Genomic DNA, 144179 nt, shown 5'->3' with positions numbered 1-144179 from the left:
TTTGGAGGGTGTGGTGTTGATTGTGATATTGTACTTGTAACCGGTTTACCTTAAGTTCCCCTGGAGGGATACATTCAGTTGAATTGGATATACCTACCTGGCCTCCCAGATCTAAAAGGGAACTGTAAAAAAAACAGAATTAACCGTGGAACTCCAAGACCAAATTTTCCTATACTCTGAGGTCTGTAGACCATCATAAAAATTCTTGAGTAATCTCTGCGAGACTGGTTCAGATGTTGTCAGTTGTATAAATGCTCCGGACACCTGTTTTGGTAAACAGCTGTAGGGCTGGGGAAATTTAACCACTCTCACAATATAGAGGCCATCTCCATGGTAACAGTGAAGCTGAGACTCCCCTTTTCACTCTAAAATGTATGCCATGCAAAAACCATTGATTGCAAAGTTTAAAAGTATTCCTCACTTTGACATCTAAATGTTAGCAAATTTATTGAAAACTAAATACAGAAATATACCGGAATCAATACATGTTGGAATAAGGTCTGTCAAGTTCATTGTTGATCATGGCTGGACAGACATACCATAGATGTTCAAGCCAATTTAAGTCAAAACTGTAACTAGGCAACTCATGAATATTCAAAGTTGCCTTGGTAAGCAACTCCAGTGTATATTTGGATTTGTGTTTTAGGCTATTGTCCTGCTGAAAGGTGCATTTGTCTCCCAGTGTCTGTTGGAAAGCATACAAAACCAGCTTTTCCTCACAGATTTTGCCTGTGCTTAGCTCTATTCCATTTATTTTTATTCAACAAAAACAAACTCCCTAGTCCTTGCTGATGACCGGCATACCCATAACATGATGCAGCCACCACTATGCTTGAAAGTATGAAGAGTGGTACTCAGTGATGTGTACCACTCTTGGATTTGACCCAAACATAATATTTTGTATTCATGATATAAAGTTAATTTCTTTGCCACATTTCTTTGCAATTTTACTTTAGTTCCTTATTGCAAACATGAGGCATGTTTTGGAATATTTTTACTCTGTACAGGCTTCCTTCTTTTCACTCTGTCATTTGGGTTAGTATTGAGGAATAACTACAATGTCGTTGATTCCATCATCCATTTTCTCCCATCACAGCCATTAAACTCTGTAACTGTTTTAAAGTCACCATTGGCCTCATGGTGAAATCCCTGAGCGGTTTCCTTCCTCTCCGGGAACTGAGTTAGGAAATACGCCTGTATCTTTGTGTCACGCCTTGGTCTTAGTATTTTGTGTTTTCTTTAATTATTTGTTCAGGCCAGGGTGTGACATGGGTTATTGTGTTGTCGTATTGTTTTTTTTTGTAGGCATTGGGATTGTGGTTGATTAGGGGTGTGTCGAGTGTAGGCTTGGCTGCCTGAGGCGGTTCTCGATCAGAGTCAGGTGATTCTTGTTGTCTCTGATGGGGAACCGTATTTAGGTAGCCTGAGTTTCACTTTGTATTTCGTGGGTGATTGTTCCTGTCTCTGTGTAGTTTCACCAGATAGGCTGTAATTAGGTTTCACGTTCCGTTTGTTGTTTTTTGTATTTTTAAGTTATTTCATGTGTCACTTTTTTCATTAAAGTCATGAGTAACCACTACGCTGCATTTCGGTCCGACTCTCTTTCAACAAACGAAGAACGCCGTTACAGAATCACCCGCCACACACGGACCGAGCGGCGTGTTAACAGGCAGCTACAGCAGGAAAAGCGAAAGGAGGAATGGACATGGGAAGACGTATTGGATGGCAAAGGTTGTTACACTTGGGAGGAGATACTGGCTGGAAGAGATCGCCTCCCATGGGAACAGGTGGAGGCACTTAGGAGAGCAGAGGCAGCCGGAGATAAGAGCCGACGATACGAGGGAACACGGTTGGCAAGGAAACCCGAAAAGCAGCCCCAAAAATGTATTGGGGGGGGGCTCAGAGGGAGAGTGGCTGAGTCAGGAGATAGACCTGAGCCAACTCTCCTTGTTAATCGTGAGGAGCAGCGATATAAGGACTTCTGGTCTTGGGAGATGATATTAGACGGAAGAGGACCCTGGGCTCAGCCTGGTGAATATCGCCGCCCCAAGGAGGAAGCAGAGGCAGCAGGAGATAGGAGCCGACGATACGAGGGAACACGGTTGGCAAGGAAGCCCGAAAAGCAACCCCAAAAAATTATTTTGGGGGGGGGCTTACAGGGAGTATGGCTATACCAGGTAGGAGACCTGCGCAAACTCCCTGTGCTTTCCGGTGGGCTAGAGAGACCGGGCAGACACCGTGTTATGCTATGGAGCGCACAGTGTTTCCAGTGCGGGTGCATAGCCCGGTGCGGTTCATACCAGCCCTTCGTATTGGCCGGGCTAGAGTGGGCATCGAGCCAGGTAAGCTTGGGCAGGCTCAGTGCTCAAGAGCTCCAGGGCGCCTGCACGGTCCGGTCTATCCAGAGCCACCTCCACACTCCAGTCCTCCGGTGGCAGCTCCCCGCACCAGGCTTCCTGTGTGTGTCCTCGCTCCAGTATCACCAGTGCCAGCACCACGCATCAGGCCTACAGTGCGCCTCGCCTCTCCTGCGCTGTCGGAGTCTCCTGCCTCTCCAGCGCTGTCGGAGCCTTTCTCCTCTCCTGCGCTACCGGAGTCTCCTGTCTGTTCAGCGCTATCAGAGCCTTCCTTCCCTCCTGCGCTGTCGGAGTCTCCCGTCTGTTCAGCGCTATCAGAGCCTTTCTCCTCTACAGCGCTGCCGGAGCCTCCTGCCTGTTCGGAGCAGCCTGTGCTGCCAGTCTGCAGGGTGCTGTCAGTCTGCAAGGAGCTGCCAGTCTGCAGGGTGCTGTCAGCCTGCATGGAGCAGTCAGAGCTGTCAGTCTGCAGGGAGCTGTCAGTCTGCAAGGAGCTGCCAGTCTGCAAGGAGCTGCCAGTCTGCAGGGTGCTGTCAGCCTGCATGGAGCAGTCAGAGCTGTCAGTCTGCATGAAGCAGCCGGAGATGCCAGTCTGCAAAGAGCTGCCAGTCTGCAAGGAGCTGTCAGCCTGCATGGAGCAGTCAGAGCTGTCAGTCTGCATAGAGCAGCTAGATCCGCCAGTTAACCAGAATCTTCCAGATCTGCTAGTCAACCAGAATCTTCCAGATCTGCTAGTCAACCAGAATCGTCCAGATCTGCTAGTCAACCAGAATCTTCCAGATCTGCTAGTCAACCTGAATCTTCCAGATCCGCCAGCCAGCCAGGATCTACCGGAGCCTACTACCTACCTGAGCTTCATCTCAGTACTGGGCTTCCTCTCAGTACTGGGCTTCCTCTCAGTACTGGGCTTGCCCTCAGTTCCGGGCTGCCCCTCAGTTCCGGGCTGCCCCTCAGTTCCGGGCTGCCCCTCAGTTCCGGGCTGCCCCTCAGTCCCGAGCTGCCCCTCAGTCCCGAGCTGCCCCTCAGTCCCGAGCTGTCCCTCAGTCCCGAGATGCCCCTCAGTCACGAGCTGCTCCTCAGTTCTGTGGGGTTCTGGGTGAGGACTATTAGGCCATGGTCGGCGGCGAGGGTGGATTATCCCAGGACGCGAAGGGGAGGAACTATGACATTTATGGAGTGGGGTCCACGTCCCGAGCCGGAGCCGCCACCATGGACAGACGCCCACCCGGACCCTCCCTATGGTTTTGAGGTGCGTCCGGGAGTCCGCACCTTGGGGGGGGGGGTTCTGTCACGCCTTGGTCTTAGTATTTTGTGTTTTCTTTAATTATTTGTTCAGGCCAGGGTGTGACATGGGTTATTGTGTTGTCGTATTGGGGGTTTTTGTAGGCATTGGGATTGTGGTTGATTAGGGGTGTGTCAAGTGTAGGCTTGGCTGCCTGAGGCGGTTCTCGATCAGAGTCAGGTGATTCTTGTTGTCTCTGATGGGGAACCGTATTTAGGTAGCCTGAGTTTCACTTTGTATTTCGTGGGTGATTGTTCCTGTCTCTGTGTAGTTTCACCAGATAGGCTGTAATTAGGTTTCACGTTCCGTTTGTTGTTTTTTGTATTTATAAGTTATTTCATGTGTCACTTTTTTCATTAAAGTCATGAGTAACCACTACGCTGCATTTCGGTCCGACTCTCTTTCAACAAACGAAGAACGCCGTTACACTTTGTCGTGACTGGATGTATTGATACGTCATCAAAAGTGTAATGAGTAACTTCACCATGCCCAAAGGGATATGCAATGTATGTTTTTTTAAATGCTTACCCATCTACCAATAGGTGCCCTTCTTTGTGAGGCATTGGAAAACTTCCCTGGTCTTTGTCGTTAAATCTGTGTTTGAAAGTCACTGCTCGGCTGAGGGACCTTACATAAAATTGTATGTGTACAGAGATTAGGTAGTCATTGAAAAATCATGTTTAACACTATTATTGCACACAGAGTGAGTCCATGCAATTTATTATGTGACTTGTTAGGCACATTTTTACTCCTGAACTTATTTAGGCTTGCTATAACAAAGGGGTTAAATACTTAAGACATTTCAGCTTAATTTGTAAAATTGTGTAAAAGCATATTTCCAATTAGACGTTATGGGGTATTGTGTGTAGGCCAGTGCCAGAAAATCAAAATTGTGTCCATTTTAAATTCAGGCTATAGCACAACAAAATGTTAGAAAAGTCAAGGGGTTTGAATACTTTCTGAAGGCACTGTAGACAGTATGCAGAAGTCTACTTTAACAATGTTACTTAACACGTTTGCTTGAGAAACAGTGCACATGCAAAGCTTGGCAACAGAATGACAGTAAAATCTCCCTGTTTTTTTACCTGGCCACATTTTCCAAAAACTCTTAAATATCTACTCTGAATAAAGATTCAAAGATGTCTGCAGAAAAAGTGGCGTGTCAGCTACGATATAACACCTTGAGTATGAAAAAAATTATTTTGCTTATTGAACTACAGTAAGTGAAGTTGACTCAACACCCGGTAACAGAATGAAGGTAACAGAAGACACTAGACAATATTTCTTACACCTACAGAAGGCAAATAGTTTCTGCAAAACGAAGTATAAATTATGATATTAGTATGCAGGGGCCTTTACTTCAAGAATGTGTTTTTATGTATTTCTAATACATTTTAAGACTTCTAGTAGATGATTTCTAATACTCCTTTTCCATTTTTGTAACCAGACATTTTTAAGATGGAAAATGGTTGAAAAATCCATCTATGCCTTCATTTCCCCCAAATATAGAATCTTAGCTTTCACTTCACACCAAATATTATATGCTCTTCTAAACGGCACATGTTGGTGCTCAAATCAAATTTTATTGGTCGAATACACAGATTTGCAGATATTGCAGGTGCAGCAAAATGCTTGTGTTTCTCGCTCCAACCGTGCAGTAATACCTAGCAATGAAAATGTCATTAAGAAACAATACACACGTATTCCAGAAAAATAAATAGAAATTAAGAAATATCAGAAATAACGTCAGAAACTGGAATAATCATTTACATACAGTACCAGTCAAAATTTTGGACACACCTACTCATCCAAGGGTTTTTCTTTATTTTTACTGTTGTCAGATATATGTGTATAGGTGGCAGGGAAGTCAGGCGCAGGAGAGTCAAACGGAGTGTAAAATGGAGTCTTTTAATAAATGTCCAAGTACATGCTCCATAACACTAAATAGAAAAAATTTATATAAACAAATATGGGTACGAAGACCCAACGCGCACCTATACAAAAAACACTACACTGACAATAAACAATCTCTGACAAAGACATGAGGGGAAACAGAGGGTTAAATACACAACAGGTAATGAATGGGATTTAAAACAGGTGTGTGGGAAGACAAGACAAAACCAATGGAAAATGAAAAATGTATCAATGATGGCTAGAAGACCGGTGACGTCGAACGCCGAGCACCGCCCGAACAAGGAGAGGCAACGACTTCGGCAGAAGTCGTGACAACTGTTTTCTACATTGTAGAATAATAGAGAAGACATCAAAACTATGAAATAACACATATGGAATCATGTAGTAACCAAAAATCAAATCAAATCAAAATAGATTTTAGATTCTTCAAAGTAGCCAAGCTTTGCACACTCTTGGCATTCTCTCAACCAGCTTCATGAGGTAGTCACCTGGAATGCATTTCAATTAACAGGTGTGTGTCACGTTGGTATAAAGGGATCGGGAGACAGGCGCAGGAATGCATAATAGTTTTTTTTTATTGACCATAATTACAGTGTGCCATGTAAAGGCACAGGGACGAAGACCAAACAAACACGTATACAAAACACAGGGTTGAAACCCAAACAAAAGAGTGAGGAGTACCTCGAATAAATTGGCCCATTAGGAAGTCCGGGACCCAGTTGCACAGGGAAGGGTTCAGTATTTTATTTTACAATATTTTTCTCAAAATGCATTCATTTTTAATTAGAAAATGCGTTTTTTGGCCGCTTATGGGCGAACATACACACACACACACACACACACACACTGCAGACCGCTGCGGACATCCCTTCCCACACCGTAAAATTTCATGACTACGGATAGATAGCGACATTACTCACGTGCAGCCGGGAAATGCAGTTATAGGTAGGTTAGCTAGGCTACAGTAGAGAGTAATAGTTATTTTGGTTATCAGGCGCAAACTCAATTTTTTTCTAGCCTATGGATATTTCTGGTTGGAATTTTCTTGCGACTTTTTGAACATAATGAGTATTCGTGTTTAAAATAATAACAATATGGCATTTTTAACGCTCATGGCCCACAGAAGAGACAACATGCCCAAATTGTCTCTGTAAAGCAAACTTAGCCTACTAAAATTGTGTGTTTCAGAGAGGAACTACAGGACACAAGTAGCCTGAAAGGCCAGTCATATAGCCTATATATTTCAAGGTCCACAAATGATCAATACACGTTTTGAACAAGTTTATGCTACATCCTTATTTCAGACAGATGACACCAAAACTCTGACCAAGCCTACACGATTCCTGCGCCCTTTTCTCCTGACATCCTCTTTCAACAGACTTCAAGAGCGTCGGATGGAAATACGCACAGAGTAGACTACAGGAAGGAGAACGTCCAGTCGAGTTTGACACAACACCTGAACTACTGCTTGCTTCAGAAACACAGCTGATTTTGGAGTTGATCGAATCCTCTATATGCAACGCTGTCCACCAATGATCTGCAGAATGAATACAATACTTCTGAGTAACTTTGCGAAGTTTATTTTATGCTGGAATGTAATTTACCTACATGTTTACGCACAGGTAAGTAGACTAGACGATTTAGAGTAATATTGTTTGTATTTTTTGTGGAATAATGTTTTGTTACAGGAGCCTACACTGTGTATATAATAAACCACACACATACGGAATTTGCATGACCATTTTACATAGGCTACAAGCAACATGATGCTAGATTATAGACACTGAGTGTACAAAACACTAGGAACAACTGCTCTTTCCACGACAGACTGACCAGGTGAATCCAGGTGAAAGCTATGATCTCTTATTGATGTCAATCAGTGTAGATGAAGGGGAGGAGACAGGTTAATTAACGGGCCATTAAACAAATGAGACATGGATTGTGTATGTGTGCCATTCAGAGGGTGAATGGGCAAGACAACATTTTTAAGTTCCTTTGAACGGGGTATATTATGGTAGTAGGTGCCCGTTTGTGTGTGTCAAGAACTGCAACGCTGTCGGATTTTTTCACGCTAAACAGTTTCCCGTGTGTATCAAAAATGGTCCAACACCGAAAGGACATCCAGCCATGTTGGAGTCAACATGGGCCAGCATCCCTGTGCAACGCTTGTGACACCCTAGTAAAATCCATCTATGCCTTCATTTCCCCCAAATATAGAATCTTAGCTTTCACTTCACACCAAATATTATATGCTCTTCTAAACGGCACATGTTGGTGCTCAAATCAAATTTTATTGGTCGAATACACAGATTTGCAGATATTGCAGGTGCAGCAAAATGCTTGTGTTTCTCGCTCCAACCGTGCAGTAATACCTAGCAATGAAAATGACATTAAGAAACAATACACACGTATTCCAGAAAAATAAATAGAAATTAAGAAATATCAGAAATAACGTCAGAAACTGGAATAATCATTTACATACAGTACCAGTCAAAATTTTGGACACACCTACTCATCCAAGGGTTTTTCTTTATTTTTACTGTTGTCAGATATATGTGTATAGGTGGCAGGGAAGTCAGGCGCAGGAGAGTCAAACGGAGTGTAAAATGGAGTCTTTTAATAAATGTCCAAGTACATGCTCCATAACACTAAATAGAAAAAATTTATATAAACAAATATGGGTACGAAGACCCAACGCGCACCTATACAAAAAACACTACACTGACAATAAACAATCTCTGACAAAGACATGAGGGGAAACAGAGGGTTAAATACACAACAGGTAATGAATGGGATTTAAAACAGGTGTGTGGGAAGACAAGACAAAACCAATGGAAAATGAAAAATGTATCAATGATGGCTAGAAGACCGGTGACGTCGAACGCCGAGCACCGCCCGAACAAGGAGAGGCAACGACTTCGGCAGAAGTCGTGACAACTGTTTTCTACATTGTAGAATAATAGAGAAGACATCAAAACTATGAAATAACACATATGGAATCATGTAGTAACCAAAAATCAAATCAAATCAAAATAGATTTTAGATTCTTCAAAGTAGCCAAGCTTTGCACACTCTTGGCATTCTCTCAACCAGCTTCATGAGGTAGTCACCTGGAATGCATTTCAATTAACAGGTGTGTGTCACGTTGGTATAAAGGGATCGGGAGACAGGCGCAGGAATGCATAATAGTTTTTTTTTATTGACCATAATTACAGTGTGCCATGTAAAGGCACAGGGACGAAGACCAAACAAACACGTATACAAAACACAGGGTTGAAACCCAAACAAAAGAGTGAGGAGTACCTCGAATAAATTGGCCCATTAGGAAGTCCGGGACCCAGTTGCACAGGGAAGGGTTCAGACCCAGGACCCTGAGCTTAGTGATGAGCTCGGAGGGCACTATGGGGTTTAAGACTGAGCTCTAGTCAATGAACAGCATTCTTACATAGGTATTTCTCTTGTCCAGCTGGGATGGGTCAGTGTTTAGTGCAATGACGATTGTGTCGTCCGTAGATCTGTTGGAGCGATCATTAAATTGTAGCGGGTCTTGGGTGCCAGTTAAGGTCTAGGGTGCTCATGGGTCATTTTACATGGTAATGACCACGACAGAGATAGGAATGCAAGGACCGACCATCCATGAGATCAAAATGATAGTTTAAACCATGTTTTGAAGCTATACAGTGTTTAATACATGTTATTGTAGTGACCCGCACAGACAGCTGTGAGTTATGTGTTAGGTTAGTTGGTTGTGTTGTATGTACCAGCACCCAGTGTTCGCAGGGTCCAACATGCCAATCAACCTGCTATCTGCCAATCACGGGAATGTCTGGAATGTTCTGATGCCGGGCATCCTGATGGTTGGCGGAGGGGGGTTGGGCAGGGGGATGGAGCATTGGAAGTTAAGATCAGGTTTAGCCATTGTTCTCTCTCTTAAGTCTGGTCTTCACAAGAGAAGGTCACGGTTATTTTATAGGGTATTCTTCATTTATTTGGCGTGGGCTACGGCCAAACAGTAACCTGTGTGAAGTTGGGTTAATAAACTGTAAACTCAATCCTCTGTCTGGAAAATTGTTCCTTTATGATCTAGTCAGGTTATTGGTTATCTAGTTACCTTATTATTTGGGTTCTGATGGGGTAAAACAGTTGATCTAAGATCACGAGTTATATTCGTCAAGAAACAATGGCTTTATCATTCACTTCAAATTAAAACAATTGATGTAATGCCAATCACAGAGTGTATCTTTAAGATTTCTGAACGCTGTAGCCTGTTCACACAGAAAATCTGACAAACTCTGAGTCTGACCAAGATTAAACATGAACAATATTGCAAACAATATTTTTCTCAAAATGCATTCATTTTTAATTAGAAAATGCGTTTTTTGGCCGCTTATGGGCGAACATACACACACACACACACACACACACACTGCGGACATCCCTTCCCACACCGTAAAATTTCATGACTACGGATAGATAGCGACATTACTCACGTGCAGCCGGGAAATGCAGTTATAGGTAGGTTAGCTAGGCTACAGTAGAGAGTAATAGTTATTTTGGTTATCAGGCGCAAACTCAATTTTTTTCTAGCCTATGGATATTTCTGGTTGGAATTTTCTTGCGACTTTTTGAACATAATGAGTATTCGTGTTTAAAATAATAACAATATGGCATTTTTAACGCTCATGGCCCACAGAAGAGACAACATGCCCAAATTGTCTCTGTAAAGCAAACTTAGCCTACTAAAATTGTGTGTTTCAGAGAGGAACTACAGGACACAAGTAGCCTGAAAGGCCAGTCATATAGCCTATATATTTCAAGGTCCACAAATGATCAATACACGTTTTGAACAAGTTTATGCTACATCCTTATTTCAGACAGATGACACCAAAACTCTGACCAAGCCTACACGATTCCTGCGCCCTTTTCTCCTGACATCCTCTTTCAACAGACTTCAAGAGCGTCGGATGGAAATACGCACAGAGTAGACTACAGGAAGGAGAACGTCCAGTCGAGTTTGACACAACACCTGAACTACTGCTTGCTTCAGAAACACAGCTGATTTTGGAGTTGATCGAATCCTCTATATGCAACGCTGTCCACCAATGATCTGCAGAATGAATACAATACTTCTGAGTAACTTTGCGAAGTTTATTTTATGCTGGAATGTAATTTACCTACATGTTTACGCACAGGTAAGTAGACTAGACGATTTAGAGTAATATTGTTTGTATTTTTTGTGGAATAATGTTTTGTTACAGGAGCCTACACTGTGTATATAATAAACCACACACATACGGAATTTGCATGACCATTTTACATAGGCTACAAGCAACATGATGCTAGATTATAGACACTGAGTGTACAAAACACTAGGAACAACTGCTCTTTCCACGACAGACTGACCAGGTGAATCCAGGTGAAAGCTATGATCTCTTATTGATGTCAATCAGTGTAGATGAAGGGGAGGAGACAGGTTAATTAACGGGCCATTAAACAAATGAGACATGGATTGTGTATGTGTGCCATTCAGAGGGTGAATGGGCAAGACAACATTTTTAAGTTCCTTTGAACGGGGTATATTATGGTAGTAGGTGCCCGTTTGTGTGTGTCAAGAACTGCAACGCTGTCGGATTTTTTCACGCTAAACAGTTTCCCGTGTGTATCAAAAATGGTCCAACACCGAAAGGACATCCAGCCATGTTGGAGTCAACATGGGCCAGCATCCCTGTGCAACGCTTGTGACACCCTAGTAGAGTCCATGCCCCGACGATTTGAGACTGTTCTGGCGGCGAAAGGGGGTGCAAATCAATATTAGGAAGGTGTTAACCCTAATTGCTCCGGATAAGAGCGTCTGCTGAGTTACAGTAAATGTTCCAAAGGTTTTGTACACTCCGTGTATATTAGGGTGTAGGTATGGGGTGAGGGTTAAATGAGAAGGGATGTTAGAAATGCACCATTCAACTAGTAAAACATGTATTATTATGTTTAGGCAGGCTATTGCAAGTCTAGTTGACAAAGTTCTTGGCATAATGCATTTGGTTGCTTTTGTCTTGCATCTACAATCCCCTATATTCCTCTACTCCTATACCCTTTCCTCCCAGACTATCTTTTAAAATACTTCTTCTGTAAATAATGGTAAAACTAAGATGACCCCCCCCCCCCCCCCACACACACACACACATTATGTTTCTTTATATTAGTGCTATTTCATGTGAAAATGTATTCTGTCATGCATATGTTCAGACATGCCCACTTCTGTACTCATCAGTCAATGTTTGCATATTCATTGTTGACTAGTACTCAACATCCACTTTCTCCTTGAATGCATTTAAATGAGGCGGAAGTATGAGCACAGTGCATCAGCGTGTGGCGATTGCTTATTGTGTGCCAAATGTATATGACATCTGTTTTATTTATGAAGTGTGTTATGCTACAGTATATGTCATTGTCAATATGACCTTTTTGATTTTTATCAAAGTTTATATCAAAGCCACTTTACCATTTCTCCTCGTTATGTTTGAGCTCAAAATGACCTCCGGGGTCAAGATTGGGGTGAAGATTTTTCTAGGTGCAGATCTAGGATCAGCTTGCCCTCCCCAATCATACCCTTAACTATTAGCGGGGGGAAATGCTAAACTGACCAAAGATCAGCATCTAAGGGGCAACTTTTTGGAATCAATGCTGCAATCTACTCCTCAGGTTCATCCAGAGGTCGGCCTCACAGCACAGGAGCAGATGTACCTGCTGTATGATGTCAAAGTCGCGTGTCATCAGAACATCTCCACACACAACCCTGCAGGTGGGAAAACACTGACTTACGTACATCATTTTACTCTTTGGGCAGCATAGGTCATTTACAACCTTTTGTTTGTTTGTGTAATCGGTACCCACTAAGCAGATGATTGGTCTACCTCGCTTTAGCAGAGCCCCATTGGCCAGCGTGTTTCCGGGTGGATCCAGACAGACCTTTATGGTAACCGTAGCAGCCCGCCATACTTCAATCCCGTCTGGAGAGACCAAATCCCATAACTTTACGTGTTTTCGTCTCCCGCGTATTGGAAAAGGGGTTTGGGTTTTGAGAGACGGGCAAACACTAGCCTGCTCCACGTCTGCCCACGTTCTCCTAGGCTTCACTCAGTCAGAGGTTGGAGTTGGTGAAAGAGACTGGATGTGGTGCTGTTGCATGTACACTGACAACGCTGAACTCCTTGCATTTCTCACATTGTCAGTCAATGCTCAACATGCGATTTACTGAATTGAGTAATGCTTCATGCAAAAAATTTGTATTCTGATATTTATCCAAATTATTTCTCACCCCCCCCCCCCCCCCCCCCCCCGAATTATTATAATATATTTTTAATTGCGGTAACTTGAGACAACTTTCTATACAGCATGGATGAAAACTACAATTGGCAGAAGTGGTCTTTGGGAAAAATAACTGGGATTATGGCAACCACTAAAAACACTTAATATTCTCATATTCTCTTGAAGAGCGGAGGGAGGCACTTCTTGAAAAGCCTTTATTTACTTGGACTACCACTGCAGTTTGATTAGACAAAGATGACTTAAGATCACAGATATTATGCTGTGTCTCTCCCTAGCCACGGAATCTGTGGGTGCTGAAAGGAGGATTTATTCCATTAATTTGAATCTGTGCCAATTTGCCAGCCCCAACCCTGCGGTTGTTTCTCTTTCTGGCTGCTGCACTCCATGTTATTATCCTCCGTGTGTCCGCCCACATTCTGTAGCAGTGTGAGAGCTGGATAAAAACAAAGCGCTTTGTGTGTTTGATCCAGAATCTACCAGTCGTTAAAACCAGGTGGGAGATTAGAAATGTCAGAACGTAAACAGATATTGGAGCATAATGGATAATTAGTTTGTTTATTGTTTGGTGACAGTCTATAGAGTAAGGAAATCCTGGTTACTTAGAAAAACAGACCAGCTTCTGATACCCATCCAAATTTAGTCATGACAGAAGTCTTATGGTTTCACTGGGAGGCATTATGAAAATACAGTTTGCTATATACTCTGAGAGATGCAGAAATGACTGTAACACTTTATTTTAAGGGTCCATTATAAAACATTTATAAGGCATTTACAAACAGTTTGCCCACCATTTAGTAATCATTATTCCCACGTTTGTAAAGGTTAGTTAGCTAGTTATTCACACACGTGTGTGTGTGTGTGTGTGTGACCTTTTGCCACATTTCAGGCTTCAAACATAAAGATATAAAACTGTATTTTTTTGTGAAGAATCAACAACAAGTGGGACACAATCATGAAGTGGAACGACATTTATTGGATATTTCATCATTAGTCATTTAGGTCAACATTGGATCATTCAGAGATCCTCACTGAACTTCTGGAGAGAGTTTGCTGCACTGAAAGTAAAGGGGCTGAATAATTTTGCACGCCCAATTTTTCAGTTTTTTATTTGTTAAAAAAGTTTGAAATATCCAATAAATGTCGTTCCACTTCATGATTGTGTCCCACTTGTTGTTGATTCTTCACAAACAAATACAGTTTTATATCTTTATGTTTGAAGCCTGAAATGTGGCAAAAGGTCGCAAAGTTCAAGGGGGCCGAATACTTTCGCAAGGCACTGTATATATATATACACACAACATGACCAAAAGTGTGTGGACTTGCTTCCATTCAGCCACAAGAGCATTAGTGATGTCGGGCACTGATGTTGGGCGATTAAGGCCTGGCTTGCAGTCGGAGTTCCAATTAATCCCAAAGGTGTTCAATGGGGTTGAGGTCAGGGCTCTGTGCAGGCCAGTCAAGTTCTTCCACACCGATTTCGACAAACCATTTCCGTATGGACCTCACTTGTCATGCCGGAACAGGAAAAGGCCTTCTCCAAACTGCTCGCCACAAAGTTGGAAATACAGAATCGTCTAGAATGTCATTGTATGTTGTGGCGTTAAGATTTCCCTTCACTGGAACTAAAGGGCCTAGGCCGAATCATGAAAAACAGCCCCAGACCATTATTCCTCCTTCACCAAACTTTACAGTTGTCACTATGGTAGGTAGCGTTCTCCTGGTAGCCGCCAGCTTCGTCCGTCAGACTGCCAGATAGTGAAGTGTGATTCTTCACTCCAGAGAACGTGTTTCAACTGCTTCAGAGTCCAATGGCGGTGAGCTTTACACCACTCCAGCTGACACTTAGCATTGCGCATGTGGATCTTAGGCTTGTTTGCGGCTGCACGAACAGTTCTTGTGCTGACATTGCTTCCAGAGGCAGTTTGGATCTTGGTAGTGAGTGCTGCAACCGAGGACAAATGATCTTTATGCGCTTCAGCACTTGACGGTCCCGTTCTGTGAGCTTGTGTGGCCTACCACTTTGCTGCTGAGCCGTTGTTGCTCTTAGACGTTTCCACTTCACAATATCAGCACTTACAGTTGACCCAGGCAGCTCTAGCAGGGCACAAATTTGACGAACTGACTTGTTGGAAAGGTGGCATCCTATAGTAAGGCCATTCTACTGCAAATGTTTGTCTATGGAGATTGCATGGCTGTGTGCTCGATTTTATACACCTGTCAGCAATGGGTGTTGCTGAAATAGCCAAATCCACTAATTTGAAGGGTTGTCCACATACTTTTGTGTATATGTAGTATATTTCCTTAAACATCCTGTGTGGCGTGCTTATTCTTTTACCAGGTGTAGCTGGAATGTTTACCAATCTATTTGTGAGAAATTACACTGGTCTCTCAACATTTATAAACTATAAATAGTGCTCACTTTAGATTAGGGACTGCAAAAGGACTTTACTAATCATTAGTAAATGGTTTTGTCGTGGAAATTCTTACACAGGGACACCTCAAAGTCAATCTTAAATGAATCATTGTTTTATTGTCAGCACGCTGGGAGGTTCCAACCAATTCAATGCACCATAGTACACATATCAATCAGCAGCTCTCCATGGGCAGACCCAGCAGTTGTCTTATATACGGCTATACGCAGACAAGTCATATTTGCATGATTTAGCATAATTACTTAATCATTACCGTTTTGTTTCATTCATGTGACCGACGAATACCGGTTCCAAACGTGTGACAGATCAATACCCCACGAGGCTTCTTTCTCTCTTAGCTGAGACCTTGAAACTGAGATATCTTTAGTTTGTTCTCAAAACGCGGTCTGGGCGTACTGCCAAATTGCAGCTACTGATAGTGAGGATTTGTACAGTCAGTGTCACGAATCCCGTTTCCTGAGTCTGATATTTGCCAGTGTTCTGTCCTGGAGTGTTTTTTTCCGGCGTCCTGGAACGCACCCTGTCTGGTTGCCGGGCAATGTAGCCAGTTGGGAGTTCTGATTACCCGCACCTGTATCACATCAGCTATCTGCACACCTGGTCCTGATCATCATCTCTCCTCTTCATAAGCCCGGACCTGACAACCATTCCCTGCCGGATCGTTAGCCATGAACAGTATGTTGTGCCATAGTATCAGCCTCAAGTTGGATAGAATTTGTTTTGTTGTTTTGTACGTCTTGCTTGCCTTAAACTTACCTCCGTTTGTTCTGTCTTCAGTTACTCACCCGGATCATTTACCCCATTCCCGCCTGGTCGTCGGAGGATTCCGCTTCCCCATTGGATCCACCTATTTACTCCCATCAACTCACCACCGCTGCCCGCTACGCCACCTGGATATATCTACCCATTCACATTCACTTGTAAATAAATACTCACCTTCTTCCTACTCTCCTTGTCCTGGTCTGCTTCTGGGTTCAATTTTGAAGAAACGTGACAGAACGATCCGGCCAAGGATGAACCCAGCGGACCTGGACTCCGTTTGCCATGCCATTACCCAGCAGGAGAAGATGTTGGGACAACACAACACGGCGCTACACGAGATAGCAGGTTCAATCCGGAACTTATCGGATCGATTTACGAGTATCCAGGATCAGCTCAGGTTGCCGGCGGATCATCCACCACCTGTTTCACCCATATCACCTGCCGATTCGGGAGCAGGTTCCTTCCGTGAGCCCAAGGTTCCGACACCGGAGAAGTATGAGGGAGATCTGGGAGGATGCCGTTCATTTCTTTTACAGTGTGGGTTAGTTTTTGATCTGCAGCCCTACTCTTACGCCACAGATAAGGCTAGGATAGCTTTTGTTATTGAGCTGCTGCGTGGTAGAGCTCTGGAATGGGCTTCAGCTGTTTGGGAACGACGAGACACATGCATGACGTCATACCAGGGTTTCACGGCAGAGATGAGAAAGCTTTTTGACCATCCAGTCCGAGGTAAGGACGCAGCTAAACGTTTGTTCTCTCTTTGCCAAGGAGCTCGCAGTGTGGCAGACTTTGTGATAGAATTCAGGACATTGGCTGTGGAGAGTGGTTGGAATGAGGAATCACTACAAGCGTTTTTTTACCAGGGGTTGTCGGAGCAACTCAAGGACGAGCTGATCTCTTATCCAGAGCCTAGTGACCTAGACAGCTTGGTCACTTTATCTATTCGGGTAGATAATAGAGTCCGAGAGAGAAGGAGGCAGAAGCAGTGGGGTCCATCCAATCAATCAGCAACTCTGTTACCATTCGGTTCAGGAAGTGAACCAGAACGTATTGATCGTTATTCACCACACAGGATTAGTGGAGGGGTCTTGCCACCAGATCCTGAACCAATGCAAGTGGGGAGACACGGGCTAACTAAGGAGGAGCGCCAACGTAGACGTGAGACCAACAGCTGTCTCTACTGTGGTAGCTCAGGACATTACATCTCCGCTTGTCCACAGCACTCGTTAAACTGCCCGGCTCGCTAGTTTTGGGAGGAATTTTAGCGAGCCAGTTTCAACCTCTCAAGAATCCTGTCAGACCCCGTTTTCCAGCGACCCTTATGAATAACGATCAGAGCTTAGAGATGAACGCTTTTATCGATTCAGGTGCCGATGGCAGCTTTATTGATGCCGACTTGGTGGAACAGCTGGGGCTTTCCAAGGAGCAATTGCCGGAAGCCATTGAAGCAACCACTCTGAACGGCAGTAGTCTGGCACGGATCACTATGAGGACTGAACCGGTTAAGATGTTGTTGTCGGGGAATCATTCAGAATTTATCTCCTTCTTCATTCTGTCCTCGCCCCATGTTCCTCTGGTTCTTGGTTACCCCTGGCTAAAGGAACACAATCCCTCGTTTGATTGGGTGACGGGGAAGATAACTAGTTGGAGCATTGATTGTCATGCTAACTGTCTTAGGACTGCCTGTTCTCCTGCCGTTTCCAGTCAGGTCAGTGCCTCTGCTCCTCCTGATTTGTCCCTGGTTCCAGAAACATATCACGAGTTGGGTGAAGTATTCAGTAAACAGAAGGCTCAGTCCCTTCCTCCCCACCGACCTTATGACTGTGCGATTAATCTGTTTCCTGGAGCCGCCTTTCCCAAGGGACGGTTATACAGTATCTCTCGACCTGAACGTGAGGCCTTGGAGACCTACATCAAGGAGTCTCTAGCTGCAAGTCTCATTCGGCCTTCGTCATCACCTCTGGGAGCAGGATTTTTTTTTGTGAGCAAGAAGGACGGCTCTCTTCGACCGTGTATTGATTATCGGGGTTTGAATGATATTACGGTCAAGAACAAGTATCCCCTGCCCTTGATGACCTCGGCTTTCGATTCTTTACAGGGTGCTACGGTTTTTACGAAGCTTGATTTACGTAATGCTTATCATTTGGTTCGGATCAAGGAGGGGGACGAGTGGTTGACTGGGTTCAATACTCCGATGGGACATTTCGAGTACCAGGTGATGCCGTTTGGACTGACCAACGCTCCTGCTGTGTTCCAAAGTATTGTGAATGACGTTCTGAGAGATATGATTGGTATTTTTGTGTTCGTTTACCTGGATGATATCCTCATCTTCTCGAAGGAGCTTTCTAGCCACATTCAGCATGTCAAGCAGGTCCTGCAGCGGTTATTGGAGAACCGTCTGTTCGTGAAGGCTGAGAAGTGCGATTTTCACGCCCACACGACGTCCTTCCTCGGGTACATCATCTCCAGGGGAGAGATCAAGATGGACCAAGAGAAGGTTCGGGCGGTTCGGGATTGGGTCCAGCCCGGTACGAGATTGCAGCTCCAGAGATTCCTGGGGTTTGCGAATTTTTATCTGAGGTTTATCCGTGATTACAGCCGGGTGGCCGTCCCTTTAACTGTACTGACGTCTTGCACCAGAAAGTTCTGTTGGTCTCCTGAGGCAGACCGAGCATTTCGAGATTTGAAGAGCCGATTCACCAACGCCCCGATTCTCTCTCAACCTAACACTTCCCGTCAGTTCGTTGTGGAGGTGGATGCGTCTGATGTGGGGGTGGGCGCCATCCTGTCCCAGCGTAGCTCCACTGACGGTAAACTCCATCCCTGCGCCTTCTACTCTTGTCGTCTTTCTCCAGCTGAAAGAAACTACGATGTGGGTAACCGGGAGCTTCTCGCTGTGAAGCTCGCCTTGGAGGAGTGGCGTCACTGGTTGGAGGGAGCGGAGCAACCGTTTGTGGTCTGGACTGACCACAAGAATCTGGCTTACGTGCAATCAGCTAAACGTCTCAACTCCCGTCAGGCCCGGTGGGCTTTGTTTTTTGGACGCTTCAATTTTTCCCTGACGTTCCGACCTGGGTCGAAGAACGGGAAGGCGGACGCCCTGTCCCGGATGTTCTCCAAGACGGAGGAGAGTGGGGCCAAGACTGAGACGATTCTTCCCCAGAACGTTGTCGTGGGAGCCGTTACATGGAGGATTGAGGAGGAGGTGATGGCGGCTCTTCGGACATAGCCCGGGCCCGATAACGGTCCCCCGGCCGGTTGTTCGTGTCTGAGTCGGTTCGTTCTGCTGTCCTTCAGTGGTCCCACGCCAGCAAGATAGCTTGTCACCCTGGTGTTGCTCGGACTATGGCGTTACTGCGCAGACGATTTTGGTGGCCTGCCATGGGAGAAGATACCCGGAGGTTTGTTGCCGCTTGTCCTGTTTGTGCGCAGAATAAGAGTACCAATCGGGCCAGCTCTGGGCTTCTTCACCCCTTACCTATTCCCCGGCGACCTTGGTCGCATCTGGCCCTGGATTTTGTCACGGGGTTGCCCTCTTCTGTTGGTAACACGGTTATTCTGACCATTGTGGATAGATTCAGCAAGTTTGCCCACTTTGTTCCCCTCTCCAAGCTGCCTTCTGCCACTGAGACGTCCGAGATCCTGGTTAGGGAGGTGTTCAGGGTCCACGGGTTGCCCTGTGACATTGTTTCTGACCGTGGTCCTCAGTTTACCTCTGCTGTCTGGAAGTCCTTCTGTTTGGCCATTGGAGCTACAGTCAGTCTCACATCTGGATTTCACCCCCAATCTAATGGTCAGGCGGAGAGAGCCAACCAGAAGATGGAGTCCACGCTGCGCTGTCTTGTTTCCTCTGATCCCACCTCTTGGTCCTCTCAATTACCCTGGGTCGAGTATGCTCATAATACTCTCCCTTCATCTGCCACTGGGATGTCTCCCTTCCAGTGCCTGTACGGTTACCAACCTCCCTTGTTTCCTTCTCAGGAGCGGGATCTCTCGGTTCCTTCTGTCCAGACCCATATTCGTCGTTGCCACCGCACCTGGCATCGGGCCAGGAAGGCCCTCCTTAAGGTTTCTGACCGGTATCAGATCCAGGCGAATCGTCGCCGTATTCCTGCCCCCGCTTATACCATTGGAGATAAGGTTTGGTTGGCTACACGGGATCTTCCTCTACGGACTGAGTCGAGGAAACTGTCACCGAAGTTCATTGGTCCGTTTGTAGTGGAGAAGATCATTAATCCTGTTGTGGTCCGACTCAAGTTGCCTGCTACACTAAGAGTACATCCCACCTTTCATGTCTCCTGCCTCAAGCCGGTTCTCCTCAGTCCTCTGTTGCCCCCTCCTCCTCGGATGAAGGTGGTCCTGTCTACACAGTGCGCCGCATCATGGACTCCAGACGGCGGGGTCGAGGGTTCCAGTATTTAGTGGATTGGGAAGGATATGGTCCTGAGGAGAGGAGTTGGATTCCTCGGCGTCAGATCCTTGACGATGACCTGCTTCGTGACTTTTACCGCCTCCACCCTGGCGCTCCGGGTAGTCCGCCCGGTGGCGTTCGTCGGAGGGGGGGTACTGTCACGAATCCCGTTTCCTGAGTCTGATATTTGCCCGTGTTCTGTCCTGGAGTGTTTTTTTCCGGCGTCCTGGAACGCACCCTGTCTGGTTGCCGGGCAATGTAGCCAGTTGGGAGTTCTGATTACCCGCACCTGTATCACATCAGCTATCTGCACACCTGGTCCTGATCATCATCTCTCCTCTTCATAAGCCCGGACCTGACAACCATTCCCTGCCGGATCGTTAGCCATGAACAGTATGTTGTGCCATAATATCAGCCTCAAGTTGGATAGAATTTGTTTTGTTGTTTTGTACGTCTTGCTTGCCTTAAACTTACCTCCGTTTGTTCTGTCTTCAGTTACTCACCCGGATCATTTACCCCATTCCCGCCTGGTCGTCGGAGGATTCCGCTTCCCCATTGGATCCACCTATTTACTCCCATCAACTCACCACCGCTGCCCGCTACGCCACCTGGATATATCTACCCATTCACATTCACTTGTAAATAAATACTCACCTTCTTCCTACTCTCCTTGTCCTGGTCTGCTTCTGGGTTCAATTTTGAAGAAACGTGACAGTCAGCCACTTGCATGAACACAGAAATTGGTTCTTAGAACAGCACATGAATAAAAGACAGACATTTGTTATAAGAAAAGCACAAACATAAAAATTCCCATTACAGTTTAGAAATGTGAGTAATGATTAATAAATGGTGGACACACCATTTTTATAAATGCTGAATAAATGGTTTATTTTGGACCCTAAAAATGTTACCGAAATCACATCAATGAAACCACTTATTGGCTAAATGATATTCTGCCTTTCATAGGAGTAAAATAAATAAAAAAATTACAAACATTATATTACCCCACTTCCCCTCAATCAGTGGTGTATTTGTCTGTTGTATTTGGTTTTTCCAGATAATTTAACCCAGATCTAAATGATAACAGATAATTCTGTTCCCCTATAAGACTGTGTTCCCTTTGCCCCATTTAAAATTGAAATCTGTGATTGGTTCATTCCATTTGAGTCTTTAAATGTAGGATATATAGCAATTATATAGCTTTGATTCCGAGAATGTTCCTTTTAAGGCAATGGCCCAATTCTAATCATTACTGCCCGGTGATCTCTCGTTCAACCATCAATACGGGCTAAGATCACTCACGCACCTGATCTCAGTTGCATCCATCATTAGCCATCCTATTACCTCTCTCTCGGTGTTATCAAAGGTCGGAGTTCACTTCAAGCCTGCAAATTGAGCAGACTAAGGACGGATGTATCTACAGCATTTGAGAATCATTCTGTACACCTGAAATAAAGTATTTCCTCATTTACCAGGACAAATATACAGTGGCAATTTTCCCGATACATTTTATGTACTGAAAACCCATGAGTAAAAACATGTTTTTTTGTTTATAATTTATTTAGTCCATTAATTATAACTTGGTTTAATACAGTAGGCCTATGGACATTTTCAAGAGGAAAATCAGATATTGAAGTTGAATTCACCGATTTTGAGCGCATCATGCCAAAATTTCATAAAGTAGATGTCTCAACTGTTGACTCATTTATACTCGCTTATTTGTCCTATTCAGTCTGAAGGCCTTGTTTATCACACGTGCTAGCCTATTGGCCACGTTATGACTGACTTGTGATCACTGTCCTTGCTAGTTTGATTGTATTGACATTCCCAGCCTTAGTTAGTCATCTGTTTTTGTTCAAAATATTGGGTCATTGAAACTGAAACATCCCAAATGGGTGGAGGAAACAAACAATGTACCAGACCATCTGTGATTTACAACCAGGTACATTTATTTGTGGTTCCAAAAATATTGCTATTTGTAAATTATATTAATCATGCATTGAACTGCGTCCATTTATTCTGCCAACAATGCCTTACTTTCTACTTCATGGAATTTTGAGTCAAATAGAACCTATTTTTAAAACTTCATGAAATTGGTTTTGAAGTATAAACTGGGAATTTGATCTTTTTGACTGATATTATCATTGTCGGTTTCATGTCTTCAACGTAGTTTAAAAAAATGTCAGTTCCACCTTTAAGGTACAGTGCCTTGCGAAAGTATTCGGCCCCCTTGAACTTTGCGACCTTTTGCCACATTTCAGGCTTCAAACATAAAGATATAAAACTGTATTTTTTTGTGAAGAATCAACAACAAGTGGGACACAATCATGAAGTGGAACGACATTTATTGGATATTTCAAACTTTTTTAACAAATCAAAAACTGAAAAATTGGGCGTGCAAAATTATTCAGCCCCTTTACTTTCAGTGCAGCAAACTCTCTCCAGAAGTTCAGTGAGGATCTCTGAATGATCCAATGTTGACCTAAATGACTAATGATGATAAATACAATCCACCTGTGTGCAATCAAGTCTCCGTATAAATGCACCTGCACTGTGATAGTCTCAGAGGTCCGTTAAAAGCGCAGAGAGCATCATGAAGAACAAGGAACACACCAGGCAGGTCCGAGATACTGTTGTGAAGAAGTTTAAAGCCGGATTTGGATACAAAAAGATTTCCCAAGCTTTAAACATCCCAAGGAGCACTTTGTAAGCGATAATATTGAAATGGAAGGAGTATCAGACCACTGCAAATCTACCAAGACCGCTGGTCAGCGCTGGTCAGATGAAACCAAAATCAGATTCAAATTCAGTTTTTGATTTGTTAAAAAAGTTTGAAATATCCAATAAATGTCGTTCCACTTCATGATTGTGTCCCACTTGTTGTTGATTCTTCACAAAAAATACAGTTTTATATCTTTATGTTTGAAGCCTGAAATGTGGCAAAAGGTCGCAAAGTTCAAGGGGGCCGAATACTTTCGCAAGGCACTGTATTTCAGTGTCTGCACATGGGACCCACCTGGCAAGTGATCCCAAACCCCAATATGGCACATTTCCTGTCTGTCAGTTTAAATTAATACAACGTGCTTTGATGTCTCAAATGATAATGTGACTCAACCCAGCTATAATCAGATCCAATTTGGCTCTGAGATAATGAAGTATGACATCATACGCATAGGAAGGCTACTGCAGCTGAGACACTGAAATATACAAATATCTACTATTTAGACCTGGATTGCAATTAGGGTTGGAAACCTTCCGGTAAATTTCCGGGGGGTTTCTGGGAATTTTCCATGGGAAGTTAAGCCCGGGAATTTGGGGAACTTTACTTAAATTCATCAAAAAAGTTAGCTTATAACAGTGAACCTTTTTTGTGGGAAGCACATAAGGCAATTCTAGGTTGTATGGCATATGTTGGTTAAACTATCCCCAATTCAATGGAATTACAACCCTTTGCATGCACAGTGCATTCTTCCATCACATGTACAGCTGATTCTCAAAATCTTGCACAAGTATGAGATGCTATTGAGCCCACACTACTACACTGTCTGAGCCAGGGACTACATGCTTTCTGGTAAGTTTAGATTACAATACTGGGTGGGGTGAATATATTTTATATTACATAATTTTTTTGTTAACTATTAAATTGTAGCCTACAACAAGGTGTGTTTAAATAATTTTTTAACTTGTAAACAATTTCTGCTAGTTAGTTTTTGCTACCATGTGGGGTTTAGCTTGCTTGATCCTGTTAACTGAGGAGTGTTAATTCACCTGTTTCCATACATGTTTCATTTAAAAACATTTGTCTTAAAAGGAGTTGTTTAATCTAACTGCTTAACTATTTATCTGTACATGGAATTGTATTTGTTTTGTTTTTTTACTCTTTTTTTCCTAAGCTTTACAGGAAAATGCCACGGGCACTATCTGATGTGTGGAGACATTTCACTGCAGCTAATGTAGAAGGAAAAGCTGTGTACATTTGCAAATACTGTGCCAAATCATATGTGAAGAATACAACAAAGATGCAGAATCATCTGGTCAAGTGCATAAAGTTCCCTCAGCGCTCACAACAAGCATCCTCTGACAAAAGTCCCTCTACTTCTATTCGAGTTGAAAATTCTGAATTAGACCTTATCAATAGCAACAGTTCATGGTCCTACTGGAATCTGAAGTATTTTTTTTACTCAATAGAGGAACGTAGTCAGAGAAATGCTGATGAATGTCTTGCTCGAGCTGTGTATGAAAGTGGTTCACCTCTGATGCTCACAGGCAATATGTATTGGAAGAGATTTATGAATGTTCTTCGCCCAGCATACACCCCTCCAACCAGACATGCTTTGTCTACTCATTTGCTATATGCAGAGTTCAAGTGAAGGTCAAGCAAATCATAGAGAAAGCAGACTGTATTGCAATCATCTCTGATGGGTGGTCGAATGTTCATGGGAAAGGAATAATTAACTACATCATCTCCACCCCTCAACCAGTATTCTACAAGAGCACAGACACCAGGGACAACATACACACCCATCTGTACATTGTAGATGAGCTGAAGGAAGTCATCAATGACCTTGGACCACAGAAGGTATTTGCACTGGTGACAGACAATGCTGTGACCATGAAGGCTGCTTGGTCTAAAGTGGAGTCTTAACCTCACATCACACCAATTCGCTGTGCTGCTCATGCATTGAATCTGCTCCTCAAGGACATCATGGCACTGAAAACAATGTATACACTCTACAAGAGAGCCAAGGAAATGGTTAGGTATGTGAAGGGTCATCAAGTTATAGCAGCAATCTACCTCACCAAGCAAAGTGAGAAGAATAAGAGCACCACATTGAAGCTGCCCAGCAACACCCATTGGGGTGGTGTTGTCATCATGTTTGACAGTCTCCTGGAGAGGAAGGAGTCTCTCCAAGAAATGGCCATATCACAGTCTGCCGATATGGACAGCCCCATCAAGAGGATCCTCCAGGATGATCTATTTTTGGAGAGAGTGGTAAGCAGCCTGAAACTCCTGAAACCTACAGCAGTAGCCATTGCACAGATTGAGGGAGACAAAGCGATCCTGTCTGATGTTCAGACTCTGCTTGTAGATGTAAGAAGAAATTCGTACTGCCATGCCCACTATACTGTTGCTCCAAGCAGAGGAAACTGCAGTTCTGAAATACATCACAAAGCATGAAGACTTCTGCCTGAAGCCCATACAAGCCACAGCATACATGTTGTACCCCAAGTATGCTGGCAAGAGCATCCTGTCTGGTCCAGAGATCAACAAGGCCTATGGTGTCATCACTACTGTGTCTCGTCACCTTAGCCTGGATGGGGGCAAGGTTCTTGGCAGTCTGGCGAAGTACACTTCCAAACAAGGGCTTTGGGATGAAGATGCAATATGGCAGTCATGCCAATATATCTCATCAGCCACCTGGTAGAAGAGACTTTGTGGATCTGAGGCTCTGTCACCTGTTGCCTCAATCATCCTCCAAATCCCACCAACATCAGCCGCCTCAGAGCACAACTGGTCCTTGTTTGGGAACGCACCCACCAAAGCACGCAAGAAGCTGACCAATACAAGGGTTGAGAAATTGGGGGCCATCCTGGCAAATTTGAGGCTTTTTGAGCCTGACGACGAGCTATCCTCAACAAGGTTGGAAAGTGACCGTGAAGATGAGGTGGACATTGAGGTCCGGGGAGAAGACATGGAAGCATGAGAGGAAGACAACCAAAGCTTTAGTTTCTAGTTTCATTTTACAGATGTATATTGAAAATGTTTTTGGGAGATGCGATGGCTCATTGGGGATCATTCAATATTCCCTTTCTTTTGTTGTTCAGTGAAATCATCCCATGTGAAGAGGCAACTCATTTAATTAAAGTTCAATTCGTAACTAAATTGTTTTTATTTCTATTTGAAGGATTGAATCATTTGCAATTGTCTACGTATGATAAGGTAAAGGGTTAATGTTTCTGTCTCCATATACGGTAAATATATCCAATGCAAAAAACATCTACATTTAAATGATATTGATATTAATTCCCATATATTCCCGTTAATTCCCACTGAAAGTTTCCACCTCTGAACATTCCTGAAAATGTGCAACCCTAATTGCAATCATAAGATTTATTAATTTATTTAAATCTATTTACTTCTTATTTTTTCTCTTAGTCTCAGCTTGCATCCCAAATGGCACTAAAGGTAGTGCACTATAAAGGGAATAGGGTGCCATTTGTGACACACTCCCACCCTAGTCACTTGTTTCACTGAACCATCAGGAGGGCTAGCTGACAAAAGACGACAACCTATTACTCCTAGTGCTCTCCCACTAGCCTACTCATCTGGTGGACAGATGGTGTGTGTGTGTATATATAGCTGTAATGACTATGAGCAATGTTTTTCCACTTGTCGCTAATGAGTGACTCATAAGCTTTGTCTTTCCATCTCACACTCTCATCATGGAATATAGATTAATATTAGAAATGTGTTTAATCAAGGGAGCGGAGGTTTAAATATACATAGTGGGAGAAAGAGTTTTTGTCCATGGAGCCGATATGTAGTACATTTATCCTTCTTCAGCTTGTTTCATTGATGATGTGGACTGAGTGCACACTGCTGGATATTTGCCCTTTCTTAAATTGAGTGGATCAATGTCCAGTGTCTGCAAGATCACCAGCACTTACCATTGACAGGCACAAAAGCAACAAGTCAATGAAACCTTTCAATGATAATGCCTTGAGTTCAATAGCAATGATTTCTTTTAAGTTCAGATTTATCCTAAGGGAGTGGCAATGATATTTGGCCTGGGAGCCTCCGTTCCTTTGATGACGATACCCTCTAACACAATGTCCAAATAATGTCACTTATGAAAATAAAAGCCTAAAATATCTACATCACATATATTGATGTTTGTAATTGTGAAGATTTTAGGTTTTATAAAAACCTCGGTTTTTTTCTGTTCACTTCCACGTCCAGACAAGTGCTTGCTGATTACTCATTGGACCATATATGAATGTTCTGGGAGCCTAAACCTACAGTTTAAATAAGTCAATTTATCACAGGCAATTAAGTCACTAAGTTGAGAGCCAGTGAGAAGGTCTGTGAGAGGGGTTTGTTCATGCAGGAACAGTCATGTACAGTATTGGTTTTTACATAAGAGTGTAAAATAACAGGAAGGATAAACCAATATCATAATATGCCTTCCAGATATCGATATCAAACACAAATAAACATATCACAATATGAATTGCTCATATCGGTATCAAGTGAAATCTACATCATATTTAATTCAGTATTGGTGCCCACCACTTATATTACCTAACTCCCCTTTCCCACTATGTATCCAGATGACCTTTGTGCCCCTGGCTGGGATGGTCTGATCTGTTGGCCTCAGGGATCCCCCGGAGCGCTAACCAAGGTCCCCTGCCCCAGCTACATCTACGACTTCAACCATCAAGGTATTGGGGTACAGATAGGCTATACTCATGGGGCCATATTTATTAAGTGTTTGCACTGGGTGCAAAGTTTGCACTTTTTTTGGGGGGGGGGGGGGGATGTACACTGAGTATACAGGACATTTTAAGAACACCCGCTCTTTCCATGACACTACCAGGTGAATCCAGGTGAAGGCTTTGATCCCTTCTTTATGTAACTTGTTAAATCCACTTCAATCAGTGTAGATGAGGAGGGAGGAGACAGGTTAAATAAAGATTTAAGCCTTGGGACAATTGAGACCTGGATTGTGTATGTGTGCCATTGTGAGGGTGAAATGGGCAAGACAAAAAAAATGTAATTGCCTTTGAACGGGGTATGGTAGTAGTTGCCAGGCGCACCAGTTTGTGTCAAGAACTGCGACGCTGCTGGGTTGTTCAAGCTCAACCGTATCCCCGGGGGGAACAGAGGCGGGGTGACCCACTTTGTTGTTGTTTGAAATGAGGATTCTAGCTTCAATGTTTTACTTCTGAGCTGGTGCAAACCCTTAGTAAATCGGGCCCATGGTAACAATTGAATATACAGAATACCGTTTTAACTGCAGTACCATTGTGTTAAAACCCTGTGTGTTGCATTATGTGGTCATTATATGGAGAGAAGCAATGTACATGTAATGGATTTGACGTATTGAATGGTTTGATGAGCATGAAAACGATGTAAACCATATCCCGTGGCCATCTCAGTCACCAGACTTCAACCCAAATGAACACTTATGGGAGATTCTAAATCAAATCAAATTTTATTTGTCACATACACATGGTTAGCAGATGTTAATGCGAGTGTAGCGAAATGCTTGGAGCGGTGCCAGAGACCACGCTTTCTACCACCATCAACAAAACACAATTATAGAATTTCTCATTGAAGAATGGTGTCGCATCCCTCATATAGAGTTCCAGTCACTTGCAGAATCCACTCCAAGGTGCGTTGAAGCTGTTCTGGCTCGTGGCGGCCCAACACCCTATTAAGACACTTTATGTTGGTGTTTCCTTTGTTTTGGCAGTTAACTGTATGCTGCAATGTTAATGACCAGACTGTGTGTGTGTGTGTGTGTGTGTGTGTGTGTGTGTGTGTGTGTGTGTGTGTGTGTGTGTGTGTGTGTGTGTGTGTGTGTGTGTGTGTGTGTGTGGTGTCTGTGCCTGTGTCTGTGTGTATGTCCAGGTCATGCATACAGGAAGTGTGATGTCAACGGTTCCTGGGTTTCTGTGGAGGGGTTGAACCGAACATGGTCCAATTATTCCGACTGCTTAAAATTCCTTTTACCTGGTCAAGAGGAGGAAAAGGTAATCCCAATCACCACTTCAGTCACACCTAAGACTCCAATTAACATGGTTGTGGTTGCAGACTTGACTCATGACAATGCTTGAGTTGCTCTGACTCATGCTAACAGCGGAGCTACACTGGGGCGTCGGGAGCACAGGCAGCTAGCATAGAAGCTAAAAACCAAACCTTTTTCCCGGCGTAAACAGTGAAGCAGGCCTATAACATATCCATTTCTCTCTAGCAGGACTTCTTTGACCGGCTGTACGTCATGTACACCATTGGATATGCACTGTCCTTCATCTCTCTTCTAGGGGCCATTGTCATCATAGGCTACTTCAGGTAAGACAGCCTTGTGTCCCAACGATTGGTCCTTTCTCCAGAAGTGTGCAGTTGTGCGCTCCTTCCCACAAATATAGTTTGCGTTATACCAGTCATTTCCTTTCGGTCTATGAAAGGAAGTGAACAAGTGCAGACCTTGGGAGAAAGGACATATATTGGGACGCAGATGTATGCCACTCGGTCTTTGCTCATCCATATATTTCTATGTGCTGCTCTATCCACCTGTGTAAATGGCACCGAGGTCATACAGCACTAAGCCTCAGCTGTTCATCACCATTTTCCAAAAACAGTCACGCATGTAAATGAGAAGTAAAAATAAAATGTCCTGGCCATCCTCTTGACTCATCTCCAAATTCTCTACGAGATTCCAATCTTTATTCACCCGCTCAACAACAAAAAAAACTGCCAGAGGTTTGTTGAATTCCCAATGTGTTATCACTCTGCTTTCAACCATCTAAAACCACAGCTAAATTCCAATGGAAAAACAATGTTCGATTTTTAGTTGTCACCTGAATGTGTTATCACTGCGCTTTCGACCATTTTAAAGCACAACAAAGTTCAAACGGGAACACAATGTCAGATATTTTGTATTTGTACAACAACTTAATGTGTTGTCACTGTGCTTCATCTAATAGTACAACCAAATGACCTCGATAACAGTTGAGATTACAATAAAAGTACACGTGCAAGCAAGTGCTCAATGCTGATCAAGATTCTGCACAGATTATTATTATAGCAATTGTAAAGATCTCCACAGACCTGCAACCTTTGCATGCTATTTTGACCATGAACACTTTCTTAGGCTAACATCAACATGTTACTCATTTTAAGTTTGAATAAACACTGCTACATTAGTTTGTAAGATAGCCTTAACTCTAGGTTATTTACTATATTACAAAATGATTATTGAATTGTGTTTGATTGACAACACAGCTAAATATCCATGTTTTAAAAGGATATCTAATGTTTGTATAGTTTCATCTGAGCCACTGGCTTAATCTTATTCTTTAACTTTTAATGTTGGCTTAGTTGGAGTCCTGAATCCAACATATCACTTGTTAACTTTTCGAAAAAAGTTAACAGGCTATTTACTGTATTGCAAAAACTGTATTGTGCCACTGACTTAGTCTGGCCTTAATTCTAGTTTTGTCTACAAATTAATCATTGACATGACATGGTATTCATGTCTCCAACTCAACCTAGAATCAAATGTAAAGAATAGGACTGTCATGATTCCCTAATAACAGAGTAAAACACCCCTTTGTACAAGTTAAAGAATAGATTTAGTTGGTTGAGTTGGAGACGTGAATCCAACAAATCGATGCTTTTCATTATGAGTTGTCAGTATTATGAATGCAGTTAGAGAAGGAGGTATTACTCTCAATCTTCCCTCAGTATTTCAACACAGATGCTGTTGAAAAAACCACCGTACACTGTAAAACAAACTCAAATGATCTGCGGGAAGTTGATTTGCGGTGAACCATTGTGATTTTTAAAAAACGTGGAATTTAGGGTATTTTACTCAATTCAGGTTATTGTCTTCAATGCAGTTGTATGTGTATTAACTGTACATTTCCACATTTCTTTCAACACAAACTAGGTTTGAATGCCGAAACAAACACTCTCTAGGTTTCTACTTAGTTTTTCTTAGCCACTGTCCTTTTGCTACTGCTTTGCTTTCTCTTTGGGGTTCCAGGCTGGGTAAAGCACGATGTGACAACTGCTGATGTGAAAGGGTTTTATAAAATACATTTCATTGGTCGAATATAGTGATTGTTGAGCCTTGAGTGTTTTACACCTGCCATGCAGACGCCTCCACTGCACTAGGAACTACATCCACATGCACCTGTTCGTGTCCTTCATGCTGCGTGCCGTCAGCATCTTTGTCAAAGACAAGGTGGTCCACACCAACGGAGGTCTGCAGGAGTTTGACACAGCGCTCATGGACAACTACAAGACCATCTCTGCTATGCCCCTTGACAACTCCCAGTTTGTGAGTACTGTAATGTTCTTCCCTTCCACTTCAAGGTCAGTTTGTTTGTTGTATGAAGTGCACTTAAAGGCTTGCGCTCAAGTGTCATCGCATAAATAACGGCACAACATAGCGGGGTTGATGAATACACATTGGATAAAATCGAAAATCGAAATCAAATGAAACGATATTGGTCACATTCACATATTTAGCAGATGTTATTATGGGTGTAGCGAAATGCTTGATTTCCTAGCTCCAACAGTGTAGTAATATCTGACAATACACAACAATACACACACATGTAAAAGAACGGAATTAAGGAATATAGAAATATTAGGGTGGTCAATATTGGAGTCCGGAGTATAAATATACAGTGCTTTCGGAAAGTATTCAGACCCCTTGACCCTTGGAGTCCCACAGATATGGAATCATGTAGTAACCAAAAAAGTGTTAACCTCTGCGCACGGAACCCGGTAGCAGGCTGAAATTCGACAACATACGGTGATCGCTACATAAATAGTCCTATTAAACATTAATGAAAATACAAGTGTCTCACATGTTTCAAAAGCCTAGAATCTTGCTAATCCAACTGCGTTGTCAGATTTAAAAAAGGATTTACTGGGAAAGTGCGATTATCTGAGGATAGAGCCCCATAAAAAACAACTTTCAACCAGCACATGCGTAACAAAATCACAAACTGCAATAAAATAAATTGGTTACCTTTGACAATCTTCCTCTGTTTGCAATCCCAATGCTCATTGTTACACAATGAATGTTTTTTTGTTTGATAAAATCAATTTCTATAGCCTAACACAAAACATTTTATGAACCACTTGTGTCGTGTATTCCGTCTCATTACATTTTCGATGACACATTCAAGGTAAATACACACACAGAACGTGACTTTTCCAGTCATGTTTGGTTTAATTGCAATCAACTGGTTTGTTTGTAACACAACCAAACCTGATGGGTCATTTTGCGGGACGTATTGACTGAAAGAAACCGATTTGAAGACAACAAGTAATGACATCATTGTGCACCAATGATTTGCCCGCTGTTTCGTTGATTGACTGTATTTTAACCCAATGACCACTGATCGTCTTGAAATCTAGCTGGGTAGATAGCCAATGAGCTGAGGTAAACGGCAATATGTAATGTTTATGTGTTGGAAGACCAACCCATGTAGTAAACTCCGGCGCAAAGAGGTTCATTCGCCATTGATGATTCATACCGGAAGGAGCAACGCATGTTGTGCACTGCATTGTTTTGGTAAAGCGCATATTCAGCTGTTTATATATCAATCCGTATGGCGACTAAGTCAGGAAAAGCTAAATCTAAGTCTAGATATACAGATGTACACACAATTTTAGAAGAAATTGATCGAGGACGATTCATTTAGCGATTCCCAAATGGAGGAATAGTTTTTGAACGGAGAGGACATTGTTTTGGACTGGTAAGTTCTTCTCATGCTAATGCTGCTGTTTGAAATTAATAATATAAAATATTATTTGTGAAATGAAATAGCCTATTTGAGGCTGTTGAGGGGCGGGCAGGCCCACAACAATGGCCAAAGTGAAATGGAGACAGTATATACAGCTGGTCTGTTGTAATATAATAAAGACAGTAGATCTAGCTGGTCTGTCATAATATAATAGGGTAAGTAGATCTAGCAGGTCTATAATAATATATTCAACTTTATGTTCCCTGTACTCTATATATATCTGTTTCTCTATATATATCTGTTTATTATACCTGTTGATACAGGGCTCATATATGAAAATATTCTAACTGAACATTTTATTTCACAGTGACACTGACTCTGAATGGGAGCCCCCAGTGCCAAGGTGTCCATCCCCCACTGAAGCTGGTTCATCTGCCCAAATGTATTTCTGCAGGCATGGATGTGCTACGGCACCTGGCATCAGCAGCATAATATTGTGTAGAGGACTGAGGGTCTTCCAAATATTGAAAGTGTTATTTTGTAAATGTATATTTTTATTTTAATTTTTTGGGGGGGGGGGTTAGAATACCATTTTGGTATTTTGTATATAGTTATTCCCTTCAAAATGTATAACTTCACCAATTTGGCCACTTGGGTACATTTGGGCTACTTGTGTGGGGCACCTGGGTGACTTCATGATAAATGTCATGTGGCACACTCATTTTGGAAGTTATCATTCTGAAACTTTGCACAATTACTGTTGCCCTCTTATATTTTTCGCTGAAATTGTCCCCATCATCCTATCTGAATGTTTGTTTTATCTTTTTCATTTTAAAGATGATACAACAATAAAAAGAAAAAACATGTTTTTTTTTCATTGTATTATCTAAACCAGATCTATTGTGTTATATTCTCCTACATTCAATTCACATTTACACAAACTTCAGAGTGTTTTCTTTCAAACAGTACCAAGAATATGCATATCCTTGGTTCTGTGCCTGAGCTCCAGGCAGCTAGATTTGGGTATGTCTTCAGGTGGAAATTGAAAAAAAGTAGGGGGGTAGCTCTGAGAGGTTAAACAAATCACTTTTAGATTCTTCAAAGTAGCCACCCTTTGCCTTGTTGACCGCTTTGCACACTCTTGGCATTCTCTCTCAACCAGCTTCACTTTGAAGGCTTTTTCAACCGCAGACCACGTGTTATCCACGCCAGCCCAGGGCCTCCACATCATACGGGATCATCTGAGACCAGCCACCCAGACAGCTGATGTAACTGTGTGTTTGTACAACCAAATAATTTCTGCGCAAACGGTCAGAAACCATCTCAGAGAAGCTCATCTGGGTGCTCGTCGTCCTCACCAAGGTCTTGACCTTACTGCAGTTTGGCGTCATAACCAACTTCACTGGGCAAATGCTCACCTTCGATGGACACTGGCACACCTGTTTCAACTGTACCGAGCAGATGGCTTCGTGTGGGCGAGCGATTTGCACATGTCAACGTTGTGAACAGAGTGCTCCATGGTGGCAGTGGGGTTATGGTATGGACACGCACAAGCTACAGATAACGAACACGATTTCATTTTATAGATAGCAATTTCAATGCACAGAGATATCGTGACGAGATACTAAGGTCCATTGTCATGCCATTCATCCGCCGCCATCACCTCATGTTTCACCATTGTAATTAGAGGTTGACCGATTATGATTTTTCAACACCGATACCGATTATTGGAGGACCAAAAAATTAATCGCCCGATTTTTCAATTGTATATATACCTTGTATATACACACTTTTGTAATAATGACAATTGCAACAATACTGAATGAACAATGAACACTTTTATTTTAACTTAATATAATACATATTATGGGCTTTTGGATGGGTGTTCTTAAGGTGATTCCACAGGTTGGTGGTATTTTTTGATTTAGCCGTTGCTGACCCCATGCTTACATCTTTATCACAAATAAGACACCTTGCTTTCCCTGGTGCCAATTCCACACTGGTGCTCTGCTTTTCCTGGTGCCAATTCCACCACACTGGTGCTCCTCTTTTCTCTGCCATCTGTAAAACACACACAGATCTCTGAAGTGACAATAATACTGAAGAGTACTGTTTGAATAAAAATAGAGTTTAAGTTACCTGTGATGAATGTTGAAAACAAAAACTAATTTCTACATGCAGGAAATCCTATTTTAATAATGGACATGGTAAGAATTGACTACCAAAGTGTGAGTCATAATTCCCATGACACCTTCTAGCAAAATATGAAAAGCGGTTCCTTCATTCATTTATTCCATAGGATATTTTTTGTTTCACTTAAAATAAGGTCTGTGTATCGTGTAGACTTACACCACCTTGCCAATTTTATAACTGTGTAGATATCCATAGGATCAATATTGGCTAAATATAAGCGAAGATTTTTTAAAGATTTTAAAAATTGTAGAGTTGATTTATGAAAATATTTTTGACAAACGTTACCTTATCCTAGTGGGATTTACACGGGTATCAAAACGCTGAGGCGGTTTAAGCACGAAACACAGACCTTATTTGAAGTAGATCAAGACATTCTCTATGGAAGACATGAACGGTAAAATAACGAAGGAACCCCTTTCAAGTTCAGCCGCAAGTTATTACAGGAATTATAAAGTGTTGACTATTTCTCTCTAAACCATATACCTTTGACTCTTACGAGCCTGCTGCTGCCTACCACCCTTCAGTCAGACTGCTCTATCAAATATCAAATCATAGACTTAACTATAATAAACACACAGAAATACGAGGTCAAATCCACCTCAAACAAATTCTTATTTACAATGACGGTCTACTCCGGCCAAACCCAGACGACGCTGGGCCAATTTTTGCGGCACCCTTTGGAACTCCCAAATACGTCTGAATGTGATAGTCTGGATTCGAACCAGGTACTATAGTGACATGTCTTACACTGAGATGCAGTGCCTTAGACCGCTGCGCCACTCGGGAGCCCACAAAATACACATGAAGTGGGTAAAACAGTTTGCAAACATTGTGACCCGTGTTCAATTTCTACGTACTATACATAGGGCATCAGCCTCTAAGGTGCAGGGTTGAGTAACCGGGTTCTTCAGCCTCCTGAAGAACTGTCTGTCTGCGTGAGTGGACCATTTCAGATTGTTAGTGATGTGTATGGCGAGGAACCTTATCCACTGTGTCCCAGTGGATGGTGGTGTGCTCCCTTTGCTGTCTCCTGAAGTCCACAATCAGCTCCTTCATTTTGTTGACGTTGATGGAGAGGTTATTTTCCAGGCACCACTCCGCCAGGGTCCTCACCTCCCTGTACACTGTCTTGTAGGTGTTGGTAATCAGGCCTACCATTGTTGTCGTCAGCAAACTTGATGATTATGTTGAAGATGTGCGTGGCCACGCAGTCATGGGTGAGCAGGGACTACAGGAAGGGGTTGAGCATACACCCTTGTGGAGCCCCTGTGTTGAGGATCAATGTGGTGGAGGTGTTGTGTCCTAACGTCAGGACGTCTAGGATCCAATTACACAGGGTTCAGACCCAGGGCCCCAATCTTTATGATTAGCTTGGAGGGTACTATGGTGTTGAATGCTGAGCTGTTGTCAATGAACAGTATTCTTACATAGGTATTCCTCTTGTCCAGATGGCTGAGGGCAGTGTGCAGACGATTGCGTCATCCATGGATCTATTGGGGCGGTATGCAAATTGCGGTGGGTCTAGGGTGTCTGTTAAGTTATAGGTGATATGTGTTCCTTAACTAGACTGCACTTCATAATGGCAGGTGTGAGTGCCTCAGGGCGATAGTCAATTGTGTTTTTTTCCGCCATTTGTTCATTTTGGTACTCTGGTTATCAGCTGTAGTCAAACATGGTCTGGAAAGACCATTCTCTTCAGTGTGCAGTGAATTCATCCTAGCGAATGTATCCTAGATATATGACATCCTGGTGTTTACAGCATACATTTTTAGAAGTGTCACATGCTGTAAATCTTTGTTTTTGCATACCCAGTCAGAGTACTACTTAGAACGCAGGTAGGGGTATTCAGACAGGCCTAGAGAGCTTTTCTGTATTTTTCTCTTTATTGTTATGTAGATCTACTGTGGATGTATAGCTTGTGAAGGGAGGAAAGTGGCTGAGGTGGGGATTCAAACCCATGTCACTCCTATGCCATCATGGTCGATTGCAGCACTACCGCTGCCACACGTAACCAACGTCTTTGATAATGTTGATGACCTTACGGCGGCAATGCCATTGAGGGAGGTGCAGTTGCCATACCAGGCTGTGATACAGCCTGACAGGATGCTCTCGATTGTGCATCTGTAAAAGTTTTGTCAGGGTTTTTGGTGAACTTAACTTTCCACCTTCTCAACTGCTGTCCCTTCGATGTGGATGGGGGGTGCTCCCTCTGCTATTTCCTGAAGTCCATGATAATCTCCTTTGTTATGTTGAGTGAGAGGTTATTTTCCTAGCACCACACTCCAAGGGCCCTCACCTCCTCCCTATAGGCTGTCTTGTTGTTATTGGTAATCAAGCCCACTACTGTTGTGTTGTCTGCAAACTTGATGATTGAGTTAGAAGCATGCATGGCCACACAGTTGTGGGTGAACAGGGAGAACAGGAGGGGGCTAAGCTCGCACCCTTGTGGGGCCCCAGTGTTGAGGGTCAGCGAAGTGTAGATGTTGTTTCCTGCCTTCACCACCTGTGGACGGCCCGTCAGAAAGTCCAGGACCCAATTACACATGGTGGGGTTGAGACCCAGGGCCTCCAGCTTGATGATGAGCTTGGAGGGTCCTGTGATGTTGAATGCTGAGCTGTAGTCAATGAACAGCATTCTTACATACTGTAGGTATTCCTCTTGTCCAGGTGGGATAGGGCAGTGTGATGGTGATTGCATCGTCTGTGGACTTGTTGTGGCGGTATGCAAACTGAAGTGGGTCTACGGTGGCCGGTAAGGTGAAGGTGATATAATCCTTGACTCTCAAAGCACTTCATGATGACAGAGGTGACTGCTACGGAGTGGTTGTAATTTAGTTCAGTTATCTTTGCCTTCTTGGGTACAGGAACAATGGTGGCCATCTTGAAGCATGTGGGGACTGCAAACTGGGATAGGGAGCGATTGAATATGTCCGTAAACACACCAGCCAGCTGGTACGCGCATGCTCTGAGGACGCGGCTAGGGATGCCATCTGGGCCGGCAGCCTTGTGAGGGTTAACACATTTAAATGTTTTACTCACGTCGGTCATGGAGAAGGAGAGGGGGGGGGGGTACAGTCCTTGTTAGTGGGCCGTGACGGTGGCACTGTTTTATCCTCCGTGGGCAAAGAAGGTGTTTAGTTTGTCTGGAAGCTTGACGTCCGTGACATGGCTAGTTTTCTTTTTGTAGTCTGTTATTTCCTGTAGACCCTGCCACATACGGCTTGTGTCTGAGCCACTGAATTGCGGCCCCACTTTGTCCCTGAACCGGCATTTTGATTGCCTTGCGGAGGGGATAACTACACTGTTTATATTCAGCCATATTCCCAGACCTCTTTCCATGGTTAAATGCAGTGGTTCGCGCTTTCAGATTTGCGCGAATGCTGCCACCCATTCATGGTTTCTGGTTAGGGTAGGTTTTAATAGTCACAGTGGATACATCTCCAATGCACTTCTTTAAACTCACTCACCGAGTCAGCGTATAGATCGATGTTATCTGAGACTGACCGGAACATATCCCAGTCCACGTGATCAAAACAATCTTGAAAGTTGGATTCCGATTGGTCAGACCAGCGTTGAATGGTTCTAGTCACTGGTACATCCTGTTTTGAGTTTCTGCCTATAAGACGGTAGGAGCAAGATGTCGTCGTGGTCGGATTTGCCAAAGGAAGGGCGGGGGAGGGCTTTGTATGCATCTCGGAAGTTAGAGTAGCAGTGACCGAGTGTATTACACCCGCGCGTAGTGCAGTCAATATGCTGATAGAATTTAGGTTGCCTTGTTCTCAAATTTGCTTTGTTAATATCCCCAGCTACAGTAAATGCAGCCTCAGGATATATAGTTTCCAGTTTACATAGAGTCCAGTGAAGTTCCTTGAGGGCAGTCTTGGTGTCTGCTTGAGGGGGAATGTACACCACTGTGACGATAACTGACCAGAATTCTCTTGGGAGATAATATGGCCGGCACTTTTGATTGTAAGGAATTCTAGGTCGGGTGAGCAGAAGGACTTCCTGTATGTTCTGATTACACAAGTCATTAATCATGAAGCATACACCCCCGCCCTTCCTCTTCTCTATCGGCGCGATGCATGGAGAAGCCCGGTGGCTGAACTGATTCCAAAAACATCCTGAGAGAGCCATGTTTCCATGAAACAGAGGATGTTACAATCTCTGATGTCTCTCTGGAAGACAACCCTTGCTCAAATTTCATCTACCTTGTTGCCTAGAGACTGGACATTGGCGAGTAGTATACTTGGGAGCAGTGGGCGATGTGCACGTCTACGGAGCCTGACCAGGAGGCCGCTCAGTCTGCCCCTTCTGTGGTGCCGTTGTTTTGGCTCGGCTTCTGGGATTAAATTCATTGTCCTGAGTGTTGGTCCAGAGGATCCGCTTCGGGAAAGTCGTATTCCTGGTCATAATGTTGGTCAGTTGACGTCGCTTTTATATCCAATAGTTCTTCCCGGCTGTATGTAATAAGACTTAAGATTTCCTGGGGCAACAATGTAAGAAATAATACATAAAAAAAACTAAATAGGACTCGAAGCGAGGCGACCATCTCTGTCGGCGCCATCTTGTTGTTCCAGTTTTTCCTCTGTCAGGATATCCCCAGGCAGGCGGCAATTTCCTCTACACAAATATCTCCATCACGACAGAGGGAAAGAGAATAACATTCAAAGGTTTTTAATTTTTATTCCTAGAAAAACATACTATTTAGTTAACTATCTAGTTTGCATTTCTAGAGAAAAAAAATACTATTCCCTCAGAAGGTAAATCATGACAAACGGGACGATTTGTGCATAGATAAAAAAAAATAAAAAACTGCTGTTTGCACCAACACATCTGATATCCCTACTATGACTAATACTTCAATCTGTTTTGTGGTCACAAAGCATTCTGTGCGGATCAGCTCGTGGGACTAACAATCACTTTTTTTCATTTGTGCTTTATCGACAGATAGATTAGAGTGGGAGATACGTGAGGAGGAGACAGTGAGAAGGGGGCATGCAGGGATTGAACCCTGTCACTGGCAGGGAGCTGCATATGTGTATGGAGCCAAAAGTGTTACCACTGGACCAAAGATCTTTGCACTACAGGATATTTTTAACAATCTGTTGATTTTACCAGGTTGGATGCAAGATCACTGTGTTGCTCTTCATTTACTTCCTGGCAACCAACTACTACTGGATCCTGGTAGAGGGGCTGTACCTCCACAGCCTCATCTTCATGGCCTTCTACTCGAACACCAAATACCTGTGGGGCTTTACCCTGATTGGATGGGGTGAGCTGCTCTGCCGTCTTAGAAATGCATGCAGTCACCCAATCACAACAGCGCTCATGTTGTTGACGGCCACTATAGCTGTTATTCAAAATAGGAAAAGCGCTCCGACATATGAGTTTGCATGTTGCAGGTGTGTGGGGATCATTTTATATCTTAAAAGAAGAAACAAGAATCTCACTGCTCTTGCCAGTATCAATTTAATGTATTCAGAGTACTGAAGATCTTAAGGCAATCATTGTCCTCTCTAATTACAGGTGTCCCTGCTCTCTTCGTCGCCGCCTGGGCTGTTGTCCGGGCAACGCTGGCAGACGCACGGTGGGTGAGAGTGACACGCCGCCCCCATCCTTCATCTACCATATCCGTGTAACACATACACCTCCAGCAACACACTTTAAGTGGAGGAGGCCATGGCAGCATGCAGGTGCCTGCTGAGATGAACTCCCTGCATCGGCTGTCTAGGCTCCCCGCAATCATCTGGCTTGGAAACAGGATCTCCCGAGGTGTTGCAGAACTCTTGTTCTCATTCAGTCAGCGGCCTACTTGCCTTATTGTTGAAGCTGCACACCTTTGCCACTTCTCACAGCCGCTGTGTGTGCGGAGCGCCCTGAGTCGGGCAAGAGAGACTACACTTTTGTTGCACCTCGACATGCACTGTTTTGAGAGCAGTAAGGAACTCCTGCAGTACAAATGTACTCTAATCTCTCTCTCTTTCTCTTTCCTTCTCTCCCCCCCCCCCCCCCAGATGCTGGGAGTTAAGTGCTGGTAACATTAAATGGATCTATCAAGTTCCCATCCTTACAGCCATTGGTGTAAGTGGCTTCAATTGCGGTATAATGCCTCTCCCCAATTCATCAATCATTGCCAATGAGGCGAGAATCCGGTCGTTTGCATGCATTACTAGATGGTTACATTGCTGACTGCTATCTTGGTTTTAAAAAAGTGTTTTATTCTTAATATAGCTGAATTCATGTTCAAGTGTTAGCAACTTTGGTCAAGCTTATAGCTTCGGTTGCTCTGCACAACTCCACAACTGGAAATTCTGGGTGAAGTTCTTATTTCAGGAGATAAAATAAAGAAATTAAATAAAGACAAATAAGAGAGTTGGAAGCCAGGTGCCAAGAAATGCTGACATACAAAAAATTAGTGCTGGTCCACACAAAGATCTGGTGGCTTTTTATCATGCATAAACTACTTGCTGTAGCTCTCAGGCAAACTATATTTATGTATAATACTATTGAAGAACTCAAATCCGAAGAGAGGATTTAATCTGCTTTTCTCTTGGCCAGAAGCTTTCAATCTGCCCCTTGGAAGAGTGGAGTGACACCTTGCTCCATGTTGTATACCTGTCCCTGCTCCCTAGTGGCTTAATGACTCCCTGGTGTGCAGTATACCTGTCCCTGCTCCCTAGTGGCTCCCTGGTGTACAGTATACCTGTCCCTGCTCCCTAGTGGCTCCCTGGTGTACAGTATACCTGTCCCTGCTCCCTGGTGTACATCATACCTGTCCCTGCTCCCTAGTGGCTCCCTGGTGTACAGTATACCTGTCCCTGCACCCTAGTGGCTCCCTGGTGTACATCATACCTGTCCCTGCTCCCTAGTGGCTCCCTGGTGTACAGTATACCTGTCCCTGCTCCCTAGTGGCTCCCTAGTGTACAGTATACCTGTCCCTGCTCCCTAGTGGACGAGGGACTCCCTGGTGTACAGTATACCTGTCCCTGCTCCCTATTGGACTAGGGACACCCTGGTGTACAGTATACCTGTCCCTGCTCCCTAGTGGACGAGGGACTCCCTGGTGTACAGTATACCTGTCCCTGCTCCCTAGTGGACGAGGGACTCCCTGGTGTACAGTATACCTGTCCCTGCTCCCTAGTGGACTAGGGACTCCCTGGTGTACAGTATACCTGTCCCTGCTCCCTAGTGGCTCCCTGGTGTACAGTGTACCTGTTCCTGCTCCCTAGTGGACTAGGGACTCCCTGGTGCTCTTACTCGGCCACCAACACTCTGACTGACACCACTAGCTCAGTCTCGGCAGAGATAAATACATTTGCATCCCTTTCAATACTATTGCTCTTAACCGGCCACATGACCAAGGACTTCGGTTATTCTAATGAAATCAAAGTGGACTACAGGTTACAGCCCTGTCTTTCAATTAAAATGTAATCTCATCCAAACCTTTGATACAAGTTCAATTATATCATGGTAGAAATGTCATGATTAGAGACAATGGTGAGGGAGCAAATTTGATATGCTGTGTATCGATGCCCAGAATCTTGTTTCTTTATTGAGTGCAAAATGACAAAGGGTTGGAGTGGGGATTGAAACCTGGTATCCGGTGGGGAGAGGAATATGTGTCACTGCCAGGTGCAAGACCACCGGCACTGCAGTTATTCTTTCTCTCCGGACTCCAGAGAGTGAGAATGTCAAAGCAGTCAGTCAGACCTTTGAAGTGATGTGCTGATAGTGCCTCTCCTTCTAGTATTATTAGTGGATTAAGTTCAATAGGAGGAGTTTCAGAGGACAGACTGACTGTCGGCCATCTACTCCTCAGGGACCCAGTGCAGATCCAGACAGTCAGACTGTGTGGACCAGAGTGAATCAGAGTGCAGCTTCAGGCTAAGCCTTCAGTTGTCTCTGTCATATTTCATCTGTGAGGAAATGCTGCAAAAGAGAATATATTTGATTCCTCAATAGGGGATCCCTGGTATTCCCAAAAACCTGGTTGGAGGTTTCTGGTTTTCCCACTTATTACATCCTGATTCGGGAATAATCCAACCAGGATTTCTAGAAAACCTGGGAATTTGGGGAAAATAATCTGAATTTTGCAACTCTATTTCCCAACCTATTAAGTGACAAAGCAATAAGTGAAATTGTAATAGATTCACATTGATTTCATGTTATTTGATGCCTGCATGTGTCAGTTCTGGCCCATTACAATACATTTGGACCGTAGGAACATTGATGCAATGAGACAATCTGACCATGTCACTTACAGAACGATAGAACTACTACAATGAGACAATCTGACCATGTCACCTACAGATCGGTAGAACTACTACAATGAGACAATCTGACCACGTCACCCACAGAACGGTAGAACTACTACAATGAGACAATCTGACCATGTCACCCACAGAACGGTAGAACTACTACAATGAGACAATCTGACCATGTCACCTACAGAACGATAGAACGACTACAATGAGACAATCTGACCATGTCACCAACAGAACGATAGAACTACTACAATGAGACAATCTGACCATGTCACCTACAGAACGGTAGAACTACTACAATGAGACAATCTGACCATGTCACCCACAGAACGGTAGCCCTAACTACAATGAGAATCTGACCATGTCACCTACAGAACGGTAGCCCTACTACAATGAGACAATCTGACCATGTCACCCACAGAACGGTAGCCCTACTACAATGAGACAATCTGACCATGTCACCCACAGAACGGTAGAACTACTACAATGAGACAATCTGACCATGTCATCCACAGAACGGTAGCCCTACTACAATGAGACAATCTGACCATGTCACCCACAGAACGGTAGAACTACTACAATGAGACAATCTGACCATGTCACCCACAGAACGGTAGAACTACTACAATGAGACAATCTGACCATGTCACCCACAGAACGGTAGAACTACTACAATGAGAATCTGACCATGTCACCTACAGAACGGTAGCCCTACTACAATGAGACAATCTGACCATGTCACCCACAGAACGGTAGAACTACTACAATGAGACAATCTGACCATGTCACCCACAGAACGGTAGCCCTACTACAATGAGACAATCTGACCATGTCACCCACAGAACGGTAGAACTACTACAATGAGACAATCTGACCATGTCACCCACAGAACGGTAGAACTACTACAATGAGACAATCTGACCATGTCACCTACAGAACGATAGAACTACTACAATGAGACAATCTGACCATGTCACCTACAGAACGGTAGAACTACTACAATGAGACAATCTGACCATGTCACCCACAGAACGGTAACCCTACTACAATGAGACAATCTGACCATGTCACCTACAGAACGATAGAACTACTACAATGAGACAATCTGACCATGTCACCCACAGAACGGTAGAACTACTACAATGAGACAATCTGACCATGTCACCTACAGAACGGTAGCCCTACTACAATGAGACAATCTGACCATGTCACCCACAGAACGGTAGAACTACTACAATGAGACAATCTGACCATGTCACCCACAGAACGGTAGAACTACTACAATGAGACAATCTGACCATGTCACTAACAGAACGGTAGCCCTACTACAATGAGACAATCTGACCATGTCACCTAAAGAACGATAGAACTACTACAATGAGACAATCTGACCATGTCACCTACAGAACGATAGAACTACTACAATGAGACAATCTGACCATGTCACCTACAGAACGATAGAACTACTACAATGAGCAGTGAATCATGCTTGCTTTGTTTTGATTTTCAGCTCAACTTTATTTTGTTTGTGAATATTGTGCGAGTGCTGGCCACAAAAATCAGAGAGACAAATGCTGGGAGATATGACACTCGGAAGCAATGCAGGTAGGGTTGATGTCTCATTAGTGCCTTGTTGCTTTAGTCAATCTCATTTATGTGATTTTGTATGAAAAAACATTAGATATTGTAAATACCACTTTTCAGTAAATGTGCCTTTTAAATGAACATCTTATTCCAAATGTGCCTTTGAGTTGAATCATTTTGTTTTATATTCATGATCCATGTGTTTGTGTTTACAAGCCATTCACATCATTTACTGAGGCTGAGGATACAGGCTGTGTTATGAATTTAAAGCAGGTTCATCTGTGTCTGAAACCCTGATGAAGGCAGCTAAGCTGTTGAAATGTTGGGATTTATTAAATGTATTGCGTCGTAGCCATGGGAGAATGCATCTTTTATTTTCTAATATGTGTATTGGAAAAGATGAATTAAACATGACTCCCATAATGCATTACGGTCAGGCAAAAAAACATATTTTTACGCTAATATGCAGTCTGAGCCAGGTGTTTGGTGTGTTTGATACCATTCCATTGACTCCGTTCCAGCCATTATTATGAGACGTCCTCCCCTCAGCAGCCTCCACTGGTCTATTAAACCCAGTTGTAGGCGGCAGGTAGCCTAGCGGTTAAGAGCGTTGGGCCAGGAACCGTCTCGGAAGAGAACATTCCGTGGCTGGGGTGAGTGGGGTCCTTGATGATGCTGTGGGACTTCCTGACTACTCTGTTCACTGCAGAGGTTGACAGCCCAGTGTCCCAGCTTCAGTGTTTTGTACATGCTCTTCTCTAAGTGCAAGACAAATTTTGACATGCTGTGAAGCCATCCCTATAGGGCTGCCTGAGTCTTTGTTTAATTCCCACTCCTGTCTGGGGTAATGTGTTGGTTGGCAGGTCTGTGCCAAGGCTTGAAGGCTGAGGGGGTAACCCTCCTGTCAGTCTTTAGTAAACAGACACGACATCAGATCCAGGTTGTCTCTTGAGCCCGCTCCATTCCCACAGGTGTAGATAGGATTGTCACTGATAAGGCTATGGTCAAAAGGAGTGCACAATATAGGGAATAGGGTGCCATTTGGGATGCAGACTGTTTTCCTCTTGCTCTCTCCCTCATTCTACTTCACCTAACTCTTTCTCTAGCTGTGATTTATTAACTTTTTTTTTTAAACTGCTGAGTATCTTTGAACAATTTAGATGCAAAGGTTGGCTCGATATTAATGTTAACGTGTAGATTGCAATGTGTAATCATCCTTGGCTATTGACATTTGTATCACAAATCTGTTGAGGGGATTGTTTTTGGAAAGTGCTCAAGGGAGCAGTGCTTGACTCGGGCCGGAGCTCACCGGAGCGGAGTACTGGCACCTCAAATGTTCTACTGCTTGAGCTCCTCTTCCTCTTATAGAATATTACCTCAAACTTGATGCGGAACTCCTGTACCTAAATGTAAACAATACCGGCACCCAAAATGAGTACCGGCATATATTTCAGCCCCAAGCACTGCAAGGGACTGTCAGATAAAGATGGCTGGCAAGAAGTTCAATTATTTTAGCTCGATGCCAGCTGCATGTGGTTTAGCTTGACCCATGTCTTTTCCATCCTGTCCCTCTCAAACCCCATCACCACCACATGTACTTTTCCAGACACACATCGCATGCACTTTTCCAGACACACATTGCATGCACTTTTCCAGACACCTAGCGCATGCACTTTTCCAGACACCTAGCGCATGCACTTTTCCAGACACCTAGCGCATGCACTTTTCCAGACACATAGCACATGAATTTTACCAGACACCTAACGCATGCACTTTGCCAGACACCTAACGCATGCATTTTACCAGACACCTAACGCATGCACTTTACCAGACACCTAACGCATGCATTTTACCAGACACCTACCGCATGCACTTTACCAGACACCTAACGCATGCATTTTACCAGATACCTAACGCATGCACTTTTCCAGACACGTAAACTCATGCACTTTACCAGACACGTAACATGGACAGTAGGCTTTCTCATACAGCCTAATGCAGGGGTGTCAAACTCAATCCCTTGTACTTGATTGATCAATCATTCATTGATCATTGATTAGGAACTTGATTAGGAACTCTGGAGGGCAGACACAGCCCTCCAGAGATTGATTTTGCCACCCCTGGCCTAATGTTTTGTATTGTATTCTACTGTCCCTTTCACAGGAAACTGGCTAAGTCCACTTTAGTGCTGGTGCTGGTGTTCGGGGTCCACTACATAGTGTTTGTGGGCATGCCACACTCGTTCAAAGGGGTCGGATGGGAGGTCCGAATGTACTGTGAGCTCTTTTTCAACTCTTTCCAGGTGCTTGCATTCACCCCAATTGGGGATCCTGCTTTGTATTGCATGTAAAATACACATTTACATAAGTATTCAGATCCTTTGCTATGAGACTCGAAATTGAGCTCAGGTGCATCTTGTTGATCATTGATCATCCTTAAGATGTTTCTAAAACTAGATTGGAGTCCACCTGTGGTAAGTTCAATTGATTGGACATGATTTGGAAAGGCACATCTGTCTATATTGGCTCCCACAGTTGACTGTGCATGTCAGAGCATAAACCAAGCCCTGAGGTCGAAGGAATTGTTCGTAGAGCTACGAGAGAGGATTGTGTCAAGGCACAGATCCGGGGAAGGGTACCAAAAAATGTCTGCAGCATTGAAGGTCCCCAAGAACACAGTGGCCTCCATCATTCTTAAATGGATGAAGTTTGGAACCACCAAGACTCTTCCTAGAGCTGGGCCCCCGGCCAAATTGAGCAATCACTGGGAGAAGGGCCTTGGTCAGGGAGGTGACCAAGAACCAAATGGTCACTCTGACAGAGCTCCAGAATTCCTCTGTGGAGATGGGAGAACCTTCCAGAAGGACAACCATTTCTGCAGCACTCCACCAATCAGGCTTTAATGGTAGAGTGGCAAGATGGAAACCACTCATGACAGCCCGCTTGGAGTTTGCCAAAAGGCACTTAAAGGACATGAGAAACGAGATTCTCTGGTCTGATGAAACCAAGATTGAACTCTTTGGCCTGAATGCCAAGCGTCACGTCTGGAGGAAACCTGTCACCATCTTTACGGTGAAGCATGGTGGTGGCGGCATCATCCCTTTCACATGAATGGCGCCGGAGGAGATGGCTGCCATTTTACAGTCCCCTAACCAATTGTGCTATTGTGTGTGTTTTTTCGCGTTATTTGCAACTTATTTTGTACATAATATTTCTGCCACCGTCTCTTATGACCGAAAAGAGCTTCTAGAAATCAGGACAGCGATTACTTACCCCGTACTGGAAGAATATTTTTTCAATAACAAGTCGGATGCGAAAGATTTACTCCATTAACTGTATTATCTTATGTTTCACAGAGTCGTGGCTGAACGACGACATGGATAACATATAGCTGGCGGGTTTTACGCTTTCTCGGCAGGATAGAACAGGCGCCTCTGGTAAGACAGGGGGTGACGGTCTATGTATATTTGTAAACAACAGCTGGTGCATGAAATCTAAGGAAGTCTCGAGGTTTTGCTCACCTGAAGTAGAGTATCTCATGATAAGCTGTAGACCACACTATTTACCAAGAGTTTTTATCTATATTTTTCGTAGCTGTCTATTTACCACCACAAACCAATGCTGGCACTAAGGCCGCACTCAATGAGCTGTATACGGCCATAAGCAAACAGGAAAACGCTCATCCAGAGGCGGCTCATCCAGAAGCAGCTCTCCTAGTGACCGGGGACTTTAATGCAGGGAAATTGATGGGGGAGGTTTATGACCCTCATAAATACCTTTCCCCTTTTTCCTCTCTCTACTCTACCGATGTGACTATTGAAAATCACTTTGTTAACATGGAGTCTGGTAACATCAAAAGGTGGGAAACTGAACCATATTTCGGTAATCCAACCATTTGAAAATATGTGTTGGTACTTAATGAATATGATGTCAGATCAGTTGGCGTCTGAGACATTATTACTGATGATAGGATGACATGAACTGTATATTGGAAAGTCTACACATTCTAGTTATCAGATTCATATGGAATTGTTGTGCAATTTAAATGTTTAAATATGAAATATAATTTTAGCTCCTAAATGAGAGAAATGGTTTTCATGAGGGAACTACAGTGCCTTGCGAAAGTATTCGGCCCCCTTGAACTTTGCGACCTTTTGCCACATTTCAGGCTTCAAACATAAAGATATAAAACTGTATTTTTTTGTATCCAAATCCGGCTTTAAACTTCTTCACAACAGTATCTCGGACCTGCCTGATGTGTTCCTTGTTCTTCATGATGCTCTCTGCACTTTTAACGGACCTCTGAGACTATCACAGTGCAGGTGCATTTATACGGAGAATTGATTATACACAGGTGGATTGTATTTATCATCATTAGTCATTTAGGTCAACATTGGATAATTCAGAGATCCTCACTGAACTTCTGGAGAGAGTTTGCTGCACTGAAAGTAAAGGGGCTGAATAATTTTGCACGCCCAATTTTTCAGTTTTTGATTTGTTAAAAAAGTTTGAAATATCCAATAAATGTCGTTCCACTTCATGATTGTGTCCCACTTGTTGTTGATTCTTCACAAAAAAATACAGTTTTATATCTTTATGTTTGAAGCCTGAAATGTGGCAAAAGGTCGCAAAGTTCAAGGGGGCCGAATACTTTCGCAAGGCACTGTATGTTCAACTCAGTGGCCCCGCCCATGTAAACTATGAAACACTGCCCTCTCTCCCAACCCTATATAAGCCCCTTTACGAAAATGTTACTTCCTGTTCCGAGGACGTTAGGGCGATGGTCCTACGTTAAAAGGGCTCAGATAATAACCTAACAAAATTAGCATCGAATTTCAAAGTGAAGATGACGGTCAACACGCGGAAAGGATGAATTTCGAGTATACCAGCCAGAATATACCATGAGCTTAAAAGTATGGCAACTTGGTATGAACTTTGAACTCTTATTCACTCCAGAAGTGATAACTCCTAGCAGTCGCTGTAAACGTGGGCTAGGAAAGGACGGACAACGTATCTGTCTAACACACACAACGATACTACAACGTATCCAGTTTACCACCAGAGACATTCTTCAGAGGACCAGATCCATGCTGGACCAACCCGCCTTCTATCGTCAACCAATCTACCGAAGCGCTGCTCAGAGTAAATATTTATTGCATTCTCCTTTTTCAAATGGGCGGTTATTTAGAATGCATAAGATACTGTATTTACGATAGCATAGCTGCCTACAGCCCGATAGAGACACAAAACCGTTTTGCTCCTCAGTCTTCCTGCTCTTTCACTCAAACCCAACCCCCTTTCTTTGTGTAACCAGCTGCCTGTTCCGTCCGCTAGGGCCGTTTTCCTTTATGACATAATTTGTAATCAATGTATGATCCATTCTGTGTAGATGTAATTCTGTGTGATTTAGGTATTTAATAAATAAATAAATAAACCAAATTTTGTATTGCTGATTCGACTTGTTAGCCAGGGTTCGTGAAGATAACCAAGAATTTACAACTTTCAGATGAGACTGAATAAGGCGAGGATTAAATATGACTGCTACTGATGTAAAAGGTTACTAGGTCTTTAAGAGTTTATTCGGAAGATAACAGCTCTATAAACATTATTTTGTGGTGCCCCCGACTTTCTAGTTAATTACATTTACAGAGAAATACTTTTTTAGAATAGCATGTCATATCACTTAATCCGGCAAAGCCAAAGACACAACAGCATCAATACAGGATCAAGATTGAATCGTACTACACCGGCTCCGATGCTCATCGGATGTGGCAGGATTTGCAAACTATTACAGACTACAAAGGGAAGCACAGCCACGAGCTGTCCAGTGATACAAGCCTACCAGACGAGCTAAATTACTTCTATGCTCGCTTCGAGGCAAGTAACACTGAAACATGCATGAGAGCATCAGCTGTTCCAGGCGACTGTGTGATCACGTTCTCCGTAGTCGATGTGAGTAAGACCTTTAAACAGGTCAATATTCACAAGGCAGCAGGGCCAGAAGGATTACCAGGATGTGTACTCCGAGCATGCACTGACAAACTGGCAAGTGTCTTCACTGACACTTTCAACCTGTCCCTGACCTGAGTCTATAATACCAACATTTTTCAAGCAGACCTCAATAGTCCCTTCTGCCCAAGAACACTAAGGTAACCTGCCCAAATGAGTAGCGCTCACGTCTGTATCAAAGCCATGAAGTGCTTTGAAAGGCTGGCTCATATCAACACCATTATCCCAGGAACCCTAGACCTACTCCAAATTGCATACCTCCCAAACAGATCCACAGATTGCACTCCACACTGCCCTTTCCCACCTGGACAAAAGGAACACCTATGTGAGAATGCTATTCATTGACAACAGCTCAGCGTTCAACACCATAGTGCCCTCAAAGCTCATCACTAAACTAAGGACAATGGGACTAAACACCTCCCTCTGCAACTGAATCCTGGACTTCCTGTCGGGCCGCCCCCAGGTGGTAAAGGTAGGTAACAACACATCTGCCACACTGATCCTCAATAAAGGGGATCAGTGTGGCAGATACAGTCCCCTCCTGTACTCCCTGTTCACCCATGACTGCATGGCCAAGCACGACTCCAACACCATCATTAAGTTTGCTGACGACACACCAACAACAATGAGACAGCCTATAGGGAGGAGGTCATAGACCTGGCAGTGTGATGCCAGGATAACAGCCTCTCCCTCAGCATGATCAAGACAAAGGAGATGATTGTGGACTACAGGAAAAGGAGGACCAAGCACGCCCCCATTCTCACCGACAGGCAACTTTGAGAGCCTCAAGTTCCTTGTTGTCCAAATACACCAAGACAGTCGTGAAGAGGGCACGACAAAGCCTATTCCCCCCCAGGAGACTGAAAAGATTTGCCATGGGTCCTCAGATCCTCAAAGTTGCAGCTACACCATCGAGAGCATTCTGACGGGTTGCAATCACTGCCTGATATGGCAACTGCTAAGAATTGTCAGACTCCAGCCACCCTAGTCATAGACTGTTCTCTCTGCTACCGCATGGCAAGCGGTACCGGAGTGCAATGTCTAGGTCCAAAAGGCTTCTTAACAGCTTCTACCCCAAAGCCATAAGACTCCTGAACAGCTAATCAAATGGCTACCCAGACTCTGTGCTGGTACTCCCAGTACATAGCCTCGGTATTGTTATTTTACTGGTGCTCTTTTAATTACTTGTTACTTTTATATTTTTTACTTAACACTTTTCTTTACTACATTGTTGTTTAAGAGCTTGTAAGTAAGCATTTCACTGTAAGGTCTACACCTGTTGTATTCGGCGCATGTGACTCATGCTGTGGAGATTTTTCAGGGTCAGGGACTGGGACACTAGTCAGGATCGAGGGAAAGATGAACGCAGGAGTGACTTCGGGACAAGTCTCTGAATGTTCTTGAGTGGCCCAGCCAGAGCCTGGATTTAAACCTAGCTCTGCAGCAATGCTCCCCATCCAACTTGACAGAGCTTGAGGATTTGCAGATTAGAATGGGAGAAACTCCCGAAATACAGGTTTGCCAAGCTTGTAGAGTCATACCCAAGAAAACTCGAGGCTGTAATAACTGCAAAAGGTGCTTCGACAAAGTACTGAGTAAAGGGTCTGAATACTTATGCAAATGTTATATTTATTTTATTTTAAATGTTATACATTTGCTAAAATGTCTAAACCTGTTTTTGCTTTGTCATTATGGGGTATTGTGTGTAGCTTGATGAGGGGGAAAAAAAGCAATGTAATCAATTTTAGAATACGGCAGTAACTTAAATTCAAGAGGTCTGAACACTTTCCGAATGCACAGTATTGCCCATTGCTAATAGATTTAAAACTGTAGAAAGCAAAAGTGCTGAGCAATTAGTGCTTTTTGAGGTCAAATCGGTTAAATTATTTTAAAAAATACTTTTATGAATGCTGAACACTATCGATCATGTATTTTCAGGTAGAGATACCTCGCGAAGCAACTGCTCCATCCCTCTTGATTGTGCATTCTTCTCTCTTCTCTCAGTCTCTGGACAAGTAGGCGCACAATGGATTATGGTCATTGTAGTGACCACTTTTTCTGCTCTAAACTATGTTGAATATTGGGCTGTTGTAAACTACAACTCCCTGCTACATTGCACAGTTAGGGCTTGATCTGATTTACCTCTATTCGAGAAACTACAGTGAGGAAAATGAGAAAATGCGCATTGAGCTCACAGAAAAAAAACGGAATGAAATCAAATTCAAATAGTAAATTATTTGTTTAAAAAAAAATATTGATACGATTTTAAATGTGAGAATTTGAGCATTTCAGATGTTTTTTGACCTCTAATGTAGTCTTATGTCAAGATGAAACCACATCTCATGACATGTGCAAATCCAGCTATGAATAAATGAATGAAAGGATGAGCACCAGATAAAACCAGGAATGTAAATGGTGCTCATCTTTTCCATTCATTTGGGATTGAAGTGTATAGCTGGATATACACAACACAACTGATGTCGTGGGACATGCTTTTATCTTAACATTACACTACTTTTGAAAAAAAATACACAATCCATTGTGTGTTTTTCTTTAAGAGCTCTCTTTCCTGAGACCATCATGTCGATATTATTCTCCGAAGGTCATGGACACCTCTCATTTGTAGAGAATGTCACATCATTCATACTGTCAGCGGGAATTTGAGCTTTCAACACATGCCTCTAACCTTAGTCGCTTTCATCTCTTCGTAGGGTTTCTTTGTGTCCATTATCTACTGCTACTGCAATGGAGAGGTGAGTACTGTTCACCAGACCCGGCCAGAAGGTTTAAGGTCTTCTCCACTCTAGAGCTGCTGCTTTCAAGAATCTATCATGCTGGACTCTCTAATTGAACCAAAGTCACGTGCTCATTTGTTGCCCATTTTTATAAGTGTTCTAGGAACTAACCATAATGAGAGGGGGGGAAGATGTTATTAGAACTAATGGAACTTATTGATGTAATTTATTAGAACAATAGAAGATTCATACTGTGCGTACACATTGTACCCATCAGTGATACTTCAAACCCTGTTTGTGGGTATTGTAAGTAAGTAGGCTACCAGAAAATACCCATTGTTACTACCGCATTACTTGCTGGTCAATGCCAGGTAAATACCACTGTAAAAAAGGTAGCTACTGTAAAATAAAGTGCTACTTTTCCCCCAATAATTTCCACATTTATTAGTCCCATATACAATATTTAGAGAGTTTGGTCATTTAGAACGTAATGTTCCGAGAGCACCCCTACTCTCATATGTTCGTTGCTAAGTGATAATTGACGCTTCTGGGTTGGGCTGTTTATTTCTGAAAGCTTTTAAAACCTCTGAAAAAGCCCAGTGAAAGCGAATAGGACATTTGTGGGCACCACAACACAATAGGAACTTTGGCATTGGCAATAATATGTATTCAAGTCTCTTGTGTTGTGTTGTCAACAAATTTCTTTGTGAATGTCAGTCGGTCAAAACAACATTTGAATTCACTACTCTGTTTTTCTTGTTTGCGGCGAGTCATTTCGTTGAGAATGGTCGGAGGCGCTCTTGTATTGTTACATCAACAAAGGTTTCGCGATAAAGGTGCTAACATTGTGTCCCTTCTAAAAGTTGTCTGAACTCCCCAAATAAGTTTCTGCCCTGACTGGTACTATAGGCTACCATACAAAATCCTGACCCATATCATGACCCACACAATACCACGACCCATACTATACTATAACCTGACCCACACAATCCTCTTGTTCTCTTCAGGTCCAGGCAGAGATCAAGAAGACCTGGACCCGCTGGAACCTGGAGTTCGACGGGAAGGGACCGGCGGCATGTGCCAACTACCGGTACGGCCTCAACCAGACCACTACCAGTCAGCCCCAGCCGCTGGCCGTGATCTCGGGCACCTCCTCTCTCTTCTCCAGCCACGTGTACCGCAGCAGCCAAGCCAGGCACAGCGTCAGCACCCACACCACCTTGCCCGGCTATGTGTTCAGCAACTCTGAGGTGGAAAGCCTGCCCCCATCCATCCTAGAGGAGCCAGACGAGAGAGCCAAGCAGGTGGACGACATCTCCCTCCGAGAGTCCTTACCTGTGGTGAATACCACCAGCATAGGAGAGGACTTGGAGGAGACACTGTAGAGAGAGAGTAGAGGGAAAGTGGGAATGTACAGCTGACAACAATTATGTTTTTTATATTTTTTGAATGACAGGACAGAGGGAAGGTAGAGCGGGAGATACACAGGAATTAGGGTCACAAACAGAAAGTGGCTGAGACTGAACTCTGAACTCGAATTCGCATCGTCAAGGGAATACGTGGTTCGGAGTTGGCAGCCTTAACACTAGACCACTAGACCAGACTCCAATATCTTTGATGTTTTGGGGATACTGTATATCACCATATCCTTGTCTTACGCCAGCTAGCGCTTAAGAATTGCAGTTATTATTATTTTTTTTTCATGGACTGTTATTTGTCACTTCGAGTGGTGGCTAGACAATCAGTCAGGTCTGTGGCTAAATATGGACTGGTGCTGCAGCTACAGACGAGTTTGTGTCTCTGTCATTTGTCATGCTGAAGACAATTACAGTGCCTTCAGAAAGTATTCACACCCCTTGACCTTTTCCACATTTTGTTGTATTACAACCTGAATTTTAAATGGATTCTATTTAGATTGTGTCACTGATCTACACACAATACCCCATAATGTCAGTGGAATTATGTTTTTAGACATTTTTACAAATTAATACAAATGAAAAAGCTGAAATGTCTTGAGTCAATAAGTATTCAACCCCTTTGTTATGGCAAGCCAAAATAAGTTCAGGAGTAAAATAATAAGTTCCATGACTATCCCATTTCTGTACCACACAAATTCAATTATCTGTATGGTCCCTCAGTTGAGCAGTGAATTTCATGCACAGATTCAACAAGGACAAGGTAGGTTTTCCAATGCCTCGCAAAGAAAGGCACCGATGGGTAGAAGAAAAAAAGCAGACACTAAATATCCCTTTGAGCATGGTGATGTTATTCATTACACTTTGGATGGTGTATCAATACTCCCAGTCACTACAAAGATACAGGCGTCCTTCCTAACTCCTGACTGAGAGGAAGGAAACGGCTCCGGCATTTCACCATGAGGCCAATGGTGATTTTAAACCAGGTAGAGTTTAAAAATTAATAATAATAATTGAACCTTTATTTAACTGGGCAAGTCAGTTAAGAACAAATTCTTATTTACAATGACGGCCTAGGAACAGTGGGTTAACTGCCTTGTTCAGGGGCAGAACGACAGATTTGAACCTTTGTCAGCTCGGAGATTCAATCTAGCAACCTTTCAGTTACCTGCCGGTCCTAAATGACGAATTAAAGGAAGCCTATACAGAATACAAATATTCCAAAACATGCATCCCATTTGCAATAAGGCAAGTAATATTGCAAAGAAATTTACTTTTTGTCCTGAACACAAAGCATTATGTTTGGGGCAAATCCAACATAACACATTAGAGTACCACTCTTCATATTTTCAAGCATGGTGGCTGCATCATGTTATGTGCATGCTTATCATTGTCAAGGACTAGGGAATTTTCTTGGATAAAAAGAAAAGTAATAGAGCTAAGCACAGGCAAAGTCCTAGAGGAAAACCAGGTACAGTCTACTTTCCAACAGACACTGGGAGACCAATCCACCTTTCAGCAGGACAATAACCGAAAATGCATGGCCAACTATACACTGGAATTACTTACCAAGACGACATTGAATGTTCCTTAGTGGCCTAGTTACAGTTCACAGGATAGCAGAGCCAAAAATGAATTGTACATAATAAAACACTTGATTGCATAATGCACATTAACCAAATCGATCACATTCCGTGATCATATAACATATAATCAACTTACGGTAATGTAAGATCAGGCTATGATGTAAGCTAGGCCATTAGAGATTTTATCCCCTTGCCAGGTTAAAGACCCTACTTCAAACCCATGTGTGTAGTACCGACCATATCCATGTTCTATGTCTGTATTAATAGAACCCCATTAGTTGTGCTCCTGCCCTGTCATTTCTTCAGTACACTACATCTGAGCCCCACATGGCACCCTATTCCCTTTACAGTGCACTACTTTGACCAGGGACCAACAGAGCTCTGGCCAAATGTAGTACACTATATTGGGAATAGGGTGCCATTTTGGACACATTCTATATGGACCAATTAATGTCCTTTATCTAGAAAATGCATTCATTACTGCTCAGCCAATTCCAGCCAGTAACACTCTGGTCGCTTTGGTTTCCTGTATGAGTAATAGTTAATGACTATGAATCAGAATACAGAGTGGATTCAACAAAGCAGTGTGCGATTTGACAGAAAAGGCACAATCCCTGCAAATGCCAATTTGGTATTAAATGGAACACCTGGGTGACTACTGACAACCAAAGTATATACAGTATATACCTGGTTGCTTCACAGAGGAAACTCGTCAAATAAGCATGTGGAATTTCACACGGCACAGCTAGTGGTAATATGTCTGGCATTTTACTTTAACCTTGACCTCTCTCTCTCTCTCTCTCTCTCTCTCTCTCTCTCTCTCAGCAACAGAAAAATCTATTTTACAAATGGCATGTGGTTTCAGCCACAGTTTATTTGAACATGTTTATTGGCTAGTTTGTGGTAGTACTGTAGTGAAGTAGGATACCTGTAAAATAAAAATGCCCATGTGTTTTGGTTGCTTTAGAATTCATTAATAGCCCCATCTTTACATTTGCCCCAGTTCCATCCCTCAGCTTACCAAAAAAAGTGGTGGGCAGTAACTGCTTTGTTGTCGTTTGAATACCAGATTGCCCCTTTAACCAAATACCAGGAACACACTTTTCGGTATCACTTTACCTGACACCCAGTGTCATAACCATGTCATAATATTTCATAATACTGTCATGACCCATATTTACACCTTTAGTGACATATATTGTGTTATTTTATGGCTGGTCAAATCCTACATATATTCTAAATCTTTTTTTCTCTGCCAAGAAGTTTCCTTTCATTTGAAACTTTGTGTCTTAAATCCTTTGCTGTTGTTTTAATGAATTTTCATATTTTAAATAACTTGTAGAAAATACACTTTATGACACTGTTATGAAGCATTGTGAGCATCCTGAGTCACTTTATAACGCTGTTAACGCCATCATAATCATGTAAGCCAGATAGGTCTATCACGTACATGACCTTATATCAGTCATCTGTCAAAAACAGGGTGTCTTGTCCTGCTCTTGAAATCTGCTCCTGCATTTATCCTAGTCCTCAGCAACAGAGCATTGGGGTAGGTGCATGTCTGACATCAATGTGTGGGCAATTACAATGATAATTTAATATGGTCAATTGAAAAAAAAAATATATATAATAAACATACTGTTGACACGTAGGCTATGGTGTAATGGAATGTTTTGCCTCGTGTGGTAAGTTTTTGTGGGTTTTGATACTCTTGTATAGGTGTCATAACTAGCCATAAAATAATGCAATATATGTCACAAGACTAAATTTGTGTCATGACAGTGTTATGACCATATTATAACAGGTTATGACAAATGCCATGACTTTCCCTCCTGGGTGAGGATCAAAGAGAGCCCCCACCCTCTCCCACCAGAGAGGAAGGGGGGGAAGTGGGACGGTTTTCTGAATGTTACGAAATGGTTAGAAACTCTCAACACGAGTGAAGAAGAAAATCTCTAGAGACCAAAACATGCCGGGTGGCTGCCAGTGTAAAGTGGTCCTAGCTGTACCCTGAATAATAAACCATTGAGACCAGAAAATGGACCCTCAAAATGGACCCTCAAACTCTCGACGAGTGAAGGTGAAGACTAGACATTCACAGTCTGCAGCTGTATATGTAAAATAGTCTAGGAATCTCGACTGAAGATGAAAGAAGAACATTTCCCTATCATCACCATTGTGGTACATCTGAAGGATCCAGTCTAACAAACACTGAGACAAAGAAGCCTACTACAACTACTAAGGACATTGTGACCTCTGGTGGACAACCAGAAACTTGCGTCGGACGACGACCCCATAGACGGACCGGGCGACTTCAACAGAGATAGACGACAGAGATATACAAGTGTAAATATATACATTGCAATTATTTCCGATTGAGCGGTCGTTCATGTGCAAAGTATTCACATTCCCATGAGCATAGGTTTCCAACTGTATGTAAGATGAGTCCCCTCTGTCTCTCCCGCTCTTTCTTTCCCCACCCCTTCCCATTGTGTAACAAGCCGTTACATCGGGTTAGTCCACTAGGGACTTTTCATTGCATTATGTTAGTAATCAATTTAACCTATACTGTGTGTGTTTATGTATTTCTGTTATTGTTTAGTTAGTTAGTAAATAAATAATTAAGCCAATTTGTGTATCGCTGAATAATCATTTAGACTAGGGTTTGTGCAGATTTACGAGGCCAACGACATCAGAATGAGACTGATATGAGGTAATAATGACTGGTATGATAACGATATATTCTGATACATTCTTGAGTTAATTCGGGAAACGGTAACTCATTAAACAAACTTTTCAAGTGGTGCCCCAAGTTACTAATGAGTTAATTGTTACATGATTAATTGAATCGCGTAATAATGAAACATAGTTAATTGATTTGATAAAATAGCCATCATCACATGAATAATAGTCACATCACGACAACCAGTTATGTCAACTGTTATGACATGGTTATGACGTGTTATGATGCTGGAGGTCAAGTAAAGTATTACCCGCTTTTCAAGTATAGCTGGAATTCAATCAAACCTGCTAGTGATGTTTACACAGTGTCTCACACACTTCCTGAAAAGTGAAAGCATAGCTGTGAGAGAGTATCTGGTTGTCATTGTAGGTTTGTATACAGTACCCAAGACCAACCTGTGATTTTATATGAACATGGGGAAAAAGAGCTGCTGCATAAACTTGTTGATTGAACATGCAGAACCATGGATCAATGTCATTCTTTGGGATCTTAAAACTAAAACTGGCTTGGCGGCCTGTCAAATGATTTCCCAAGTCTTTTATTGAATTTCGGACACATGTTATTAGTTGAACTCTTGGGCTGTGAAAGCAACTGATATATCAAATCAAATCAAATGTATTTATATAGCCCTTCGTACATCAGCTGATATCTCAAAGTGCTGTACAGAAACCCAGCCTAAAACCCCAAACAGCAAGCAATGCAGGTGTAGAAGCACGGTGGCTAGGAAAAACTCCCTAGAAAGGCCAAAACCTAGGAAGAAACCTAGAGAGGAACCAGGCTATGTGGGGTGGCCAGTCCTCTTCTGGCTGTGCCGGGTGGAGATTATAACAGAACATGGCCAAGATGTTCAAATGTTCATAAATGACCAGCATGGTCGTATAATAATAAGGCAGAACAGTTGAAACTGGAGCAGCAGCACGGTCAGGTGGACTGGGGACAGCAAGGAGTCATCATGTCAGGTAGTCCTGGGGCATGGTCCTAGGGCTCAGGTCCTCCGAGAGAGAGAGAGAGAGAGAGAGAGAGAGAAATAGAGAATTAGAGAACGCACACTTAGATTCACACAGGACACCGAATAGGACAGGAGAGGTACTCCAGATATAACAAACTGACCCTAGCCCCCCGACACATAAACTACTGCAGCATAAATACTGGAGGCTGAGACAGGAGGGGTCAGGAGACACTGTGGCCCCATCCAAGGACACCCCCGGACAGGGCCAAACAGGAAGGATATAACCCCACCCACTCTGGCAAAGCACAGCCCCCACACCACTAGAGGGATATCTTCAACCACCAACTTACCATCCTGAGACAAGGCCGAGTATAGCCCACAAAGATCTCCGCCATGGCACAACCCAAGGGGTGGCGCCAACCCAGACAGGATGACCACATCAGTGAATCAACCCACTCAGGTGACACACCCCTTCCAGGGACGGCATGAGAGAGCCCCAGTAAGCCAGTGACTCAGCCCCTGTAATACATTGACTTGAAACTACACAGTAACTCTGATAAATATTCTAAACTAGCCCCCAGGAGCATAATAACTGTCTTCTCACTTCTTTCACAAAGTATTACCCTTAAACATGAGTAGCACACAGTAAGACAAGATGTCTACGAAATTAACTCGCTGACTAAGAACAATACAGAATAAATGGCTGTACTGCCAAAAATTACCTAACTTTTGCAAAATAGTGGAGAAATTAGCCATTAGCAAAATGTATGTCTTCATGTCACACTGTGATAATGAGCAGCCAGAGAGTAAGAAAATGGCAGCCACATTTTCACATCAGCAGCTAGGTATCCATCCAATTGGTGACAGATTTCCATGCGAATGTTCTAAAATTCCGCATGTAGAAAATATGCACATTTTCCCACCAGTGGTGTTTCCCACCAGAATTTATTTCCTTCTTAATGCGTTTCAGACAATCAGTTGTGTTGTGACAAGGTAGGGGTGGTATACAGAAGATAGCCCTATTTGGTAAAAGACCAAGTCCATACTATGGCAAGAACAGCTCAAATAAGCAAAGAGATACAATTGTCCATCATTACTTTAAGACATGAAGGTCAGTCAATCTGGAAAATTTCAAGAACTTTGAAAGTTTCTTCAAGTGCAGTCACAAAAACCATCAAGCACAAAACTAGCCCTCATGATGACCGCCATAGGAGAGGAAGATAGAGTTACCTCTGCTGCAGAGGATAAGTTCATTGGAGTTAACTGCACCTCACATTGCAGCCCAAATAAATGCTTCACGGAGTTCAAGCAAAAGACACATCTCAACATCAACTGTTCAGAGGAGACTGCGTGAATAAGGCCTTCATGGTTGAATTGCTGCAAAGAAGCTACCACTAAAGGACACCAATAATAGGAAGAGACTTGCTTGGGCCAAGAAACACAAGCAATAGACATTAGACCGGTGGAAATCTGTCCTTTGATCCGAGTCCAAATTTGACATTTCTGTCTTCAACCGCTGTGTCTTTGTGAGATGCAGAGTAGGTGAACGGATGATCTCCGCATGTGTGGTTCATGCGCAGGACATAGAACTGAGTAAAATAACGTACTTTCCTCTGGAAAAATAATCAGCAAATAAATCCACGCAGGGATCACAAACCCTAACACAAAAGACTAACACCAAACCAGGAACAATCAAGCACAAAACATACTGAGAACCAGAGGGTTAAATAGGGAAATAATAATAACTTAATGGGAACCAGGTGTGTACAATCAAGACATAACAAATGGGAAAATAAACGTGGATCGATGGCAGCTAGGAAGCCGGTGACGACGACCGAACAAGGAGAGGCACCAACTTCGGCGGTAGCCGTGACAAAAATATATGGGGGGATTGGCAATAATGCAAACAATTACAATGATGAAAGCTACAATCTATCTGTAATAATAAAGCTGAAGAAAAAAAAGAAATGGGGCAGATTGTAATGAAATTGAACATTGCATCAAGATAATCGTTCTTAGTCAGTACAAGTTCATTGCTAGGTTGATATGATGAAAGCAGAAAAATGACAGGGCCGATATAGGTGCATCGACGAACACCCAGAAGGGGCGTCGATGAATGTCCTTAGGTTCAGTAAATGGTGACTAGAGAATTCCTGTGCTGTGGCACGTTAGGTTCAATAGCAAATGAGTCACTTCACTTCCATCCTTACTTAGGCCTCATCAAGCCGCATTACTCGCAAGAAAGCACAAATTGTGATTCCATCAAAACTCCACACAATATCGGAATAACCTGTGTTGATCTCAGCTGTTCCAATCTAGCACTGCATGGTCTATTAGACCATTCACACACAGCAGGTATTCAAATACTTGTTACACAATATTTTGTCTTATGATGTGCTATAGGGAATAGCGTGCAATTTGGAACACAGCCATAGAATCCCATGAAACCGCCAGACTTTTTAACGATGAGCTAGATCATCCTGGAACCTCCACCTACCTCTCTGATCATACTGTGTGCAATAATGATAGGAATATGTGGTATTATTTTCCATTTATACCAATGCAGATGCAAAGTGAAACAATAACAGACACAGTACGGTCACACACACACACACACACACACACACACACACACACACACACACACACACACACACACACACACACACACACACCCACACACACATAGAAATAATGAGCAATAACCTTCAGTAGCCTACACCCCTTATCTGTAGTTATCATTACTAGTCTCTGTAGTGTATTACTGTGAAATGTGTGAGTGTTGCTTGGATGTCATGTTGTGCAAGCATGTGGGCAACACAGAGATAGTGAGAAGATTTGCTGTTGGCCATTGATCTAATACTCTTTGAGTTAACATGAAATTGTGTGAAACAAACTCCATCCCAAATGGCACCCTATTCCGTATATAGTGCACTACTTTTAACTAGATCCCTATGGGTCCTGTTCAAAAGTAGTGCACTTTAATTTGGGATGCAGATAAGGCCCGAGGTGTGGTATATGCCCAATATACCACGGCTAAGGGCTGTTCTTAGGCACGACACAAAGCAGTACGCGGTCCACGGCATCAGCCAATCAGTGCTCGAACCACCCAGTTTATAATTTGCATTAATCCCTCTCATCTCAGAGTGAGAAATATCATTAATAAAGATTTTCCTGACCTTCGCTATCAAGGATGAGAATCACACATTTTTTCTTCACAATTTTGTATGATATATATCAGATATTCCCAAACTGGGGTACAAAATTAAACCATCTAGTGTGTAGCGAAATAACAACACAATGTCAAATACAGGTAGTCAAATAATTAACATCTAATCACATTAGCCGTTACTCTCCCGCGGGAAACCTTCACTCTTGCGCAGACATTTAGAAACATGACAATTTGAAAAATAAGCCATGGGAGAGTTTTGAGCAAGAAGAAAGACGACTTTCAAGTAGTAAGACATGTATAAAAGCAACATATACCATTAATAAGAAGGGGCTAAAAGCGTCTTATATGTTGCGCTAACAAGTGGCTAGGACAGGCAAGCCCCATACTATTGTGGAGGACTTAATTCTTCCTGCTGCTGCGGATATGGCTGGAACAATGCTGGGGGAAAAGGCCCAAAAAACTATACAGACAATGCCTTCATCAAACAACACTGTTTCATGACGCATCGGTGACATGGCAGGAGATGTTTTGAAACAATTACTGCCTCACATACAAGCCAGTGAATCATATACATTACAGCTGGATGAGTCAACAGACGTGACAGTCCTGGCACAGCTCCTGGTATATGTCCGTTACGTTTGTGGGGGGTCAATTAAGGAAGACATCCTCTTCTGCAAACCACTGGAAACCAGGACAACATGAGAGGATATTTTTTTAAGTACTGGACAGCGTTGTGACATCCAATGGACTTTGGTGGTCAAGATGTGTTGGTATCTGTACTGATGTAGCAAAAGCCATGACAGGGAGACATAGTGGAGTGGAAACGCGCGTGCAAGCAGTTGCTTCTGACGCCACTTGGTTACACTGCAGCATCCAATGAGAGGCTCTTACTGCCAAGGGAATGCCTGACAGCTTGAAAGATGTTTTGGACACTGCAGTGAAAATGGTTAACTTTGTTAAAAGAGCGCCAACAGGAAATAACAGGAGCTGCGTGCACACATTCAATGCACAACAGCACACCATACAATACAAGTAAAATGATACAGAACATAATTCGAACAAAATAAAAGACATACCTGCACACGAAGAGACAACGCACATTATGTTAACCCTTGGAGCAGTCCTAGCTCTCAGGCACCTGCGCAAGCACATGGACACTCCCTCAAACACTGTCCCAAGTACTCACAAGTTACAATAGATACCCTAGTTAGCGAGCTTTGTGAAACTTGTTAACATAAATCTTGATATTATCCACATTGTAACAGACTTATGGTAGCATAACAGTACATTGTGTAACATTATGACGGTTTTATATTAAACAATTTCGGGGCCAAGGACAACATACCTTGCTAGCCGAAGGTCAGGCAAAAGAGAACAATAAGGGGGTATGGAAATACAGATAACCCGCGATGGACCAAACCAAAATATACAAAACTTTTACAATCACATGTATGTACAATATTGATATGAAAAAGTGTTTGTACACCAAAGAAAAACATTAGCTATGCAGCTGTAATTAAATAAATAAAAAATACACTGAATTATTATTATTATCAAATTATTAACATCCCCTCTTGACCTGGCCTATTTGAATTGGTTCTTGTGTGCAATTTGGTGCATAATCTAGGGGAACAACATCACACCGCTACATTTGCATTACGCAATGATATGGGCAGCGACCATGTAACGCTTTTACAACATACAGAACGCTGGTTATCAAGGGGCAAAGTATTGACACACGTTTTTTTTTTAAATTGAGAGATAAGCTTAAAGTTTTCTTTACTGACCATAATTTTCTGTTGTCTGACCACTTGCATGATGACGAGTTTCTCAAACAATTGGCCTATCTGGGTGATGTTTTTTCTTGCCTGAATGATCTGAATCTAGGATTACAGGGACTCTCCGCAACTGTATTCAACGTGCGGGATAAAATTGAGCCTATGATTAAGAAGTTGGAGCTCTTTTCTGTCTACGTTAACAAGGACAACACACAGGTCTTTCCATCATTGTATGATTTTTTTGCGTGCAAATGAACTCAAGCTTATGGACAATGTCAAATGTGATATAGCGAAGCACCTGAGTGAGCTGAGAGCGCAATTACGCAGGTACTTTCCCAAAACGGACGACACAAACAACTGGACTCGTTATCCCTTTTATGCCCTGCCTCCAGTTCACTTACCGATATCTGAACAAGAGAGCCTCATTGAAATTGAATCAAGCGGTTCTGTAAAAATGTTATTTAATCAGAAGCTACTGCCAGATCTCTGGATAGGGCTGTGCTCAGAGTTTCTTGCCTTGGCAAATTATGCTGTGAAGACACTAATGCACTTTGCAACCACGTAGCTTTGTGAGAGTGGCTTCTGTTAGTGTTCAAATACTGGAGAACGAGACCAAATCATGGACGCTGGACAGAGTGGATTTCAGTTGTAACAAAAGGCAGTTTATTAAGGTCAAAGATATCTTGTCCTGCAGTTTAACGTGCACGGACCTATTCACATAACTCAGTAGGGAGTCAGGTGAAAAGAGGGGCTTATACAGAGGTTACAGTAGTTTTTATACATTGACTAAAGTAGGTAGAGGCTTGTCATGTCGCCTTCTGAATGGTCCCGAAGGGTTGGAGACGGACCTGCTCTAGCCAGAGCAGGAGCACCATTGGTGCACAGCAGAGTCTTCTGCTCTGGGCACCCGACCAGTAGAGGGGGGGATGAAGTGTGTGTGTTTATGCAAGAAGGTATTTGTGTGTCAGGGGATCGTGAGGTAGGGAGAACTGAGAGGGGCAGTTTTATGGCTGGGTGTGTGTGTTCGTGCAATGGAATGTCTATGTGTGTCCTGGGGTCGTGAGACAAGAGAACTGAGAGGGGCAGTTTATTGTTGGGTATATGTGTTTGTTCCTGTTTGGGCAGGGATACGTGCAATGACTTGAGTCAGGCGGATTAATTTGGCGCTGTATAATATATGAGCTATGTGTATGAATATATGTATATATGACACTTCTCGGCCCTCACTTGCATGAAAACTAAATACAGGCACAGACTGTGTGTAGAAAATGATTTAAGACTGAGACTCTCTCCAATACAACCCAACATTGTAGAGTTATGTACATCCTTTCAAGCACACGCTTCTCATTAACCTGTGGTGAGTTATTCACATTTTCTGATGAACAAATTAAGGTTTTATTGTCAGATGGCTAAATAAAGAGCAAAAATATTGATTAGTATTATTATACTTCCCACGAGCCGGGTTGTGACAAAAAATAAATAAAATGTATCATATAGTGTGCATGTGGCAGGCTTACAATGATGGCAAAAAAACAGCATTTGAGAGTGCGCTGACTCTGGCGCTAGAGGGGATACGCAGCTGGAGGTTGAATGTTTGAAGGGGTACAGGACTATAAAAAGTTAGGGATCCACTGATATATATGAATGAATTAAGCATTAGAGGCTGAAATACATCTAGCGCTCAGATAAAATTCCAAATCTGGCTGCACTGATTCAGGGTGACTAATCCTGAAGAACAGCGATGAGATGTTATCAATGGTAGAAAGTACTGGTTGTACTGGTTCAATCAAGGGAACATGGATCTATTCTTCAGAATTTCTGGGTTTATCCAACAATGCCATCCTTTGGCAAGTATAATATAGCTGTGAGTCAGGAGTGATGGTAACATAGCATTCTGTTATCAGAAGGGCTAAGCATCACATTGAAAGCCCTGAGGGCTGTGGGCTTTCTGGAGGTCATTATGGAAGATGGGACAGATGAAGGCAAGAGCTTCCAGGTCATCTACACCACCTCCCTCCACCACCAGTTAAAGCTGTATGCAGACAGCCTGGTCTCAGATCGGTTTGTGCTGCATGATAAAGACCATACGGGTTGGCTATCCAGCACAAACAGATCTGGAAGCGGGCTATGAAATGTGTGCTCACTCTCCAGGTATTATAGATAGATACAAGCCTTTAAAAATAGAGGTATGTATTTACACTGAGTGTACAAATCATTAAGAACACCTGTTCTTTTCATGACATAAACTGACCAGGTGAAAGCTATGCTCCCTTATTGATGTCACTTGTTAAATCCACTTCAATCAGTGTAGATGAAGTGGAGACAGGTTAAAAAATGATTTTTGCCTTTGAACAGGGTATGGTAGTAGGTGCCAGGCACACCGGATTGTGTCAAGAACTGTAACGCTGCTGGGTTGTTCACACTCAACAGTTTCCTATGTGTATCAAGAATGGTCCACCACCCAAAGAACATCAAGCCAACTTGACACAATTTTGGGAAGCATTGGATTCAACATGGGCCAGAATCTCTGTGGAACGCTTCGACACCTTGCAGAGTCCATGCTCCGATCAATTAAGGATGGTCTGAGGGCAAAGTGAGCACAGCACTACAACGGTGAGTCCAAAAATGTCTTGTATAAATGCTGTAATATGCCAGGGAGATATGTATACTGTAGCTAAGTAAGTAACACTAAGTTTATGTTGTGTAGTAGCCCATGTGCCTCACACTAATAATTTGGTATCTTTCCCCCTCAGAACTTAGCCTACTGTTCTGACTTGGTGGTGCACATGTACTGTAGCCTATAGCATGTTTTAGAGAACTGTCATCATCGAATATTGTAAGAGCTTTCTTTGTCTGCCTATATGCCCCCTTTATCATACGGTTCTGACTTGGTGTACATGGAGAATACTGTAAGAACGGCCCATGTTCTGAATGATGTTGCTGTACATTTCAAAAGTGCTGAACAAAGAGCTACATTGACTAGGTCCATCTTAGCTCGCTCATTAATATCGAAATGACGGATTGCCTCTTATCCGCTCATCATTCCCTTATGCCGTAGTTTGTACATCTCAATTGTTATAGGCCTATTGCTTATATAGGTATATCTCATTAGTATCTTATTCATCATTTTAGGCAATGTTGGAATGATTTAACTGTTTTGCTTACTTTGTGTATTATAATTAGCTCATGTGCTTTTCTTGACGAGGAGATACTATATAATGTTGTTGGTCTGTAACCATGTTTGCCAGTGACAGTCTCTTCACAGTCAAATATTTGTTTTCAACAAAAAGTTCAGTAATAGACCCATGTAATTTCAGTTGATGTTGCAAGTGTGGTTGTTTTGTTTGCGCAATGCGCTGTCTGTGCGTCGGTATATTGTATATAAAAGTGGGGGGGGGGAGCACTTCGGAGAAGGAAGGCAGAGAGCGCGCTTGTTTGAAATGGAAAAGTGTCGTGGTAGCTTTTGATAAAGAATAACATCCAGACGAAGCAGCTGCTTTATACGTGGGATGCACTGTTGAGCGCTACATCCCGAGGGGTTCGTGCTGATTTGACTGAGATTGGGACAGCCGGTTAAATGGCGTCCCTTGAGAAAGCAAGAACAAAATGTATGTCAGGAGAAGTGCAGTATTATCATAAGGAGACGTATACTTGGAATACGGAGGAGGAATGGAGGGAAAAAGAGAGGCAGAGGAGGTCTAAGAGAGAGAGGGAGGAAGCTGGTGAGCTTGAGTTGGTTAAAAATGGCGGGACAAAAAGGTAGATGGTTTGTTAAAGAAGAATAATAGAAATTGCAAGCAGAGTAAGCTGAAGACAGGAGTGGAAATGAAAGTGGATGAGGGCGAATTATCAGAGGTGATAGGTGTGGTGAAGCTCTCGGACACCGAGGCTTGCACCAAGGGTCAGGATAAAGAGGAGTCTGTGACAGTCGGAGTGAAGTTTTTGGAAAAAAGTGGACCCTTGCCTTTTGGCTGATCCATTTGTGGTTTCAGGGTGGGTGAAAACAGAGTTGGGTGCTGTGGAATCGGTGAGGGTAATCTGAAGTGGTCTTGTGATAATTGTTTTTGTTTCTGCTGGTCAAAGGTAGAAGTCGCTCGGCGTTAAGAGACACAGTTATGTGTGTTTCCTGTCCTTCATGAGATCGCCAAATGAAACACACTCGTCATAACTGTCCCTTCATTGTCCACGGACCATTCACACATTCTCAAAAGTCCTCTTCTTCAACTTTGATATTTGGTTGATATGTAGATATGAATGCAACATATGAATAACGTGTATCTTACATTTTATATCAACCAACCATCCTTCATGTACAGTTGTTATCGGAAGTTTATATATACTTAGTTTTGAGTCATTAAAACTCGTTTTTCAACCACTCCACAAATTTCATGTCAACAAACTATAGTTTTGGAAAGTCGGTTAGGACATCTACTTTGGCCATGACACAAGTCATTTTTCCAAAAATTGTTTACAGACAGATTATTTCACTGTATCACACTTCCAGTGGGTCAGACATTTACATACACTAAATTGACTGTGCCTTTAAACAGCTTGAAAATTCCAGAAAATGATGTCATGGCTTTAGAAGCTTCTGATAGGCTATTTGACATAATTTGAGTCAATTGGAGGTGTAACTGTGGATGTGTTTCAAGGCCTACCTTCAAACTCAGTGCCTCTTTGCTTGACATCATGGGAAAATCTAAAGAAATCAGCCAAGACCTCAGAAAAAATAGTTCATCCTTGGGAGCAATTTACCAAACGCCTGAAGGTACCACGTTCATCTGTACAAACAATAGTACGCAAGTATAAACACCATGGGACCACGCAGCTGTCATACCGCTCAGGAGGGAGTCGGGTTCTGTCTCCTCAAGATGAACGTACTTTGGTGCAAAAAATGCAAATCAATCCCAGAACAACAGCAAAGGAGGAAACAGGTACAAAAGTATCTATATCCACAGTAAAACAAGTCCTAAATTGAGCCACTGCTACAAAACCGCCATAAAAAAGCCAGACTTCGGTTTGCAACTGCACATGGGGACAAAGATCATACTTTTTGGAGAAATGTCCTCTGGACTGATGAAACAAAAATTACAACTGCTTGGCCATAATGACCATCGTTATGTTTGGAGGAAAAAGGGGGAGGATTGCAAGCTGAAGAACACAATCCCAACCGTGAAGCACGTGGGTGGCAGCTTCATGTTGTGGGAGTGCTTTGCTGCAGGAGGGACAGGGACTTCACAAAATTGATGGCATCATGAGGTAGGAAAATTATGTGGATATATATGAAGCAACATCTCAAGACATCAGTCAGGAAGTTAAAGCTTGGTTGCAAATGGGTCTTCCAAATGGACAATGACCCCGAGCATACTTCCAAAGTTGTGTCAAAATGGCTTCAGGACAACAAAGTCAACGTATTGGAGTGGCCATCACAAAGCCGTGACCTCAATCCCATAGAAAATTTGTGGGCAGAACTGAAAAAGCGTGTGCGAGTAAGGAAGCCTACAAACCATGACTCAGTTACACCATCTCTCATTATTTTCAATTATGTTCTGATTTAATCTCTGCATTTTTTGTTCGAAAGGAAAGGGTTAAAGGGGGGATAAATCTAGCTAGCTAAGTCAGCCATTGGCTAGACCATCAGACACCTGATAGAAGGCATCTGCCATTCAACTGTATTATGGCAAAACACTCGGAGTGACAGTGGAATCAACCAATCACATTGACTTGTAATGGTTGGAACTTCTGCCTTCTCAAAGGCCATCAGGCCACTGTGCAATAGTGAACTGTAGTTACACTGCAAAACTACTGCAGTAAAAAAAAAAACGGTGTTTACAGAATACTCACTTATACTGCACTATAACTGCAGTTATACTGCACTCTGATTGCAAAAAAAAATTTTGTAAGGGAACAGTGCATGATGACTGAATAGCACATTGCAAATAGCCTATATAAATATAATATATTTCACGTGCTTTGCAATTGTGTAGGCTACATTGTGCATGATTTCTCTATTGTACTACACATAAGTAATACGTCGTATACCTCCACTATACTTTGATACGCAATAGTAGGGATTAAGGAGAGTATAGGCAATGCCCACTGAAAAGAAAACTGGGTATGGGTACAGTATACCAGGCAGAGCCCCACCTGTTTTGAGCCCCACAAAAAAATATAAATAACTGGGCTTGCCTGTTTTTCAAGTTATTTTGGCATTAATACTTGTCACATATCAGTTTGCAAACAATGTAAAAAATAATATATATCATTGAGTTAATAAAGTTGCATACAATCATGGTCTCTTTTTTGATTTCTTGAGTAAGGCGGCTCCAAAATGCAGGTGTTTCAGCCTAGCTCAGTGTTTTATGTGGTAGTGGGGCAAGCCAGCAAAAAATACAGAGCATCTACTGGCAAGTCCTTTTTAATCCTTTTTATATGAAGAGAAATTATAGATAAAACGTATCGGTGCTCATCGGCCATTGGGACATAAACATTACACAACAAGTTGGAAATCGCAAATTCAACGAGTGGTTTGGAAGGAATCAGTGACAGTGGCTGTGGCTGTGTGGTCCCAAATCTGGGATTAAGGGGCTCTTTTCCAAATTTAAAATGATAAACAGTCAACATCGGCCATGCTGTCAATGGAACATGATTTGTGCTGCGCTCAAAACAACTGTTAACTACTGTTAACCTTCCTGTTCAAGTGAGCCGAGCACAACAATGTGAGTCCAAAAATGTCATTTTTTCTGCTTCATAAATGATGTAATATGCCAGGGAGATATGTATACTGTAGTTAAGAAAGTAATACTAAGTGTTTGTTGTGTAGTAAGCTGTTAGTAGCCCATGTGCCTCACACTAATAATTTGGTCTATTTACCCCTCTTAATTTCGCCTACTGTTCTGACTGTTTTACTGTAGCCTATAACCTGTTTTAGAGAAATGTAATCATTGAATATTGTAAGAGCTTTCATTGTCTGCGTATATGCCCCCTTGATTTATCCTACGGTTCTAACTTGGTGTACAGGGAGATCACTGTAAGAACGGCCCATGTTCTGAATTCTGTCGCTGTACATTTCAAAAGTGCTAAACAAATAGTTATATTGACTAACGTAACGTCCGTCCAAGCTCGCTCATTGTCTTAAATTACGGATTGCCTCTTATCCGCTTGTCATCCACTTATGCCATAGTTTGTACATCACAATTGTTATTGGAAACCACAAGTCAGCCATATGGGGCGGCAGTGTAGCCTAGTGGTTAGAGCATTGGACTAGTAACCGAAAGATTGCAAGATCAAATCCCTGAGCTGACAAGGTACAAATCTGTCATTCTGCCCCTGAACACAGCAGTTAACCCACTGGGCCAGGATATTTACTGCTGCTTTCTCAGTTAGGCAGGAGACTGCTTCCTGCTCTAGATGAGAAACCCAGAACTGTGTGTGTGTTTGCCTTAAAAAGTATCTGGCTTCAATCAGTTTATTCCAGTTCAGAATAAATATTATGACTTCTATTTTAACAGCAACTGTTCCAACCTAGACTTGTTTTCAACAATAATTTCTACAGTAAGATGTACAGTAGGCCTGATCATTTTTCATCTGTACTGTTACTTAGGGTTGCACTATCAGTAGCTAGCTTGCTTTGGCTACCGTTAGCTGTGTACAAAGCCAGGGGATTGTTTGAAAGAGAAACTCACATATACTACTATGAGATAGTACTCCCTTATTTCTGCTTATCACCTGTTATAAAATGACAACAATGCCTTGCTAGCTGACTTACTTTTCCACTGTCGAAGCACTGCTTCCTGAAGCATTCTACCCTGCTCTGAAAGAATTCCCTGGGTATACCGTCATGCTGTGGATGTTTGGTCAGGACGTGTCCGTTATAGGGATTTGTTCGTTTTGATTGACTCATAACTAAGTACTTCCCCACACAAAACACATTGAGGGAGCTCCTCGTTATTTCTCAAAGTTTGTATGAAAGAGAGCTAAACTCATCTGTGTATAGGATTTTCATGACGATTGAGCTCAGTCAGAACTGGTTTCTAGCATGAGTCCATTTAAAGACGTCAGTGGCAGACAGCGCATCATCTGCTGCTGAACGACAGTGCTGCAGCGTGTGTTCAAGAAATCGACAGAAAAAAATTCAGAGAGCACTGAACAGAGACCGCTGCTAAGCAGAGAGCGCACTGAACAGAGACCGCTGCTAAGCAGAGAGCGCACTGAACAGAGACCGCTGCTAAGCAGAGAGCGCACTGAACAGAGACCGCTGCTAAGCAGAGAGAGCACTGAACAGAGACCGCTGCTAAGCAGAGCGAGCACTGAACAGAGGCCGCTGCTAAGCAGAGAGCGCACTGAACAGAGACCGCTGCTAAGCAGAGAGAGCACTGACCAGAGACCGCTATTAAGCAGAGAGAGCACTGAACAGAGACCGCTACTAAGCAGAGAGAGCACTGAAGAGAGACCACTGCTAAGCAGAGAGCGCACTGAACAGACTTCTGCTAAGCAGAGAGAGCATTGAACAGAGACCGCTGCTAAGCAGAGAGAGCACTGAACAGAGACCGCTGCTAAGCAGAGAGCGCACTGAACAGAGACCGCTGCTAAGCAGAGAGAGCACTGAACAGAGACCACTGCTAAGCAGAGAGAGCACTGAACAGAGACCGCTGCTAAGCAGAGAGAGCACTGAACAGAGACCGCTGCTAAGCAGAGAGAGCACTGAACAGAGACCGCTGCTAAGCAGAGAGCGCACTGAACAGAGACCGCTGCTAAGCAGAGAGCGCACTGAACAGAGACCGCTGCTAAGCAGAGAGAGCACTGAACAGAGACCGCTGCTAAGCAGAGAGCGCACTGAACAGAGACCGCTGCTAAGCAGAGAGCGCACTGAACAGAGACCGCTGCTAAGCAGAGCGCACTGAACAGAGACTGCTGCTAAGCAGAGAGCCCACTGAACAGAGACCGCTGCTAAGCAGAGAGAGCACTGACCAGAGACCGCTGCTAAGCAGAGAGCCCACTGAACAGAGACCGCTGCTAAGCAGAGAGAGCACTGACCAGAGACCGCTATTAAGCAGAGAGAGCACTGAACAGAGACCGCTACTAAGCAGAGAGAGCACTGAAGAGAGACCACTGCTAAGCAGAGAGAGCACTGAACAGACCTCTGCTAAGCAGAGAGAGCATTGAACAGAGACCGCTGCTAAGCAGAGAGAGCACTGAACAGAGACCGCTGCAAAGCAGAGCCCACTGAACAGAGACCGCTGCTAAGCAGAGAGAGCACTGAACAGAGACCTCTGCTAAGCAGAGAGAGCACTGAACAGAGACCGCTGCTAAGCTGAGAGCGCATTGAACAGAGACCGCTGCTAAGCAGAGAGAGCACTGAACAGAGACCGCTGCTAAGCAGTGAGAGCACTGAACAGAGACCGCTGCTAAGCAGAGAGCGCACTGAACAGAGACCGCTGCTAAGCAGAGAGAGCACTGAAGAGAGACCACTGCTAAGCAGAGAGCACACTGAACAGACCTCTGGTAAGCAGAGAGAGCACTGAACAGAGACCGCTGCTAAGCAGAGAGAGCACTAAACAGACCGCTGCTAAGCAGAGAGAGCACTGAACAGACCGCTGCTAAGCAGAGAGCGCACTGAACAGACTGCTGCTAAGCAGAGAGCGCACTAAGCAGACCGCTGCTAAGCAGAGAGAGCACTGAACAGACCGCTGCTAAGCAGAGAGCGCACTGAACAGACCGCAGTTGCACTTGGCCAAATCAATTCTAGTAATTCATTAAATAATTATATATTTACTCTGACACGTCGCGACCCACCATTAACAGGTACGCGACCCATACTTTAAGAAAGGCTGTTCTACAACATTCTATAGTAAGTACCACCACACATGATCGAGGGATGCTATTGTGTACTATCGTTTTGTAGAGGCACGTCCAATATTAATGGAGTACAGTAGAAAACTCACAATTCACAAACATACAGGCCAGTGGTTAATTTGCCTTTTAATCATTTGATTTACTTAGAGACCCTTGTCAAACATTACCCTCTGAAAACTAGAGGTTGGCAACAGTTTTTAGTGTTGTTAACACCATGCTCTCGTACTCTGAGCTAATCAGAACACACTGTTTAGACATTGCCCCAGGCTGTCAGAATTGGAAGAAGTGGTGAGAGGCCTTCGGAAGCAGCGTTGGCATGGAACCCATCTGCCATCTGGTGCCCGTGCCGAGCAAGTCCAACCTGGCACCAAACCTCTGTCGCCTGGTTCCCGGCTTATCCACGTAACACATGGAGCCCCTTTCCACCAACCACTCTGGCATGATGAACGGACCCAGAGGCAAATACAATTGCCCACCACCCAGCGTACCCATGTGGCTTCCCATGCCCAAGCCCAACTCCACCCTGGGCTTCTGTCTAGCCTGCTGTGGCTGATCATGGACCAGCAGCTCCATCGGTTGGTTCTTTTGACTCTGCTGAAGAACCAAGCAGCAGCAGGAGCAGCAGCAACAGCAGCAGACGAAGCAGCAATAGCAGTAGGAGCAGCAGCAACAGCAGATGAAGCAGTAGTATCAGCAGCACCTGTCTGCTGCTAACAGCTCTGCTTCCTACACTGTCCAACTGCCCCATACTGGGCTCATCAATACCTGCCTAACTAGCAAAAAGATGATCTAGTCTGATCTAATCTGGACCAGTGGGGCATTAATGCAAATGGTTAACCCCATGCTTCAGCCATCTATATATAGCCACTATGCTTCATCAGTTTTATACACTGTAGGTGATCAGTCGTATTACTTAAATAACACCTATCTGATAATATGGGTCACGTAGGCCTACTTTTTAATAAATGTTATTGGGCTAATTTCAGGGGGTGGGAGAGGCATAGCATTTTAGAATGCCAATAACTGGCCATGCATTAAGTATTATGCTTATTTTTCTTTAAAAAATGCTGGAAAATCCAATTATGGATATGACAAATCCACTCCGCAAATGGCCTGTGGGCCACTTCACCTGCTCTTGGTAAAAGCATAAATCTATTCTGCTGGCAGCCGAGTTGGATGGCAGGGACAGCCAGTGTTAGTGATGTCATCCTCAGACGAGTCCTCAGCTCTTGGTCACTGGACGACTCCTATACTAGCTTTGTGTCACCTTATATTGGGCCTAAAGGCATTCAAACTGTGGTTATGGATTTTATATTGCATACACTAAGGGGTCAAATAGACAGGGGACCAGGGTCTGGTGGGATGGTAGGCCTAACTATTTTACAATTAATTTGTATTAGATCAGATGTTGATCCACCATTGACAAAAAGCACTCTTCAAAACCCTTTGAAGAATTCCCGCCAGAGTACTGTAGGGAAAGAAATGAAATCCTATCATTCAATCACTTTTGTATATTCATTGGCAACCAAACGATAAATGTTTTATTGGTTTATAACAATCAGTATTTCTGGGATCTACAAGCAATTTGGAAATCAACTCAGGCCCAAACCTGGCTTTATATTAACATTAAATACTGCATTTCATTGGTGCGAGGTTGGCCGTCACGTCTGTGCTTTTCTGGGAAGGACGGGAGGAGTAGCAGCATGCTCAATCTCATTTGTGTCAGAATTCTGCACAAGTTTCATGAGGAGACGGACAAACAAATAACAGGATGTGTGCTCAGAGGCGTTAAGATTCCTTCACCTCCACACCCAACCTTCATGGGGGTAAGGGTCAGGAGCTAAAGCATGCTGGGGAATCTGTCTTCTCCAGACAGTAGAGCCCCTTGCTGAAACTACAGAGGGACATCTGACTGGTATTGGGCTGGCCCAGTCAGAGATACTGAAGCAGAAAATTTGGATATTTGATAGGTGGAGAAAACTTCTTTAGGGTGGGCTAATGTGGCAGGAAGTGGGGTGCATGTTGGAGGAAGTGGTACCGCTGAACCATGAAAATTCTGCCGCATGTGGATGAGGTGAAACCACAAGGCTGTGCAGAGGAGACCGACACCGATGGGGGGGACCACGAGCTGCGGTGCAGGGAGCGTTGGGTGTTAAAGAGATACACCCCCTGGTATCTACCATTCAGTCCTGCTGTCTGTTACCCCCCTCTCACTGGAAGGATGCATTCACAGCGAGTCAACTGCAAGAATTCCATTTCAAATTTTTTCACAATCATAATCAATATTTTAACTTACGTCTAAAAAGTCTATTCAGTTATATCCCCCCCCCCCCACACACACACTGTGTTTTAACATATTTTTGCAGGAGGGAGGCTGCACAGGGTGCATCTGTGCGGGGACCGCAACGACCGAGCGGTCGACAGTAGAGGGGCCGTAGCGTGACTGCCGTAAAGAGTTCTAGTTCTCCTTCTTGCCCTCCATTTTGCCGTAAGTAGAGCCGGTTTTATTCACCTCAGACACACTGATCAGGCGGCGCACTGCTATGGAGGCTGTGGAGAGAGGAGACAGAGAGATATTTGTCAATAATTAGTAGAAAGAAAGCCGAAGACAAAAAAAAAAAGAAGAGGTATAATACAAATGAACAAAGTGCAGATACAGGAGTAGGCAATCACATGTACATACAATACAAGGCTCAACACGGGCGACCAAAACACTCACATTTCAGTCATCATGTGCTGTTGGAATTAACATTTCAAAAGTCTTTCCCCAAAAAAACTTTCCCGATTTAAATGTTGACTGCAAAGATAGAATCAGGAAAACGGAATTTACGAAAAGATAAAACAGACTTTATAGGGCACTACAAACTGTAGAGTGACTGTTCAGAATCGCTAACAATAGTATCGGGTCAAATTCACACCATATGTATTGAATTTAAAAAAATGACCAGTTGCACAACGTTTCGGAGCAGGTGTATGGCGAACCAGTTACCAACACCTGCGCAGAACGTTGTGCGACAGGTCATTCATATGCTTACCTAAGTAGTTAGATGGTTTTTCATTAAATGTATTAGATAGACATGCTTCTAATATCCGTACATTATTGACCCGTGACTGACAACGTTGAAGTACGTTAGCTAAAACCCTCAAACCAGGTGACGTCAGACGTCTACTTAAGTAAGCAATAGGGGGGGGAAAAGCCTGTCTATCGTGTTCATTGATTGGGTTAAGACGAACCGTCACTCCAAAACTAGCGGACCAATGGAGACTCATTGTCTACGCCTCCCTCTAAACCGCGCCCTTCATGGAAAAAATGACAAAACTCGCAATCGAAAAAGGGGTTCATTTTCAAATATTTGTTCAAATAATTTGTCATAGAGTTTTGATCTCGCTTTAAAATTATTTGCTTACGAGTTTTGGGGTTTTGCTTTTGATGTCTTATTTTTCTTTACAATTCTATACATTTTGCTTTCAATTGTTGAGTTTTTGATTTCAGCATCCATTATTTCACCCGTCCTTAAAATAATAATCAAATTTATTTTTCATGTTTTTCATTTTTAATTCAATACATGTGGCGTGAATTTGACCCCATACAATAGCACCTTTTTTTTTAGATTGTTGAGGAAAAAAAATCTAACCAAACAATCAATGCGAATATGATAGTCAAGTTAAAACCCCCTTAGGTCAAAGGGCCCAGGGCTGGGTTAGCTATTGGATTTAGAATTTTAGGACCTCTTGTTCGTATAAAAATATAAATACATCTTTTTGGATTAAACATTTAATTTAGTCTTACTGCTATTAGCCCTTATTAACGTATTGAATAACATTCATACAAGGCACAACAGATAGTCGTAAGTTTTGAAGTGTCTGTCCTATATCTAATTGATATATAAGTTATAAATTATTATTACCTGTATTTAACCCCTTTGTTTTTGGCACTAAAGTACTTCCATATATATTTCCATTCGTTTTTAAAATCTCGTATCGGTCTGTCTACCTTCAGACGAGTCTTGTGAGAATCCTGTATGTGTTCGTGAGAGTCTTATCTTTCCATAGAGGGGTCATATTAGTTTGTACCTCAAACCATTCCGACAATACAACAGATAACTCCATCTTAAACAGACAGACTTTGATGGGGATTTTGTTACGCTCATTTGATTTCCGCAGGTGCGCTTACATAATTTAAAAGATGGCTATTCATCATCAGCCTGGTTCTGTATGGAATGCAAAACCACTGGTCAAGTTATTAATTAGCGCTCAGTGGTGAAAAAAATTGGTGCGACCAAATCTTGTGCTGGTGCCATCAACTGAAAAAGTTGTTAGCACCAGTCCCACCAGCAGAAAAGGGTAGTCTAGAGCCATGCTTTATTTACACTATACATTTAGAGCAGATAAATGTGTATTTATTTAACGAGGCAAGTCAGTTAAGAACAAATTCTTATTTACAATGACAGCCTACGGGCCAAACTCGGACGATGCTGTGCTAATTGAGTGCCGCCCTAATGGGACTCCCAATCATGGCCGGATGTGATACAGCCTGAATTCGAACCAGGGACTGTAGTGGCGCCTCTTGCACTGAGATGCAGTGCCTTAGACCACTGCGCCACTCGGGAGCCCAAGTCCTGGACTACAACGCATGCTTAATGGAGAATCTCTATTGAAATAGCTTTTTAGTCTAGAACTAGGCTTATTCTGTGTTTGGGAAACCAGCCAATAATGAGTCAAAATGAGATTATATAGTACAGGAAGGACCTAACAACATAAGAACTTGGAAAAGGCAGTAGGCTTAGCGCAGGCTAAATGGGTGGCATCCGCACCGATGATGCAGAAGATCAGGAAGCCGACGATGAGGAGGGGAGAGCCGCTGACAAACACCCCACAGGCGAAGTTGAGGAGGGGGGTGAGAAGCAGGGTGGCCCAGAAGAGGAAGTTGAGCAGCGTCCACAGCCGACGGGGGGGCTTGATGGTGGGACCGGGGAAACTGCCCTCCTTCTCGTAGTGCTCCTGCAGTGCATCCTACAGAAAGAGAAAGGAAGAAAGAGAGAATGTTGTCAATATTATATTAGTGGAGAGAGTCATTGACTTATGGCTAGAAAGGGTAAATAAATGGAAGGGAAAGCCGAGTTCCCAGCACCTTCTGCTGGTAGAGCTTGTGAAGCCAGGTTGCACACTCCTTCTCGTCCTCTGGGATTTCCTCCACTGGGTACCGCCTATACAGGAAGGAGAGGAACTGTCAGTTCAGTACAACGCTTCTAAAGGGCAGCAAGTCACTGTACTGGTGATACAGTAAGTCAGCAGGTCAAAGGACCCATAGCGCACATTTAGGATCAGTGCCCTGCCTTTGTTTGTGGGAGAGGGACAGGCGCCACCTACTTGATATTCATATCGGCCATGTACTTCTTTCCACTGACGATGCCGTGCAACGTTGGGACCTTCTTGTCTCTGAAATTTAGTGTCACGTCGTACACAGCAGATACTGAGAAAGGAAAGAGTGCGAACATGAGTGTGATGCTGTAAATGTGTGTGTGCAGGTGCCTGTGCGTGTGTGTCCCACCTGTGCCTTTGAGACAGCTCAGTGTTGTGGTGAAGCCTTTGGTTCTGGGCAGTAGATGGTATTTGAGTTTTGGCAGACCTTTACTCTCGGCTACCTCCATACTGATCTCATGCTTCTTCGGTGTGAAACGGGTACCTTCACAGTACAAGAGGAACTGAAGAAAGAGAGAGAGAAGTCAACACACACGCACACTGTTGCAGTCTTTGGAGGGTAAACACTTAACACACTAAAGCTCATGACCTTGTAATCCCCGTTTGACCCACTGGAAACTACAGAAGGTAGGAACGCCAACAAAGGTGAACAACCTCAGACACACCCTGCCTTTCTTGCTACACTGTCCACAGTAACACGAACACATGCACAAACACACGCACAGACAGAGTCTCAGTTGTATTTCTTTGATTACACCCCTCAGACCCTCGCTCTCTTGCATCCCCCCCCCCAGATTGTGTGCACGTACCCACCAACAATTCTGGGGCGTGTTTATTTGGACACTCAGCGGAAAACATTATGCAACGGTAAACAGAAATATGCGTTTTTCATCTGTTTGATGCTTAATGAACATGCCCCAGGGTACAACTCCATACAGAGACGCGCGGACGGTCAGAGGGAGAGGGGCAAGCGTCATTGTGTTGTCGGTTTGTCGTCCTACTCACCCACATAAACTCAGGGTAATCCTTTAGCTGGGCCAGACCTTTGAACACAGTGTCTCTGTCCTCCTCCCACTTCCTCTTACAGAAGACAATCTCGAGGAAGTACCAGGTCCAGCCAATCAGAGGCACCTTCAGCAGTTCGTACTTGGCCAAGACCTTTGAAGCCTGAGAAGACAAGACGACTTTATTCAGCCAACCTACCAAACATTTTATTTTCATAAACAGTAGATAAAGGCGGCTAAACTCAATCCACCTCTCTCACACACACACACACTCACTCCAAGCACGCCGTAGCGTTCACACATGGTCCAGCCACAGAGGAAGTCGATCTCGTAGTTGTGGTTGAGGATGATGATGACGTGCTCCTTGCCAAATTTGTCCACCGTGGCCTGGTCTGCGAATATGGTGCATTCTGTACCCGACCACCACTCCAGCAGCATCACCAGCTCTACAGGACAGAGAGGGCCAGTAGAGAGTTAAGACAACGAACCAGTGTAAACTCCATCACAATGAACCACCCAGTCACATCAAACTGCTGTCAATTCCCCCCCCCCACAAAAGACGCGATCAGGACACGCAGGTTGAAATTTCAAAACCAACTATATTAATTTGGGGACAGGTCAATATGCAAATACAGTGGGGCAAAAAAGTATTTTGTCAGCCATCAATTGTGCAAGTTCTCCCACTTTAAAAGATGAGAGGCCTGTAATTTTCATCATAGGTACACTTCAACTATGACAGACAAAATTAGAAAAAAAATCCAGAAAAATCACATTGTAGGATTTTTTATTTATTTATTTGTAAATTATGGTGGAAAATAAGTATTGTCACCTACAAACAAGCAAGATTTCTGGCTCTCACAGACCTGTAACTTATTCTTTAAGAGTCTCCTCTGTCCTCCACTCGTTACCTGTATTAATGGCACCTGTTTGAACTTGTTATCAGTATAAAAGACACCTGTCCACAACCTCAAACAGTCACACTCCAAACTCCACTATGGCCAAGACCAAAGTGCTGTCAAAGGACACCAGAAACAAAATTGTAGACCTGCACCAGGCTGGGAAGACTGAATCTGCAATAGGTAAGCAGTTTGGTTTGAAGAAATCAACTGTGGGAGCAATTATTAGGAAATGGAAGACATACAAGACCACTGATAATCTCCCTCGATCTGGGGCTCCACGCAAGATCTCGCCCCGGGGGGTCAAAATGATCACAAGAACGGCGAGCAAAAATCCCAGAACCACACGGGGGGAACTAGTGAATGACCTGCAGAGAGCTGGGACCAAAGTAACAAAGCCTACCATCAGTAACACACTACGCCGCCAGGGACTCAAATCCTGCAGTGCCAGACGTGTCCCCCTGCTTAAGCCAGTACATGTCCAGGCCTGTCTGAAGTTTGCTAGAGAGCATTTGGATGATCCAGAAGAAGATTGGGAGAATGGTCATATGGTCAGATGAAACCAAAATATAACTTTTTGGTAAAAACTCAACTCATCGTGTTTGGAGGACAAAGAATGCTGAGTTGCATCCAAAGAACACCATACCTACTGTGAAGCATGGGGGTGGAAACATCATGCTTTGGGGCTGCTTTTCTGCAAAGGGACCAGGACGACTGATACGTGTAAAGGAAAGAATGAATGGATGTATCGTGAGATTTTGAGTGAAAACCTCCTTCCATCAGCAAAGGCGTTGAAGATTAAACGTGGCTGGGTCTTTCAGCATGACAATGATCCCAAACACACTGCCCGGGCAACGAAGGAGTGGCTTCGTAAGAAGCATTTCAAGGTCCTGGAGTGGCCTAGCCAGTCTCCAGATCTCAACCCCATAGAAAATCTTTGGAGGGAGTTGAAAGTCTGTGTTGCCCAGCAACAGCCCCAAAACATCACTGCTCTAGAGGAGATCTGCATGGAGGAATGGGCCAAAATACCAGCAACAGTGTGTGAAAACCCTGTGAAGACTTACAGAAAACGTTTGACCTCTGTCATTGCCAACAAAGGGTATATAACAAAGTATTGAGATTAAGTATTTGGTCAATAACAAAAGTTTTTTTCCACCATAATTTGCAAATAAATTCATTAAAAATCCTACAATGTGATTTTCTGGATTTTTTTTCTTATTTTGTCTGTCATAGTTGAAGTGTACCTATGATGAAAATTTACAGGCCTCTCTTATCTTTTAAAGTGGGAGAACTAACACAATTGGTGGCTGACTAAATACTTTTTTGCCCCACATAATCCACAGATAAAATGGTAAACCGAGTGTGTTTCTAGTAATATCTCCTCCTTCAGGCTGCTTCTTCTTCTCTGGACTTTATATGGAGGTTGGCAACCAACTTTAACGTGCATTACCACCACCAACTGCTCTGGATTGTGGACCTCAGTTCGTCTTTCATTCACCCACGTGGGTATACGCTCCTAAAAACCAATGAGGAGATGGGAGAGGCGGGACTTGCAGTGCATCAAGCATCACAAATAGAACCAAGTTCTATTTTGGCGCCTGGCTACGCAGACGTGGGTGCAATGACTGAATAACATGTGTACATTTATTTTGCCCCGTTCGTGCACGCGATGGGAGCGGTGTGGTCAGAATGTAACCAGTCGCAACGAATTACATTACAGTAGTCTCAATTCCGACAAAACATTGAACCTGTAAAAATCACATCAGTGTAAACTCAGTTAACAACAGTGTATGTTTATGCTAGGAAACAAGCTATGTTACACACACCTCTAGTGGTTAGAGCATTGGACTAGTAACCGAGAGGTTGCAATATCAAATCCCCGAGCTGACAAGTTTTAAAAAAATCTGTCATTCTGCCCCTGAACAAAGCAGTTAACCCACTGTACTATCTACGCATCAACCAGTCAGCCTTAGTCTGTTCCTAATTATTAAACACACCGTCAACGATTAACCAAATTATTTTTATGTTTGATTATTAAAACGACAAATTGACTGAAGTTGGTTCAATTACTTGAATTCCATTTAGATATTTTTGTGTGAGCACAATGCCCGTTTCTCTAGAGAGAAATCCTATCAAGCACAAGAGACATCAAATCAAGAACGAACTGTGGGATGCTGTAGGAAGTTGTAGTTTTCAACAGACAAAATATTCAACCTAGTTCTGTGCAGAAAATGTAGTAATGAACTACAATGACCAAAATCCATTGCGCCCATTGTTCACCGGCAGCCCCACACACAGACCGCATGAGAGAGGAATGCACACAACACAGCAATGAGAGGGGCTAGAGGGGAATGCCAAAACCAGTACACTATGTGGGTGGAGTTTGCACTGCATTTAAGACTGGTTTATTTTGGGACAACAGACAGAATGTGCTGCTCTGAGTCGATGTGAATGTGCTGTGCTGCTCCCCCCCCCCCCCCCCACACACACACACACAAACAAACAAACACACGACCCGAGACTATGAGTGTGACTCACGGCTCCAGAGGGAGTAGGAGAGGCGGGTGTTGATCTTTCTGTAGAGCTGCCTGTCGATGGGCCATAGGACGCAGGTGCAGAGCTGAATGAAGTTGATGATGAGGCCGCTGACCACAAACACAAATCCAACGAGCAGCTGCACGATGAACAGACTCTTGATGTACGCTATCAGCCCCATGACCAGGGCTGTCTGGGGGCTAGCAGGGCTGCCAATGCACTACGGCCGACCTGGGGGAGAAAACCATGAAAGAAACTATGCATTTCCATTTAATTCGGTGGAAAATACCACCAGGTAGCACCGGTTCTCCATATGACGTTGAGAAATAGTGCATTGTGGGTAGTTCAGAAGATATCCAAAAGAAGTTAATAAATATGTACAAAAAATAACATAACTATGATCATGACTACAATTCAGTTACTAAGTATTTGACCACACTGTTGTTACTTCGGTGAGTAAAAACTTATGCTTCCTACCCTTCAAAAGAGGATGTTTATGAATATGAGTCGGGAAAAGAGTTTCCCCTGACCAACTGATCTGACCAGGAATAGGTCTGAGCCTTATTGGCTATGACGAGGACCCAGAGTTCTCTTAGACTGGTCCCATGGTCAGGGAAAACTCCTGACCCCTTCGATGAGGCTGGGTTAATAGTGGAAGGGTGATAATGTTCAGAAATTCCAGTGCAACTAACCACGGTGGGTTCCCTTCACAAGCCCCGTTTGCACGGCCCGTCAGCCAATACTACAGACCTGTGGGACAGAGAAGAACATCATTACAACCTAGTCACAATCAGTTTAACAGTCAGCCATGCGCAAGGTCCTAAACGGTATCCTAACAGCCATCGATAAGAGACATTACTGTGCAGCCGTATTAATCGACCTGGCCAAGGCTTTCGACTCTGTCAATCACCACATTCTTATCGGCAGACGCAACAGCTTTGGTTTCTCAAATGATTGCCTCGCCTGGTTCACCAACTACTTCTCTGATAGAGTTCAGTGTGTCAAATCGGAGGGCCTGTTGTCCGGACCTCTGGCAGTCTCTATGGGGGTGCCACAGGGTTCAATTCTCGGGCCGACTTTTCTCTGTAACTATCAATGATATCGCTCTTGCAGCGGGTGATTATTTGATCCACCTCTACGCAGACGACACCATTCTGTATACATCTGACCTTTTTTGGACACTGTGTTAACAAACCTCCAAACGAGCTTCAATGCCATACAACACTCCTTCCGTGGCCTGCAACTGCTCTTAAATGCAAGTAAAACAAAATGCATGCTCTTCAACCGATCGCTGCCCGCACCTGCCCGCCCGTCCCGCATCACTACTCTGGACGGTTCTGACTTGTGGACAACTACAAATACCTAGGTGTCTGGTTAGACTGTAAACTCTCCTTCCAGACTCACATTTTAAGAATCTCCAATACAAAATTAAATCTAGAATCTGCTTCCTATTTCGCAACAAAGCATCCTTCACTCATGCTGCCAAACATACCCTCGTAAAACTGACCATCCTACCGATCCTCGACTTCGGCGATGTCTGTCATTTACAAAATAGCCTCCAAAACTCTACTCAACAAATTGGATGCAGTCTATCACAGTGCCATCCGTTTTGTCACCAAAGCCCCATAGCCCCTCTAATTCTCTCTTTCTTTCTCTCTCTCAGAGGACCTGAGCCCTAGGACCATGCCCCAGGACTACCTGACATGATGACTCCTTGCTGTCCCCAGTCCACCTGACCGTGCTGCTGCTCCAGTTTCAACTGTTCTGCCTTATTATTATACGACCATGCTGGTCATTTATGAACATTTGAACATCTTGGCCATGTTCTGTTATAATCTCCACCCGGCACAGCCAGAAGAGGACTGGCCACCCCACATAGCCTGGTTCCTCTCTAGGGTTATTCCTAGGTTTTGGCCTTTCTAGGGAGTTTTTCCTAGCCACCGTGCTTCTACACCTGCATTGCTTGCTGTTTGGGGTTTTAGGCTGGGTTTCTGTACAGCACTTTGAGATATCAGCTGATGTACGAAGGGCTATATAAATTTGATTTGATTTGATATACTACCCACCACTGCGACCTGTACGCTCTTTGTTGGCTGGCCCTCGCTACATATTCGTCTCCAAACCCACTGGCTCCAGGTCATCTACAAGTCTCTGCTAGGTAAAGCTCCGCCTTATCTCAGCTCACTGGTCACCATAGCAGCACCCACCCGCACACGCTCCAGCAGGTATATCTCACTGGTCACCCCCAAAGCCAATTCTTCCTTTGGCTGCCTTTCCTTCCAGTTCTCTGCTGCCAATGACTGGAACGAACTGCAAAAATCACTGAAGCTGGAGACTCCTATCTCCCTCACTAGCTTTAAGCACCAGCTGTCAGAGCAGCTCACAGATCACTGCACATAGCCCATCCAACTACCTCACCCCCCATACTGTATTTATTTATCTTGTTCCTTTACACCCCAGTATCTCTACTTGCACATTCATCTTCTACACATCTACAATTCCAGTGTTTAATTGCTATATTGTAATTACTTCACCACCATGGACAATTTATTGCCTTACCTCCCTTATCCTACCTCATTTGCACACACTGTATATAGACTATGTTTGTTTATTCTGTGTGTAACTCTGCGTTGTTGTATGTGTCGAACTGCTTTGCTTTATCTTGGCCAAGTCACCGTTGCAAATGAGAACTTGTTCTCAACTAGCCTACCTAATTAAATAAAGGTGAAATATATATATATTTTTTTAAAGACTGGAAGATCTGAACAATCTTAACTCTTTCCCAAAACAGAATCTAACTTGCACCAAATGGCCGCTAACAATTTTTTTTAAAGACTAAACAACATACAACTGAATAATTCAGAGAACTGTGCCCAAAAAAAATAGAGCAGGTTAATTCTGAGGAGCTCAGCAGACAACCAGTCAGTTTCTGTGACTTATTTCCATTTCCCCAATATTAAATAGGAAACTATCAGGTTAAAAACACAGCTTGCCCACAAAAATAAACTCCCTTCCACCCAAATGGCGTTGCACATAACCTCCCTCCCACTGATATGTACATGTCCGCATACCCACACACACATATACGCTCACACACCCTTTCACCTATTTGGAAAAAGGCCAGCAACTCCTTACTCACTCCCTTTCTCACACACACACACACGCAATTCAGTGTTTTGCCAACTTTATTTTCAAAGTCACAGCACAGACTTGCCTTGCTGCAACACAGCTGCAGTCCCCAAAGTAGCGTTTTCGCCCCCTCTCCTGCCGCACACCCTCTCCCCTTGCTTCTATGCCTGTCAATCAAATACATTTTATATAGCCCTTTTTACATCAGCAGTTGTCACAAAGTGTTAACTGTTCGTGTGATGTTGCTGTGACTTCTGTTGCAGATAGATAATCCCAGAATTGAGTGGGAAAAGTCGCCAAATGCTATTAAAACCCCTTGGTGGCAAACTCTCCAAGGCAGCCTGATAAGTAGCTGCATTTGTTGCTAGGCTCTTAACAATAACAGTCTCTGGAGCGGTTTCAAAACTCTCTAAATAAAAATAGAGATAAAGTCTCTAAATTGGCAACACTTGCCCCATTCAACCTCTCTGGGATTCTGGTGTGTCCTCTTTTCTTAATCTAGACCCCCCACACACCCTCAAACTGCAGCCCTGCATCACTCCACTCCCTTCCACATATTACTATCATTAGTAATACTACAGAATTAGTCATACTTTATCCACTACAGAAATCTCACCTACTGTGCCCCAATTCCTATGTCCAATCTCAATAATAAAATAGGCTACTTTCCAAAGCTATACCGAACCCATCCTAAAACAGTGATAACTACAGTGGCCTAATAACAGAATGAGCATTAAGTCAAAGTTACACTGTTTTTGTCAAATCACATCCTAGAAACAAAATCAATGGCTGTGTGTGTTCGTGTGTGTACTACAGGCCAGCTGTACCAACTCCACAGGAGTTCTTACCTACAGAGCGTGGACTTGAGTAACCTCAGTACCCACTGAACCAATTTGAATCAATGTTGGCACCAATGCTTATTGTTGGAACCCATTGAATGGTTTAATCACTATGACCTTGACCTTTTGTCAATATTCCAGCAGCCCAAAAGGCATTTTCTGAGAAAAAAACAACATGTATCTGACCAGCATCTACTCAAATCACTTGAACATATAGGGCTGAGGGAACATAGGGCTGTGGGAACTGAGGTAACGTAGGGCTGTGGGAACTGAGGTAACGTAGGGCTGTGGGAACTGAGGGAACATAGGGCTGTGGGAACTGAGGGAACATAGGGCTGAGGAAACTGTGGGAACTGAGGGAACATAGGGCTGAGAGAACAGACTTGGTCCCTCTGAACACACTAACTCTCACCCTCCTGTGTGTGTGTAACGGAGTTGGATTCATAACCTCACTACTTAGCGTGGGTGGAGACATTTCAAGCTATCAAACTGCTAGCTTTTCTATAGTTGGCTAAGACACTGTCGAGCGGGCAGTAGTGGTGCCGTGACCCGGATCTACAGCTGCACTCTGCTTAACGACTGGGGTCACTGGAGTGAGTTTAGGAGGTGCGAGTGTAACCGAGTTGGATTCATAACCTCATTCCACAGCTTGTAATGTCTCCACCTGTGCTTTCGAACTGCTATCTTTTCAAGATCAAGGTTCAGTAAGGACTTGTGAGGAAGGAAGCTATACTGTTAAGCAAGCAGTGACACGTGTGCAAATTTCTCCGTGAGCTCACTAGGATTTCCCAATCCACTTTCTCAATACTTCAAGGTTCTGTTCTAACTTCACTGCCCCGAAGAGTTGTGATAGATGCCATAAAGCCAAGGCATAACAGGGTGTGTGGTGTAGGTCTGTAGGAACCATGTTTTAAATGGCCCATTAAACGAAGGCCATTTCCTGCACTGAAGGCCAGAAAACTTCCTTATCCGACACTCAAGAATCAAGCAGACATCCACAAAGGCGGGTGACATTCTCTACGGATACTGATCTTTGGTATAGGCTATCAAACTTCAGGTTTGTCCCACATTGACATCAGGTTGCAATGCAGTGGACTGCTTCCTTCACCAAACAACCACGGCAGTCAAACGTAAAAACGGTAGCCGGCAAAATCAACTCTGCAAACAAGTCTAATTATAATACAAACAGTTGCTATGGTGCGTCTGGCATCTGCAAGGAGATAATAGCATGCATGCTTAAAATTTTTACTTCCGGTATAGCCTATCTATTTCTCTACAATAGGAGCATTGAGGTTTAACACGGAGACATTTTTTCTTTGACTAGTAATTCCATTGTCCAACGATGTCAATATTCATAAAATAACATCCCATTCACACCAATAACCCCTGGGAAATGAGCATAAATACCACTAACCTTGTTCTGGAAGAGAGAGCAAGTCGTTTTGTCAAAGTGTGAAACCCTAGCTTTGCCCACAGACAGGAACAGAGTGAGAATTACTAATAGTGGGAAAGAGTTTGAGAAACACCAGCGCTCCTCGGTAAATATGAGTGAACTTTGGAGTCTTGCCGAAGAGACTAATGACATCTCACAAGCCCGTCCATTAGCAGAGTGGGAAACTTGTCCCCACACAGAACAAAAAGGAGAGGGATACGCTCCCTCAGCCTGCCTGCCAAAGCGCTGCCTGGTGAGGGGGGATGGGGAGAGGGCGGAGAGGGGATGGGGAGGAGGGGATGTCTGCCATCACCTGATCCCCTCAGACGAATGGCTGGCCGTCAATACTGGGCCAACGAACTGAGTGACACACACACACACAAAGAGGTTAAAAAAGTTCAGCCATTTTTCACCAGGTATAAGGGGGGTGGGGGAGACCGCGTCCTGCTTTCGTCCCCCCCCGACACAAACTCTATTCTAATCACTGAATGAAATTGAGTGGAAGAAATAGAACACGTGTTAAAACTTGTATTTTTTTTTAAGTCTATACACAGGCCAAGACATTTTGGGGATGTTCAGTTGTCTCAACTCATCTCTTGATTTCTATGGGAATGGTGCTTGTATAGGCTGCTTGTCTATTAGTTTGAGACCAAATGGTGTCATCGTGTTATTTCATGATCATTTGATGATTTACCCAAATATTTCCTAAGAAGTCCACTGTTTGCCAACTAGGGGGCCTCAGACAAAACTACAAACATCTCACATATAGTATGTATGTAGGCATTAACACATTGTGAAATGTCATTTTGTCTTAATGTGATTTCTGATGTAGGGGGTCCCCATATATTTGTTTAAGCGTTTCAGTGAGTCTTGAAACAGAAACGATTTACAACCCCTGGCCTAGCCTACATGGCAGGCAAAGGATGTAAATTGCCATTGATTATGTACCAGGTTAATTCCATTTAGCAGGCTACCAAGTATGCAAGGGTACACACACACACACACACACACACACACACACACACACACACACACACACACACACACACACACACACAATGCCTGATTGGATGTGGGTTGTGGCAGAGATTAGCAATAGCCACTCAGGGCTAAACTGATTAACAGGGAGAAACAGCCTGGCCTCCATTGGCCTTCCGAAGGCCAAAACAGGCTAAACTTGGTCAAGATGTTTAGCAGCAGAAGGTCCCGAGCCATGTCTGAACAAATAAGACAAACCCACAGAAGTCAACAACCAACCAAGCCCAGTCTACACTCTCCCGAAACCAGTGTCAGGCAGTAGAATAGATTTTAATTTATAGTTTGTGGTTGCCCACAGCCTCAAGCAGTTGGAGTCAACAAACATACCAGTCATGTCTGTAAAGTTCTTATAAATTCTGGCGCGATCCTCGACTGCTCCCTCAACAGGACTTACCAGTAGGTATAGTATGCGATCGCCAGCACCACCAGTGCCCCACACAGCCCTGTAAAGAGCATCACGGCCCCCTGGTTCAGCATCTTCACCCCCCTCCTTGATTACCTCACCCCCCCCCAAAGGAAAGAAAAAAGGATAACGGAAAAGAAAGAGATGAAAATCTCCAAAGCGTTTTAAGAGGAGGACGAGGGGGAGTCAGTGTCCACGGTGCCCGAGACTCATGCTAATACGCATTGGAGACTATGATGACAGCATGAACACTAAATCCCAAGGAAAAGAGGAGGATGAGGAGGGAGCGTCCATCTGCGCAACAAGAAAGCAACTCAGGTGAGAAACGAAAGAGCTAGTCGGTGACGGCTTCGCACCAGATCCCCACAAGACGAGAACAATAATCAAGACACACTGGTTTAAAAGTGTTAAAACAGACGGAACACAGAAGGAGCCTCTCCTTTGTACAGGGAGGAAAATGAGAGATGTTGGATAACAAAGCTCTAATCTGGCCCAGAACAGATTAGCACTGCTTAGTGCTCTTGCAGAAGCACCCTGGATAAATCACCATCCATTTGTACGGGGGGGGGGGGGGGGGGGGGGGGTGGAGAAGCTCAGCTGCTGTGATGGGTCCAGCAATGAGGAAGGGCCTGGGTCGTGTTCAATAGTCACCAAAATGGAAGAAAGCAGATGGAAACTGGGAGTGCCTGGATTGGTCTGATAAAATGCAAATTTTTACTTTCCGTTGCTCAATGTTTTAAAACGCTTTGTTACAGTCCTACAGTCCAGGAATAGATATAGCCCTTGGTTCACTCCAGACCTGTCTGCCCTCAACCAGCACAAAACTTGTGGTGGACTGCAATAGCATCGAATAGTCCCCGCGATATGCAACTGTTCAGGGAAGTTAGGAACCAACATACACAGGCAGTTAGGAAAGCTAAGGCTAGCTCTTTCAAACATAAATTTGCATCCTGTAGCTCTAACTCCAAAAAGTTTTGGGACACTGTAAAGTCCATGGAGAACAAGAGCACCTCCTCCCAGCTGCCCACTGCACTGAGGCTAGGTAACACTGTCACCACCGATAAATCCACGATAATCGAGAATTTCAATAAGCATTTCTCTACGGCTGGCAATGCTTTCCTCCTGGCTACCCCAAACCAAGCCAAGAGCTCCAAGCCTCCCCAGCTTCTCCGTCACACAAATCCAGATAGCAGATGTTCTGAAAGAGCTGCAAAACCTGGACCCGTGCAAATCAGCTGGGCTAGACAATCTGGACCCTCGCTTTCTAAAATGATCTGCCAAAATTATTGCAACCCCTATTACCAGTCTGTTCAACCTCTCTTTCATATCGTCTGAGATCCCTAAAGATTGGAAAGCTGCCGCGGTCATCCACCTCTTCAAAGGGGGTGACACTCTAGACCCAAACTGTTATACACCTATATACATCCAATAAGTGGACACTACAAATACCTAGGTGTCTGGCTAGACTGTAAACTCTCCTTCCAGACTCATATTAAACATCTCCAATCCAAAATTAAATCTAGAATCAGCTTTCTATTCCGCAACAAAGCCTCCTTCACTCATGCTGCCAAACATACCCTCGTAAAACTGACCATCCTACCAATCCTCGACTTCGGTGATGTCATTTACAAAAGCCTCCAACACTCTACTCAGCAAACTGGATGCAGTCTATCACAGTGCCATCCGTTTTGTCACCAAAGCCCCATATACCACCCACCACTGCGACCTGTATGCTCTAAATCGGCTGGCCCTCGCTACATATTCGTCGCCAGACTCACTGGCTCCAGGTCATCTATAAGTCTTTGCTAGGTAAAGCTCTGCCTTAACTCAGGTTCACTGGTCACAATAACAACACCCACCCGTAGCACGCGCTCCAGCAGGTATATCTCACTTGTCATTCTCAAAGCCAACACCTCCTTTGGCCGTCTTTCCTTCCAGTTCTCTGCTGCCAATGACTGGAACGAATTGCAAAAATCGCTGAAGCTGGAGACTTATATTTCCCTCAACTTTAAACATCAGCTATCCGAGCATCTAACCGATCGCTGCAGCTGTACATAGCCCATCTACCTACCTCATCCCCATATTGTTTTGATTGAATTTTCTGCTCTTTTGCATACTAGTATCTCTACTTGCACATCATCATCTGCACATCTATCACTCCAGTGCTAAATTGTAATTACTTGCTACTATGGTCTATTTATTGCCTTACCTACTCACACCATTTGCACACACTGTATATAGACTTTATTTTGTTTTTAATATATTGTGTTATTGACTGTACACTTGTTTATTCCATGTGCAACTCTGTTGTTGTTTGTGTCGCACTGCTTTGCTTTATCTTGGCCAGGTCGCAGTTGTAAATGAGAACTTATTCTCAATTACCTGGTTAAATAAAGGTGAAATAAATAAATAACACCATCCAACCCCACCTACTGGTGGACAAGCTGGTGAATTTGGGTGTCAACTCTCTACTGATCAAGTGAATTAATAGTTTCCTTGTGAACCGTACTCAACAAGTGAAGTTTAAATCTGTCATCTCTACACCTAGAATGGTAAATACGGCAGCCCTTCAAGTTTGCGTACTTTCACCGATACTCTACACAAACGATTGTCAAACCTCTGACGCAGCCCACACATTTTTTTTATATGCAGAGGTTTCCTCTACTCAGACCAAGCCTCTCTTCAAGGTTTTGACAGAGAAACAGCTCAATTCATCCAGTGGTATGCAGATAACTTTCTTGAAATTAACGTTAAGAAAACAAAGAGATGGAAATTGATTTCCGAAGGAACAAAACTCCACTACCTCCTACGAAGATCAATGGGAAATCAGTCGATAGAGTGACCACATAAGTACCGAGGAATCGAAATAGACAAGCTGAAATCCAATGACTGTGCCTTTGCAAAGATTTTTTTTTTAATGCAAACTGAACCATTTTAAATGTTGACCACCATATCTTACAAATGTTCTATAAATCTGTCCTGCAGAGTATGCTGTCCTTTGGTCTGATATGTGTGTTTGGAAACATGTCATTTGTATAGATCAAGAATCAACCACCAACCTGTACACAAAACTCATCCTCATAAAACAGCATTTTACAGGACAGTACGAATCCCATTCACTCAAAATTCAGTCACAGCAGCAGCCGGACAAGGGGAAAGAGACTTCTTCAAAAGAAGATCATAACAGAAAGATATGGGGAATCTTTTATTCCAACAGCCAATAGTCTGTTGATCCCCTGAGTACACAACATATTGCAATTTTATTGAAATGTGTAGCTAGTGCACTTTAAATGAATTATATTGTTTTATGTACGTCTTTTTAGGCACCTGACCAAATTAATTCCCCCCTGGTGGGATAATAAAGTTGATCTGAATGAGTAAATGCCACAGGCAGTGACTAAGTCCAATTCATATTCTAGACAACATAATTTCACAATTTCACATTACATTTCTTCCTCTATAAGTGACGTTTCACCCTTCTCTCCCCATCCAAGAGCAAACATAGCTTCTAAAAATCTCTGGCATTCCAAGCAGTGGGGAAGAGGGTGGGTTTCAAACGTGTTGAATGCTGTGGAGTGTGGGAAAACAATATCACTATGTATCCAAACAAACACGCGTTAGTCAACTCCTCTTTAAAGGAACAAAGCCTATATAATTATATGACCCACTGGCAGTAATTACAAGGTTAACCAAATTTACAATGTTATCGGAATTTATTATGGCAACATGCAAATCTGCAAACTCCTGAAAACATCTATGCAACCAGACAATGTGAAAGATTAGGCATATAAAGGCTTCAAATTGGAAGTACACAGAGACATTTTATGAGATTAGTATGGAATGACGTTTCGGTCTTTGCATGTCATAAAAGATACGTCAAATAACACTATTTGACACACCAAATAAACTTGTTGACCAATCAGGACCTGAATATGACTGCACGTCACATAATAATTTATGTTGTCGTTATTACAACATCACTTGTATTTCATATGTCACAGCGATTCACTGACACGTGCTATGATGCTAGTAAAGTTGTCTCTTGCACCTGCCGCAAGAGACAGACTCACTTCCCCCAAACTCTGGGACAGTACTGGTCAGAAAAAAAGCTAACTAGCTGATGGATGCAAACAATGTTCTCCCCCCAACACATTGCAATTCTACATCAGTTTAAGTAGCTATAGTTAGCTAGCTAACTTAAAATACCCCTAGATATAAGACAGTTATTGGATTTGGTTGATGATCATTGGACCCAGTCAAGCCACACTAGCGAGATTAAGCTAGCTCGCTGCTTATAACTAGTTTGGGGCAACAGTGCTAGGTAGCTGACTAGCTTGTTAGCTCGCTAGTTATTTTCATGAACTGAAGTTCGATTTCAATAGAACAAGTGGCTGGCTAACTAATACGTAGTCACATTCCTTAATCATTGCTAAGAATGTTGAAAATGATTGCAGTTTCTGATCATTTTTCCTGGCTGGTCGTATTGGTTCTAGATAAGTACCCAAGCTAAAGCTACTTCGCTAGCTACCCCAGAAGTTGCTAATAACATCTGTATCAAAGACATTTGTGATTGACTTTGTCATACTGCAAACCGAAGTCAGCGCAGTAGGGAGACAGCCTACCTCTAGTTTCCAAACTGTTATCCAACGGTGACAAAATGCTTGATTATTATTCTGTATTTCGACTAGCTAGGATTAATCAGGTGAAACTGCTTGGGATGTGGTTGGCAGGCAGACAGAACCAGCAAGATCACCATCCTTTCTCCTCTGCCTCTGGGATAGTTGCATGTCGGGGAGAATGTTGGACAACCTAGCGAACATTTGTGATTTTGCTTGTTATTTTAAATGCTCACACATATGTTTTCACATTCGGTCTAACACATAATGGCTTATTACCAACGCAGTATTGTAAACACATTGTGGCCGGTGTGTGTGTGCTTCTTTGTAGCCCAATTGTTTTTGTTTTTACAGTGCTCCTGACCTTAGTGGTGGCACTTGGCTTAGTTGCGCATGCAAATTCAGCACGCACAACATTGTTGTAATAGAAGTTGGCTATTTGGCACATCAAATTAAAAGCTTATTTGATGTTTCGTCTTTTTTGACACGCAAAGACCCAAACGGCATCCATAAATACGTGTTGAAGGTTGAGGAGTTTGGGGCAGTGTTGCCAACTCCTCAGTAAGGAAAGTAGCTATAGGCTGTCCTAAAAGTCGCTAAATGACATCACCTAATTTGCATAATTGCCCATGTGCATGTAATTGTGATGGACGCCGTAGGAGGGAGGAATAACGTTGTGGGAGAGACAAAAAGTGAGTAAAAAAAACACCTAAATATGTTTAGAACTACAAATGAACTTTTTCTGTCGATTCTTGTTTTTTATGTCACAATTCCAACCCTTCCAACTCCGGCGGAGTTACTTCGTTTTTAGAATGGAAGCCAAGGCGGGATCAGCCAGCGGTGGCTTCCCGCATGCGCAAACCATTTGGACCAGTCTGGACCCGGAGGGGTGAACATCTCCTGCTCTGATTACAGCTGGGAGGGACTGCTGTGCGAGAACTGGGCTGCCTGTGAGTGCTTTGGGACGGGGGTTGCGCCCACTGCAGCACTTGCTGCCCGTTGAAAAGAGTAAGAACAGTACGTGCTTTCACATCAGTCTCTCCAAAAGTCTCAAATAACACCAGAAAAAGTCGCTAGATTTGTCACTAGTCACTTGTTTGAAATGTGTCGCTAGAGAGGTATGAATACTCGCTAAATATAGCGACAAAATCGCTAAGTTGGCAACACTGGTTGGGGGCAGGCAATGCTCCATATGGTCAGTTTTGAAACTGAAATGGTCGACAGCCAGGGTACTGACAACCCCCATCTGGTTTTCAATGTAATTGTTATTTGGGGGATGTGAGAAGATCTATCTTCTCACATGAATTTATTACGTTTTAATACTGTAATGAAGTGCTATTTCCTATGCAAATGACCAGCTTACTGCTATTGCATTGCTATAACTGAGACAACACATAGCAACGTATTTTCACAGTAAAACATGGTAGGGCTCATACAGGATATCTCTCACACACACACACACACACACACACTCACTGCGAGGACACACAGACTTGCCAAGACAGGAACGCACACACACGCACCCCCTCCCCTGGGGATGGGCTCCAAAGACAAAGAACTCGGTCAAGAACCAATGGGATACGGACACCAGGCTGGAGGGGACTGTCTATCACCTAAAAGCAACCTACCAGAAGCCAGGACTACCAGAATCTACCTACGTCATTTCAATGTATAAAATGAACTGTACGACGTGTTTCCGGTCTCTTTTTTCCAATAGTTCACTAAGAACTTGACGAAACGGGGCCGTGCAGCACGTTTTGCCAGATATCATTACTCTTGAATAAACGGCCTTTACTATACCGTATCCGCCTTGTCCAGAGTCTCAACTTGGTCTCGTTTCTCATATCATTCATCAACAATACAAAAATTATTTAGGCTAGTACTTTGAAGGTGATTCTCTAAACTCTTCAGATACTACTGTAACTAGTTAGCTAAACAGTGTAGTTTGAGTCATGAATGCTGATTGGCTGAAACAGTATTCCAGCAGTGTGTATATCAGACAATATACCATGGGTATGACACAAACCTACCTGTTTACAGTTACATTTTGTTGATAACTGGCTTATAATAGCAATAGGGCACCTCGGGGGTTTGTGGTATATGGCCAATATACCACTGCTAAGGGCTGTATCAAGGCACTCCGCTTCCGTGCAGTGCATAAGAACAGCCCTTACTTATATTTAAGCAATAAGGCCCAAGGAGGTGTGGTATATGGCCAATATACCACAGCTAAGGGCTGTTCTTAGCCACGAGGTGCCTTATTGCTATTATACTGAACAAAAATATAAATGCAACAATTTCAAAGATTTTACTGAGTTATATATCAGTAAGGAAATCAGTCAATTGAAATAAATGCATCTGTTGGTCACAGATAACTTAAAAATAAATAAAAAATAAGGGGCGTGGATCAGAAAACCAGTCAGTATCTGGTGTGACACATGTCCTTTGTATTGAGTTGATCAGGCTATTGAGTGTGGCCTGTGGAATGTTGTGCCACTCCTCTTCAATGGCTGTGCAAAGTTGCTGGGTATTGGCGGGAACTGGAACATGCTGCCATACACGTCGATCCAGAGCATCCCAAACATGCTCAATTGGTGACAGGTCTTGTGAGTATGCAAGCCATGGAAGAAGTGGGACATTTTGAGCGATGTTGGAGGCAGTTATGATAGAGAAATTAACATTAAATTCTCTGGCAACAGCTCTGGGACATTCTTGCAATCAGCAAGCCAATTGCACACTCCCTCAAAATGAGAAATATGTGGCATTGTGTTGTGTGACAAAACCTCACCTTTTAGAGTGCCATTTTATTGTCCCCAGTACAAGGTGCACCTGTGTAATAATGATCATGCTGTTTAATCAGATTATTGATATGCCACACCTGTCAGGTGGAAGGATTATCTTGGCAAAAAAACAAATTTGTGCACAACATTTTAAAGACATAAGCTTTTTGTTTGTATAGAACATTTATGGGATCTTTTATTTCAGCTCATGAAACATGGGACCAACACTTAACATGTTTGCGTTTCTATTTTTGTTCAGTGTATAAACTGTTTGCCAACACAATTAGAACAGTAAACAAGTAATGTTTCATCATACCTGTTGTATATTGTCTGATATACCACAGCTTTCAGCCAATCAGCATCTGGGACCCAAACTACCTGGGGTGTATTCATTACTGCCCTTTTTGTCTTCGTGCTAGCTGGCAGTAGCAACAGCAGGCATTATAGATTGGCACATTGTGGCTGTGGTAACTAGTAAAAATCACAAAGTCAAAATGGCCTATCTCGTAAAATTCAGGAAAACAAAACCTTAATTTAAGGTTATGGTTAGGCATAATGTTCGCAGTGTGGTTAGGGTTAGTTTTCAAATCAGATTTTAAGAAATTGTAGAAATAGGCGGGGTTTATGACTTTGTGGCTGTGGTAACAAGTGACGACCACGTCGTGTTCAACAACACAAAGGAGCTGATTGGCTGACACTGCCATTACAACATTTCTACGGTGGCTACTACAAGCTAGCATGAGGACAAAAGGCTGTTTTTCTGGAAAACTAGCAGTATTTTAATATTTTCGATGGAGCAGTGTTGATAAAAGTAAAACCTGGAGTACAGAGGCATATCCCATCCCTGCATTACGGTATGTTTTATGACCCGATATCTCGTGCCGGCTCCACTTTGTCTTAATGTAACCAGGATCGCATTCTGACCCCAGTGCAGCTCAGTGTAAACAAGCGTAACGGTCGGTATCTTCCGGCAAGCTACTGTGCATGAGAAATGGTGGTGCAGCGGTCTAAGGCACTGCATCTCAGAGCAAGAGGCGTCACTACAGTCCCTGGTTCGATTCCAGGCTGTATCACATCCGGCCGTGATTGGGAGTCCCATAGGGCGGCGCACAATTGGCCCAGTGTCGTCCAGGTTTGGCACGGGATAGGCCGTCATTGTAAATAAGAATTTCTTCCTGACTTGCCAAGTTAAATATATAACAATATATTTTTTAAATGACCTAGATGTTCATTGACTAGTAGGCGGCATTCTGCCTTCCTAATTTTCAGCCATTGGCTTCACCCACCACTCTCATGTGAACTACAATCTGTGTTTTAACATTTAGGAACGTCCATAATCATTGCTTGCGATACTGCTTTTGAAATACACTGCTCAAAAAAATAAAAGGGAACACTAAAATTACACATCCTAGATCTGAATGAATGAAATATTCTTATTAAATACTTTTTTCTTTACATAGTTGAATGTGCTGACAACAAAATCAAACAAAAATTATCAATGGAAATCAAATTTATCAACCCATGGAGGTCTGGATTTGGAGTGACACTCAAAATGAAAGTGGAAAACCACACTACAGGCTGATCCAACTTTGATGTAATGTCCTTAAAACAAGTCAAAATGAGGCTCCGTAGTGTGTGTGGCCTCCACGTGCTTGTATGACCTCCCCACAACGCCTGGGCATGCTCCTGGACAGTCTGTGGTGCAACATGGCGTTGGTGGATGGAGCTAGACATGATGTCCCAGATGTGCTCAATTGGATTCAGGTCTGGGGAACGGGCGGGCCAGTCCATAGCATCAATGCCTTTCTCTTGCAGGAACTGCTGACACACTCCAGCCACATGAGGTCTAGCATGGTCTTGCATTGGGAGGAACCCAGGGCCAACCGCACCAGCATATGGTCTCACAAGGGGTCTGAGGATCTCATCTCGGTACCTAATGGCAGTCAGGCTACCTCTGGCGAGCACATGGAGGGCTGTGCGGCCCCCCAAAGAAATGCCACCCCACACCATGACTGACCCACCGCCAAACCGGTCATGCTGGAGGATGTTGCAGGCAGCAGAACGTTCTCCACGGCGTCTCCAGACTCTTGTCACATGTACTCAATGTGAACCTGCTTTCATCTGTGAAGAGCACAGGGCGCCAGTGGCGAATTTGCCAATCTTGGTGTTCTCTGGCAAATGCCAAACGTCCTGCACGGTGTTGGGCTGTAAGCACAACCCCCACCTGTCTCCTGGTAGCGCCTCCATGCTCTGGACACTACGCTGACAGACACAGCAAACCTTCTTGCCACAGCTCGCATTGATGTGCCATCCTGGATGAGCTGCACTACCTGAGCCACTTGTGTGGGTTGTAGACTCCGTCTCATGCTACCACCAGAGTGAAAGCACCGCCAGCATTCAAAAGTGACCAAAACATCAGCCAGGAAGCATAGGAACTGAGAAGTGGTCTGTGGTTATCACCTACAGAACCACTCCTTTATTGGGGGTGTCTTGGAAATTATAGGCAATTAACACCTGTTGTCTATTCCATTTGCACAAAAGCATGTGAAATTTATTGTCAATCAGTGTTGCTTCCCAAGTGGACAGTTTGATTTCACAGAAGTGTGATTGACTTGGAGTTACATTGTGTTGTTTAAGTGTTCCCTTCATTTTTTTGAGCAGTGTACCTGGCCCTTATCTTTCATCAGCGAGAAAGATACACTTACTGTATCAGTTTTGCACAGATCCATACCAGCTTAGAGTACCTCCATTCGAGGAAACTACACTTCCGCTACACTTCCTGAGTTACGCTTACACACAGTTGTTCAGAGCATGCTAGATAGCTTAACACAGGCGGTCGCCTCGTCTTCCATATGTTTTCCGTAAACAAGCGCTGTAACATGGAGATATGACCGTGTGGAAACACTAACCCTATCAAAGTTTGTATGAATTTAACCTTGTTTTTTAAAATAAAAAAAATTCTCGCTGATATGAAAGATAAGGTCATTATGGTTCTGAAAACATACCACAAGCGCCACGTGTTAATGTTCAGGTTGAGCTTTGGAGCTCTTAACAAAACTCCCCCTACAGAAAATGCCTTGACTCTTATGTGACTTATGTATAATGTAATGGAACTGAGTCATGATCAAGGGCTAGTGGTTGACTGACATTAGCTGCTCTAATTCATTCACACGTGGGAGCGTATTATGAACATAAATAGTTGCTGGTTAATTCCGCATGCATATTTATACTGACTTTAGTTAGCTAACACACTCCAATGTGAATGACAGCATTAACTGAAAGTCACAGCTAGCTAGCTAGGCTAACTTCTAGCTATCTAGTTTCTCTCTAACGTTAACTCGAACTTGGTTGTAACCATAATATGTGACTGGAGTTGAGCCTATTATTTAAATTATTTCAAGTCTGTAGCCTACAAATAAATCAATTGTGAAGTATTTGCGAGTACGACACACTAGGTTGGCTGGAACATTAAGCGCTCAGCATTTAAACAACATTTTGTTGTATTAAATAATTAGTGAAATACTTACAATTAAATTAAAAATGCCTTACTAGGCTCAGTCTACAGAGTCTGTTGCTTCAGGCCCATGAGATGGTGCAGGCCAGCAGCAGAGAACCCCCTCTCGGCACAGTGTGGTGGCAGGACAACAACCTCTCCCTCAATGTGAGCAAGACAAAGGAGCTGATTGTGAACTACAGGAAAAGGCCGGCCGAACAAGCCCCCATTAACATCGACGGGGCTGTAATGTAGCGGGTCATGAGTTTCAAGTTCCTTGGTGTCCACATCACCAACGAACTATCATGGTCCAAACACACCAAGACAGTCGTAAAGAGGGCACGACAACACCTTTTCCCCCTCAGGAGACTGAAAAGATTTGGGGAACAACTACTTCAAGGTCTCAGAGTGAGTGACGTCACTGATTTAAACGCTATTAGCGCGCACCACCGCTAACTAGCTAGCCATTTCACATCAGTTACACGTGGCAGGCTGACCACCTGTTACGCGAGTGCAGCAAGGAGCCAAGTTAAGTTGCTAGCTAGCATTAAACTTATCTTATAAAAAACAATCAATCTTCACATAATCACTAGTTAACTACACATGGTTGATGATATTAATAGTTTACCTAGCTTGTCCTCCGTTGCATATAATCAACGCGGTGCCTGTTAATTTATCATCGAATCACAGCCTACTTCAACTTCGCCAAACGGGTGATGATTTAACAAAAGCGCATTTGTGAAAAAAGCACTGTTGTTGCACCAATGTACCTAACCGAAAACATCAATGCCTTTCTTAAAATCCATACACAAGTATATTTTTTTAAACCTGCATATTTAGTTAAATTAAATTCATGTTAGCAGGTAATATTAACTAGGGAAATTGTCACTTCTCTTGCGTTCAGTGCAAGCAGAGTCAGGGTATATGCAGCAGTTTGGGCCGCCTTGCTCGTTGCGAACTGTGTGAAGACCATTTCTTCCTAACAAAGATCGTAATTAATTTGCCTGATTTTTACATAATTATGACATAATATTGAGGGTTGTACAATGTAACAGCAATATTTAGACTTAGGGTTGCCACCCGTTCAATAAAATACGTAACGGTTCTAGATTTCACTGAAAGAATAAACGTTTTGTTTTCCTATCAACTCCTGAGATTAGGCTGGCAATACTAAAGTGCCTATAAGAACATCCAATAGTCAAAGGTATATGAAATACAAATGGTATAGAGAGAAATAGTCCTATAATTCCTATAATAACTACAACCTAAAACGTCTTAACTGGGAATATTGAAGACTCATGTTAAAAGGAACCACCAGCTTTCATATGTTGTCATGTTCTGAGCAAGGAACTTAAATGTTAGCTTTTTTACATGGCACATATTGCACTTTTACTTTCTCCAACACTTGTGTTTTTGCATTATTTAAACCAAATTGAACATGTTTCCTTATGTGTTTGAGACTAAATTGATTTTATTTATGTATTATATTAAGTTAAAATAAAAAAAGTGTTCATTTAGTATTGTTGGAATTGTCATTATTACAATTCAACAAAAAAAGAAACGTCCCTTTTTCAGGATCCTGTCTTTCAAAGATAATTCGTAAAAATCCAAATAACTTAACAGATCTTCATAGTAAAGGGTTTAAACACTGTTTCCCATGCTTGTTCAATGAACCATAAAAAATGTATGAACATACACCTGTGGAACGGTCGTTAAGACACTAACAGCTTACCAATGGTAGGAAATTAAGGTCACAGTTATGAAAACTTAGGACACTAAAGAGGCCTTTCTATGGACTCTGAAAAACACCAAAAGAAAGATGCCCAGAGTCCCTGCTTATCTGCGTGAACATGCCTTAGGCATGCTGCAAGGAGGCATGAGGACTGCAGAAGTGGCCAGGGCAATAAATTGCAATGTATGTACTGTGAGACACCTTGGTGGAAGAGTGGGGTAACATCTCACAGCAAGAACTGACAAATCTGGTGCAGTCCATGAGGAGATGCACTGCAGTATTTAATGCAGCTGGTGGCCATACCAGATACTGACTGTTACTTTTTTGACCCCCCTTTGTTCAGGGACACATTATTCAATTTCTGTTAGTCACATGTCTGTGGATCTTGTTCAGTTTATGTCTCAGTTGTTAAATCTTGTTATGTTCATACAGATATTTACACAAAACCTCTTGGAACTACCCATCCCGGATCCGGGGGAATTGTCATCAACTACACTAATTAGCATAGCGCAACGGTCAAAAAATATTACTAGAAAATATTCATATTCATGAAATCACAAGCGAAATATAGTGAAACAAAGCTTAGCCTTTTGTTAATCACCCTGTCATCTCAGATTTTGAAATTATGCTTTACAGCCAAAGCAAGACAAGCGTCTGTGTAAGTTTATCGATAGCCTAGCATAGCATTATGTCCAGCTAGCAGCAGGAAGCTTGGTCACGTAAATCAGAAAAGCAATCAAATGAATTGTTTACCTTTGATGATCTTCGGATGTTTTCACTCACGAGACTCCCAGTTAGACAGCAAATGTTCCTTTTGTTCCATAAAGATTATTTTTATACCCAAAAAACCTCCGTTTGTTGGTCACGTTATGTTGAGAAATCCACCGGAAATAGCGGTCACGACAACGCTGAAAAAAAATCTACATTATATCCATAATATCGACAGAAACATGGCAAACGTTTTTTATAATCAATCCTCAAGGTGTTTTTCAAATATCTATTTGATAATATATCAACTGGGACAATTGGCTTTTCAGTATAGCGAGAGGAAAAATGACTACCTCTGTCTTTTACGCAAGAATCACTCTGATGGTCAATAGGGGTACATAGGAACACAACGGTTTCAAAATAAGAGGCACTTCCTGATTGGATTTTCTTCAGGGTTTCACCTGCAATATCAGTTCTGTTATACTCACAGACAATATTTTGACCGTTTTGGAAACTTTATAGTGTTTTCTATCCTAAGCTGTCAATTATATGCATATTCTAGCATCTGGTCCTGAGAAATAGGCGTTTTACTTTGGGAACGATATTTTTCCAAAAAATACAAATAGTGCCCCCTAGTTTCAAGAGGTTATTAAGTTTGCTGAAAATAAACGCAGTTGACAGTGAGAGAACGTTTCTTTTTTTATAAAAAAAATGTCTGATTAATCGGGATCGGCTTTTTTTGTTCCTCCAATAAATCGGTATCGGCGTTGAAAAATCTGAATCAGTCGACCTCTACAAGACATGTCTGATTCGCGCCTGTCTGAGTGGACTAATCCACTGTGGATGCCGTGGGGGTGGTGCAGTCCATCACTAAGACATGTGATACTGAAATTGTATATGATTAGGGAAAGGGAGATACCTCGTCAGTTGTACAACTGAAATGTGTCTTCCGGATTTAACCCAACCCCTCTGAATCAGAGAGGGGGGGGGGGCTGCCATAATCGACGTCCACGTCTTTGGGTTAATTGCTTTGCTAAGGGGGCAGAACGACAGATATTTACCTTGTCAGCTCAGGGATTCTATCCAGCAACCTTTCAGTTACTGGCCCAATGCGCTAACCACTAGCCTACCTTATGTAAGAACAATGGTGCAACACTAATAAAAATAATATTATTTTATAACAAATGTACGTTCTCCTGTGTTGGATAACAATCGCTGTATGTGGTTCTGAAACATCAGTGTGTTGTTGAATAGGTGCCTTTACCTAGACAATGTTGCTATGTGCCTAATAGCAAAGTTAACCAGCATATTGGTGTTGAGAACAATGCGGCGGAGTTAGGAGACGAGAACTGCCACACAGAACGTACTACAACAACTGCCTCTGCAACGCAATGCTGTAAGGCAAACGCAGCGTGCCATTGGAAATGAATATACTTCTGGTACCAAAATGTAAAAACACCCAGTGTGATAGAGGCGTGAGCGCTACTGGAGAAGGCCGAAGCTCCAGCCTTGGAAAACTCGTTCTGCGCTCCAGTCAAATTGGGCACGCTCCGCTCACATACTGTGGTCATACCTACCAAACCTGAGTCCAGACTGCTATGCAGTGATATGTTAAATTAGGTGGCATGTTAGCTAGCTACTGCAGTGGTTTTACCTATCTAGTTAACCAGGGGTGTATTCATTACGGAAACCGTTTACCAACCAAACGGAAATGAGGCGGGACCTACTTGCATTTGTCCAATAGAAACTCTGGTTTAGGTTTTCCGTCTGAGTAAAGGTTTTGCAACAGAAATATTATTTACACCTCTGCTAACTTGGATAGCATTTTAGCTAGCTAACGTTACCTGATTTCTGGATCCCGACGACGAGTAATGTTACCAAACAGATCCAACGCGTTGGTTTTCAACTCAACACATAAATAACACTGGTGTCTTCGCACCACAGAGTCATAGACGCATTTATTTTTCAATATAAAGGTTTATCTTTTAGCTAGCTAGCTACATCCTTCTGTGAAACATGCAACTTCCTGTCTATCCAACCACAAACTCTGTCCCCCTGGAAACAATGCAAAACAATAAAGAGTATCTATTATATTTCCAAGATAATCGAGTGACCGCTCTAACAATGGTAATACGTGTCCTCAAAGATGGAAGGCAGGCGGGAGGTGGCGAGATCAGGTGGGACCATTCTAGCCAATGAGAGGCCAGATACGCGTGTGCACAACAGTCACAACACCATAGACACAACTCGGATATAAAGTTGATGTTTTTTCTGCCGAAATGCTACGTGCATCCAATTATATCAGTGCACCCGTAACAACCTAACAATTACCGAACTTATATTGGATCAAATAAGCCTCACGTAGCAAATTCATAGTTTTTTTGTTGACCAAATTTGACTCTCTCATCGACCTCTTTGGCAGCGAGTAAACACTCTCGCTTTGCCTCTTCCTCTCTGATAACAAGCCAGCGTTTCCATTATGTCCCCTTTCTCTCCCAACACCTGTGACGGAATTGTAATGCAGATAGATATCCCTGTGACTCTTTTCATTCTGAATATGTTAGGCCACAGAGTTATGTCATCTTGGTTTCCATGGCAAAATGCTCTGATTTGAAATGTTCTCCACAAGCTGTTTATGCGTGTTGTGTCTTATAATAACTGAGGTATACACACATAAAACATTTATGATCATTAATTGACAACCCCATGCAGTGAGAAGGAATGCAGTTTTCAACAGACCGTACTGAAGACCCTCCAGAAAGTAGGTGTAAAGGCAGTACTTGACTTGGGCAGGACCTCACACTGCCAAAGGAGCTAAGAACCGGCACCTCAAATGTTCTACTGCTTGAGCTCTTGTTCCTCTTATATAATATTATCTCAAAAGTATTGTGGAGCTCTTGCACCTAAATATAAATAGTACCGGCACCCAAAATGAGTACCGGCACCTATTTAAGTCCAAGTCAAGCACTGCCTATAGGTATCATCTTAGGTATTCTAACTAGGTGCAAACTGGTATACCTGTGTTCAGTTGAGTATAGGTAGACAGCATATGTGAGTATGATCTTTCATTGACCATGCAATACAGATATACAGAATACCGTTTTTGACAAGCACCCTACCAGTGTCATGTTCATGAATTCAATGAAATAGTCAACCTTTGTTTGTCTGTCGTATTGGAGGAAACTAATATTCATATTAGTTGCTTGTAGTAAAGTGTCCCCTGATAGGCATGCATTGGCTTACGTACATGACAAGCATCGTATGGGATATGTTACCAGGAAAGTTAGTTACCCGATATTGAATGTACAAAATGCAAAACCTGTCTATTTGAAATAGACATTTTCTTTTGCATCTGTTACATTTGTATAATTTTATTTTTTTACATACTTTCAGTTTCAGCCAACTATGGACTTCCTTGACCGGCCCCTTCCTTTGGCAGTGTGTTGATACTCATTACTTACAGAAAAAAGCAGATGGATATAATATAATCACTACTTTATTTTTATTGCATCATAACATACATATCATATATTATAAATGTGGATTTGTACACTACAATCTTCATTGTAACATGTTATAAAATATTCAGGCTCAAAAAACGAAGCACTAAAAACTTTACCAAACAGTTAACACATTTCATTGTTTGCCCATTGAGAAAAGAAAATGTAAAAAGAACATCTTCAACATAAGAACAAAACAAAAGAAGAGCCAAGCATAGACTGGTCACTGTTAAAACCACTAAGGGACAGATACAGTTACAAAGGCAGGGGGTAGTAGGGGGCACTCAGTTGCGCTTAATGCTGCATTCGTAACCAAGTGAGAAGTGGGAATTTACCACATACAACTGGGAAAAATCCACTTGAACGGCCCTCCAACTGGTAATTACTTGTGGGAAACTTGTCCACCATCCTGAGCTCCCCATTCTCCTACATGCTGACATCATCTACTAAGGATATAACCTCGATAATAGCATTTCCGGCAGTTAAATGCAACAAAACATTATTTATAAAAAATCTATTAATATGGTTTTTGAACACTATAATTTGTTTACAAGCGTGACAGCTGTATTTTTAGTTTATGGTTTTTGCAGCTTGTTGGCCATTAGTCAATCAGCGTTTCGACGAGTTCAAAGCAGGAAATTGCAACCAACTCGTTTTTTACGACTTCACAACTTCTAAATTCCCACCTCCCACTTGGTCACGAATGCTGCATTAGTCAAAGATCTCCCTTTCTGTACTGACATCATGGTTAATATTCTAGTGTTGCCTACTGTTTCTTGTATACACATGGCAAGAGTATATGTTATGATACTTTGCCAAAGGGACTATTTTAGGAGAGAGCCAACACTACAGCAAACACAGTGGTCCAAACAAAGAAACATCTTTTATTTATTTTTTAATATATATTTATTACTTTGATATATTTAACCTTTATTTAACTAGGCACTACCTTGAATCAGATGGGACATTCCAAAATCTCTTCTTCCCTAATATTCAGCCAATAGCACGTGGCTCGATTGCAGTAGTGGTGAAACCCCCAAAATGGGTTAAGGATGATTGTTGACATGTAATGCCCTACATGGGCATTTTTTTCTCATTTTGTCTAGACCAAGACACAAAATGTTGCACACCGTTACATGTCAACAATCATCCTTAACCCATTTTGTTTTTGTTTCACCACTACTGCACGTGCTATTGGCTGAATATTAAGGAAGAAGATACTTCGGAATGTCCTATCTGATTCAAGGCAGCGCCCTCAAATATATGTTTCAGAAATTGGCAATATCTTTAGCACAGATTCATGATCCACAGTACATGACATATTTATACATATACTTTATATATGTATAAATAACATACATTTTGTAATCCACCGTGAATGATCCCTCTACGTTTCCCCCAGGGAATGTGTTAAAACATTGCTGCAACAACAGTCAATATGTTGTTTCCATGGTTTCCCACAGAATACTGGAGGAGCTGAAGATTTAGTTATGTGACCAGACTCCATTTTGAAAGGCAACCCACTTCAGACCAACATATATATATATCGTCCGAAGACACAGACAGCCTCGACCATCCAACTCCCCCAAGCTCCTACTCAAAGTACACACTCGGACCACTCAATGGCAGTTTTAGGTGCTTCCGTTTGGGAGTTCAATGCCCACATACAGTATTTGGGTTCAAAAGCTGGCACAGCCAACAAACCTCACCACCACCGACTTAGTCAGCAGCTGGGCTATTCCTACGAGAGCACCGGAAAGGCTAGTTTCTGGATGATAAGTCATTGCTTCTCTTCTTTTTTAATTTATTTTTTAAAACTAGTTTCCCCCCACCCCAACCCCTCCCCTAAAACCCCCAACCCCCTCCCCTAAAACCCCCAAACCCCATTACAGAGGAAATATACACTTACATACATGTACATACTCTCACACACACACACACACACACACACACACACGCAAACACACAAATGTACAGTAACGCACAATTGGAACATAGATTAAACAGTTCACTGGTTTCATGAAAAGCTGAGAAGTACATGTCAGTCAGAGCAGAACTAACCCCTGATTGGTCCTGCACACGGACACTCCCCCGCCTGAGGAGAAATGGTTGTAACATAGCATCACCAGAAAGATCAAATCAGCTTTCTCCACATTGTTCATTCTTCAGAACAGAGCGTAAGATATGGAGAATTCCCCACAAAGCAGGGGAAGACAGAAAACTTACAGCAAGTTGGCTAAATAACAGGAATCATATTAACTTTATTGCAATTTCATGTCTGTTTCAGGAAACAGCCAGTTTGGCACTCTCTAACATAATTTGATTTCACAAGTTTGGTACAGACAGAGAAACCATATCAATATTATATCTGCCCAAGATATGTAAATATACAAACACATAAAAAAGTATATATGAATGTTTTGATTAATTTGTATGTATAAAATGAACAGTGTAGATTATCCTTGCTAGTCCTTGCAACCAATTAAGAAGACAAATAAAAGACATACGCATGGTAATTCCAATAACATTGAAATTTGAACACACATGGATCATACATCAACAAATGTTGAAATGATAGATCTCCAGCATTTCACACATTGTAAATAACAAACAACACACAAAAACGTACAACCACAAAGTTAGTGACGTGCTTACAATGATCATACGCTGATCATGATCTAAGCACCGAACATGGACAATTGATTTAAGAATCAACATACCCAAAACCATTGTCCTGTTGTGACATATGAGGTAAAACGTTTATAAACCACCACTCCTCCACTCAAATAAGTGCCTCAGAGTCTATCCTATCCCTGATCAGTATTCTGCCCTCAGCTGTGCATATATTTCACAAGGCTTGATTGATTGACAGATTGTTGATTGGTTGATTTTTGCAGGCCAGATATAACCTCGGCCTAGGCTTTAGCTAGCCTGAGCCACCACATTCCCACCGTAGTTAGCTAGTGCTGCAACTCCAATAGGCCTAAGCCCTGTGATGCCTGGCCTTGGAATAGTCTAGGCCTGGGCTGGCCTGGGCTGTGAAGCTGTGTGTGCAGGACAAACCAAGAGGTTAGGCAAGCTCAAAGAGGGAGTGGGAGAGATAAAGAGAGACCGAGAGAGACCAGGTTGTCGAAAAGAGGTGTCTGAGTGCAGTAGCCCCCACTCCGGCCCACTCAGGTCTTCCCCTCCTCTGCTCACCCCCCCCCCCCCCCATCTGTCCATCCATACCCTGCTAAGTCTCCTCATATGGAAATGTTGTGCTCTGTAAGAGATTTCTAAGGCAATGTCACATTACAGATCAAAATGTACAACACCTATACATTGTGCGGTTGTGGCGCGGGGGGGGGGGGGATTGGGGGTGGGGGCTCTATAGGTTTAGGACAGTAGCCTCCATCACGATGGCGGGGTCCTCAATGTCTGCTTTACTCTGAACCATCCTCAGCTCCAGTTGAGGCGGGCTGGGTTTTCGGCCAGGCCCTGCTAAATCTGACAGAGAGAAGGAGATGAGGGGGGGGGGGGGGGAATCACCCAGCGAAAGAGAAAAACAAAGACAGAAGGAGCAAATGAACGCTCAAGCATCTTAAACACGAAGCACATATACAGTGGGGCAAAAAAGTATTTAGTCAGCCACCAATTGTGCAAGTTCTCCCACTTAAAAAGATGAGAGAGGCCTGTAATTTTCATCATAGGTACACTTCAACTATGACAGACAAAATGAGAAAAATAATCCAGAAAATCACATTGTAGGATTTTTTTATGAATTTATTTGCAAATTATGGTGGAAAATAAGTATTTGGTCAATAACAAAAGTTTCTCAATACTTTGTTATATACCCTTTGTTGGCAATGACAGAGGTCAAATATTTTCTGTAAGTCTTCACAAGGTTTTCACACTGTTGCTGGTATTTTGGCCCATTTCTCCATGCAGATCTCCTCTAGAGCAGTGATGTTTTGGGGCTGTTGCTGGGCAACACGGACTTTCAACTCCCTCCAAAGATTTTCTATGGGGTTGAGATCTGGAAACTGGCTAGGCCACTCCAGGACCTTGAAATGCTTCTTACGAAGCCACTCCTTCGTTGCCCGGGCAGTGTGTTTGGGATCATTGTCATGCTGAAAGACCCAGCCATGTTTCATCTTCAATGCCCTTGCTGATGGAAGGAGGTTTTCACTCAAGATCTCACGATACATAGCCCCATTCATTATTTCCTTTACACGGATCAGTCGTCCTGGTCCCTTTGCAGAAAAACAGCCCCAAAGCATGATGTTTCCACCCCATGCTTCACAGTAGGTATGGTGTTCTTTGGATGCAACTCAGCATTCTTTGTCCTCCAAACACAACGAGTTGAGTTTTTACCAAAAAGTTATATTTTGGTTTCATCTGACCATATGACATTCTCCCAATCTTCTTCTGGATCATCCAAATGCTCTCTAGCAAACTTCAGACGGGCCTGGACATGTACTGGCTTAAGCAGGGGGACACGTCTGACACTGCAGGATTTGAGTCCCTGGCGACGTAGTGTGTTACTGATGGTAGGCTTTGTTACTTTGGTCCCAGCTTTCTGCAGGTCATTCACTAGGTCCCCCCGTGTGGTTCTGGGATTTTAGCTCACCGTTCTTGTGATCATTTTGACCCCAAGGGGTGAGATCTTGCGTGGAGCCCCAGATCGAGGGAGATTATCAGTGGTCTTGTATGTCTTCCATTTCCTAATAATTGCTCCCACAGTTGATTTCTTCAAACCAAGCTGCTTACCTATTGCAGAGTCAGTCTTCCCAGCCTGGTGCAGGTCTACAATTTTGTTTCTGGTGTCCTTAGACAGCTCTTTGGTCTTTGCCATAGTGGAGTTTGGAGTGTGACTGTTTGAGGTTGTGGACAGGTGTCTTTTATACTGATAACAAGTTCAAACAGGTGCCATTAATACAGGTAACGAGTGGAGGACAGAGGAGACTCTTAAAGAATAAGTTACAGGTCTGTGAGAGCCAGAAATCTTACTTGTTTGTAGGTGACCAAATACTTATTTTCCACCATAATTTGCAAATAAATTCATAAAAAATCCTACAATGTGATTTTCTGGATTTTTTTTCTTCTCATTTTGTCTGTCATAGTTGAAGTGTACCTATGATGAAAATTACAGGCCTCTCTCATCTTTTTAAGTGGGAGAACTTGCACAATTGGTGGCTGACTAAATACTTTTTTGCCCCACTGTACACACAAACACTTCTTACAGTGAGTAAAATGATGCTTGCTTTTGTCTTACCGTGAGCATAGGAGATGGTCCTCTTGATAACGTGATGCATGACTGAGAAAGTCTTCTCACATGCAGTCTAACAGAGAGAGAGAGAGACAGAGACAGAGAGACAGAGAGAGACTTGTTTGTCAAAGCAATGTTGAAACTTTCAAAGGAAATTAAGCTGCCATCCCGGTCTTTCTTTTACAATTGCGGTTTTAAAATCCTAGGACTGAGCACCCCTTCAGTGGTCCAGACAATTTTTTTTAAATACTGGTAAGAGCTCCAGCATACCACACCTATCAAGTTTGACCTTACCTTGAGAATGGGGGAAGTTTGAATGGTGGGAACGTAGCTGACTGATTGAGATCACTATTATTCTAAGTATGATGCTGACAGTATCAGTGGTGAGCTTCAGCTATACAAGAGAGAGCTATAAAACCTAGAGGGTGCACCTCCAATCTATTCTATTGATTGCTTCTATGACAGCATGGGCAGCGCCATGGAAGGCCATTACTATCACACTCCGGGGTGAAGTTTCCCCTAGATCTAGGATGATCTTCCCCTTCCCCAATCTTAACCATTAGTGGGGGAAATGCAAAACTGACTCAAGATCAGCATGTAGGGTAGTGGTCACCAACCGGTCGATCGCGATTGGTCCATCTCCAAGCCATTCCTAGTCGATCACCAAACATTTCTGTAAAAAACCCAATGATAAAGCCTTGCGTTCCTCTTTAAAAAAAAAAAGTTTTATGCTGTTGGCGGTAGGTGCACTTGATTCAGCAGCCCTAGCGCCGGTATGGCAAAGTGTTACCATTTTGAACAATTTCACGTGTCTGAAGGTAGAACTCCGCCTACCCGGCAGGCCCAGAGAGCAAATCAAGTGCACCCATATGTCTACCACTAGCCAATCACATAGCTCAAATCTCCATGTCTACAGTTTCCTTGCGCCATAGACTGTAAAAGGAAGCCTCGAACGCACAGCAAAGTTGCTAATGTGAGATTTCAAAACGTTTAAAACCACGACTAGAGAGAGACTCAAAGAATACAGCAAAGTGCTGATGTTTTTATAAGTAAGTAAGTTCCTGTTTAAGTTGTTATTCAGCACTGTCAACACTTTGTTCAACAGTTTTAAAAGTCATTAAATGTGTGTTCTCCCTACTTCCACTCACTACAACCAGCACTGCAGCTGCAATAAATGAGTATCGCAAAGTGTTTCGATAAGCTTGCGTTGTTATTATTAGCGGCTTAGCGGTCTTTTTAATATCAAGGAATATTTCATTTTCTGTGGTCATAGGAGTAACATGAATTGGTGCATGAGGCAGAAATAATGCAGTGCGACTTGAGTTTCACCATCAGCTGGAAGACAGTGTCCCCTTTTCCGAGCGGAGGGAGGGAGAGAGGAGAGACGGTGAGTCGGGAAAGAGGCAGCCTCAACGCTGCTCCCTCCCTCCCCTCAGATTGACCATCAGATGCAGGCCATCAGTCTAGTAAACAAACAAAAAAAGACCAAATTATTATGCTCACTCAGCTGTGCCTCACAAGGAATACAACAAATGATCTCTTACCAGTGTGATCATATACCTACATTTAAAAATGTAGATCATTTAAAAATGGCCTTAGAAGAACAACATTGGCAGGGCAATTGAAGTGTAGCCAATATGCAGTGATAATGTATTGGGCCTATAGCCTACTGCACAAACCTCATTACTACAGAACAGTTTTTAATTGGTTAATATTGCATAGGCGTACGTTTTTTTTATTTGTATAATCTGAGTGGTAGATCTCGGCTTGCATTTTGGTTGGTGACCAAAAGTCTAGGGGCAACTTCACCCTACACCTTACAATCACAGTATTTTGTGCCAAATGAGCCCTCTAGGTTTTATAACTGGCTTTAGTACACACTGCAGACCTTGAGGTCGTTGGGGTAGTGGTGAGTCCAGGCCAGCAGCATCGCAGCAAAAAGGTCCCCTGTCCCCACAAACACAGCGTCCACCTTGGGGATTTCCATACGAACCCTCTGGGTGGACTTGGTACCATCAGGCATCACTGGAGATGCAAGAAGAGGAAATGTTACACCAATGATTCACAGATGGGACATATAACCATGACAGTTACATCAATTACTCATTGTCATTGTTAGTTTGCCCACCCTTGACTACACACACACACTTACACGTCCTCTGGCTGCCCAGGGACACAAGGAAGCGGTCACCCAGACGCGAGGGCAGGTCAGAGCTGGTGATGACCACCGTGTCAGGACCCATCTTATGGAGCAGGTCCATCACCTGGGGAAGGAGGCAGCAGCCAGGGGAAAAAGGTCAACTTCCTGCTACATTTAATGGAGCCACCTCCCTATTCAAAATCACATACTTAAAAAATGCACCCTTCTGTGCAGAGCCATGGTTGAGTTGGTAACACCCAGCACATATTCATGCCTCCCCAGCAGAGACAGGGCTTCAATCCCCGTCTCCACTCTTGTTGGGAACACAGATTTGGTCACAGATACCTTAAAATAAAAGGTAGAGGCGTGGATCAGAAAACCGGTCAGTATCTGGTGACCACCATGTCCCTTATGCAGCGCGACACATCTACTTCGCATTGAGTTGTTCAGGGCTGTTTATTGTGGCCTGTGGAATTTTGTCCCACTAATCATCAATGGCTGTGTGAAGATGCTAGATATTGGCGGGAACTGGAACACTCTGTCGTACATATCGATCCAGAGCATACCAAACATGCTCAATGGGTGACATGGCTGGTATGAGTATGCAGGCCATGGAAGAACTGCAAAATGTTCAGCTTCCAGGAATTGTGTACAGATACTTGCGACATGGCGCCGTGCATTATCATGCTGAAACTTGAGGTGATGGTGACGGAGGAATGGCACGACAATGGACCGACCTTAGGATCTCATCATTGTATCTCTGTGCATTGAAATTTTCATCAATAAAATGCAATTGTGTTCTGTGTGCGTAGCTTATGCCTGCCCATACCATAACCCCACCATGGGGCACTCTGTTCACAATGTTGACATCAGCAAACCGCTCACCCACACAACGCCATATACACTGTCTGCCATCTGCCCGGTACAGATGTGAAACCGGGATTCATCCATGAAGAGCACACTTCTCCAACTTGCCAGTGACTATCGAAGGTGAGCATTTTCCCACTGAAGTCGGTTACAACGCCGAACTGCAGTCAGGTCAAGACACTGGTGAGGATGACGAGCACACAGATGAGCTTCCCTGAGACGGTTTCTGACCGTTTTTATTCGGTTGTGCAAACACAGTTTGATCAGCTGTCCAGGGGGCTGGTCTCAGACGATCCCGCAGGTGAAGAAGCCGGATGTGGAGGTCCTGGACTGCCGTGATTACACGTGGTCTGCGGTTGTAAGGCCCGTTGGACGAACTGCCAAATTCTCTAAAACAATGTTGGAGGGGGCTTATAGTAGAGAAATTAACATTCAATTATCTAGCAACATCTATGGTCGACATTCCTGCAGTCAGCATGCTAATAGCACACTCCCTGAAATTTGAGACATTTGTGTCATTGTGTTGTGTGACAAAACTTCACATTTTAGAGTGGCCTTTTATTGTCCCCAGCACAAGGTGTACCTGTGTAATGATCATGCTATTTTATCAGCTTCTTGATATGCCACACCTGTCAGTTGGATGGATTATCTTGGCAAAGGAGAAATGCTCACTAACAGGGATGTAAACATATTTGTGCGTATGGAACATTTCTGGGATATTTTATTTCAGCTCATGAAAAATGGGACCAACACTTTACATGTTGTGTTTATTTTAGTTCAGTGTAATAAAGCATAAAACATATGGTAAAAGTTCCACTCTCCTTAAAATATATATCTTTTTTTTAAACAATGGGGGGGGATGCCATCTGCTTACTTACATATCAGTGAATACCTCAAGGAAGGAAGAATCCATTTTATTGGTATTCAAACATGGCCCATGGATTATGGACAAAGTTTGACATGACTTGAGGACAACTTTGCAACATAATATATATGTTGCATGGTCTATGGTAAGACTCACCTCCACTGCATCTTTCTCTGTGCTAATGTTCTTCCCTGTCAGGAGCCTGGAGGACAAACACGGGCACATTAATAAGGTCACACACAAACATGCCCATGCTAATTTAACCTTGTAACCAGAGGAGGTTGGTGGGAGGAGGAGCTATAGCAGGATGGGCTCATTGTAATGGCTGGAATGGGATAAATGGAACGGTATCAAACACATCCGTTCCATTGAATCCATTTCAGCCATTACAATGAGCCCGTCCTCCTATAGCTTCCCCCCACCAGCCTCCTCTGCTTGACACTAACACCACATTCATTGTAAACAGCAACCGACAAACAGTCTAAGGAAGAGTCTGTTTAGTGTTCTACTATAGTGTTCTAGTGGCCATAGTGAGAGACAGTGAGCAACATTTACGCCATCATCTCCAAGCTAAACGACTGAGACTATCATTAGGCTGTGGAAACACCTCAAGACACAACGTACAGTATATTATTATTCATCTGTCATTCCCTGGGTATCCACCAGAGGGACCCTGTGCACCGGTAGACCTGGGATTGCAGTGATGAGCAGAGGAGGTGGTTTAGAAGTAGGGTTGAAAGGAGCGAGGGGAGAAGCAGTGGCGCACACACAAACCAACACAGCCCACACAAACCAACACAGCCCACACAAACCAACACAGCCCACACAAACCAACACAGCCCACACAAACCAACACAGCACACACAAACCAACACAGCACACACAAACCAACACAGCACACACAAACCAACACAGACCACACAAACCAACACAGCACACACAAACCAACACAGCACACACAAACCAACACAGAGCCCACACAAACCAGCACAGCACACACAAACCAACACAGCACACACAAACCAGCACAGAGCCCACACAAACCAGCACAGCACACACAAACCAACACAGAGCCCACACAAACCAGCACAGCACACACAAACCAGCACAGCACACACAAACCAACACAGCACACACAAACCAACACAGCACACACAAACCAACACAGCCCACACAAACCAACACAGCACACACAAACCAACACAGCCCACACAAACCAACACAGCACACACAAACCAACACAGCACACACAAACCAACACAGCACACACAAACCAACACAGCACACAAACCAGCACAGAGCCCACACAAACCAGCACAGCACACACAAACCAACACAGAGCCCACACAAACGAGCACAGCACAGCACACACAAACCAACACAGCACACACACAAACCAACACAGAGCCCACACGAACTAACACAGAGCCCACACAAACTAACACAGCCCACACAAACCAACACAGCCCATACAAACCAACACAGCCCATACAAACCAACACAGCCCACACAAACCAACACAGCCCACACAAACCAAACCAACACAGCACACACAAACCAACACAGAGCCCACACAAACCAACACAGCCCACACAGCACACACAAACCAACACAGAGCCCACACGAACCAACACAGCCCACACAAACCAACACAGCCCACACAAACCAACACAGCACACACAAACCAACACAGCACACACAAACCAACACAGGAAAAATGATGGAGGAATGCAGACAAAAAGACAAGCAGACAAACACAGAGAGGAGTGACTGGGTATCACTCAGCGTAGCAGCCATCTTACTGACATCTTACACGCCATACATAGGCCTTTGGTGTATCTGCATATCAGTTGATAGGATATTGAGTAAAATGACATCAATGTAGCTGATTAGGATGTGGACGAGGCTTAGTGATAGTAACAGATACGATACAGTCCCTGTGGTGATTTAACTCTCCGTCTCTCTCTCTCACACACACACACACACACACAGCAGCTGTATAGGTTCACTACTACGCACTCTGCTTCAAACTGATTGGGTGTGATGATGTCGGCCACTGGCACCACCTTGTTCTTGTAGACTGGGTGCAGGTTCTCTGGAACGTACTGGAGACAGAAAGAAACACATCAGTACCGGTGAGCAGCCACGCACGCACGCACACACACACACAGGGTGCATCTCAATCACCTGGAGTGACTGCCTCTCCTCATCAGCCCTTATTTATCTACACCGAGCTGAAATTTCTGCCTGGCTCAGATCAGAGCAGACAAAAAAAAAGGGGATGAGGAAAGGAAGCAACTTTAGACTACTGAGATGCATAACAAGGAAAGGATGGATGTATTGAGTAAATCAGAATGATGAGCACAACAAGTATACACACCATTTTCTCAATGTCACTATATGCATCAACAAACATTATGCATGTATGCCCTTCTGCTCTCTCTACCTAATCAAACACACACACACAAATACTAGTGTACGCACACACACGCACACTGTAACGCGCACGCACGCACAGTGAGTCACAATCGAGCAAATTATTCCGCATAATTCTCTCTGTACAGACAGCGAGGGCAGCTCCGCTCATGCTAATTTCATCTGTCACTGTGAAATGAGATGGGGTCTATCCTTCCCCAATCCACAACACACGCATACGCACGTCACACACACACACACACACCCACACCATGATGCAACAATGACATCATGTCGACTGATCCCTGATGCTCAGCCCATAAAGGAAAAGAAGAGATTCCAGTAAGAGGTGGGGGAGCGAGATAGAGGGAGAGAGACGGGGACAGGAAGTGACACAGGGAGAGACAGACAGAGAAAGGACAAGGGATAACAGAAAGTGAAAGTGGGGTTCTAAGTCCGCAGTCGGGGATTTTGTGTCTGAAAAATTTGCCAGTGGTTTTCCAACGGACAACGGAGATCGTTATCCATCAAAAAGTGCTCAATATGCCTTTTTACATCCGAAAATAGTTGACTTGAATTGAACTTTTGCCTGACAGACAAAAACAGGCAATCGATGAATGCATATAGGATTTCCGTTTATGTGTTCTCAGTGTGGCTGCGGGGTCTTAGGTTTGACTCATTGGTTCAGGTAAAGCTGAAGGTCAGCGTTGCCCCATTGAATGAGATTGAGCAGGAGTAGTGACATCACTTACTAGTACCATCTGATCACCCATTAAAGGCACAGTACTCTCTGGTGGCCTGGATTGTGTAGGATACATACCTACCAATGTCAGTGTGGGTTCAAATCCGACCCACTGTCTATGATGAACTCTTCCAATCTTACCCACTATTATATTTTCATAGTCTTTTCTGCTCTGTTCAATAAGACATACGAAATACAGGCAGCGTAACACAAAAACACAAAGTACTCACCATGGAGCCATGGTCCCCCAGCACCGGGTCACACACTGAAAAGGCAAACGAGAACACGCTCAACCTCTTAACACAGATCTCTCAGGTTTCACACAGACATTACAGATGTTTTGCATCGAAGTGAAGCTGACCCAAGATGTCTTCCGATTATGTTCATCATCAGCTAATTACGTCAAAACACCTGGGTCGTATTCACTAGACGCCAAAACGGAGGATAACGGGACGAAATGTGGATGGAAGTCATGGACAAAGAAATTCTTGTTTTCATTTTCCGTTGCAAAACGTGTTGCTATGTTGTGCACTAATGCATACGACACTGTCCTCTGGAACAGACTGTAAACACGCGCTACAGCAGTTTATTTCATCCCGCTCCTACATGTTGTTCAACTAATTTCCATGGAAATGCATGGGCGTTATTAAATGATGTCAACTTTAATCTTAATTAGCAGCTTAATGAAGAATGATTTCCTTTGGACTCGCTGAAACAGACACAATTGTCCTGTCAGCGCTTTTTCTAAACGCAGCAAGAGGGCTTAAGGCGTCCGCATACTTAATGTTCAGTTTGCTTCTTGGAGAACTCAGTTAGGAGAAACAAACGTCTGAGCTCGCATACTCCCTAAAGACCTTTACTTGAAAAAAGGGGGAAGAAGCAGTAATATCACTGTTGTTTGTCCCTATTGAGCAACCATAGCAACAACATACCCAGTAACCCTTCCTCAAAATAGGTTAAATTAATACAAAATACGGTGCATTCAGAAAGTACATTACAACCTTATTCGAAAATGGATTAAATAAACATTTTCCTGATCAATCTACACACAATACCCCATAATGATAAATTATCAACAACAAAAATGCTTTATTTCAAAAATACCTTATTTACAGTATTCAGACCCTTTGCTATGAGACTTGAAATTGAGCTCAGGTGCATCCTGTTTCATCTTTGAGATGTTTCTACAACTTGATTGGAGTTCAACTGTGATAAATTCAATTGATTGGACATGATTTGGAAAGGCACACACCTGTCTATATAAGGTCCCACAGTTGACAGTGCATGTCAGAGAAAGAACCAAGCCATGAGGTCGAAGGAATTGTCTGGAGAGCTTCGAGACAGAATTGTGTCGAGGCACAAATCTGGGGAAGGGTACCAAAAAATGTATGCAGCATTGAAGTTCCACAAGATCACAGTGGTCTCCATCATTCTTAAATGGAAGAAGTTTGGAACCACCAAGACTCTTCCTAGAGCTGGCCGCCCGGCCAAACTGAGCAATCGGGGGAGAAGGGACTTGGTCAGGGAGGTGAGCAATAACCCAATGGTTCCTCTTTGGAGATAGGAGAACCTTCCAGAAGGACAACCATCTCTGCAGCACTCCACCAATCAGGCCTTCATGGTAGTGGCCAGACTGAAGCCACTCCTCAGTAAAAGGCACATGACAGCCCGCTTGGAGTTTACCAATAGGCACGTAATGACTCTCAGACCATGAGAAACAAGATTCTCTGGTCTGATGCAACCAAGATTAAACTCTTTTTGGCCTGAAGGTCAAGCGTTATGTTAGGAGGAAACCTGGTACCATCCCTACGGTGAAGCATGGTGGTGGCAGCATCATGCTGTGGGGATGTTTTTCAGCGGCAGGGAATGGGAGACTAGTCAGGATCAAAGGAATGGCGCAATGTACAGAGAGATCCTTGATGAGGATCTGCAGAGAAGAATGGGAGACACTCTCCAAGTGCCAGGCTTATAGCATCATACTCAAGAAAACTCGAGGCTGTAATCGCTGCAAAAGGTGCTTCAACAAAGTACTGAGTAAAGGGCCTGAATACTTATGTAAATGTCATCATTCAATTTAGATTTTTTTATACATTTGCAAACATTTCCCCCCCAAAAATGGTTTTTGCTTTGCGATTATGGATTATTGTGTGTAGATTGATGAGGGGAAAAATGATTTCCTCCATCTGAGAATAAGGCTGTAACGTAACAAAATGTGGAAAAAGTCAAAGGGTCTGAATACATTCCAAATGCACCGTGAATCAAGGTAAGTCACTCATTTGGCAGTTTTTGCAGAGGAAGTCTTAGTCACACAATGTTATATCTGACTAAGATGTTTGGTGCAGTATTTCTCATGTGAACAGATTTGCATGAAAACTAGTCGTCTCCTACTAGGAGTAGTACTGTTGACCAATCACAGACAAAGGGGGCTAGACTTCAGCTACTGAACTTCGGCTTGCCTCAGGAAAGAATGTTGTGCGCACAAACAGCCCAAAAAGAACCTGCTGAAGACCAAAAAAAAAAAATATTGTCATAATATATGCAAAATACTGTTTAGACTGGGAAGCATATGGTAAGCTTTATTCCACATCAAGCTTGTCATTAACCTGAAACCCGGATGAAGGCAGCTTAGCTGTCGAATAACAGGTTATATTAAATGTATTGCTTCGGAGCCATGAGTGTGAGGCTTTTCTTTTCTTTGCTACGTGTCCTTACGTTTCTACCAACTCAAACCCGAAGACGATGATACAATGCTAGGGCCAGGAGTTTTCCAGACCAGTTCTCCCTGGTCAGGAAAAACTCTTGCCCCTAAAAATAACCCATACTGGCATCTTGAACTTGTGATCAGCAGTGGTCGAACCCCACCCTGTTGATTTGAACAGATGTGTGAGACACACACACACATAGGGTTGACATAGCGAGGGATACACACCATACACAAGGTTAGGATTGGCCCTCTTCAGCTCTTGTACGATGTCCACAACCATCTCCAGAAAGGAAGTGTCTCGAGTGTACCCTGAGGGGCGAAGAGGATTCTGGGTCAAAGCAAACTCCTCAATGTTTCAATAAAGTTTTACAGTTCACTGCAGACAAAACCAACCCCTCACCCAGGGCTCTAATGAGAGGATCGGGGATCATGGTGTGACAGTGTGTGTCAAATCAAATCAAATTGTATTTGTCACATACACATGGTTAGCAGATGTTAATGCGAGTGTAGCGAAATGCTTGTGCTTCTAGTTCCGACAATGCAGTAATAACCAACGCGTAATCTAACCTAACAATTCCACAACTACTACCTTGTAAGTGTAAAGGGATAAATAATATGTACATAAAGATATATGAATGAGTGATTGTACAGAACAGCATAGGCAAGATGCAGTAGATGGTATAGAGTACAGTATATACATATGAGATGAGTAATGTAGGGTATGTAAACATTATATTAAGTGGCATTGTTTAAAGTGGCTAGTGATACATTTTTTACATCAATTTCCATTATTAAAGTGGCTGGAGTTGAGTCGGTATGTTGGCAGCAGCCACTCAATGTTAGTAGTGGCTGTTTAACAGTCTGTTGGCATTGGGATAGAAGCTGTTTTTCAGTCTCTCGGTCCCTGCTTTGATGCACCTGTACTGACCTCGCCTTCTGGATGATAGCGGGGTGAACAGGCAGTGGCTTGGGTGGTTGTTGTCCTTGATGATCTTTATGGCCTTCCTGTGACATCGGGTGGTGTAGGTGTCCTGGAGGGCAGGTAGTTTGCCCCCGGTGATGCGTTGTGCAGACAACACTACCCTCTGGAGAGTTTTACAGTTGTGGGCGGAGCAGTTGCCGTACCAGGCAGTGATACAGCCCGACAGGATGCTCTCGATTGTGTATCTGTAAAAGGTTGTGAGTGCTTTTGGTGACAAGCCAAATTTCTTCAGCATCCTGAGGTTGAAGAGGTGCTGCTGCGCCTTCTTCACGACGCTGTCTGTGTGGGTGGACCAATTCAGTTTGTCCGTGATGTGTACGCCGAGGAACTTAAAACTTATACCCTCTCCACTACTGTCCGTCGATGTGGATAGGGGGGTGCTCCCTCTGCTGTTTCCTGAAGTCCAAGATCATCTCCTTTGTTTTGTTGACGTTGAGTGTGAGGTTATTTTCCTGACACCACACTCTGAGGGCCCTCATCTCCTCCCTGTAGGCCGTCTCGTCGTTGTTGGTAATCAAGCCTACCACTGTAGTGTCGTCCGCAAACTTGATGATTGAGTTGGAGGCGTGCATGGCCACGCAGTCGTGGGTGAACAGGGAGTACAGGAGAGGGGTCAGAACGCACCCTTGTGGGGCCCCAGTGTTGAGGATCAGCGGGGTGGAGATGTTGTTCCCTACCCTCACCACCTGGGGGTGGCCCGTCAGGAAGTCCAGTACCCAGTTGCACAGGGCGGGGTCGAGACCCAGGGTCTCGAGCTTGATGACGAGTTTGGAGGGTACTGTAGTGTTAAATGCTGAGCTGTAGTCGATGAACAGCATTCTCACATCGGTATTCCTCTTGTCCAGATGGGTTAGTGCAGTGTGGTTGCGATTGCGTCGTCTGTGGCCCTATTGGGGCGGTAAGCAAATTGGAGTGGGTCTAGGGTGTCAGGTAGGCTGGAGGTAATATGGTCCTTGACTAGTCTCTCAAAGCACTCCATGATGATAGAAGTGAGTGCTACGGAGCGGTAGTCGTTTGGCTCAGTTACCTTAGCTTTCTTGGGAACAGGAACAATCGTGGCCCTCTTGAAGCATGTGGGGACAGCAGACTGGGATAAGGATTGATTGAATATGTCCATAAACACACCAGCCAGCTGGTCTGCGCATGCTCTGAGAACGCGGCTGGGGATGCTGTCTGGGCCTGCAGCCTTGCGAGGGTTAACACGTTTAAATGTTTTACTCACGTCGGCTCCAGTGAAGGAGAGTCCTCAGGTTTTGGTAGCGGGCCGTGTCAGTGGCACTGTATTTTCCGCAAAGCAAGCAAAAAAGTTGTTTAGTCTGTCTGGGAACAAGACATCCTGGTCCGCGACGGGGCAGTTTTTTTTTGTTTGTAATCCGTGATTGACTGTAGACCCTGCCACATACCTCTTGTGTCTGAGCTGTCGAATTGCAACTCTACTTTGTCTCTATACTGACGCTTAGCTTGTTTGATTGCCTTGCGGAGGGAATAGCTACACTGTTTGTATTCGGTCATGTTTCCAGTCTCCTTGCCCTGGTTAAAAGCAGTGGATCACGCTTGTGTGTGTGTGTGTGTGTGTGTGTGTGTGTGTGTGTGTGTGTGTGTGTGTGTGTGTGTGTGTGTGTGTGTGTGTGTGTGTGTGTGTGTGTGTGTGTGTGTGTGTGTGTGTGTGTGTGTGTGTGTGTGTGTGTGTGTGCGTGAGCAGGACCTGCTGACGCTGCAGTGCTGGCTGAACATACAGTACGTGGGAGATAAGGGCCAGAAGAGAGGAAGATGATTCAATGGGAATGCTGATGTAAGGCTTGTTTGCGTGTGTGCCTCACTTTTGTGCTCGGCCACAAGGCTCTCAGTGAGGGAAAGCCCATGTCCTCATGGCTGATTTAAACACACAGGGGCTAACTGTCTCAACACCTATTCCCTTTCTAGCTCCTAACCCGAGTTTTCGCCAATCTGAAGGGTCTGGATAGGTATGAGTATAAATAACGACACACTGCTTGCTTAGCGACTACCGCTTCCTCCTAATTTTGGCTCATACCGAAGGTCCGAACCCAGGACCTCTGCCTTGCAAACATACCTCCCTCCTGAAGCTAGCTATTAGGCAGCGCAAGTGGGGACACTTCAGGCTAAGGAGTGAGTTTCACACATCCCCATGCACAATACGAGCAGTGTATTAGTTGAGCTTCCACCATATTTCTAACTTTTGACCGATCTGTAAATGACGAAGATTTAGGGCCATGGGAAGAGTTGGGAAAAGGGAGCAATTTGGCACGGCTAGATTCTAACTCAAACTCCACTTATTCAGGTTATCCACCTATTGGATGATAAACACAGAGTACTTCGTGCCATGTATCTAACCGCAGAGTAAGTCCCATTTGTAAGCTATGTTTCTTACAGACAAAGTTTCAACTGACAAACCTACTAAAGGTCTACTAAAGGTGAACCTTTTCATTGTTGGTGTTATACAGTATGTAACCTAACTGATGTGATTTTTAGCCGCACTTAAGTCTCAACTACTGTATCCATGATATCTACTCTAGTGTGTCCGTAACGATTACTTCCAAATGTCTAGCAGTCTGTCTTAATAAAAGAGCTGACCAACCAATAGTCTGCTTACTAGAAATGTAGCTGTTCCAACACGTTCCTGTTTGGCAACATTTCACACCTCGATAGATTCACAAGGACTCGGAGAGAATAAAACCATGACCTTCACTCTCTCCTCTTCTCTTCTCCCTTATTGTCTGCTCTCTCTCTCTCTCTCTCTCTCTCTCTCCCTCTCTCTTCTTTTCTCCTCTCCCTCTCAAGGTGATAGGAGAGGAGACGTAATCCATCAGGGAGTGCGAGCGTTTCTGTTCCGTCTCTCTCTCTCTCTGGGCCAGGGCTAGCAGAGCACGACGGCTACCACAGAACAGTGGCTGGGGGGCGAACATCTGACAGCCTGACTGACATTAGGTTCTGTAAACCCTGCAGCCTGACACCATCTCTGTCTGGGTGACCTCATGAGGCTCATGTCCATCAACTGCTTCCTGTGTTCTCCCTGGAAAGCTGCAGAGGGAGCCGAGGACTGACGAGAACAACATCTGTCTGAAGAGAATTTAGGCCTTGACCAGAAGCAGGCACTCTCTGAAGCTATTGACTTAGCTAGCCGCTCTCTATGAAACATTTCTTCAGCTAGCTAACTGTTATCTCCTTTTTTTTCTTGTTTCTTTTTTGTCTGTATACTGCAATTCAGCTTTTAGCAGCGAATGTGTCCCAAGACAGTCTATACAACATAAATAAATACTTGATATAAACTAACAACCATCCCCAGTCTGCTAGCACTGCTAGCGCTAGCCTTCACTTCTTTCTGTGTGTGAGTCTCACCTGTGAGAACATAGTCGTAGTGGTGGACGTTGTTGAGCTTGATCCCCTCGTAGAGGACGTGCAGCTCGTCCGCGGTCAGCACCTGGCCTTTCCAGTGAGAGTAGCCTTGGGACAGAGGTCAGGGGTTAGAGGTCAGGGAGACAACTCCACAACAGAGTGACAACACTTCCCCTGTAATGGATTTAACAATGGTGAAAACTCCCTCCACCAATGCTTTTAAATCTATGACGGGGATTGAACCAGTGCAACTTTGAGGAAAGTGTGGAGAATCGGGACGCAATCAGAATAACTGACAGTTCACAACATAGGCTAGTATCTATGGTTTAAATGATGAAAACAACAGTTAGCAGTGCTGATGTCTTTTCTACACAGAGGGGGTCTAGAGAAGCCCCCACCCACAGTGAGACAGCTTCTCGGGAAGGGGGATGGGGCAGGGGGCATGTTTGTTGCGTCAGCTCCCTCAAATGCCAAAAACAATGTGTGGGGCTGTGGGGGCAACCAGCATTTTGTCAGAGACCATTGTCGCTGCCGCAGGAATTGTGATGTCACACTTCAGGGGAGTCACCCAGCAGATCACATGGTGTGGTGCTGGTTGCCTAGTAACAGGCCAGAAGAAAGCCTGAGGGACTGAGAGCAATAAAGAGTTGCCGCTGCTCTTGTGTGTGTGTGTCTGTGTGTGTGTGTGTGTGTGTGTGTGTGTGTGTGTGTGTGTGTGTGATAGAGGGGGAGGGAGCCAAGGAAGGAGAGAAATCTTTGTGATAAAGGCTGGCTCTGTCGTCATAATTTTCTGCTGTCGCAATTGCATGATCGCTGCTGGGGAGAGCATTTTCAGCTCGTCACAATCCAAGACACACACATATACACAAACACACATACACACGTTTTCTTCAGCACGTGCGGAGTGAAGAAGAGCTAGATGCTGCGTATCCTTCCCCACTGGGAAGATAACCGCCACTGTGTTTTGAGCTGAATCTACCCATCAGGCCCTGCTTCTCTTTGCCCCCATAAAGCTAACACAGAGAGACACTTACACACAGCAAAAACATTGTTCTTTAAAACCTTGAAAAAATACTATTGGGCATGGGAAAAGACAAATGTTACATCCCAAATGGTACTCATTCCCAATATAGTGCACTACTTTTGACCAGAGCCCTATTGCCACTATACGGAATAGGGTGCCATTTGGTACACAACCAGAGATGAAACTGCAGTAGCTAGCCTAAGTCACTGACATAATTAAAGTCTAAATCTTCCTCATTGCAGTAACGTTTGATGTGTGATGAGCGGAGTGACCCGTACGACAGGAGCAGGTAGGAGCGAGGAGAGGGACGGAAGCTATACTGTTACACTGGCAATACTAAAGTGCCTATAAGAACATCCAATAGTCAAAGGTAAATTAAAAACAAATGGTATAGAGGGAAATAGTCCTATAATTCCTATAATAACTACAACCTAAAACTTCTTACCTGGGAATATTGAAGACTCCAGCTTTCATATGTTCTCATGTTCTGAGCAAGGAACTTAAACGTTAGCTTTCTTACATAGCACATATTGCACTTTTACTTTCTTCTCCAACACTTTGTTTTTGCATTATTTAAACCAAATTGAACACGTTTCATTATTTATTTGAGGCTGAATTTATTTTATTGATGTATTATATTAAGTTAAAATAAGTGCTCTTTCAGTATTGTTGTAATTGTCATTATTACAAATAAAAAACTTTTTTTTTTAATTGTCCGATTTAAATCGGAATTGGCTTTTTTGGTCCTCCAATAATCGGTATCGGTATCGGCGTTGAAAAATCATAGTCGGTCGACCTCTAATCCACACATCTTCAGAAACTCAATGAACTGTGTGTGATTGTGTGCTCATGAGAAAACTACCACTGAGTTAGTAGATACAGTAATGGTCCAATGGATATTGCATGTTCCTGTCTCGAAAAAAACAACAGTAAAAACCCTTAAGAAGTAGTCAAGATGTGGCATTCTCTCATCCTTAGCCAAACTGGAACTACTTACAAAGGATAAGTCTGAGCCAAGCCTTTTCAAAAAGAAAAGTTTTCATTAACCCAGTGCAGGGACATAAAGAATGGCAGCGAACAACAAAACAACCGGAGGAATGAGTCTGATTTAGTTGGCAACAAATGTTAAGGCATTCAAAGATGGATCATTCATGAGCGATGTGCATGGTGTCTTATAATTGCTATGCACGTTTTGGGCATCATATAAATCTGTATTTTATTGTTTCGTTATTTGTATCTTTATTTTGACAGAGAGTCATGCTGTGACCAAGGTATCTTCTACAGATGAGCCTGGTATCAAACACACATCTATGCACATCGATATAAACCAATACACAAAAAGCAAAAGCAATCATTGAAAACAAACGCATTCTTCAGTAAAAAAAAAAAATCCTTAATTAGCCGTCTGAATTGCCCATGAGGCACCAACTATTATTATATATTATTATTGTTGGTGCATTCAAAATAACTTAAACCTGAACTTAATAACAAACGGAAGCTTAAATAACTCAGAGCACGTGTCAAACCCATTCCACAGAGGGCCCGAGTGTCTGCGGGTTTTCGCTATTCTCTTGTACTTGATTGATGAATTAAGGTCACTGATTAGTAAGGAAACCCCATCACCTGGTTGTCTAAGTCTTCCCCTGACTCAGAGGAATCACGTAAACTTCCGGACTTAAAGCGGATTTAAACACAGTCGATTTGTACTGCTGGACTGTATGCATTCGGGTTAGGTGTGAACGCTGTATCAAAGCAAAATGGGGGACGTTTACCCAATTACCCAGAAGCTGTTGGAGCGTGGGGAGGCTGAGAGGACACAGGGAGTTGTGTGACAAGTGGACAGAGAGGGCTACGGGACTAGCATATAGCATGGTGAGGACTGAGGGGCCAGGGATTAGCTTGGGCCCCAAGCCCAGAGAGGAGAGCTCTAATAAGGGTGACGACAAGGACAGTGCCTCCCCTCGTTGAACAGTACAGAACCTTCTAGATAAATGTTTACCGTTATTTAACCAGGCAAGGCATCTTTGAGGTTAAAAACCTATTTCAAAAGAGCGGCCTGACACATTCAAGTCGATGAGGTCAGCACAGCCAAGTTGGCTCTTTGACACGGTGCCGCTCTCCAGGACATCTGCCCATGAATGAACACTTAGCAAGAACACCAGCGGGCACACGAGGCTGGCTAATTCATACGTTGACAGACGCGGCGCAGTCGATAGGGTCATTCCTCAAAACTACGTCAGAGACACACAGTGTACTTATCCCTCTGCTCTCTTTTAATCTCCCTCACAATCACTCACTTCCTCTCCGTCGTCTTGCCCACGCTGCTCATCGGGCTCAGGCAGGCATCCGTGGTTTTCCCAGACGGAGAGACGGATGAAGTGAGAGACGGAAACCGAGAGGAGCCTGACAGTGGTGCGATCTCAATTAGCACTCATTCACGTTTCTTTCACAGACACACGCGGACGTGCGCACACACAAACACACTGGTGTCTACCATGTCATTCACCTTCAGCTCGAAGACCAACAGCCCCCTCCCATCCTCCCTTAGGTGACCCTGTACAACTACTGTATTAGGCTATAACAGTGTCCACAACCCCAAAACATTTGGCACAAATGTTACATTATTGCCCCAGTGGCATCCAGTGCATTCTGCTGTCACTATTGACATCACAATAGAGCTGCAGTCACTCTGAAGATTTCCTCTGTGGTGGATGTGACGGGCTCATGGGGCCGCCGGCAGGTGACTCGTGCAGCAGTGAGGCGTGAACAGGCAGCGGAGTGGTTGGGCTGTGATTGGCGTTGCCTGGAGGCTGCATCCAAAATGACGCCCTATTCCCTACATAGTACACTACTTTTGACCAGAGCTCTATAAGCCCTGGTCAAAAGTAGCACACAACTGTATATAGGGAATAGTGGTCCATGGTTTGGGACATAGAATCCTTGGATATCTGAGAGAGATTACTGTGAGACTGACTGCTAATCTCTGCCCCATAGCTATGGGACTCAGTGTCAGGGTGTCCCTTCCAAATGGGGCTCCTGTAACAAGGGTGGTTCAGAGAACCTTGCTCGCATGTTGAGTAACCATCCCTGAGACTAAATCAAATATTTGTCACACGCGCCCGAATACAACAGGTGTAGTAGACCTTACAGTGAAATGCTTCCTTTACAAGCCCTTAACCAACAATGTTTTAAAAAATAAAATAAAATAAAAATGTAAAATAAAAGTATCAAATAATTCAGTAGCAGCAGTAAAATAACAAGTGAGGCTATATACAGGGGGTACCAGTACAGAATCAATGTGCGGGACACATGTTTGGACCATGATAGTTTGTTGGTGATGTGGACACCAAGGAACTTGAAACTCTCAACCTGTTCCACTACAGCCCCGTCGATGAGAATGGGTGTGTGCTCGGTCCTCCTTTTGCTGTAGTCCACAATCATCTCCTTTGTCTTGATCACATTGAGGGAGAGGTTGTTTTCCTGGCACCACACAGCCAGGTCTCTGACCTCCTCCCTATAGGCTGTCTCATCGTTGTCGGTGATCAAGCCTACCACTGTTGTGTCATCGGCAAACTTAAATGACGGTGTTGAAGTCGTGCCTGGCCGTGCAGTCATGAGTGAACAGGGAGTACAGGATGGGACTGAGCACGGCACCCTTGAGGGGACCCCGTGTTGAGGATCAGCGTGGCGGATGTGTTGTTACCTACCCTTACCACCTGGGGGAGGCCCGTCAGGAAGTCCAGGATCCAGTTGCAGAGGGAGGTGTTTAGTCCCAGGGTCTTTAGCTTAGTGATGAGCTTTGAGGGCACTATGGTGTTGAACCCTGAGCTGTAATCAATGAATGACTAGAGCGGGCTAACACAGTCTTGTGGCATACAAGAGACCCAGGTTCAAACCACAGTTGATCACATAGGTGCTGTAACCTGGATGGGTTTATGTGAGGCGCAGGAGGAGGTCAAAGGGGAGGAAAGTGTAAAGGTGGTTGATGTAAGCTTGCGTCATGAGTAACCTTGTCTGAGACCTGATTATTTATGTAGGCTTAGTGGGCTAACACAGTTTAGTAAGGCACAGAAGACCGAGGTTTGAACCCTGTTGGGAACACTTCTCAATGAATAACCCAAGACACACCAGTGGCACTGAAGATGGCCACAAACGTGTTACTATTAAGTAACTCAAAGGCCTATTAAGCAGGGCAGGTGTGTGTGTGTGTAAGAGAGAGAGTCAACAAGTGCAGTAGCCTATACTGTAGTATAGTGGCCTCTTGTTATGCCATCGTTTCCGTTTCTCTCAGACCACCTGCACTGTCAGCGTGTAGGTTATCCCCCAGTCAGATCCCATGTAGGGAAAAATACAATCCTGAGACTGTGTCCTGAACTGGCCCTGACAGACAATTAATCTTCTCCACTTAAGAGAGGACAAATTGTACATGTGGCGTCACTTTAACCATTCCAACCAGTGACACTTTGTTCCACCCAAGAACTTGTCTGATAACTTGACACAATGAGGAATGTGACACAAAACACAAAACCCATATCTTTTCATCACACTTTTCCTGATGTGAGCCTGATCAACAGCTCCACTTTCAAGATGGAAGAGATTTTGTTTCATGTGATAAAGGTTGATTGCGGTCATAGTGGAAATATAATGGTAGGTTAGGGGGAGGCAGGTAACTTCCAGGGCTTCCACTAGATGTCAACCATCTTTAGAAACTTGAATGAGGCTTCTACTGTGGTGTGGGGCAGAATGGGAGCTGAATGAGCCAGGTGTCTGGCAGAGAGCCAAGGGCTGGTCACGCGCAATTCACATGATAGCGACCTGCGTTCCAGGGCTTCTCTACACACAAAGGAATTCTCCAGTTGGAACTTTATTGAAGATTTATGATAACAACACCCTAAGGATTGATTCTATACTTAGTTTGACAAGTTTCTTCGAACTGTAATATAACTTTTTTAAGTTTTTGTCTGACATTCGGATGGACCTACACGAGCGTTTGGATTTGTATACCTAAGCCCTAACAAAAGTAGCTACTTGGATATAAATAATGGACATTATCGAACAAATCAAGCATTTATTGTGGAACTATGATTCCTGGGAGTGCATTCTGATGAAGATCATCAAAGGTAAGGGAATATTTATAATGTGATTTCTGATTTCTGTTGACTCCAACATGGCGGATAATTGTATTTTCTGAGTGCCGTCTCAGATTATTGCATGGTTTGCTTTCTCCGTAAAGTGTTTTTGAAATCTGACACAGCGGTTGCATTAAGGAGAGGTATATCTATAATTCCATGTGTATAACTTGTATTTTCATCTACATTTATGATTAGTATTTCTGTTGAATTGATGTGGCTATGCAAAAATCACTGGATGTTTTTGGAAATAGTGAACGTAACGTGCCAATGTAAACTCAGATTTTTTTTATATAAATATGAACTTTATCAAACAAAACATACATGTATTGTGTAACATGAAGTCCTATGAGCGTCATCTGATGAAGATCATCAAAGGTTAGTGATACATTTTTTCTATATTTGTGCTTTTTGTGACTCCTCTCTTTGGCTGGAAAAATGGCTGGATTTTTCTGTGAGTTTGTGGTTACCTAACATAATCGTTTGTGGTGCTTTCACTGTAAAGCCTCCTTGAAATCGGACACTGTGGTGGGATGAACAACAAGATTACCTTTAAAAGGGTATAAGATACATATATGTTTGAGGAATTTGAATTATGAGATTTCTGTTGTTTTGAATTTGGCGCCCTGCACTTTCACTGGCTGTTGTCATATCATCCCGTTAACGGGATTGCAGGCCTGAGTTTTTAAGGGTATATGAAAATTATTAGCCTACCCAAAATATGTCAAGATCTTTCAGCAATGATAGTAACGGTACCAAAGATGCTGTTATTCTCTCAAAAATGTGAAATAATTTCCTTTCAGGAAGGGTTAAAAATATACAAGACAGCAACACATGGTACTTTTATACTTTTACTTTTATAAATTCCAGGCAATTCATAAAGTTCACCAAATTCCAATTCCACATTTTCTTAAATTAAGAGAATTGAAATTTCAGTGCCTGAATTGACTAAAATGTCAATAGAAATGACGACAACCCTGCTCTACATTATATGTACCTGTATGATTGGAGAACTGTACCGAGTTGATTGAATCCACCTCAAACCCCAGCACCTGTGGAAGAGACAGACAGAGCATTAATCAAAGTATTGGGCAAAAGACGAACAATGTGGGTAGCACAGGAGGTTGGTGGCACCTTAATTAGGGAGGACCGGCTCTTGGTAATGGCTGGAGCGGAATAGGTGGAATGGTATCGGATGCCATTCCATTTTCTCCATTCCAGCCATTATTATGAGCCATCCTCCACTCAACACCATCCACTGGTGGGTAAGGTTAATCACCTAGGCCCCTCAAACTCAACTCTGGACCTCGAAGGCAGTTCTACTGCTTTTTTTCCTTTGTTCCCCTCTAATCAGGGACTGATTTAGAACAGAAAACCAGCAGGCGCCGTAGCTCGTATGGTAAGAGTTTAATATCCCTGATTTAGGCTATACAAAAGGCCAGATTCAGAGATGTGGTGGTCCGTTTAAAAATGCCATTGAACCAGCCCCCAAAAGGGCCACCCCCCCCCCATACATTTGTATTATGTCACATCTAAAAACACATTTTTCATCATGTTTAATGCATGCAATTCTGAAATGTAGTGTGTGTGACTCAGTGACTAACAGTAAGGGTCTCCTGGGCTATTGGGGCCCATTTAACTTGAAATTAAACATAGCTAAGTCCACCTGATATGGTGGGAATAGTCCACAAAGCAAAAACAGCCCTACACGTTTCAAATTACCAGCCATTTTACTTATATTTCGACTAGCAGTTTCAGATACCTGCACAATAGGGTTCCTGGTAGTCTTCAACTAAAATGACAGAATGTACCTGGTGAAAACACTGACTCCTGCACTGTATTGAGCAGGCTACCCAAGGGGATTTTTTTTAACATGACTTGACCTTTCTATAAATAGAAGGCAATGGTTTTGACTTAGGGTACCCACACTAATAGATTTCACTTACATGACTTCACATGCAACAGATTGATATAACCATGGGCGTCCCGTCATTTTGAGCCCCACATGTAGCCTCTAACCTGTTTCAGAGAAATGTCATCATCAAATGGCGTTCTGCATTAGCATCGAACAGCCCCCGTGATATGCAGCTGTTCAGGGAAGCTAGAAACTATTATACACAGGTAGTTAGAAAAGCCAAGGCTAGCTTTTTCAAGCAGAAATTTGCTTCCTGCAACACTAACTCAAAAAAGTTATGGGACACTGTAGAGTCCATGGAGAATAAGAACACCTCCTCCCAGCTGCCCACTGCACTGACGATAGGAAACACTGTCACCACTGATAAATCCACCATAATTGAGAATTTCAATAAGCATTTTTCTACGGCTGGCCATGCTTTCCACCTGGCTACTCCTACCCCGGTCAACAGCACTGCACCCCCAACAGCAACTCGCCCAAGCCTTCCCCATTTCTCCTTCTCCCAAATCCATCCAGCTGATATTCTGAAAGAGCTGCAAAATCTGGACCCCTACAAATCAGCCGGGCTAGACAATCTGGACCCTTTCTTTCTCAAATTATCTGTCGAAATTGTTGTCACCCCTATTACTAGCCTGTTCAACCTCTCTTTCGTGTCGTCTGAGATTCCCAAAGATTGGAAAGCAGCTGCGGTCATCCCCCTCTTCAAAGGGGGGGGACACTCTTGACCCAAACTGCTACAGACCTATATCTATCCTACCATGCCTTTCTAAGGTCTTCGAAAGCCAAGTCAACAAACAGATTACCGACCATTTCGAATCTCACCATATCTTCTCTGCTATGCAATCTGGTTTCAGAGCTGGTCATGGGTGCACCTCAGCCACGCTCAAGGTCCTAAACGATATCTTAACCGCCATCGATAAGAAACATTACTGTGCAGCCGTATTCATTGATCTGGCCAAGGCTTTCGACTCTGTCAATCACCACATCCTCATCGGCAGACTCGACAGCCTTGGTTTCTCAAATGATTGCCTCGCCTGGTTCACCAACTACTTCTCTGATAGAGTTCAGTGTGTCAAATCGGAGGGTCTGCTGTCCGGGCCTCTGGCAGTCTGTATGGGGGTGCCACAGGGTTCAATTCTTGGACCGACTCTCTTCTCTGTATACATCAATGAGGTCGCTCTTGCTGCTGGTGAGTCTCTGATCCACCTCTACGCAGACGACACCATTCTGTATACTTCCGGCCCTTCTTTGGACACTGTGTTAACAACCCTCCAGGCAAGCTTCAATGCCATACAACTCTCCTTCCGTGGCCTCCAATTGCTCTTAAATACAAGTAAAACTAAATGCATGCTCTTCAACCAATCGCTACCTGCACCTACCCGCCTGTCCAACATCACTACTCTGGACGGCTCTGATTTAGAATACGTGGACAACTACAAATACTTAGGTGTCTGGTTAGACTGTAAACTCTCCTTCCAGACCCATATCAAACATCTCCAATCCAAAGTTAAATCTAGAATTGGCTTCCTATTTCGCAACAAAGCATCCTTCACTCATGCTGCCAAACATACCCTTGTAAAACTGACCATCCTACCAATCCTCGACTTTGGCGATGTCATTTACAAAATAGCCTCCAATACCCTACTCAACAAATTGGATGCAGTCTATCACTGTGCAAACCTTTTTGTCACCAAAGCCCCATATACTACCCACCATTGCGACCTGTACGCTCTCGTTGGCTGGCCCTCGCTTCATACTCGTCGCCAAACCCACTGGCTCCATGTCATCTACAAGACCCTGCTAGGTAAAGTCCCCCCTTATCTCAGCTCGCTGGTCACCATAGCATCTCCCACCTGTAGCACATGCTCCAGCAGGTATATCTCTCTAGTCACCCCCAAAACAATATTCTTTCTTTGGCAGCCTCTCCTTCCAGTTCTCTGCTGCCAATGACTGGAACGAACTACAAAAATCTCTGAAACTGGAAACACTTATCTCCCTCACTAGCTTTAAGCACCAACTGTCAGAGCAGCTCACAGATTACTGCACCTGTACATAGCCCACCTATAATTTAGCCCAAACAACTACCTCTTTCCCAACTGTATTTTATTTATTTATTTATTTTGCTCCTTTGCACCCCATTATTTTTATTTCTACTTTGCACATTCTTCCATTGCAAAACTACCTCCCTTCTCACCTCATTTGCTCACATTGTATATAGGCTTGTTTATACTGTATTATTGACTGTATGTTTGTTTTACTCCATGTAAAGCATTCTGCAGCGTTCTGCAGCGATACGCCATACCATCGGGTTTGCACTTAGTGTGACTATCACTTGTTTTTCAACAGGACAATGACCCAAAACACACCTCCAGGCTGTGTAAGGGCTATTTGACCAAGAAGGAGAGTGATGGAGTGCTGCATCAGATGGGGCGGCAGAGTAGCCTAGGGTTAGAGCGTTGGACTAGTAACCGGAAGGTTGCAAGTTCAAACCCCCGAGCTGACAAGGTACAAATCTGTCGTTCTGCCCCTACCTGAACAGGCAGTTATCCCACTGTTCCTAGGAAGTCATTGAAAATAAGAATTTGTTCTTAACTGATCTTGCCTAGTTAAATAAAGGTAAAATAAAATAAAAAATAAAATAAAAACTCTGTGTTGTTGTATCTGTCGAACTGCTTTGCTTTATCTTGGCCAGGTCGCAATTGTAAATGAGAACTTGTTCTCAACTTGCCTACCTGGTTAAATAAAGGTCAAATAAAAATAAAAATAAAAAATGTTTTAAGAGCTTTCATTGTCTGCTTATATGCCCCCTTTACTTATCCAAAGGTTCTGACTTGGTGTCAGGAAGCAAAAAAGAGACCATGTTTGTATGCGGCTTTATTAACTCAATAATACTTTTTTACATTGTTTGCAAACTGATATGTGACACGTATTAATGCCAAAATAACATGCAACATGCCTGTTTGGCATTAATACGTGTCACATATCAGTTTGCAAACAATGTAATAAATAAATATGTTGTTAATAAAGCCACATACAAACATGGTCTCTTTTTTGCTTTCTTGAGTAAGGTAGCTCCAAAATGCCTAGCTCAGTGCTTTCTGTGGTGGTGGGGCAGCCAGCAGAATATACGGAGCGTAGGGGTTGGTAATGTTCTCTAGTTGCACCGTGATTGGCTCAGTGTCCAGTCACTAATAGGGACCCTACGTCACCGCAAAATCTAAAGGGAGAGCTTGAAATTTCACGCCCATTTGGGTGCTGCTATAGATTTACAATAGAAGTGACCATCCAAGAAGGCTCAACGTCATTGGCCACAGATAAAATTATGTCAAATCACGTTATACAGTACCAGTCAAAAGTCTGGACACACCTACTCATTCAAGGGGTTTTATTCTACATTGTAGAATAATAGTGAAGATATCAAAACTATGAAATAACACATATGGAATCATATAGTAACCAAATGAAAATATATTTTATATTTGAGATTCTTCAAAGTAGCCACCCTTTGCCTTGATGACAACTTTGCACAAGCTTTGCATTCTCTCAACCAGCTTCATGAGGTAGCCACCTGGAATGCATTTCAATTAAAAGGTGTGCCTTGTTAAAAGTTAATTTGTGGAATTTCTTTCCTTCTTAATGTGTTTGAGCCAATCAGTTGTGTTGTGACAAGGTAGGGGTGGTATACTGAAGATAGCCCTATTTGGTAAAAGACCAAGTCCATTATGGCAAGAACAGCTCAAATAAGCAAAGAGAAATGACAGTCCATCATTACTTTAAGACATGAAGGTCAGTCAATCCGGAACATTTCAAGAAGTTTCTTCAAGTGCAGTAGCAAAAATCATCAAGAGCTATGATGAAACTGGCTCTCATGAGGACCGCAACAGGAAAGGAATATCCAAATTCATTAGAGTTAAATGCACCTCAGATTGCAGCCCAAATAAATACTTCACAGAGTTCAAGTAACACACATCTCAACATCAACTGTTCAGAGGAGACCGCGTGAATCAGGCCTTCATGGTCAAATTGCTACAAGGAAACCACTACTAAAGGACAGCAATAAGAAGAAGAGACTTGCTTGAGCCAAGAAACACAATCAATGGACATTATACCAGTGGAAATCTGTCTTTGGTCTGATGAGTCCAAATTTGAGATTTTTGGTTCCAACTGCCATGTCTTTGTGAGAAGCAGAGTAGGTGAACGGATGATCTCCAGACATGTGGTTCCCACCATGAAGCATGGAGACAGAGGTGTGATGGTGTGGGGGTGCATTGCTGGTGACACTGTCAGTGATTTATTTAGAATTCAAGGCACACTTAACCAGCATGGCTACCACAGCATTCTGCAGCGATACGCCATACCATCGGGTTTGCACTTAGTGGGACTATCACTTGTTTTTCAACAGGACAATGACCCAAAACACACCTCCAGGCTGTGTAAGGGCTATTTGACCAAGAAGGAGAGTGATGGAGTGCTGCATCAGATGACCTGACCTCCACAATCACCCAACCTCAACCCAATTGAGATGGTTTGGGATGAGTCAGACCACAGAGTGAAGGAAGAGCAGCCAACAAGTGCTCAGCATATGTGGGAACTTCTTCAAGACTGATGGAAAACCATTCCAGGTGAAGCTGGTTGAGAGAATGTCAAGAGTGTGCAAAGCTGTGATCAAAGCAAAGGGTGGCTACTTTGAAGAATCTAAAATCTAAAATATATTTATATTTGTTTAACACTTTTTGGATTGCTACATGATTCCATATGTGTTATTTCATAGTTTTGATGTCTTCACTATTAATCTACAATGTAGAACATAGTCAAAATACCTTGAATGAGTAGGTGTGTCCAAACGTTTGACTGGTACTTCATCTACCGTAGTTTTGATTGGACTGATAATTTCAACCTTTCAAAATCTTAGCTAGCAAGCTAGACAAGCGGTCATCATCATGAATCAAGTGGACAATCTACTGGCAAATTCTTTTCAATCCTTGTCATATGAAGATAAATTATAGATAAAACATATTTGTGCTCCTCGGCCATTGGACATAAACATTATATAACAAGTTGGAAATCGCAAATTCAACAATGAGTGGTTTGGAAGGAATCGGTGGATAACTGCAAGTGTTGCAAAGCCATCACTAGCCTACTATTCAGTGGAGAGGGTGTGTGGTCCAAGTTTGGGTTTTAGGGTCTCTTTTCCTAGCTTAAAAGGATAAACACTCACATGCAACACCATGGGCCAGGTTGAATACATTGGCCATGCTGTCAGCCCAGCATGCCACGTTCAAAACAACTGGAAACTCGGAACAGGAAAATCTCAGACTTCAGTGAGTTCAATACAACTGGGAACTCTGTAAAAAACAAGCTTCAACTGGGAAAATAGGTTTTGAACAGTCATCCAACTCAGAATTCCAAGTTGGGAACTCTGGCCTCTTTCTTTTCGACGAGAAGATCACTGACGTCATGAATCAACCTTGTTTTTGTTTTTTTGAGTTCCCAGTTGTCTTGAAAGCACCATAAATCCAGAGAATGGAAGACTTTGATGACAAAGTTTGATGACAAAATTTGCCCACAAGAAGGTCCCCTGCACCACACCTTCCTGTTCAAATGATTGCAGCACAACAACGTGAGTCCAAAAATGTATTGTATGCTGCTGAATAAATCATGTCATATGCCAGGGACATATGTATACTGTAGCTAAGCAAGTAATAATAAGTGTATGTTGTGTAGTAAGCTGTTAGTAGCCATTGTGCCTCACCCTAATAATTTAGTCCCTTTCCCCTCATAACTTAGCCTACTGTTCTGATTTGCTGATGCACATGTAGCCTATAGCCTGTTTAAGACAAATGTCATCATTGAATATTGTAAGAGCTTTCATTGTCTCCTTAAATGCCCCCTTTATTTATCCTACGGTTCTGACTTGGTGTACAGGGATAATACTGTAAGAATGGCCCATATTCTGAATTCTGTCGCTGTGCATTTCAAAAGTGCTGAACAAATAGTTATATTGAATATGTCCATCGAGGCTCGCTCATTAATGTCTTAATCGAAATGACGGATTGCCTCTTTGCCGCTTGTCGCCCCCTTATGCCATAGTTTGTACATCTCAATTGTCAGTAAAATCCACATTCATTTAAGCAAGTCAGCCATATCAGCTATGTTTTTACAAAGGCAGTAAATGAGGCTAAATTAACTGTTTTGCTGCGAGACAAGGCTCCACTGATAGCCAGGTGTAGCAGTGGAAAAGAAAGCTCTGCTGTTGGGACAGCTTTGTGTAGGCCCTACCAGTTTGTGGGCCCCATTTGTCACCGTCATAGTGCAATTAATGTATTGTTTAGTTTTGTGTTGTGTAGTGGCTTGCTGGCATGCATCCAAAAAAATGTGGGGAGTTTGCCCCACCAAGATGTACATGTTAAAATCGCCAGTGAATATAAACAGTTAGTGAATTGCTTTTGGCCTGAGGGTTTAATCAAGATAATTATATTACAAGCTCCTGTCTCCTCCTTAGTGACGTCAGTCAGAGGAATATATGCTAAATACGTCAGTTATCCATGCAGAATCTCTCTGCTGTCTTTCTTAACTGATAGAACAGCAGAAACATAGGATTTCCAGCTAACTGAGGACAGCAGAAACAGAGGATTTCCCAGCTAATTGAGGACAGCAGAAACTGAGGATTCCCAGCTAATTGAAATGCCTTTACGGTCATCATCTATGACAGACCTGTACATTTGGATGACAATCAACTGTCCATGGAAATAATGACCACCATGGTACCCAAATCACAGCAGTGTCTAATGTGATGAGGAGGATGAGAAAAAAAGGGGATGTCATGATGGTATTGATTATGAGGAGGACGAGGGTGAACGGATGACACGCGGACCCTATTGATGAGATTGCATTGCTGCAAGAGTCAAATCCGAATGTTCTTCACGAATGTCACATACGTCCATTCTTCAGTGCTGTGCCTAATCTGACAGGCATGATCATGGAACGAATATTCTCGCCATAACAATATGTCTGATGATTGTTACATGTAAAATATACTATCATCTCTATTTCATTTGAGTGTTCAGGGATTGTCAGCGCCAAAAGGGTATTTGCCATGTGACCTTTTGCTACCTGCAAGCGTGCACAATTGTCTCTACTCAATAAATAGAATGAAATACCGTTACATTAGCTCATCAAAACATTGAATCAGAATAGAATAGATTCCTACCTGTAACGGAAATGATGCCGATTTATTGCCAACATATCCCCTGACAACATGACTCTGAATTGACAATACTCTGCATTCCATTTCGTGCATGAAGTTATAATAAAACACGCTACACAATCCGCGCAAAACAAACGCAGGTTTTGTGTTCAGGGCTGCACGTAAAGCAGCGATCCCGAGTCCACAATCCAAGGTGTTTTCAGTGAGGGTAAAATCAGAATCCAGCCACTAAACTGAAGGACATGGAACCCACACAGAAACGCTCATTGAAGAGACACATCGTTATTCTTCAGGCATTCGTGACGGGCACCTAAATCCACTGACATCACAAGCGCAATAATGGAACGGACGTGACAGCAATATTGTGAAATAGAAAAAAGCGTGTTGCTTCTATGCAAACCACCCGTAGTCCTTTACGATGTTATCTGTGGATTTCAAGGGCAGGTGTTTTGCGCACCCAGGAAGCAGTGGGCTAATTCGAATGAAATCAATACAAATGTTATAGGTAGAGCCCTACACTCATCTGTAGCCAGGGATTTTGTAACTATATAAGTATTAATGGGAGCAAAGAACCCTGTCTAACAGGATTGTAATGGGAGCAAGCAGAGCGAGGATACTAGGCATTTCTTTGGAGCAAGAGGCAGTGTGTGAATCGGTTTGGGGGGTCCTTCATTATGTTACACATTATGGTCAGTGCTATCTGGGGTGCTTGGGACGTTCCTACACCATAGCCGCGAGAAGAAGTTGTGCTGAGGGTGCTGCAGCACCCCCTGAAACATCGGAATTCAAAAGAATCATATGAATATGACTAAAAATATTTTATAAAGTAGTGCACTGGGCCTTTACTAGTCCTGTAAAGTTATATGCAAAGACCCAAAACATGCCCACATCAAATTAAATATTTTTCTTGACCAAATAAGATGGAAAACAACCACTTTTTGTGCAGTATTAATTTACCATACTTACAAACCACTTAATGTAAATCTACATTACTGTATTGTACATAGGCTGGTCATCTAGATTTGTAC

General features: G+C 43.3%; 3 protein-coding genes across 15 annotated transcripts; 1 reads left to right on the top strand and 2 right to left on the bottom strand.

Annotated features, from left to right (window-relative positions):
* The first annotated feature begins 10427 nt into the window (after nt 1-10427).
* LOC109890448 (parathyroid hormone 2 receptor-like) lies at nt 10428-55374 on the top strand. The gene is made up of 13 exons (XM_031824552.1): nt 10428-10742; nt 12250-12349; nt 27814-27924; nt 29117-29238; nt 29460-29557; nt 31367-31550; nt 40282-40435; nt 40690-40750; nt 41178-41244; nt 44938-45032; nt 47175-47313; nt 53731-53772; nt 54762-55374. Exons 1-13 carry the CDS (start codon nt 10635-10637, stop codon nt 55137-55139), a joined length of 1659 nt encoding a protein of 552 aa, XP_031680412.1. The 5' UTR covers nt 10428-10634; the 3' UTR covers nt 55140-55374.
* Nucleotides 55375-75365: 19991 nt separating this feature from the next.
* On the bottom strand, nt 75366-107249 carry LOC109890692 (1-acyl-sn-glycerol-3-phosphate acyltransferase gamma). 12 transcript variants are annotated; one of them, XM_031824547.1, is made up of 11 exons: nt 106904-107225; nt 105105-105259; nt 85582-85639; nt 84893-85120; nt 81735-81904; nt 81460-81621; nt 80804-80957; nt 80623-80725; nt 80384-80459; nt 80067-80265; nt 76767-77802 (listed from the first exon to the last, which is right to left on the bottom strand). In XM_031824547.1, exons 4-11 carry the CDS (start codon nt 85068-85070, stop codon nt 77711-77713), a joined length of 1134 nt encoding a protein of 377 aa, XP_031680407.1. In that variant the 5' UTR covers nt 85071-85120; nt 85582-85639; nt 105105-105259; nt 106904-107225; the 3' UTR covers nt 76767-77710. The 12 variants fall into 12 exon arrangements, with proteins under 12 accessions (XP_031680400.1, XP_031680407.1, XP_031680406.1 ...); XM_031824546.1 differs by lacking the exon at nt 105105-105259 and having other exon boundaries at nt 106904-107249; XM_031824550.1 differs by lacking the exons at nt 105105-105259; nt 106904-107225 and adding an exon at nt 106637-106686.
* Nucleotides 107250-108544: 1295 nt separating this feature from the next.
* Nucleotides 108545-143575, bottom strand: pdxkb (pyridoxal (pyridoxine, vitamin B6) kinase b). 2 transcript variants are annotated; one of them, XM_020482385.2, is made up of 11 exons: nt 143155-143575; nt 135027-135081; nt 127880-127984; nt 123766-123849; nt 121067-121101; nt 119699-119784; nt 117836-117881; nt 115960-116071; nt 115696-115832; nt 113814-113880; nt 108545-112045 (listed from the first exon to the last, which is right to left on the bottom strand). In XM_020482385.2, the coding sequence occupies exons 1-11, from the start codon at nt 143242-143244 to the stop codon at nt 111927-111929; spliced, it is 936 nt and encodes a 311-aa protein (XP_020337974.2). In that variant the 5' UTR covers nt 143245-143575; the 3' UTR covers nt 108545-111926. The 2 variants fall into 2 exon arrangements, 1 of the variants encoding a protein (XP_020337974.2); XR_004209956.1 differs by having other exon boundaries at nt 111996-112045; nt 113814-115270; nt 143155-143567.
* Between the last annotated feature and the right edge of the window lie 604 nt (nt 143576-144179).

The sequence above is a fragment of the Oncorhynchus kisutch genome, linkage group LG5 (genome assembly GCF_002021735.2).
Source record: "Oncorhynchus kisutch isolate 150728-3 linkage group LG5, Okis_V2, whole genome shotgun sequence".
Classification (NCBI taxonomy): domain Eukaryota; kingdom Metazoa; phylum Chordata; class Actinopteri; order Salmoniformes; family Salmonidae; genus Oncorhynchus; species Oncorhynchus kisutch.
The sequence above is the reverse complement of the archived record's forward strand: the minus strand, read 5'-3'. Positions and strand labels throughout refer to the sequence as shown.

Bases quoted from the DNA above. Each gene is read 5' to 3' on its own strand.
- LOC109890448 (XM_031824552.1), top strand. From the start codon at position 10,635: ATGCAACGCTGTCCACCAATGATCTGCAGAATGAATACAATACTTCTG. The intron at 29,239-29,459 runs GTAATCCCAATC...ATTTCTCTCTAG, and splicing joins CTGGTCAAGAGGAGGAAAAG to CAGGACTTCTTTGACCGGCT. The intron at 29,558-31,366 runs GTAAGACAGCCT...CCTGCCATGCAG, and splicing joins GTCATCATAGGCTACTTCAG to ACGCCTCCACTGCACTAGGA.
- pdxkb (XM_020482385.2), bottom strand. From the start codon at position 143,244: ATGCACGAAATGGAATGCAGAGTATTGTCAATTCAGAGTCATGTTGTC. The intron at 135,082-143,154 runs GTAGGAATCTAT...TCTCTTCCACAG, and splicing joins CGGCATCATTTCCGTTACAG to GTGCTGGGGTTTGAGGTGGA. The intron at 121,102-123,765 runs GTGTGTATCCCT...TTGCCTTTTCAG, and splicing joins CAATCCTAACCTTGTGTATG to TGTGTGACCCGGTGCTGGGG.
- LOC109890692 (XM_031824540.1), bottom strand. From the start codon at position 85,070: ATGGGGCTGATAGCGTACATCAAGAGTCTGTTCATCGTGCAGCTGCTC. The intron at 80,958-81,459 runs GTGAGTAGGACG...CTCTTTCTTCAG, and splicing joins ATTACCCTGAGTTTATGTGG to TTCCTCTTGTACTGTGAAGG. The intron at 80,266-80,383 runs GTGCTGGGAACT...CTCTTTCTGTAG, and splicing joins ACAAGCTCTACCAGCAGAAG to GATGCACTGCAGGAGCACTA.